Here is a 111,919-nt window from a genome sequence, read left to right on the forward strand (position 1 = left end):
CATTGAACTGTAAAAATCAAAGAAATGCCATTTTTTTCTTTGATGTATTTTTCTGTACTGGGATGCACGGGCAACCATGTTCTTTCCTTGTGCTCAGCCTAGCTCCCCAGGCCAACGCATCTTTGTACCTTTAAGGGGTTACAAAAGCACTGGAGGGAGCTCAATACACAATGTTGTAGAAAGAAAAGGAGTACTTGTGGCACCTTAGAGACTAACCAATTTATTTGAGCATAAGCTTTTGTGAGCTACAGCTCACTTCATCGTATGTAACGTTGTAGGTTTCTCCTTCCCCTCTTCCGCAAGGATTTTAAATCCACTTCTTAGCAGGCTATGATAGAAAGACTGGCTGATTAGGCCAAAGGCAGGTTCTGTCCATTTGCTGGTTCTCTAGCTGTTCAATCCATCATAAAAGTACCTCACATTTGATTTCTTTTGAGTTTCATTCCAAAAACTTAAAGCTAAATAACCCTGAAGTTAGTCCTCATTTTTCTGCCCCAACTCCAACTAACTTCTTTCCCAAGTGGAAAACATTGGGTAAGTGTGGGGTGTGATTTGAGATGGGAAGGAGAACAGAGGCCAATTCCTGCTGACAGTTATACCTATGCAGCCTTATTGACTTCAGGGAGAACACATTTTTGCACAAGAATAGATTTTGGTCCCTTCTGCTTTTTCACACCTGCTATAAGCAAAATCTCATTCACTTTCCTCCCCTAACCTCTGAGCACTTCAAGGGGGAAAAATAAGCAAGGTCTGCTTGATTTACACATGCAAATGAAACAGGAAGCTCTCCCTTCATTCTACACCAGCCTTAAACACCAGACCTGCTGTAACAAGGGTCTCACTACAGCAGCCTTGGCTGGACTGTTCTTTTGGGAGATCCTTAATTGTTCTTTTAAGATGCTGATTTTCAGTGAAGTCTTCCTTTTCTTGGGGGCAGAGAACACAACAGGGAATAGCTCTGTTTTGTCACCTCCTAGTCATTCAAAAGCTGAAAGGCTTTATATTGTTTGTTTTAATGTTTGTACAGTGATTTTGAAGAGCTAACATAGTACAGAAGTGCTAAATATTATGACTGGGCAACCATCTAAAGATCTGTGTCACTTCTAGCTGTTACCTTTTTCTTACAGAAAGCTTAAAACAAACAAATGTAAACCGTAGGGAGCTGGTGCACACAGAACTCATGCTTAAAAAACCTCATGTCAGAGCTGCTGATCACATGTTGTAGAATACTTAGTCCTGCCATGAGTGCAGGGGACCAGACCAGATGATCTCTTGAGATCCCTTCCAGTCCTATGAGTCGATTCTATGAGTCGATTCCTCTAATTGTGGAAGAGCTTGGTGACAGAATGGCCTGATGTGGTGAATCACTGGAGATTAACTACACAAACTGGGTATGGTCCCACAAATAATATTTGGGTTCAATGTGAAAATTCATTGTTCTCAGCTAGTGCAACAGTGGGAGGCAGCTTTCAGAGCAAGACCGCCTAAAATACAATGCCACCCAATGTAACTTTCCCTGGTCTACACCTGGGAGGTAGGGGTGAGCTAAGTCGGCCTGGTCTACGCCAGGAGGTAGGGGTGAGCTAAGTCGGTCTAATTACACAACTTCAGCTATGAAAATAGCGTAGCTGAAGTTGAGGTACTTAGAGCTACTCACCACGGTGTCTTCACTGTGGTAAGTCAACTGCTGCTGCTCCCCCATCAACTCCACCTGCGCCTCTCGCTCCGGTGGAGTACCAGAGTCGACGGGAGAGCGCTCGGTGGTTAATTTATTGCGTCTAGAAGACTATCGCACTGGGTGCATCGCTCAGGGGGTAAGTGTAGACATGCCCTCTACTTCAGTGGATTTTACACCTGAGTGGTTTCCTTTTACATAATAAAAGCTGGATGCATCCCAGAGTGCAGTCAGAGTGAGACAGGGTATGTGGTGTAGAGGCCATAGCTTGGGGGGAAACACCTGCAGGTCTTGGCTTTGCACTGTGCCAGGTGGAGAGCTGAGGGTAGAAGCACACGGCAGAAAGAGGTGAGCAGCTTGCAGTGTTCGTCCTCATACAGATTGCAGTGTTCAATCTCCACTAGCTAGGAGGAAGGAGGCTCAGGAGAAGGCCAGCGCAGCATCCCTCGGGCTACCTCTTACTCAGAAGTATCTGTTTGGAGACATGAGTGTCGTGAGAGTAGAATAAACTTGTTAATTTTTCATAAATAAATATGTAAATGTGTATGTAGGTTGATGACTTCATAAATTTTTTTGCAATATGTCATTCATACTTAGACCCTTCCCTCCCATTAGCCTTGGGCCCCTCGTAACCTTCATCCGGCCCTGGCACCTCCCCATTGTTCCTTGCAATGCCAGATGATGAAGAACTTTCCCATCTCTCCCTAGAATAGCTGACCACAGCTGCTCCCAGGACACTTTTTGGAGGAGTGAGAAGGTTGAGCCAGGTGTCCTGGCCTAATTCCTGCTCTGGAATCTAACCAAGAGGGGAGAAGAGAAAAGAGATTGATAAGGCCACATGTAGCAGAGAGAAAATGTCAAGGAGGTTCATTCTTAGGGCTTGGAAATCTACCTCCCCCAAGCCTAGAATGAAGATAGCATCTCTGTGAGTGGATGGACTAGCTGATTACCTCCCAGCTTTTCATTTAATTAGAATTAGAGTTGCAGCCAATAGATCCTGAGCCAAACTTCCCCCAAGTTTGAAGAAGAGACAATGATCTGCTCCGGTGTTGGAGCAGCCCAGTGTGATGTTGGGCTTTGAATTTCCCTGAGGCTTGGGAGTTGGTCTCTTCTGGTCTGTTGGGTCAGATTGTTGTAGACCTGGGAGCCAGGTGGGGAGCTGACCCCTAAACTTGGATCTGGGCCTATGGCAAGTGAGGAGAATACAAACAGATGCCACCTTTCAGTCCTGAACTTGCTCTCTCTCTTTCTCTGTAGATACCAGTGGGTGGCTGGAATCTCTGTGGTCAGTGTTTCTGGTTTGATAGGTACCATCAATGGGAACCCTTTCCCCTCTCCAGTTGATTAGAGGCCTGGGCCACCCAAGGGCTTGCATGTTCTCAGGCATGTGTATTAGCAGAGGATCTTCATGCCTACACAATGCCCCAGTGACTGGTACAAGCTGTCGCACAATCGGGCTTGTTTCCTCTTGGTGAGTCAACAGTGTGCCCTTGTTGCCAAGAAGGCTAAGGGCATTTTGGGCTGCATTAGTAGGAGCATTGCCAGCAGATCGAGGGACGTGATTATTCCCCTCTATTCAGCACTGGTGCGGCCACATCTGGAGTATTGTGTCCAGTTTTGGGCCCCCCATGACAGGATGTGGACAAATTGGAGAGTCAGTGGGAGGCAATGAAAATGATGAGGGGACTGGAACACATGACTTATGAGGAGAGGCTGAGGGAACTGGGATTGTTTAGTCTGCAGAAGAGAAGAATGAGGGGGCATTTGATAGCTGCTTTCAGCTACCTGAAGGGGGGTTCCAAAGAGGATGGATCTAGACTGTTCTCAATGGTAGCAGATGACAGAACAAGGAGCAATAGTCTCAAGTTGCAGTGGGGGAGGTTTAGGTTGGATATTAGGAAACACTATTTCACTAGGAGGGTGGTGAAACACTGGAATGCGTTACCTAGGGAAGTGGTGGAATCTCCTTCCTTGGAGGTTTTTACGGTCAGGCTTGACAAAGTCCTGACTGGGATGATTTAGTTGGGGATTGGTCCTGCTTTGAGCAGGGGGTTGGACTAGATGACCTTCTGGGGTCCCTTCCAACCCTGATATTCTATGGTTCTGTGACTGAGTGGAGGAGGAGTAGTCCTGAGGCAGACAGCAGGCCAAAGCCAGACACGAGGCACTTTTGAATAGACCCTGAAATCATATTTACTTGTTGGTTTTTATTATTTTCTTTGGAGTCTGGACCTTGATTGAAACTTGATCAGGAACTTTGGACCTTGACAAAAGATACTTGACTGTCCCTGACCTAGTGGTTGCGGCTGTAGGCTTCCCACGCCCGGCCTCGCAAGACGTGGCTGAATAGAAGACACTACAGGGCTTAGCAGATCCCCTGCTCTTGGCCAGGAGCCGGGGGCCCGGTGCAATCAGCCCCTTTCTGGGGCTAGGGAACACGTCGTTGATCCTTCAGTCACCCCCAGGCCCTGCAGCTCCGACTGCCTTCCCACCATGGGGCACTCCCCTGGCTCCAGCTCGACGTGGAATAAAATACCCCGAATGCGCTTCCCTTCCGCCCTCCCATCCTGATCTAAAGTTTAAAGAATAACCTGGGCCCCTCCCCCCTCGTCGGGAACAGCAATTGCGAGCTAATGAAGGCCCGTGCGATGAAATGGCCGGGTCCCAGCCCTTGCCGCCCCGGGGGGGGGGTTACCCTGGCGGGTCCCTGAGCCCCGGCCCCGCTGGGCTCGCACAGCCCGGAGCCCCGGCCAGGGGCATCTCCCCCCGCTCTTAATCCCCCCCCGGCCCCGCCCCCGCGCCATGTGACAGCGGCGCCTCTCGGGTTACGGCGCGCGGCGCGTTGCCCCCAGAGCCGAGCCCGGCGCAGCGCACGGCGCAGCGGATCCATTTTGCCTCGCTGCGCGCCGGCTCCGGGCAGCCTGGGCTGGCGGCGGGGGCTGGGCACGGTCCTGCGGGGCGAGCGCGGATCCCTTGCACGCCCCCCGCCATGGCCGTGGAAGGCGGGCTCGCGTGGGCGCTGGGGCGAGCGGCCGCTGCGCGCTGCTGAAGCTGCCCCCGGGGGCGCCCCGAAGCCGCCGGAGCGAACCTGACAAAAGGACGGGGCGTGAGACCGCTCCGCTCCGGGCTCGCGGGGCTGCGGCGCGGGGCTTTGTGTTCGGCTCTGGTCCCAGGAGCTGGAAGCTGAAACGCTGCTGAAATTTGCCCGGGTTTCTGGTCGTTTCCTGGTGGATCCCCCCCCCCGGATTGCAACATCGCTCTCGGCTTCCCCTCTGGCTCGGCCGCGCGGGGATTTGCTGACTATGGAGACAGTCGAGAAGGAGTGCGGAGCCCTGGGGGGCCTTTTCCAAGCCATCGTCAACGACATGAAGGTAAGACCCCCCCCCCCACCCAGTCAAAATATGCAGCGTGACAACTCCCCTGCCGCGGAGCTCCCCGGCGGAGAAGATGGAGGCGGGTGGGTCTGCGGGGCTGGGAGCCCAGGGAACAATACGGAGCGAAAAACCAAATCGGCAGCCGCGGGCCGTGCGCGCTCTTCCCTCTGGCGCCCTCGGCCCCTCTGGGCTGTGCCCGCTCGCAGAAAGGGCCACAGGGCAGCGCGGAACCGCCGCCGGCTGCGGCTTGCGCCCCGCGCCCCACCCCGCTCCGCGCCCCGCTCCGCACCGCACCCCGCTCCGCGCTGGGGCGGCGCCGACTCCACCGCCCGCCGGGCTCCCTTCGAAGCGCCCCGACCTCCCGCGGGCTGCGGCCGCTCACTCACCTGAGCGCTCGTGTTGGGCCGTGGGCGCCAGAGGAAAGCGGGGGGGCAGGTGACCTCGGGGTTTAGAGCCGGTTGGGGGTGAAAAGACAGAATGGGCTGAATTTTCTCAAGGCGCAACGTTTCTGGGTTTCCTTGGTCCTGCCTCAGCCCGGGGCTGGCCTGGTGGATTCTCCGGGGCCTTCCAGCCCGACCTGGCTCTGATTTCCCTGCGAGGGGGCGGCTGATTGTGGCTCTGGGATCATCCACTTGGGGTGTTTGGAGGAGCGGCTCCCCTCCCGCCGCGCTGCCGCCCTGAGCCCAGCCAAGGCAGGGGGGATAAATCTATAAAGCCTGGCGGAGAAGGGGATTAACTGCTTCAGGACTGGCTGGAGTTTCCCTGCCCTGGGGGTGCAGGGCGCCGGAGGCTGAAGGGATCGCCCTGGGGCACCAGAGAGCAGCTAGCTGGGAGAGCCCCACTCAGGCCTGCAATGCTGAGGGCTGCAGCCCCGCACGCCTGCTCCCATGGCTTGTGCTGGGCACAGAGAGGCCTGGGCCAGGGCACCATCACCTGGCCAGGAGTGGTGGCGAAGGGGGATGTTCACCAAGTGATGGTTAATTCCCACACTGAGAACAGGGGGCTTTCAGAAGCCAGACAGTCACGTCTGCCTATAAAATTCTCAAGCACTGCGGGACTGGCTGGGTCTCAACCACTCAACCATTCCCATGCCCAGCCGCTGCCCCCCAGGGCAGGCCAGCCTGGGATCCAGCCACTTTCAAACCTAGGCAGGCAGAATGGCTAGCCTGGCTCAGAACACAGTCCAGCTAGTGTAGTCTCCTGCCTCAGTGGCCACAACTAGCTGACTGAGGAAGGGGCACGGCACTCACTGCACTGCACTGGTTGTCTCCATCCCTTTCCCCTGCTTGCTTTGCTATGGGGCTCCTGTGGGCAGGGGGTGGCTGGGCTAAGCAAGTGGCTGGCATGTTTTCCCACTGCATTTATGGGACAGAGGTTCTGCAGGCATGGACTGTGTCCTCTCTTCCTTCTCGCACACCCTCCACCCCCACCCAGGCGCTGTCAGGGCTCCTCTGTCCCGCTAGCCTGGTGAGCGGTACGGCTGGCCGGCTGCCACCTTGGCCCCCTGCCCCACATGCCTGTCTCTCTGTCCCCTGCTGTGCAGAGTTCTGGGCCGCCTGGACAGATGCAGTTATTGGTTCAGAGGCACCTTGTTACCAAGTGCTGCTGGATCTGGAGAAACCTGACAAGTCATCCTTGGTGTCTCCCCAGGGCTGCTTCTAGCTGCTGGAGGGATTCTGGGGTCTTGAGAGAGAGAGGTGCCAGCTGGGGAGCTGGAGCCTGCTGGTTCCTGTGCAGCCTCCCTGCCAGCTTTTGAGATGCTCCCTGGCCTTGAGAGTCCATCTCTCTTTCCCCTGGCAGTCCCTAACCCGGGTGTATTTTGTCTGCCTCCGGGCCTCATAGCCCCACTGGGCTCCCTGCTCTCCAGCAGGGGATGGATGAATTGCAATGCCACAGGCGGGCTCAGCTGCCTGGCAGGGACCAGGAATTGGCTGCACCCCTCAGTCAGTTCACTGTGGAAGAGCTCCGGGTTTAGACCCATAAGGCTGGTCTCTTCTGTACCTACCTAGTAGGCTAAGATCTGCGTTGGGCCAGCCACTGTCTGCTTCTCCCTCCCACTCCACTGGGCCCTTCCCCATGCAGGCCATGGGGCTGGGCGTTGGAGCAGCCCATGCTCCATAGGAAGCTCGAGCTCAGTTGTGGAGTGGGTGTGAGGGGCACCAGGCTTGTTCCAATGCTGCAAGTGCAGCTCTGCCCTGAAGACCGGCCACGTAGCACTGGCTGTCTCTGCACTGGGCCCCGTGCAGTGGGGATCGCTTTGCTGAGTGCCAGTGTGTGACTCCAGCCAACTCCGCAGCGGGCGGGGACCTGGGTTCCAGGCTGGACTGCAGCAGCACCAGAACTGTCTGCTGAGTGTTGTTCGGTTATACCTGGGTACCCATCTGCACAGCCCTGAGCTGGCCTGGCTGGCCCAGAGGGGATAACAGGTCTGCAGGTGCTCCTGGGTGAGCAGGAAAAGTCCCAAGGTGAGCTGGCAGGGCTGGTCACTGGGAGAGCCAGCTTCTTCGGTATGGTCTGAGCTGCAGGCAGCCAGAGGCAATGAACATGGAACCCTGGGAGCTGTTCACACCTCTCCTTGCAGAACAGACTAGCCAGGGCAGGCCAGCACGGTACCTGCACCCAGGAGCTATACGCTCCAGGAGAGCAGAGGGAAGGCTTTCCAAAGGTAGATGGAGCCTACAAGTGCAGGGAAGTGAGGTGGGACCCCTGGAGCCAGCCAGGCCAGCTCTCCTCCATCACCAGGGCCCCTGGGCATTTCTAGCTAGAATGGCTCCTGTGCAGTCCATGAAGGGAGATGCCCCTGGAGTTCTCATCCAGGCTAGTGCCAGAAAGGTGGCTGGTGGTGAATAGCTGGAAGGAGCCACCTTCCCAAGGGGATTTGAGGCAATGGAGCAGGGAATGCATCATTCCTGCACAGAGGGACTCACGCCCTTCTCTCTCTCCCGCCTGTCTTGGGCTCCGAGAGCCCCCGGAGGCCAGGGCAGGGAGAAAGGCAGCTCGCCTGCCAGGGAGACGCTGTGCCAAAGCTGGTGCCCCTCCATTACGCTCTGTGGCCTGCTTGCACCGTGGCAGAATCTGGCCCCTCAAGAGCCAGCGTCCTCTGTGGGGAAATGACCTGGCTTCCCAGTGAACTGTTGGGGCCTGAAAGGCAGCTCGCCAGCCAGGGAGAGCCCAGCAAGAGAGACCTACGGGGCTCAGAGCCCCCCAGCGAGCCCTGGCTGTGCTGGGACTCCGGGCGGGCAGAGGGAGGCCCTGATGGAGCACAGTGGCCAGGGAGAGAGGCCCAGGGGAGGTCTGAAGCCGGGCAGGGCGTGGGGAGAGCACTGTAGAGAGGGAGCTCTGCTGTGGGGCCTCCAGCTCCCAGCAGCCTAGATCTTGGCAGCCCAGCTGCTGGGCTCTGCTGGGCTTCACGCTGTCACAACCCATGAGTTGCGGCTGCCACCCGCTCCTCCAGCGCTGGCCCAGCCTCCTCACCCTGTCCCACCACCTGTGGGAGCATGGCCCAGCGTGCCCAGGGCCCACCCTGCCCATGTCTGGGAGAAGCAGCCATCTTCCAGCAGGGTCTGGCCACCCCTTCGCCTGGGCGCCCGAGCGGGGGACGGTGCCAGCCAAAGAGCAGGGATCGCATGGGGCTGCGGCTGGTAGCCCAGGGCGGGGCGGATGACAGGCCCTGGGGGGAGCGGTAGAGAGCGAGGGATCTGTGTGTGTGGGGGGGTGTTGGCACAGCATAGAATCACAGAATATCAGGGCTGGAAGGGACCTCAGGAGGTATCTAGTCCAACCCCCTGCTCAAAAGCAGGACCCATCCCCAATTAAATCAAACTGCAGGTGCCCCTCCTCTCCCCTCCCCCCCAGGGCACCCAGGGCACCGACGGGTGGGCACTCCCAGGTCAGCAGCAGCACTGCCATGGGGAGGAATTCAGCTGCTCTTCTGTCTCTCTCTGTCCGGGATCCACGTGGCCCCCAGGGCCCTGCCTCGCGCCACGGCCTCGCTTTGTGTGCAGTCCCAGGCAGAACGCTCAGTGTCCTCCGGAACAGCAGCCGCTGCCAGCCTCCCCTGGGCCCTGCCCCCCATCCCGCCCTCCTGTGGGCACCTGCTCCCCCTCTGGGCACTAACCCGGTGCCCGTGGTGGGGACGCATGGGGGCCGTTCCCTGTGGGGAGGCGTGCCACGTAGTTCGGCTGCAGGGCCCAGGGTGGCCAAGGTCCAGCTGTGGTGAATCCCCTCTCTGGGGGGGTAATTTTCTCGACTCGAGGGCTGCTGCCCCCTGCTCATTTGGGGTGGCACAGGGGTGTACCTGCCGGGGTGGGGCTGGCATCATGCTCTCAGAGGCTTGAAATAACATTTCCTGGGCAGGGATTTCTGTGGCACATGGTGAGCTTGGCACAGAGCTTGAACGGAGAGTCTCTCTCTTCTGTGGACTGGCCCAGCCCTGGACCTCAGGTGCAGGGGGGCGCTCCTAGGTGTGGACTGACTAGAAGGAGCTCAGAGCACCCCAGAGCTGGGGAAGGTGATTAGAAGAACTACGCAAGTGTATCTGGATTAAAGGCGTATCCATGCGGCTACCTGGCTGCTGTTCTCCCCAAGGAACAAGAGGACTTGACTAGGCTGGACCAAGGGATGTCACTCAGGACCCTCGGTTGAGGTGGAGCACAGGAAAACTGGCTGAAGGTCTGGAAACAATGTTTGAGGAGCTTTGCCCAACAAAGCCCCTACTGTCTAGCAGAGCATGCGACGGTCTGTCAGGGGAGTGGTGGAAGACTCATTGCCCGAGTCACTTCAAGCCAGACCGGGCAGAGCACTGGATGCTAGGGACAGCAGTGCATTGGCTCAAAGGGAACAGACACCCTGATTTAATGGCTGTTTTCCAGATCTAATTCCTGTAGTTCTGCAAGTCAGCTGCTCCTTGGAGTCTTTGGCTGACCAAAGGCTGTGACTGGCCGGTTGCTTTCGGGAGGCAGGTTCTTATGGCTTGTGAACAGACATGTACGCACTGTGCCAGACTTTCCCACACCTGGGAGGCAAACAGAATGCAAAGACTGCCCACTGTGGGTATTCGCACATGCACATCTGGTGCTTTGTGTGTGCAAAAGCACAAACACATATGCACCCCTCAGGTCCAGTATGGATGCTCTGTACGTACACGCGCCATAGAGACCACATGGTAGCATCCCTGCCACACCCAGCAGTGGTATCGGCTCCACCCAGAGAAAGCCAGACCGATCTCACGACCCGACTTGGCGTCTCTTGCTTAGCACGTGTGTAAAGTGCCTTCCCCGACCCTGTGGCATGAGGGGCTGTGGAGATGGCACTGGAGGGTAAAGGCTGCGTTACCCCATGCTGGCACTGCTGTTGTTTCTACCTTGCCTGAGGGGTAAGTCAGCTTTCCAGCGGCATGTGCGCACCCCTAAATATTCTCTGCACCCCCCCCACCCCGCCCGGAGGGATATATTTAGCTATGGGACACGCAGGCTGCATGTGAGACCATGGAAAATCCCCTCCCTGTCTGCGTATCCCAAAGCCAGTGCAGCTCTGCTACCGTTCCTCAGCCCACCGCTCCTGCAGGCGAGTTCCCAGCCAGCCTTTGGAGCAGACACACGCACGGGCACAGACCGTGAGAGCTGGGATCTCCTCTGGGCCTTCCCACTCTAAGGCCTCGGGGGGGGCACGTAGGTTTCATACCCAGCTCAGAGAGGTCCAGGCTCTTGTTAGGGTTGCTGTTATAATAGCTACTGGAGGCTCCAACCGAGACCCAGGCCATGTTGTGCTAGGCGCTGCAGGCTCTTTGGGGCAGGGCCTGTCTCGTATTGGCTAAACGGACAGTCAAAGGCCGGGGAGGGAAACTGAGGTACCGAGCGGTGACCTGACTTGCCTGGAATAGAACCCAGGTCTTCCCAGGCCACTCCAATACCCTCTCCACTGGATCCTGCTGATGGTTCATGTATCATCAACCCCATGTCAACATCTCCGGTAGGCCTGCTAGGCAAAATTGATGCCACGTCCCTGGCTTTTGCATGGAGGCTGCAGGTATTATTGCTCCATGCGGGGGGAGAGTTTTAAAACAAGCTGTCCCCTTCTGAGCACCGCCCCTCTCACCGTGAAGTGTTCGGCTGCCGTCCTCATGATAGGAGGGCAGGTCTGAAGCCAGAGAGCTGCACCAAGCGAGTGATAAGTGCAGGGAGCTTCCTGTTTACAGCACGCTAACTGAACTGGGGCGACATGAACACCTGTAAACAGGATGTGCCCAGGAGACCTTGCTCGTGTTATTGCATCTCAGAAGGTCTCCAGGATTACATTTTTCTGGAGACCCGTCATTTCAAATGAGATGTTCTCTCCGCTGTCAGCTGGATGGGATGAGGCATTGCAGTGGCCATGTTTGTTGTGGGCATATGGGTGAAGGCAAGAGCGCCAGGATTTGCATACTACACAGATACTGCAATTAGTGCACTTAATAGCAAGTGCACTGGGACTTGCATATTATACAGTTGCTAACGGCATTCCAATTAACAACCATCTGAGATGCAAATCTCAGCACTCTGATTAGCTAGCTGCCAACAATCACAGTGCAAGTCACCAAGAACGGATTCAAGCTGGGACAGCTGGATGAAAGTCAGTGAATGTCCAACTTTCCCTGGCTCTGATTCGCCGAGCCAGGCCATTTCTGCTTAGTATGTGGCTATTGACTTCTGTGGCGTTTAACATGGAGGTTCACTGGCCCTGGGAGGCAAATATTGACTCAAGCAAAACAGAGGTTAGGGACTGCTTCCGCGGAAGCTCCATGTCCATCAAAACACGAAGCCAGCGTCCGCATTAGTATGGTTACAGACATTTGGATTGGGGTCTGTTGGAAGTCGCTCCATTATGGCCATGACTGTCTCAGGAGGAAGAATCTTTGTTTTAAATTAATATCCTGAGCAGGAGATGAAGCCAATGGGGCTGCAAAACACTATTATTCACCTCTGATGGGCCAATCAGGAAGCTGAGATTTGCATGTGTGATCTGATTGGTCACCAGTGGTGAACACTCATTATGATTGCTCTCGGCTGCTGCCATTCGGGATGTAGTCATCTCCATGTGCAGTTGGATTGGACCACAGTGCTTGAGGGCCTGGAGTGGTCACACACATGCTTTCAGCCAGCCTGGAGCCAGGCTAATGTAAAGCCATGTGTCAGATTCTGCTTAGATTGCTGCACTTGCCAGGGGGTCCTGAGTTCCCCGGGAGCCACAGCCCTTATCTTCTGCACAGTTCCCCTATCTTCCTACTTTGTGCTCTTAGCTTTGGAGGGTGGGAAGGGTGTCTCGGAACAGCCCAGGGTTTGTCTTTACTGCCTTGTAAATCTCGGCTCAAGCCTCCCACAAATCTGTCAGACTCAGGTCAGCACACACTCAGGAACCAGGTCCGGAACCATCCAAGGGGGGATCTGAGGCCCCCTGTGACCTGGGGCCAAGCCCTGTCTGTCATGTTAGTACAGACGTGTTAGCAGGACTGGGAGATCCAGGTCTAGTGACTGTAAACCCCTGTTTGCAATGCAAGGAAACACTGAATCTGCAAGAGCAGGTCCCACAGACGGGGTTTGCAATGCAGTGTAGACACCCCCCCCAGGGATAGGCCTGTTGTATGCCTCGTGCTGGAAGGTTATCACCGCCCTAGGCACGTGACTCCTAGTCAAGGCAGAGTTTGAAGACTATTAAGCTAAGGGGGCCTGCATAGTGCTGGCACCAAGCCAGCGAGGGGGAATGGAGATGGAGCCTTCATGAGAGAGTGCCTGAGGTCAAGTGCATGGCCAAGAGTAAACCCCAGCCTGTGGCCATTGCCCTGGCTCCACCTGCATGCACCTACCCATGGTCCAGGAGAGAGACACTTCAGTGTTTGTGGCCATGTCCAGCTCTGTTCCCTTTCCCATCCCCCACCTATTTGTGGCTCTGAGCCCCATGTGACCCAGCTTGCTTTACACCTTGGTTTGGCTCCTCTGGATCTGTCAGCTCCCCTCCAGATTGCTCCGTTTTCTAGTGGGAACAAACTTCTCCCCTTGGCTCACTCCTTCAGCCCTAGATGGTGCCTGGCAGCAGGAAGGGAAGCACACATGGCTGCGGCCCTGAGCAGTGGTTTACAAGTTCCCCGCCACACTGCTCCAGCTCTATTCCTGCTCACTCTTGCAACCCTTCTTTCCTCCCCAGGCTTCATCTTGCGTGCATTTTCCCCACATTAAATTGCATTATTCAGGACTTACCCAGGTTCCTCCAGGCCCCTCTGTCTCCATTCTTCCTTCTTGCTAATAGCACGTCCCTTCCTGTGCCAGCCCCTCCATTCCCATGGATGTGAATATTCTTGACAAGTGCTGTTATTGCTTCACCCTGGCAGGGTCCATCTCCGGTTCCTGACCTGGGCTTCCTGTACTTTGCTCTCAGTGATTGTTTGTCTGACACTAGCTCCTAGAGTCTCCAGCCCAAATCAGAACCCCTCTGTGCAAGGGGCTGTACAAACACATAGTGAGAGCATAGAGAGAGAGATGAGGGGCAGCAGGGGAAGCAGAGATGCAAGGGACTTGCCCATAGTCACAAGCCAAACCAGGAACAGAGCGCATCTCTCCCGAACTCCAATCCAGTGCCCGGCCCACCAGCCCGCACTGCCTCCACAGATCTTGTTCCAGCTACCAATCTCACAGCGTTTTATGTTGATTGGTAAATGGCATTATCCCTCTACTGGAGATGGGGAAACTGAGTCATGGCACAGGGAGGCCATGAAAGGCCCACAGTAAGTCAGTGGCAGCACTGCAAATTAACCCAGCCCCCCTGACTCCACTCCCTAGTCCCCGATTCCCTGGGCCATGCTGGTGGGGAAGCAGTGGGTGAGGCTCAGCAGGTCTGTGAAAGAGCCCCCCTGTAGCAAAGCAACAACTCACTGGTGCAGCACCTCCTGCTGGTCATCCTGGAAATTAGCTCTTTTTCAGCTCCGGAGCGTCGCCTTCTGGCCAGTGCCTTGCCTGCCTCAGGCCCCGTGTCCCTCGTAGACCTGGTGCCCCTTTACCTCGGGGTTCTGCCCCAGCAGTACCCCCACTCTCTGGGTCTCCCCTCCCAGGGAAACCCACAACCCTCTAAGCCCACCTTGTTTCAGTGGTGATTGACAGTCATCTAGTCCCCTCTCCCTGGGGCAGGCTGCAATGGCCACACATCACTGGCAAGGGGGTAGGACCTGTTGCCTTTGTCTGTCCCCAGGCTGCCCCTCTACAGCCCCAGTACCTCGGCAGGCCTTCAAGACCTGCAGCCTGGGGGTTTACCAGGCTGGAGCTCCACAGCCGCCCTTGCCCTTGCCCTTGCCCAGCTCCAGGTACCTGACTCCCAGGCAACCAGGCCCTTCCCACTCCAGGGCTAGAGTGAGACTCCTCTGTCTCGTGGCCCCCAGCCCTTTTATCCAGGCCAGCTGTGGCCTGATTAAGCCAGCCTCACCTGGGGCCAACTACCTCACCAGTCTCCCTCAGCTGCTCTTAATCCCTTTTAACTTGGAGTGGGGCAGCTGCCCCACTACACCCCCAAACTAGGCTGCTTCTCTGAATGTCTTCACACTCCCTAGGGCTACCACTCAGGTCCTTGCTGTGTCTAACCAGGTCAGCCATGCCCCAGGAACAGCCTGTCTGGCAGTGTGGTGGGTGTGGGCAATGGGAAAGGCCTATAAAAGAGGTTAAGGGATTAAAAGAAGGCAATGTGTCCAGCTCAGCTGAGCACAGGCTAAGCAGGGGGACCTGCTCACCATGGTGTGTACCTGAGGCCTGGCAGCTCCACGGGGCGAGACAGGGATGGGAGCCCCATCATTTGGGAGGTGCAGCTCAGTTGGGGAGAGCATGAGGAGATCTCCTGCAGGGAGCAGCCCCGCCCTGGCCAAGGGTTTGTACAGCCCCACAACCTCCTATTCCCCCAGCCCTCTCTGAAATGCTCCACACGATGGCATTCCCACCACTTCCTTTTGGAGACCTGGCTGCGTGGGCTAGATCCCCCAGTGGGGCATTTGGGGCCAGACCCGCACAGACTGTCATAGCTGTACATCTGCAATTGTCCTTGGTTTAATCTTGTCCCACTGCTCCTCACTTTACTCCCTCCCCCTTGCACAAGCAGCAGGGGGGAATGGAAAGCTGAGGAAATAAGCCAGTTGAGAACCTGCAGAGAGGTTCAGGCCAAGCTTTGGGAGAGGGCCCAGCGGGAGCTTGGCTGTGATGGCTCGTCTGTCCTTTGGAGCTCTGTGCTGGTTAAAGAGGTAAATGTTGTATTTTAAAGCTTCTGGTCTAGGGCCAGAGGAGGCAAAGCCCAGCCATGCATTCTGCAAGTAAACCCTTGAGGGACCCAGTGACCATTCCCCACCTCAGCCCCACAGAGAGTGCTGGAGTGGCTCCAAACCTGACTGCTGTAGTAAGCCAAAGTCTTGCTTAATTTCATGCCTGTTTATTGACGCCACCCCCTCCCCCAGCATCCCTGCCCCTCTTGCCACTCTCTGTAGCGCACTCCCCTCCTGGGATTCCTCTCACGCACGGTGCCGTTAAATTCACCCTTTAGTGCTTGTCTATCCAGCAGCTTCATGCACCCCTGGAACCTCAAGTGCTGGGCCATTCGGCTTTCTTCCATGGGCCTTCACACATTCACGTGGGGCCTTGCCCTGGCTTGGCATTGCTGACAGGCCATTGGCCACGATGGTGGCTCTAAGCTGCCTGTAGGTCTCCCCCAATCCTGGGGATGGCTGTGCGGCCAAACTGTGCCACCCCCTCGCCCCGCTCCAGGCAAGTCAGAACCACCTGTGGGCTGCTCTAACTTCCACTGGTGAGGTGCACCGGAGTGCTGTGAACGCTGGCCCTGCCCCCAACATGCCTCCTTCATGGGATGGGATTTGCCCAGGAGGGGCTGGTTAGCTATGCCAGCGATGAGTCTCCACATAACCAGGGAATCCTCGCCTGCTCTGTAGGGCAGCGTTAAGGTCACTTTGCACCACCCCACAAGTGCGGCAGGGTCTAGCCCATAGTGGTTGGAGTTCCCTTTAGTGGAAGATTGAATGATGACACTTCTTAGTGGAGAAAGCAGCTTCGGGGGCTAGCAGGAAGGGGAATGGGAAAACACAGCAGAGCGGATTGTTTGTAGCAAACCTTGATGCCTGTTCCCTTAGTAACAAGAAGATCCTAAATCCCCTGTACATGCAATGTCCCACGCTCATGGCTTGTATTCAGGAGCAATGTCTTTTGCAGGCTCTCTGGCATGCGTTGTCAGTCTCTGCATCATTCGCATCTTTGCTGCAGCCCCAGCCAGGCGAGCGGGGGGGAGGGGCTTTGCTGTACGTTCTCCCGTTCTGGGGGGACGTGCTCTGTAGGGTGAATGCTGGCATGCAGCTTGGGCTCAGCGTCTGACCTGCCTCAAAGCTGTGAGGAATCTGGGGCAGAGCAATCGTCCTCCTGATCCTAAAAAAGGCCCCGAACCTCAGAACACTTGCTGGGAAATTCCAAGCCTCCGAAGTGAAACGTTCTGCCCACAGCGGTGCTGGTGCGGGGGGTGATGCACAAAGGAGGGTGCGAAGGAACAGATCCGTGTTCTCCTCAGAGGCACGGGGGGAAATATCCCAACCTGGCCAAAAGACAGGGCACAAGCCTGGCTTTGTGCTCAGGCTGCTCGCAGGCAGGGCGTTGTGAGCAGTGGAGAGTCGTGGGGCTGGGTGAGCGCTGTCCTTGATCAGGCAGTTCAGGCTTCGCTCGTCCCTAGAGTGACCGAACACGGTTGAGCAGGGCCCTTGGCTGGTGTGAGTCAGGGAAGCTCCGGTAACCTTCCTATGCAGCAGCTGAGGATCTGGCCTCGTCTCCGTTGTCGGCTCCGTGGGAGCCGGGGCGGGCTGAGCTTGCTGAGTCTCGGCCCAGCTCGTAGCGGTGTGCCCATCGCCTGTCCTGGTTAGCAGCCCTGCCGGAGGGTTTGTCAGAGGGGCTGAGGGGACCTGGAGGCTGAATCCCCTCCGACCTGAGTCGGGGATGCTGTCCTGGTTAACCCTTGCCATGCCGTTCCTTCTGCCTGTTCCCAGGGCCACGCGCAGCCTTGGCCGGATTTTTCTGAAGTGGGCGGTGTGCAGTCAGTGCTCGTGGAAGGCGTCAGCTCGCAGCTCCGTCTCTCCAGGCGTAGCACAGGCAGGGCTGCGGCTTGCGTCCGCCTCGCAGTCCGCCACCATCCCTGCGGCTTGGCTGGATCCTCGCGCACCACGCTGGGAAGGAGGCAGGGTCTGTGGTGGCTTCTCCTGCTGCCAGGGGGCGGCGGTGTGGCCTGCGTGTCTCTTCTCTGTGCTGACCTGGCAGGGACAGGCAAGGGGGCTGTCCCCCCCAGCTCCCAGCTCTGGAGAGAGATCACTAGGCCCCTCAGCACTCCCCAGACAGCATCCACCCTTTACCTTGCTGCACCAGCACCCCCACCCCCACCCCAGGTAGCACCCCACAGACAGCATCCATCCCCCAGATAGCACCCAACCATAGCAACACCCATCCACCAGACAACACCCATCTGCCTCCCAGGAACCTTCCTGCCAGCCCCCATCTGCCCTAGCACCCAGCAGCCCCTAGACATACCAGCACCCCTAGCCACCCAGCTCCCTCCACATCCTGCAGACACCCTCGCAACGCACCCCCAACCCAAGCACCCTCGGCACTGTTGCACCCCTCAGCTTGCCCAGCGCCCAGCTACCTTAGATACGCTCCAGGTCCCACGCAGCTGCTGCTGCCAAGTTCTGGGCAGCTCCGTGTCCCACCACTGCTCGGGGCAGGGTGCAGTGCCCCATATGGTTAAATACAAATTATCTGCAAGTCTGCAAAGCAGCTGCTTACTGAGTGAGCACAGACTGTGGCCGCTCTGCACAGCTCTCCCCAGCGAGCCCCTCACCCTGGCACCAAGGGAACCCCTGCGAGAAGGGCTGCAGAACTTCAGTCTTGGTGGCCCATGCGATACCTTCAAAGAGATGGGGACACTTGTCCAACTAGAAACCAAACCAGCCTCCATTGTACAAGTCACTGACCAGCTGTCAGGGGGCAGCTGCCCTCAGTCCCTCGTGTGCTGACCCATGCTTTGGGTCCCAGAACACCCAGACCAGAGGGTCCCTGGGGTCCGACCCTCGACCTGCCCCAGGGCAAGGGATTAGCTGCACAGCTGAGTGCTTCCCATTTTCACACTTACAGGATTAACAGAGAAGGAGAAAACAAACTGAGCAGGACCTGTGTTGGGGGCCGATCCTGCATGCTCCTGAGCGTGCTCAGCTCCCAGGAGGGCGCCTGGCAGGGTGGGGTTCATTGGCAGTCAGAGAAGGCTAATGAGTCTTAGCAAACCAGGCCCACAGCCTCTAATCTCTGGGCAGAGGAAAGAGTCCAACCCCCTGGTTTTAAAACACAGTCCCATTTCCCACCCTGCTGGGAGCTCTGACCTCCAGTCCTGGAGTGAAATCCCCCCTTCTCTGATCCCACATAGGCCAGGTCTCATCCTGCCACCCTGCTGGCCTTTCCTTGGCCTGTGGCAGGTGCTGCGGCCCAGGGCCGCCAGCCTGCGGGGAGGAGTAAGATCTGCATGACTCTCCACTCCCCAGGGGAGACGTTCACATGCTCCATCAGGCTGGCTCTGGATTCAAGACTCGCCAGGGGGCTGCGGATGAAAGAGTCCCTGTTTGCCCCTGGCAGCGAGGAAAGGACTGTGCAGAGAGATGTCTCTGTGCCCTGCACAGCTGCCTCATTCAGGAGTAGGCAGCTCAGTGTGCCCGCGGGCCCAGCGCAGGCTGGCTGAATGAGCCTTTGGAAAACCACAGCCTCTTGGAGCTGGGAAGGAGAGAGAACAAACCCCACTCCAGTGTAATGCTGGTCGGGGGGAGGGTGCCCCGAAGCCTGGGAATGCGCAAAGAAAAGGGGCTGTGGGAATGGGGAGAGCCCGCAGCCCTGCTCTGCCCTCCCCCCATCTGCTGACAGGAGGGTTACAAGCTAGCCAGGGAGGTGTCTTGGCATGGGGGCCAAGCTGTTAGACAGCACCCTCCCCCCAAGGTGCATCCTCCTGTTTGAGTTCAATGGCAATAAAGGGCATTGGTGTGAGCCCTCCCCAGTGCCCTGCGATCTCTACCTCTGTGCAGTGGGGCTGCACCTGGCTGGGGTGGTGAGCAGCCCCCCAACCCATTGCTCCATCTGGATTGGATTTCTTTTCTTTTTTAGTTTTTTCCTTATTTTGTTTTTTAAACCAGTCCTTTGGCACCTAGTGGTGGCAGCTGCCATGTGAGTGGCAGCATAGATCAGGCTCTGCGCTGCGACTCAGGACACCTGGGTTCTTTTTCCAGCTCTCCCACTGGCTTCCTGTGCAACCTGGAGCACATCACGTCCCTGCTCCATGCCTCTATTTCCCCCTTGGTAAAACGGGAATGTGACTCTGTGAAAGGCTCTGAGTTGCAGAGACAAAGAGATCTAGTAATGCTATAATTAACAGCTGTTGTCAGACTCTGGCCTAGCTTCCTGAGCCCTTAAAACTGATAGAATTGCTTTCACACGTCTTAGTGCTTGAGGGTTTTGAACGTACTATTAGATGTTTTTTACAAAACCCAGCGTTTCAGCAGAGCCTGGTTTCCTGGCTGGCACAAGCTCCCTTTTTCCGAATATTGCACAGACGGCCACCAGACGTCCGAGCTGGTCTCTGGTGCGTTTGCGTTCTGGCATGCCTCCGAGCTGCCCACGATTCCATTTTCCAAGGAGAGCCGGCTTTGTGCTTTGTGCCCATTGCTGAAGAGTACCCTCGCTTGCTTTTCCCCAGCACCACTGCATTGCCAACCTTGTGGCTGTCGCTAGGGGAGAGAGTTGTTTGTTTTTTGCTTTTACCTTAATTAGATTGATTTTAAAAACACTAATAATCAGTGAATTGGTGGAATATTCCATGAGGCGCATAAAGAGCTGCTGACGCTCCGTGGAAAGGCTTGGGAAATATTTCCATTGGCGGTGCTGCGGGCGAGAGAGAAATTCTCTGTATTCTTGCTTATTTTCCTTCCCTCTGTATTTTTAAATTAGACTGAGCCAAATCCTGTATTCAAGAAAATGATCCTATTGACGTCCCTTCAGCGGCTCTGGAAGTACCCAGGGACCCAGCTGGGTAGATTGGGGAGCTTGGTCTGGGTACAGAAGACAAGCTGGATCTTGCTCCTGACATGTCTATCTCCATGGAAGGGCCATGGTAGTATAATGCCCTGGTGGTGTGCTTGCGGAGGTGACTGTGTTTTGCTTGGGCCCCCCCGCGAGATAAAGTACCGCTGCCACCGGGGGGAGTTCTCCTCCTTCAGCTCATGTGAGGAAGTTGAGGAGCTAGGGCCCAGATTCTCAGAGGTATTGAGGCAGTGAACTCCCATGGAAATCCGGGGCAGTTAGGCAAGAATATGTCCGTGCTGCATGCCAAGCTCAGGCCCTGGCTCAGATTTGAGCCCAAGCCTCCCTTCTGTCCACGCACAGATCAGTCTGACTGGGATCAGCAATTACTCAGGACTCCGGTCCTAGGAGCCTGTTGGGGGGCTTGGGGCACATTTCCCAGCCTGCCGCTGCAGCCAGCAGGGCTACAAAATGAAAGCTGTGGTTCTCATGAACCCAGGAGCTGGGGATTTAAGAGCACAGCAACCATCAGGCAAGAGCTGGCAGCACTGGGCAGAACCATCACTATTATTTGTAGTACAGTATCACAGTAAGTACCCAGGACCCCACGGCACCAGGTGCTGTATGGACACAGAATAGACATCGGCCTTGCCCTGAAGAGCATCCATTCTCAGTAACAGCTCACACTGGAGCCTTAGGCCCTGATCCTCAAGGGCATTCGGCCTGCAGTGGGTTTACAATTGCGAAGCTGGGGACTCATCGCCACGCTGACATATCCACACTGCACTGCACAGACTGACTTGGGTCTGCCGTCTGAGCTGTGTCCACACTGCAAAATGACAGGGCTTGGAAAGCTGGACCCAGCTCACAGCAGGACCCGGCCTCTGCAGTGATCAGAGGAGGCGGGCTTCTGCACATGGCATCGCTGCGGGGCTTTAGTCCTGCCCAGGAGGGTCACTTCTTACAGTGGGAGAGAGTGGTTCTGTCTCCATGGCCCATTCAACCCTTGGGCTCTCCAGAGAGAGTGACAACAAGGGTCTCAATTGGGGCCCACTGTGGCAGTCTATCTATGATATGTACCCTTGCCCACACGGATCTGAATCGAGACTCCCATGAGTGTTTCACAGAGGCCTTCCTGTGCGCCTCACTGCTAATCTAGACTGGATTAGATCCAGAGAGAGAGGGGGAAGGCCCCATGGCCTATCAGCAATCCCGTGTCTGAACCAGCCAGCCCCCTGGGTGGAAGGTTTCTTAGGATTTTCAAAAGAGCCTTTTCTCAGCTGGTATGTTTGGGGCCAGATCGTCAGCTGGTGTGAACAGTAGTAGCTCCCTTGAAGTCAATGACGCTTACATCAACGTAACATAGGGGGGCGAGGCACCATGAGCAGAGTTGCCTGAGCCAGGAGGGTCCTGAGTTCTAATCCCAGCTCTGATAGCGACCACCTCTGTGCCACAGGGCTAGTGGCTTAACCCCTCTCTGCCTCAGTTTACTCAGCTGTAAAATGGGGCTAATGCCTGCCCCACAAGGGAGCCGTGGGACATAAAGTGCTTGTGAAGGTGACGAGAGCCAAGGAACTTTCCCTGGTGCATATGCCATCCCTCTCACCATTGCCAAGTCATCGTGTGTCTTCGCTGCAGTTCAGTAACCTGCAGGCTTCTTCACAAGGGCTGGCCAGGTGCCCGCTGCTCCTCTTAACTCTGCCCGCTTAACCATGGCATTGCTAGGGTTGCCAACTTTCTAATTTCAGAAAACTGGACACCCTTGCCCCACCCACTGCCTGAGGCCCCGCCCCTCCATTGCTTGCTCTCCCCCACCCTCTCTCACACGCTCATTTTCACTGCAAGGCCCGAATGGGCGTCGTGCTTGTTCTGACGGGTGTATTCTGCTAAATTCAGGTTTTATTGGTTACAGGATGCTAGAGCTGGCAGCAAAATAGTCAAAAAGGGTCATTTTTAAAAAATGAAACTTCACAAAGGTTTTCATGATTCTTTCCCTCCCCGTTTCCCATTCTTCGTAACCAGTTCCATGTTTTTTGTTCACTAAAGTTACTGTAATTTTATGTGTGGAATTAGGACCACACGTTATCACGGCTGCTATGGGTCCATTAAAGGCCCACTCCTGAAGCCCAAATACAAACCCAGAGAGCATAACCACAGAAATGCACCTGTCCCGATAGCTATATAAAGAAATCTGTAGAAACTGACCCCCACACCTACGTGCAGATACACACGTGTATTCATGTGTACACATCTAACATGCACTAACACAAAGACTTCCACATGATTTATTATCACAATTCTTGTTTAGTACCTAGAGACCCCACCTAAGATCAGGGCTCCAGGGTGGTAGGTGCTGGACAGACACATAAAAAGAGAGTCTGCAACAAAGAGGTTATAATATAGCTAGACAAAGGTGGGGAGAAATGTATGATCCATTGGCTCTTCTGCAATTACTAGTCAACAACATCCACTTTTTAAGAAATAATACATTGCTTTTAGAGTTCCCTTCTCTTTTAAAAACTTGCTATGAAATGAACACACACATTTTATGTCATCCATTTTTGTGCGTGCAAGCCAGCGAAAGGAATAAAAGTCCGCACTAGGCATATACACACGTGCGGCAATACACGCACCTCCGTACACAAAGACGCACAGTCTCTGACACACGTACAGTGCGTGCGTGCACACACTTGCCTACACAGAGACACTTTTCCGTACACTAGGGGCTGCCTAAATCACCCAGCCAGCTGGACGGGAAAAGGTGGGGGTGGGGGAGAGAGAGAGAATGGGGAGGAAAAGAGGCCAAGGATGAGAGCAGGGTGGGGGGTGAGAGGGAGCAGTAAAGGAGAGGGGAGGAGGTCTGGAGGTGTATGTGGGGATGCAGGGGGAGGCAGAAGGCTACAGGTGCGTGAGGATGTGGGGGGCACAGGTGTATAGGGACATAATGGGAGTGCAGCAGTGTACGGAGGTGCAGGGGGTGAGGGACATGGGGCTGGAGAGGATGGGTGGGAGAGTGCTGTAAGGGTTACAGGGCTGGGATGGGTAGGTGTGGGGGGCAGGATGGGATGGGGAGTGGGGTGCAGGGGGGTTGGGGCGGGCAGGGATGCAGTGATGGGGGACAGGGCTGGGAGGGGTTGGGATGGGGAGGGATGCAGTGACGGGGGACACAGGGCACAGGAGGGTTGGGGCGGGGAGGGTTGCAGTGATGGGGATAGAGGTGCGGGGGCTTGGGACAGGGAGAGATACAGTGACGGGACACGGGTGCAGGGGGGTTGGGACGGGGAGGGATGCAGTGAGGGGGGATGGGTTTGGGGGGGTTGGGTCGGGAAGGATGCAGTGATGAGGGGGATAAGGGTGTGGGAGGGGTTAGACAGAGGGATGCAGTGATGAGGGTGCGGGGGGGTAGGGGCAGGGAGGGATGCAGTGAGGGGGGATGGGTTGGGACGGGAGGGATGCAGTGAGGGGACGGGGCTGCAGAGGGGTTGGGACGGGGAGGGATGCAGTGAGGGGGGATGGGTTGGGGCGGGAAGGATGCAGTGAGGGGGACGGGGGTGCAGAGGGGTTGGGACAGGGAGGGATGCAGTGAGGGGGGATGGGTTGGGGCGGGAAGGATGCAGTGAGGGGGACGGGGGTGCAGAGGGTTTGGGGTGGGGAGGGATGCAGTGAGGGGGACGGGGGTGCAGAGGGGTTGGGACGGGAGGGATGCAGTGAGGGGGATGGGTTGGGGCGGGAAGGATGCAGTGAGGGGGACGGGGGTGCAGAGGGGTTGGGATGGGGAGGGATGCAGTGAGGGGGGATGGGTTGGGGCGGGAAGGATGCAGTGAGGGGACGGGGGCGCAGAGGGGTTGGGGCGGGAAGGATGCAGTGAGGGGGGATGGGTTGGGGCGGGAAGGATGCAGTGAGGGGGACGGGGGTGCAGAGGGGTTGGGACGGGGAGGATGCAGTGAGGGGGGATGGGTTGGGGCGGGAAGGATGCAGTGAGGGGGACGGGGGTGCAGAGGGTTTGGGGTGGGGAGGGATGCAGTGAGGGGGACGGGGGTGCAGAGGGGTTGGGACGGGAGGGATGCAGTGAGGGGGATGGGTTGGGGCGGGAAGGATGCAGTGAGGGGGACGGGGGTGCAGAGGGGTTGGGATGGGGAGGGATGCAGTGAGGGGGGATGGGTTGGGGCGGGAAGGATGCAGTGAGGGGACGGGGGCGCAGAGGGGTTGGGGCGGGAAGGATGCAGTGAGGGGGGATGGGTTGGGGCGGGAAGGATGCAGTGAGGGGGACGGGGGTGCAGAGGGGTTGGGACGGGGAGGATGCAGTGAGGGGGGATGGGTTGGGGCGGGAAGGATGCAGTGAGGGGGACGGGGGTGCAGAGGGTTTGGGGTGGGGAGGGATGCAGTGAGGGGGACGGGGGTGCAGAGGGGTTGGGACGGGAGGGATGCAGTGAGGGGGATGGGTTGGGGCGGGAAGGATGCAGTGAGGGGGACGGGGGTGCAGAGGGGTTGGGATGGGGAGGGATGCAGTGAGGGGGGATGGGTTGGGGCGGGAAGGATGCAGTGAGGGGACGGGGGCGCAGAGGGGTTGGGGCGGGAAGGATGCAGTGAGGGGGGATGGGTTGGGGCGGGAAGGATGCAGTGAGGGGGACGGGGGTGCAGAGGGGTTGGGACGGGGAGGATGCAGTGAGGGGGGATGGGTTGGGGCGGGAAGGATGCAGTGAGGGGACGGGGGTGCAGAGGGTTTGGGACGGGGAGGGATGCAGTGAGGGGGGATGGGTTGGGGCGGGAAGGATGCAGTGAGGGGACGGGGCTGCAGAGGGGTTGGGACGGGGAGGGATGCAGTGAGGGGGGATGGGTTGGGGCGGGAAGGATGCAGTGAGGGGATGGGGGTGCAGAGGGTTTGGGACGGGGAGGGATGCAGTGAGGGGGGATGGGTTGGGGCGGGAAGGATGCAGTGAGGGGACGGGGCTGCAGAGGGGTTGGGACAGGAGGGATGCAGTGAGGGGGGATGAGTTGGGACAGGAGGGATGCAGTGAGGGGGGATGAGTTGGGACGGGGAGGGATGCAGTGAGGGGGGATGGGTTGGGGCAGGAAGGATGCAGTGAGGGGGACGGGGGTGCAGCCCCATTCCCAGCCCTGGGAGATGGGGATACACGCACCTCCCACTGCCGGGTGCCGGCGACGGGGTGACAGGCAGGCAGGCAGACGGGGCACTGGAGCCCGGGCACACGAGGAGCGCCCGGAGAAGAGGCTGGGCAGCAGCGGGAGACCCCTCAACAGCTGCCTGCTCAGCACTGGCGAGCGGGCCTTCTGGGAACCCACCCGCCCCTCATTCCTGACTGCAGGAGCTGGAGATCTGCCGGGACTGGGCCAGCTAGAATGGTTTGCATTACAGGTCCAGAGCAGGGAATCAGTACATCCCAACAGACAGGCTCCGAGCACAGAGGCGATCGGCCAGGAGAGAGCCGGCCCGTTGGCGTTGACGTGGGCCAGATTGGACTCAGTGACCTGGAGACAAAAGGCCTTACGCTGTCCCAGCCCTGCCTCTCCCTGCGGTGCCTGGTGTGGCCTGGCTCTCAGAGGAACTGAGCCCCCGCAGTGTCCGATGATTGCAATGGGAGCTGGGTGTGCTCAACCCGGGGGAGGCACGATGGTCCCATGGATTGTGAGCCTGGGAAATGGTTCACCCAAAATGCCTTTTCACGGAGAACACCTGTTTGTAGACAGTGCACCGGTTTGCGGGAAAGGGTCGGTTTGGCCAAAGGTCTCAACTCGCAACCAAGTTCTGAAACGGTCAGCATGTCCTTTGGACCCGTTCTGAATAGGGTTCCAGTTCCCAATGATTTTCCATGTCCAAACGTGCGTGAATGGGAGTAAAAATCACGTTTGAACATGATCATCACTGAAGCAAAATATTTCAATTCACCTGAACTAAAGAAGTCTTTGGCGGGGGTTGGGGAGGCAGAAGTGGGGGGGGGGGGGTATTCAGTGTCCAAGAAATGTTGAGATTTCACCTCTTCCTGCTGATTCACAATGGGAAAAACGTTCAAACACGGGAAAACGTCTGGGCTGGGGAAAGGTTTTCCCACCCAGCTCTATCTGTGCTGCAATCTGACTGCAGCGTCTATCAGCCAGCTGCACTTTTGTGCTGCATCAAGTGCATCTGCTTGGGTGAGTTGTTTTAAAACGCCCAAGCCCCTCTCAGCTCCCTGCACTCGAAGACCTGCCCCACACGGGGGCTGACTGGCCAGCTGCAGCCAGAGGAGGGGGCTTTGCTCTTATGAGGTCTGGGGAACCCGCTTGTAACTCACTGCTCCTGCTGTCCACTTTCACCCTGCACACCACCGCATTGGTGGAGCGACCCTGCAGCTGGCCCGGCTGCTCAGCTGGATTAGGCTGGGTTTGCTGGGCGGGTGGGGGGAAGTGAGAGGTTGGTTGCTTTGTCATACTCACTGCAGAAATTCAAACCCTGAGATGGACAGATCTGCCCTTCCCGAATGGAAAATCATGGGTCATTCCAGTTTCAGGCCCTGTCTCTCCTGCATCCCTGCCCTTGGCTACCGTAAAACAGCCCCTGCTATGGTCTAGCCCTGAGCTCTCCTGTATGGTCTATTTGGTTCTCTGGCCTCAGGGGGCTGTGCAGAAATCCTGAGCTTGTATGAGCTCTGCAGCACCCGGGAGTCGGGGCTCTTTGTGAAATCAGATTCTGGGATAAACGTCCTTCCTGGGGTAACTCCGTGGAGTGCAGTGGGATGATTCTCGGGTGACAGGACCACCAGTGATATGGGGGTTACACTGCACAGAGGAGACCCTGGGATTCTGAACAGGGGTGGGGAAGGAAAATAGCCCCAGACTGGCCATCTTCGCCACAAATCTAGCATGCTGTCCAGCTAACGAGAGGGCAGCGTGCTGGGGCCCCTTGGGAGTGAATCCTGTGAGACAGATACCTGATAGGAGGTCAGCTCTCTGCCCTGGGGGTGGGAGTGGGAGGCTAGTGGTCAGGGCAAGAGCCTTGGCCTTGTGAGACAGTTCCTTGCACTGTCACAGATTTTTCGTGTGACTGTGGGCAAGTCACTTGGTCTCTCTGTGCCTCGGCTCCCATGAGAGAACAGCCCTGCCCTGCTCCCAGGGATGTGTGAGCAGCTCTGCTCCTATGGGGCAGGGGGCCAGACGAGCGTCTCTCTCATATCACTCCTGCATTGCACTCTGCACGGCTAGGCTGGTGTGTGAGGGAGGAGCAGGCCGCGCTGGGGCCAGGCTGGCTGGGGGATTTAAAAGTGCATTTAAAAGTGCCTGGGGTTGTATGGGACATCCCTTAGAAACCGTGTGAGAGGACACACCCTGTGATCTGAGAGCTCTCCTCTGGTTCTTCATCTCTCTGCTTTCTGTTGTTTCAGAGCTCCTACCCCATCTGGGAAGATTTCAACTCCAAGGCAACTAAGCTGCACTCCCAGCTCAGGTGAGTCGTCCCAGGATCTGCACCAGGTTGAATGCTGCTGGGAAGGACCTTGCAGTCCCACAGAGCTGACTGAAGGAGGCCATGCAGAGCAGCTCTGCTCTCCAGCCAGGCCAGTGCCAGCTGCTCGGGAATTCAGGTGATGAATGTAAGAAGAGAGCTGGCAAAGCCCCAGCACAGAGGCTGGCTGCAGCTCTGCAGCCCAACACACCAGGCAGCAGCAGGAAGCTGCTTGAGGATCCAAACAAGAGCCAGGCACTTGCCAGTTGAACCCCCATGTGCTGGGCGTGCGACTCAGAGACTAAACTAGTGACTTTTAAAAGCGAGAGCTCAAAGAGTTTCACTAAGGGGACCAGTACCAATAGATGGCAAAACGGAAGATAAGGCAGCTGGCCAAGGATATAGAGCAAGGCAGTGGCAGCAGCAGGCTTAGAAGCCAAGGATTCCCCCCACTATGGCCCCTCTAGGCCCCTGTGCTGTACTGGGGCCAGAAAGCCCCTTAGCTGACTGCCGGCCCAGCGCCATGCTGGTGCCGCCAGCACGGACGCAGATGCCGTGAGCGTTGGTTGGGAGCTCCCCCTTTCTGATTAGCTGAGCGATGTAGCAATTCTAGTGTAGACTAGCCCTTTGTCTCACAAGTCAGGAAGGCCTGCTGGGGATTCAGCCTCCTGTGTCTCGCGGGGGTGCCGGAGCCAGGTTAATTCCTTGTCGCTGGAGTTCAGGAACAGGATAACCCTTGCTGGTTTAGTGTGAGGGCTCTGTTTACTGCTAATAGGTAAATTGAGGTAAACCCCCATTCCTGTGTCTAGGACTGACCTGTTTATCACCTTTACTGAGGCTAGGCTGGCTGATCTTGAACGTGTTCTAATCACATCATACAGAGGGAATCCATAACTTCACATATAACTTTAACATATGCATTTTACAATTATGTTAATAACCAACATGTTATAAGCTTTCATATGATAGCTCACAAGGCGTATTTTGTTCAGATATTACTGCTGTTGTGCATAGGATGTGAATACAGGGGTGCCTAGGGTCACACCCATTCTCTTGACAAAGCAACCTGTGGAACTCACTGCTGCATCAGGACATTGTGCTAAAGGTTGGGGCTGCATAACGGCAGTAATAGTAATAAAGGTAGCTACTGTGCTGGCTAGGGTAGGGATGAGCTAATCTCATGCTTCCGAGCAAAGGATGATCACAGCAGGGGTCAGGAAGGTATTTCCCCTATGTACAATACTGGACAACTTGTTAGGGGATGTTATTTATGCTTCCTTTGAAGAGTCAGATAATAGCCGCTGCTCGAGACAGGATACAGTGGTATGGCCCGTTGGGATTTGAGTGTGTGGGCGTTCCTGTGTGTAGGGATCAGTAGAAGGTGCACTGCATTAGTCCTTTGGACTCCCAGCTGACGTATGCATCCATCTCTTTGTGCCTCAGGACTACAGTGCTGGCAGCAGTCGCCTTCCTGGACGCCTTCCAGAAAGTGGCAGACATGGCCACCAACACACGAGGTAGGCCTGCTGCTCAGAAGCCCCCTGCAGACAGCACACTCAAAGCCAGCTTGACTGGCACTCCCATAGCAGACTCCCTGCCCAGAGATTTGCTTTCACAGGGTTTTTCGGTGTGTGTGTGGGGCGGTGGGGAGCAATATTGTCCGTGGAAGACTGGTCGTGAAGCTGGTCCATCACCCGGTGTGTGTGTGAGTCCTCGGGGCACAGAACTCTGAAGCTACTACGTGTGGGGAGCCCAGACAGGGCAACTTTGTGCCTCAGGAGGGAGGGAAGAGAGAGGAGATCGGATGGAAAGGGTGGGCGAAGCGAAGAGTGGGAGTGGACGGACAGATGAGGGGAGAATGGGGTCATGGGGTTGGGAGGATTGCAACAAACAGGAGGGTGGGAGAGGAAGGAGAGAGACCAAGACAGGAGCCAAAGGCAGGGCTGAAAAGAAGAGCCGGCAGAGGCAGGTGCGCCCGAAGTTCCGCAGGGCTCCTTCGCCCAGGCACTGAGCCTCGCCCGTGGCACCCGTCCGCTGGCTGCACTGCACGGGCATGCACTCGGCGCTCCCTGTGCACCCGAAGTCTGCTGTGCCTGCGGCTTGCTGCGAAGCTAGCCTGAATTCTCTCTGGCCGCCTCTCAGCGCCTCTTCCTCAGGAAGCTGGTGGGGCTGCCCCTGGGCGCTGCTGTGGGGCGCCAGGGACCCACCGGTTCAATGCCGAGGCGCTCCTTTGAGAGCTGGAGCGAGAACTTTGGGCGTTTTCCCCACAGGGCCTGATTTTCAGACATGCTGAACACCCACAGCAACCCCAGGAGCGGCGGATGCTCAGCACCCCTGGAACTCAGGCCCGCGACTGCATGGACCAGGTATCATCACACGTTCTGTGGTGACACTGGGAGGTTTTTGTTCCCTCCAAATGAGCAATTTCAATGCTTCCAGCACTGGTTCAGGGGGGCCCATTGCTGACATCTGCCTTCAGCAGTGCGTCAATTTCCTAGTATAGACAGAGCTTGAACACCGCAGTTTGGGTAAAGACCAGCTGCTGGGCAATGGGTTTTGCTGGTCGCTTGAAGGACCACTTAGAACAGTACAAATGCGATGCAGTGACCAGGGGGGTGGACAAACTGTGCCTGGCTTTAAGTGAGTTTCTTTCTCTCTGTTGCTCTAGTTGCCCATCCTAGAGCACGTCACTGAGGCCGAGCGTGAACTTCAAACACCTGCTCCACCATTCCATGCCTGATGGCTGTTGAAGGGAGAGGTGGGAGGAGCAACTGCATTAGGACATGCAAAGCATTCCCCACCTGTGTTTGAGAGAGCTAGTGTTGTATGCTTAGAGCAGGAGAGCCAGGACTCCTGCCTTCTCCTCCTGACTGATGGCTTCAGGATTGAGCATCACTGGGCTTCAGTTTCCCCAGCTGTAAAATGGGCACACTGGTGCCCGCCTGCAACGTGAATTTGTTCCTGTTTGCAAGGTGCTTTGGGATCCTCAGCCAGGAGAGGCTGGGGTTGGGCAGAGCGATCGCAGTGGCATTGCCTGGTGATAAGGGCAGCGGGGGCCGGAAGGGCAATGCCCTTCTGCTGACGAGATGTTTGCAGCATCCCCATTCTCCTGTCTCTCTCACCTGGGCACCCACTTCAACCTTAAGAAGCAAAGAGTGGAATGCCAGTGTCAGGATCTCGTTGGGCAGGGGGTTAGCCACCCCCTGTGAGTTACTGACCCACTCCCAGGAGCCCGGCTGGAAGCTGGGCCCAGCTTGCCTTGACCCCCACTGGCCCCACTCTTGATGCTCCTTCACATTTAGAAGCCCTGTACCAAGCCTGGCCTCTTGGCAGTGCTAACGAGGGTTGGGCTGCACTCCGCTGCAGATGGCCAGTACAGATGTGCTTGTGTGTCTTGTTCCCCCATGCGTCGCCTCACCGCCTCCTTCCCCCCATCCCCGGCTGCAGCCAAGGCGCAGGATCCCCTGCGAAGGGGCACGAAGGGAAGCCGTGGACAGATGTGCAGTGTGATTACTGGAGACTGGGGCACAGGAAATAGAAAAGTCAGCAAAGCAAGGCTGGGATTTACAAAGGAGGTCAGATGCCACTGAGGACTGGGGGGAGGGCTGAGGCCAAGCCTGCTGGCTCCAGCAGCTCCTAGCTGGACCCCGAGGTTTGGGTGGGGTCACAGACATGGGAACAACCCAAAACACAGCGACTGTTGTTTTCTTCACAGAGCGCGTGTTGTTCTGAGTTGTCCCAGGGTTTCTCTCCCGGATAGCCTGGGTGCATGAGCTCATTGGCGCCTGATCCATGGGTTAATTTGGTTTTGGACCAGGAGGGGAGAGGCCAGTAGTAAGAGGACATCACTAATCTCCTGTGACATCCCTGTGTGTTTACCTCCTACGCATCCTCACACCCCACTGGCCTCCTGCTCACTGTGTCTCTGCCCAGTGATACCACTGAGGGTTAGTCAGTGGAAACCCTGAGGGAGCAGGAGCAGGCTGTGGGGAGGGGACCCTTACACCTATCTGTGTGTGGTGGGAGTGGGCCTGGCAGAATGCATTATGGGTGAATATTTGCATGTGCAAATGAGATCTATCCTTTTTTGCCCCCAGTGGGGAAACTAGGTGGCTACAGCACTGGCCTCTCCAGATCTGATTGCATTTGATCTGTGTCTGATGGCGCCTGGGCCAATGACAGCAGCTACCCTCAGTGTAGCCAGCAAACCCAGACTGAAGAGAGAGAATACAATCGGGGCTTTACCTACAATGCGCCCAGCACTCTGTACAGCTCAGGCACTGCGGTTTGGAGTGAGCTAAGGAGAACAGGACCCCTGGACATGGTGTGCCGAGGACTGGGATTGCCAGACCAGTTAAAAACCCTCATTCGTAACCAGTCTGCGGACCCAATTTGTCTCGCCTCCTTGGGGCCAGGGCCTGGTCTCTCAAGCATGATCGGGGAGCAGGGCTGGGGCCCGGGGCTGAGGCGTGGGTTCCAGACTGGGTCACTGGGGCTACAATGCAGATCCATGCGGTGGGGCTGTCTCCCCGGCCCAGCCAAAGGGAAACAGTGTGGACCGTGACTGCGTGGGGCAGCTTCTCCTCCCAGAGCGCTAGACTCGGTCAGGCAGGGCTGACGAGCAGCGTGGCCAGGCTGTGCTGGCAGCTTAGGCCAATAGTGTGTTTTTTCCCCGTAGTTCGCTAGCTTTCCTCCTGAACACAGCGGGACCCTTGTACGCAGGCTCTCGGAGCACAGATGCTTCTCCGTGGGGCAGGGAAGAGCTGCAATGCCAGACTGAGACCGTAGGGAACAGGGCAGATTGCTTTTTGGGGACAGCGTGGTTCTGACACATTCGGACCGCACAAGCTGCCAGCTGCGGGGCGCTGCGCCTCGGTTGGATTCAGGCTATGGGCCCAAGGCAGCCCTACACCAGGCCTGAATCTGGCCTCTGTCTTTGTCAACTAAGGCACAGAGGTGGCACTTGCAGCTCGGATTTGGTCTGCCATGGAGCTCCGCGGCTGCAGCAGGGCTGGGTTTGGCCCGTTGTGTTGTCTGGCTCTCACTGATCAGTGTGACATCTGGCTCCCTGGAGTCTCTTCTAAGAGGACAAGAAAATCCAGGCCAGGTTCACTGGTGAGAATCATCTGTGAAAGCAGTTCACTAGTCAGTTCATGTGGGTGTCACTCCCGCACAATTGGAAAAAGATCCAGAAATGGGTTTGGACCTCCGCCTGGAATGAACTCTGGGTATTGCCATGAAGCGGAGCAGAACCTGAATGTCGGTGCTCAGCTGGAATGGGCTGCGGGGCAGCCTTTGAGAGGAGAAGACCATGAACTGGCTCACGGGGCTGGCATGTGATGGACTCTGCCTTTGCCCGATCCTCTGCAGTGATGGAGGTCTCGAGCAGAAAAGCAGAAATCTCTGAGGCCAGACACTGGTGTTAGGTGGAAGATGGAGTCACCAGCCCAGGGAGCAAAGTCTCTCTCAGCACCAGTGTGTGAGTTAGGGATGAAGGAGACACGTTCCCCTGCACTATAACCAGAGGTGAAAGTAAGCCGGTCCGGTCCGGTCCAGTACGACGTACCGGCAAGAGCCAGTACGCTGTGCCAGACCAGACCAGCTTCCCCAGGCTGGTGCTTTAAAGGGCCCCGGGCTCCCCACAGCAGAGCTCTGGGCCCTTTAAATCACCGCCGGAGCCCTGCCACCGCTACCCCGGGGCTCCAGCAGCAGGGCTCGGGGGGTGCTTTAAAGGGCCCCGAGTTCCACTCGGTAGCAGCAGCCACAGCCCAGGGCCCTTTAAATCGCCCCGGGGCTCCCAGCTGTCTCTGCAGCTGGTAGCGCCGGGGGCCACAGCCGGAGCCCCAGGGCCTTTAAATCTTGATTTAAAGGGCCCAGGTATGTAAAGGCCCCGCCTCTTCTGGTTGAAGCCACGCCCCCTGCTCAGGACTCCAGAGTACCGGTAAGTCCTTTAAGTTACTTTCACCCCTGACTATAACCAGTATGACACATTCTACACATGCTGGGGCTGCCTACCTCCCCTTCCTTCCTCTAAAGAGAGCAGTGTACAGTTATTCTGTTAAGCCCCCTTCTCCTCTCAGTGCAGAGCTTGTGAAACATGCCAGCGTGGGAACCTGCACTAGCTTTTGACAGGGTGAGCTCCCCACGCTGGCCCTGCAAGAGCTGAATTGGGCCAGTTGGCTGCAATCCAGGCAGATCTGGCCTGGAGGAAAGCCCTGATTAGGTGAGCTCACCTGGGGGGAGCAGGCAGGGTTTGTCTAGATAGGAGAGTGGAAGCAGAGGGGGCTGCAGTCACTCCCTGGGGGAACGGGGGTGAGTTGGGGGCTATAGAGACAAGGAGCCCATGGTTACTCTGGGGAGAAGGGAGGGGAGGGCCAGGAGGGGAGGAAGCAGCTCATGGAAAGGCGGCAGGGTTAAGGGACCCTGGCAGCACTGCTGACCGGGCTATTAAAAGTCCAGTCAGCGGCGCAGGCAGGCTCCCTACCCAGCTCCTCGTGGCTTCCAGGAAGCTGCCAGCATCTCCCTCTGGCTCCTAGGTGGGGGGACAGCCACTGGGGCTGTGTGTGCTGCCCCCGTCCCCAGTGCCAGCTCAGCTGCTCCCATTGGCCAGGAACCGTGGCCAATGGGAGCCGAGGGGGCGGTGCCTGCAGGTGTGGGCAGTACAGCGAGCCATGTGGTCATGCCTCCGCTTAGGAGCCGGAGGGAGATGTCGGTAACTTCCCAGGAACCTCCTGAGATAAGCACAGCCTGGAGCTCCTACCCAACACCCCATCCTGCACCCCAAACCGTGGCCCCACCCCAGAGCCTATGCCCCCAGGCAGAGCCCTCACCCCAACCCCCTGCCCCAGCCCGCATCCCTCTCCTGCACCCCAAACCCTCATCTCCGGCCCCACCCCAGAGCCCGCAGCCGGAGCCCTCACTTCCACCTGCACCCCAACCTCCTGCCCCATCCTGGAGCCCGCATGCCCAGCCCAGAGCCCATACCCCCTCCCAACTCTGTGCCCCAGCCTGGAGCCCTCTCCTGCAGCGCAATCCTCCAAGCCTCCAAGCCCAAGCCGCTCATCACTAGCTCCACCCCAAAGCCTGTACCCCCAGCTGTAGCCCTCACCCCCCTCCCACACCCAAACCCCCTGCCCCAGGCTGGTGAAAGTGAGTGGGGGTGGGGGAGAGCAAGCGATGGAGGGAGGGGATGGAGCAAGCGGGGATGGGGCCTTGGAGAAGGGGCGGGGTATCAGGGAAGGGGCAGGGCATGGGGCAGGGGTATTCGTTTTTGTGTCATTAGAAAGTTGACAACCCTAGGCAGGGTGCAGACCCCCACCTTGGCTGCTGTTTGGAGGATCACTGAGCTGGAACCCAGAGTAGAGGCCGGGCCCGGGTTCCCAGCCATCTGCTGAGAGAGCAGCACCTGGGGCAGCGCGTGGGACGGGAGGACTGCCAGCCTTCGATACACAGTGACCTGGCCGGAGGGCCGCGTCACAAAGAGGTGCTGCAGTTCCTGGAATGAGAGGGGCCACAGATGGAGGAAGAGCTGGAGCACAACCGCTGGAAGGGGCGTTGGCCGTGCAGAAGCATAGAATAGAATCATAGAAGATCAGGGTTGAAAGAGATCTCAGGAGGTCATGTAGTCCAATCCCCTGCTCAAAGCAGGACCAACATCAACTAAATCATCCCAGCCAGGGCTTTGTCAAGCTGGGCCTTAAAAACCTCTAAGGATGGCGATTCCACCCCCTCCCTAGGTAACCCATTCCCGTGCTTCACCACCCTCCTAATGAAATAGTGTTTCCTAATATCCAACCTAGACCTCCCACACTGCAACTTGAGACCATTGCTCCTTGTTCTGTCATCTGCCACCACTGAGAACAGCCGAGCTCCATCCTCTTTGGAACCCCCCTTCAGGTAATTGAAGGCTGCTATCAAATCCTCCCTCACTCTTCTCTTCTGCAGACTAAATAACCCCAGTTCCCTCAGCCTCTCCTCATAAGTCATGTGCTCCAGCCCACTGATCATTTTCGTTGTCCTCTGCTGGACTCTCTCCAATTTGTCCACATCGTTTCTGTAGTGGGGAGCCCAAAACTGGATGCAATACTCCAGATGAGGCCTCACAAGTGCCAAATAGAGGGGAATAATCACGTCCCTCGATCTGCTGGCAATGCTCCTACTAATACAGCCCAATATGCCATTGGCCTTCTTGGCAACAAGGGCACACTGTTGACGCATATCCAGCTTCTCGTCCACTGTCACCCCTAGGTCCTTTTCTGAAGAACTGGTGCTTAGCCATTCGGTCCCTAGTCTGTAGCGGTGCATGGCATTCTTCCTTGCTAAGTGCAGGACTTTGCACTTGTCCTTGTTGAACCTCATCAGATTTCTTTTGGCCCAATCTTCCAATTTATCTAGGTCACTCTGGACCCTATCCAGAGCTAAGCCCCAGAACGGCCAGGAGGAGGCGCTATCCTGCAGTGAGTAGCGCACCCAGTCACATAGCCACACAATAGGTGCAGCACACGCTGTCGCAGAAAGACGCCCCCACCGCCCTGCTGAAGCCCTGCCCTGCTGCGTGGCCCATTCAGGCCTCTCTGCTGAGGCTGCTGCTTTGCGTGGGACACCCGGCCCCTGGAAGCAGGCTCCCGCTTGTTTCACACAGGCCACCAACCATCAGAATGGTGACAGTGGGTGGCCAGGCCTATCCTGGATCTGAGCCAGCGCTCAGAGGGGAAAGGTCGCACAGCCCCGTTTCTGGCTCCCTAGCCACACAGAAAGCCCCATCTGAAGTGTGACCCTCCATAGAGACCCATGACGAGGTGAGCCAGACCCAGGTCTGTGGCCCCTCGCAGGGCTCCCGCCTCTGATCACAGAGGGTTGGTGTAATGGAGTCGGCGTTCCTCCCGCCAGCCCCAGCCCTGTGGAGCCGTAGGGCTCTGCTCCCTCCTACCCCGCGGGCGTGCGGTGGGCAGCACAGAACCTCAGGAGCTGGGTTAGTGGCATGTGGCACAGCCCAGGAGATCTGACTCTGCGGATGCTGCTGACATGCCCCACGTTACCAAACACCTGGGCCTTGCTTCTCTCTACGCACTGTGTCTCCTTGCACGGCTTCCCGTCACCTCAAGTGATCTGCCTGCAAGAGGCAGCAGCCGCTTCCCTGACTCTCTTATTTCCCAGCCCTGCTGGAGCTGCTATCTTTCGCGCTCTTCCTCCCTCTCTTGTGTGGCTGTTCAAACCCATGGATGGCAGAGAGGCTCTGGCCTTCCCCGGCTTTAGCCTGCCGGCTGCCTGGAGGCCTGATGCTGAGAGTGCGAGCGTGTCCCACTTCACTGGCACTGCGGGCGCTCTGCACCAGGCAGGATTAAGCCGTGGATTAGTAGCAGAGGATAGGGTGGTGGTTCTCCACCTCTGGCAACCTAGAACCCAAACCATGTGTGCTGGCTTGCCGAGGCCCAGCCGAATCCAGCAGTCCTTTGGGAACACAAAGGATCAAGGGATGGGGGGTATGGGGAGAGCTGATGTTTGCCTTTGGAGGGCTCAGTGCTGGCTTGGGCCTGCTGTGGGGGTGCCAGACGGGAGGTGCTGGGCACGTGGACCAGGTGCTGCTACTACCTAATTAACACACACTCCTGCCTTTGGCACGGGCAGGGCATGGAGATCCTGGTGAGGGGGTAGAGGCTTGTAGTTTGGAGCAGAAGAACCAAGGTTTGTCTTCCCAGCTGTGTGTGGTCTGTGTTGTGCAGGAGCTCAGACTGGATGATCATCACAGTCCCATAATAATCTGTCACTGGTCTCTATCAGTCAGTAGCTGATTGTCCTTATGAGCTTTTTGCCTCCTGGGGCCTGCCTGTGGGATCCAACCTCCTTCTGGGACCTCCTCCGCCCAGGCACTGAAATGCTGTGAGGAGACCAGCTCTCAAATCAGTCATCCCCAGAAATGTCTCCCTCAGACAGTGAAACCCCTGAGAAAAGCATAAACCCCAGTGCTCCAAACTGCCCACTCCTCCCTCTGCTGTCAGCTGCCCAGCGCCCGGTTCCCTCTTTGGCAGCTCAGAGCCCCGCTCTCCACTGCTCGGCTTGTTCACAGCAGATGGTCCCAGCCTGCTTTCCAGACGTTCGGTATCCAGGCCATCTGGAGCTGTGCAGGCAGGCGGCAGCTTTAGGTGGAATCAGATTTGTCTACAGACACACTAGCCTACTGCACTGTTATGGATTAGATCGGTTAACTCCTCTCGGCGGCATGAGCCTGGCCCTCTCTGAGCCTGCCGTAGCTCGGTATGCCCTGCAGGATGCCAGCTGCTGCCTGCTGCTCCCCGCAGACTGGCTGCCAGGGCACAGTCGGAAACCCAGGGCGCGCAGTATGGGAACATAGGCAGAGTCTAGGCGGGGAACCCAGCACCAGGTCCGAGCGAGTGACCCGCATGGCAGTGTGAGAGCAGAGAGACAGAAGGAGGAGTGTCAGGACAAGGGTGAGGAGAGCGAGGAGCAAGTGACCAAGGGTGGGGGGCCAAGGGATGGAGAAGAGACACCAGACGGACATCAGAACCAACAGGGCAGATTCGGGTACCATGGGAAGGGCCGGCCCCAGCTCAGACCTGCCACTCAGCAGCGGTGGGGGAGTGGGGGAGCTTTGCCTGACAGCCCATCAATCATTCCCCCACCACCTCTCAGAGAGGTAGTGGGCTGCCCTTAACCAGCACCCTGCCATGGAGCCCCCGGCACAGCCCCGGGGAGAGGCAACAAGGGAAGGTGGCAGGGGCCGAGCTGCTCTGGAGAGGGAGCAGAGGTGGAGAGTGAAGTCATGGGGGGCTGGGCTGGGTGGGGAGGTCCCAGTGACAGGGATGAAGGGCACAGAAGGTTGAGGAGGAAGGGGGCCTATGCCCTGCGGAGCTGGCCCTGGAGGGGGTTGGGTAGTGATACCCTTGTGTGAACAGGGCAACTGGCTGGGCATGGGGACCGATGAGGACGAGCGTGTCATGCCTACATGGGGCAGCCCATGAGGGGCAGGGTTCACACAGTGCCGCCTCACAGCCCCGTGAGCCAAGGGCTGAGAAGGGAGCCCGGTCACTGAGGGTAGGCTCTCCATTTTCACAGGAGGGGGGACGCCAGCTCCACTTCCTTCCCCCCTCTTCCCCCTGCAGCATCTGTCTGGGAGGGAGGAGGGAACCTCGCTGCAGACCCCAACCCGCCTCCCTGCCAGCCTGGGTGGGGAGGGGTTGGGATGGCAGGGGCCAGAGCAACATATTCAGCTGCCTTCAGAGGCTCAGCTGTGACAGCTGTTGCTGCATTCCTGCAGCCTTTGGAAGCTCTGAGAAAGAAGCTAGTTACGGGGTTAGATATGGCTCAACCACTCCTAAATGCACATTACCGGTTCTTGGATGGTTGCGCATGGGGGTTATTGACCCCAAACTCCATTCCAACCCTGATCTTAATTCCCAGAGCTCCAGGGAAAGTGGGGACCAGGAGCCGTGGTTGTGATTCCCAGCTGGAATGGTGGGGGTGATGGGGCCTAGCTGGGGATGGCCACATTATTCATGATGACAGAGCTGGATGTTGCCTGGGTTCTAAGCCCTGAATGGAAAAGAGGGGCTGCCACTTGTATTTACCCCCCAGAGGAGCTGTCCTGGTGAGTTCTCAGCCCAGTCAGAAGGCAGGTGGGAAGGGCAGTCTCTGCACATCAGCAACCCTGACTGAAACCAGGCTTTTATTCCTTGCCTCAGTTTGTCTGCTTTGCCAGGTGCCTGGAATGCTGTCACTGTGCCTGCAGCTCCCCTCCGCTTCCAGCCCTCCCTGCCCACCATTAAGGCAGCTGTCGCTCAGCTGGTTCTGTGCTGGGCCCAGCAGCGGGCCCGGCAGGCAGCAGGCCCGGGTTGGGGGAGAGACATGGCTGTAGTCACAGTTTGGAGCAGAGCTCTGGCCAGCTGTGGGGCAGAGGCTGAGCACCTACATCTCCCATCGGTCCATGTGGCATCTACAGTGCAGCTCAGAAGCTCAAACGGATCCTGTACAAACAGGCACATTCCTCGCCAGGCTGCTGAATGCTGGGGATGGTCAGGGTTCACCATGCAAAGCGTCTGTGGGCTGGCTGGCACCCAGAGGGCACAGACCCACCTTATGCAGCTGCGTGCGGGTGCTCTCTAGAGGATTTGCGCACACGCAGAGGCCCCATCGCTTGTGTGTCCCCCCCGATGACTTGCACATGGAGCTCCACCAAAGTTTGGGACATTTGCCCCGGTCCCATTATTGGAACATGGAGTCTGAGCATTGAGTCTGTAATTCCCAGTGCCCATCACCCTGTTGTCGCACCACAAACGGCAGGTCAGAGCACCCTGTGCTTTCAGCAGGGTGCTCGAAGGCCAGTGTCCATTCCATCCCTTTCCATTGACACACTGGCGCAGGCCTGATCCTGCCCAGTAGGGGGCAGCGGTCCAAATACTTGCTGGCTTGTTACCCTGTACACATGGGATCCCAGTTTTCCAGGGCCTGGTGTGTGGGGAGAGCTTGGACAGAGCTGGGGGCCCAAGCTGGGAGGCCAAGCTCAGCATGCTCTGTGCTGGGAGGGAAAAGAGCTGCTTAAGCTAAAGGACAGTGCTGGCACCAGAAAAACCAGGATAAACTGGCCAGGAATAAATGTAGACTGGAAAATAGAAGGTTTTTCACCGTCAGAGGAGTGAGGTGCTGGAGCAGCGTCCCAAACAGAGTAGTGGGGATAAGAGTCCAACTAGTATAAAGATGGAACTTGATAAATGTATGAAGGGGATGAACTGATGGGTTGCCTGTGACAGCAGGGGACTGGACTTCATGACCCAGGAGCTCCCTGACAGTCCAGTCCCTATACAATTCAAGTCCCATTTTTCTTTTCCTAGCACAGGTCCTTTCTGTTGCTAGGGATCAGAAAGCACCTCTCACTCTTGGGCTATGATCCTTTAGGCTAAATGCACCAGCTGTATCTACACTTGTTACTCATGTTTTCGTGCAATTTTTGCTGGAATGGGTTAAATAGCACGACCCTGAAACCATGTCTGGGAAACCTAACTGGGGCTGGATAAATGGGAGGCTCTTGTGTACTAAAGCAAAACATACCAAGAAATAATCATAATGAAAAATAATTGTACCACGTTCATTCTTGATTTGTGAGCTGTATTGGACTCCAACAAAACAGAAACTGAAATCTGTACCAGAGATGAACAGATGTTGGGTTATCCCAGTGTTGGCAAGGTAGGAGCAGGGCTGGTACTTGGAAAAGCAAAGTCCAGCTAACTGGAGCAGGAATCTCCGATATGCCTTGGATGCCCATTTCAGTAAAGAAATATATTTAAAAAGTCTTAGGGGGGGCATGTCTCCCCAGCCCCACAGTGCCTGTGCCTAGATGTCTGGGGGTTTGTAACAGTGTTTGCATTTTTCACTGTCTGGTTTTAATGCCAAATGGATGTAGCTGGATTAATGTGAGATCTGGTCTCCTCGGGGTATTTCGGTTCCTCAGGGGTGGAAAATATGATAAACCCTTTTCCCCCCTTCCCTGGTTCATGTTCTTCCCCTCACCCCTGTAGTCTATGTGCTCCTGCCTGGGACCCCCACCGCTCAGTCCTGCGGCCATTCCATCAAACAGAAAGCCAGCCAGGGAGCTAGGCTGTGCTGAGTTATGGAAACCATTCCCTATGCAGTCCTGCTGCTGCATGGCACAATGGATCCCAATGCCCCATTGTTAGGTCACTGGGAGAGCGGCACAGGGCTCTACCGACGGCATCTGCAGAGTCTGGGCTGGCTCAGAAATAAGGAGCACAAGCGAAAAGACTCGCAGAGCAGGAGGGGAGATGCAGAAACAATGCTGTCTCCATACATGGGTTTATTTCTTGGCTTTGCATGTGTCTGAAATATGTAACTGCATGTAAAATGTACTTAAAACAGTGCAGATCCAGCCAGTGTGCTTGATATTTGTAACACATGCTCTGAGGCTTTGCAGGGCATGATTGTGTGGTGTGCATATCCAAGATCCTGCCGCACTGTCTGTAAAGGAGGGACTTGCCCAAGCATGCTTGACCAATACCCTTATTCCCCCAATGTTGTGCACTGTTCTGCCTGGGTGGCTGCTGTCCCCCTCCCCAGAGATGACTGCATTTCGGTGGTGCTGTATGCACATTCAAAAGCACTTTGCACTGAAAGATGCTATGGAAATTAAGGGCCTGATTTAATTTCCATGGACGTCAAGGGGGGATGCCTCCTCCCCTACGATTGATGCAGGAGTTTGTTACTTTTGTGCTTCGTAACTCTCACGAGGCTCAGGTGCACTCGTTGTTGCTGTGACCGCCTGGGGGCATCTTCACTCTGCCACAACCAGACCTCAGAGTCTTTGAGCTCTGCGCCATCAGGGCACTGAAGTTGGCAGCGCACAGGATCCCCCACAGCGGCTGGGACTCCATTCCAAATCACAGGCTTTTGTCCTCCGCTGCGGAGAAATGGAGCCATGCAATCCTCACCGTCCTGCCCTGGTGGTGGCCCTGTGTCTACTAGATTCAGTGCAAGTTGCTGGTGTGCCGCAGGATATTGGATTGACAGCACACAGCTGTGCTGGGGAAGTTGTCGGGAAAGCTGGACTTGTTGGTAGCTGGAGCATTTGGTATCCGGAAGGGGTCAGCAGTCAGTCTGAGCTTTTTGTACCAAGAAGATGCTGGGAGCTTTTGGTCCCTGGGGGAATGTGATGGATCTCTGTCCTTCCCAAAAAGGCTCAGAGCCTGAAATTCCTAGCCCACTGCCTTAGCAGTCCTGGACAACAACCAGCCCCCCACTCAGTGCACCAGCTGGATATGTTTGCTAACTAATCGGGGGTGAAATAATGAACTATTTTGGCATGCTATGATCATCATTAGGTTTCAGAGACAACATCCATTAAGCTAATGGGAGCAGTTCATCTCTCTCTCTATGAGCTCTTGTTTCTGGCTGTATGTAGACTCAGGAAGACAACTTTGCATTGGTTACATTTGATTCAGGCTGTCGGGATTTGCTCAGCAACCGTTAGGGCTGCAACCTCTTTTTAGACAGAGTGAAGATTCTGGGTGTGAATTCTGTGGCAGCAGGTGAATGTGTGCAGCACTGCTTCCGTAGCACCTAGCTGTGCATGGGGCTGTATATGAGGGGACCTGATACAGTGCTGTGCATGGTGCTGCAAAGAGAGGGGACCTGACATGGGCCCTGAGCCTGCAAACAGCCACGTGTGCCCAGTTTCACACATGTGACTAGGTCCCACTGAGACTGCTTCTATGAGGCAGGTTGCACAGGTGTTTGCTTAGTACCCCACCTGACCTCATTTAAGTCAATGACTCAGCTCTCATCAGCTTCAGCATGCTACTGACTGGGTTATCAGCCATCCATAGCACCTTCAGATCCATCTCTCTGACCTAGACTCACCTTTTCTATCCATTGGCAGTACGGTGTGTCACGGAGTCACCGGGTGATGCTCTGGAGCTACTCCCTATGAAGCCAGTCAGGACTCTGGGGGAGCCTCCTCTCTCTGAGCAGGCTGTCTCCAGGGCAAGAAGCTTCCACAGTTTCGACCTTCCTGGGTCTGACCTTGGAGCCTTCAGCATCCCCTTCAACACTGTGCGCTTCCTGGGCGGGGCTGCTGGGAAAGCCAGAGGGCCCTGCACCTCAACTCCACAGTCAGACGGGATTCTCAGCCAGCCGGTAAAACAGAAGGTTTATTAGTTGACAGGACCACAGCGTAGAACAGAGCTTGCTATTACAGACATCAGTGACTTTCAGCCAAGTCCATCTTGGGGGTCCTGGGCCAGACATCTTAGACTCTCCCTCTTCCAGTCCCCCCACACAGACTGCCTGCTTTGTCACATCTCTCCCCCCTCCGAGACTGAACTGAGTGGGGCCACTTTAGCCAGTGGCCTTGGGAAGTTCCGGCCCCCCTCTCCGGGACAAAGCACTGGCTCTCACATTGGCACTCCCCTTAACATGGACCACCTCCTGGTCATAATCCTGAAGCTGGAGACTCCACCTCAGGACCTGGCGTTGGCCCCTTTCATCTGGTGTGGCCATGTCAGGGGCGAAGGGTTGGTGTACACGCTGACGCGCCGCCCAAGTAGATACAGCTGCAGCTTTTTAAGGGCCCACACCATGGCCAGGCGTTCCTTCTCTCTGGTCGCGTAGTTCTGCTCCCAGGGCAGCAGCTTCCTGCTCGGGTACACGATGGGGTTTCTCTCCCCCTTTCCGTCAACCTGCATTAGCACCGCATCCAGCTCTGTGTTTGAGGTGTTGGTGAACACCATAAAGGGCTTGTCAAAGTCTGGGTTTACCAGCACCGGGCCCTTGACCAGAGCCTTCTTCAGGGCACAGAGAGCTCTCTGGAACTGCTCAGTACAGACCACCTTATCTGACTTACCCGCCCCATCACTGAGCTATGTAAGAAGGGTATGAAGCTAAAGTGGGGCACGAACCTCCGGTAGCAGCCGGCCATCCCAGTGAAAGCCTGGACCTGCTTCTTAGTCTGGGGAGGGGGCCAATCTCTGATCACCTCCACCTTGCCTGGCTCAGGCTTAAGGCAGCTGCTCCCCACCTTGTGGCCCAGGTATGACACCTCTGACATCCCAACTTTGTACTTCCCTGCTTTTATAGTCAGACCTGCATCCCAGAGCCGGTCCAGCACTTGTTTAACCTGGGACACATCGTCCTCCCAGGTCTGGCTAAAAACACAGATATAATCAATATACGCCAGGGCAAAATCCTCCATCCCCTTGAGTAACTAGTCCGCCAGACTCTGGAAGGTGGCAGGTGCCCCCTTCAGGCCAAAAGGTAAGACCAGGAACTCGTATAACCCCAGAGGGGTGATAAAAAGCAGATTTCAGCCTGGCATTTGGATCCAAAGGTACTTGCCAGTAGCCCTTGGTGAGATCCATAGTAGTGAGATAACGAGCCCTCCCAACTTGTCTAGGAGCTCATCAGGACTAGGCATGGGGTAAGCATCAAACTTGGTGATGGCATTAAGCTTTCGGTAATCCACACAAAACCAGATGGACCCATCCTTCTTGGGGACCAACACCATAAGAGAGGCCCAAGGGCTATAGGACGGCTGAATCACCCCTTAAGCCAGCATGTCCTTGACCTCTCTCTTCAGGTTCTGGGCTGTTTTCTCAGTGACCTGGAACAGGGAGCATCTTACAGGGGGGTTGGCTCCTGTCTGCACCTGGTGGACAGCCAGGTTAGTGAGCCCAGGCCGGTTGGAGAACTGCTGTTGGTAGGAACCCAGCACCTCTGGGATCTCTGCTTGCTGGGCAGGAGTTAGCTGGTCAGAGAGGGGAACTGATTCATAGACGCTGACTCCGTGGGTACTCCGGGGCTGGAGCACCCATGGGGAAAAATTAGTGGATGCTCTGCACCCACCGGCATCCAAGCTCCCCCCTCCTTTTCCCCTACCACTGAGCACGTCGTGTCCCTGCTCCTCCCTTCCCAGTGCTTCCCGCCCCCCCCTCCACCACCACCCCTGTTGCCTAACAGCTGTTTGGTGGCACTTAGGACTTTCCGGGAGGGAGTGGGAGGAGTGGGGTCACAGCACGCTCAGAGGAGAAGGTGGAGAAGAGGCGGGGGAGGGGTGGGGACTTGGGGGAAGAGATTAAATGGGGTGGGGACGGGGCAGGGAGGCGGGGGGGTATCAAGCACCCACCGGGCAGAGGGGAAGTCCATGCCTATGAACTGATTCCAGTGAAGGGCCGACCACGTCTCAAGGAATAGATCCACCAAGGGATCATCTCCCTGCTCCTCCCGCTGGCCACACACGGCCAGTACCAAATTCTTCCTGTCAGAGTACGGCTTCATTGTGTTGACATGGTTCACCCAGGCTGTGCACCTGCTTAGACAGTTCCACTACATAGTTCACTTCATTCAGCTGCTTGATGACCTTAAAGGGCCCTTCCCAGGCGGCCTGTAGTTTGTTCTTTCTCACGGGAATGAGAACCATCACCTGGTCCCCGGTGGCATAGGAGCAGGCCCGTGCTGAGCAGCCATACCAGACCTTCTGCTTCCCTTGGGCCCTGGCTAGATTCTCCCTGGCCAAGTCCATGAGCTCGGTGAGCTTTTCCCAGAAAGTCAGTACATACTGCACCACTGATTCTCTGTCGGGAGAGGCCTTCCCCTCCCATTCGTCTCTCATCAAGTCCAAGGGTCCCGTCACTCTCCTCCCACACAGCAACTGCAAAGGAGAGAACCCGGTTGATTCTTGGGGCATGTCGGAGAAAAACACAGTTCTCACTCTCAGGTTGGGTGCAGCAAGTCCGATACACTTTATTATCTCAAGCAATTGCACAGAGGGAGAGAGTGCACTGGGACACAGGGTTTCCCCCACCTAGGCCAGTCTCTCCAAGATAAACAATTAGAGCAAGTATTTCTACCTTTGTTACAGACAATAATAAGCAACAGCTGCATATTGGTTGTATATATTTCTTCATGATCTCTTATTTTTCTTATAATTTCTCTTGTCCTCGACATTCTCTTCTTATCTCATACAAGGCCACACCAGCCTCTTTCACAGTTGTTTCCCACTCGCTTCGCACTATCCCCGCTTCTACAAATCTCACGTCATTAAAGCTAGAGTTAGCCCAACTCCTGCTCAATATAGAGGCCTGCATCCAAATTCCCTTTATCTACTTCCACAGGCACTTCCCGATAGGCGAACAACAGGTGGGGTAAATACCTGAGGGTGCTGGTCCATAAATGTTTTCAGCATCATCTTTAGGGTCCCACTGAACCTCTCCACCAGCCTGCTGGACTGAGGGTGATATGCTGAGGCCCAGTTGTGCCAGACCCCACATTTCTCCCACAAGGACTGGAGCAGAGTTAACATGAAATTGGAGCCCTGTTCTGTAAGGACCTCCTTGGGGAACCCCACTGTGCTGAAAATGGTCAGCAGCGCATCTGCCACAGTGTCTGCCTCGATAGGGGACAAGGCCATTGCCTCAGGATAGCAAGTAGCGAAATCTACCACCACCAGAATGTATTTTTTCCCTGTCCGAGTTGCCTTGCTGAGGGGTCCCACTATGTCCACAGCCACCTTCTGGAAAGGCTCCTCTATGATGGGCAGGGGCCTCCAAGCTGCTTTCCCCTTGTCCAGGTCCTTCCCCACCCTCTGGCAGGGGTTACAGGCAGAGTGTCCTTCACTGGCCCTGGCTACAGGTGATGACTAGGGTGCTCTGGGGGTCACCAGACCAATACAGCAGGTCACCCCCCATCAGCACCTCGGTTGGCAACTGATGGTGCACCCCCATGTCTTTGGGCCCCTCCTTGGTCACCCATTTCAGATGTACCCTTGCCGTGGGTACCTTAAATGGGGGCCCGCACACACCAGTCAGGGTCAGGTAGTGATGAGCACTACCCGGTCTGGGGCCACCACCTTGGGCCGGGCCAGCATCACCTCAGCGCCCGTGTCCCAGTACCCAGTGACCTGCTTCCCATCCACTTCCAGGGGAATGAGGCACTCGCTCCTCAGGGGCTGCCCCACACCCACCCTGTAGACTGAGAAGTTTGAATCCAGAGTATCAAGCCCCCCCAGGAGCTGGCCTGGGAGACTCCTCCCTCTTGGACCATTGCTAAACTGCCAGCCCCTTCTGCCTGGGGAGCCAGCCCCTCCTCCAGGTGGGCTCCCACCCAGTTAACCCTTTGAGGGCTTGGATTGCTCATCCTGTCCCTGAGCTTTTGCACTGGGCCCATCTGTGGCCCCTCTGCCCACAGTAATTACACCTCAGGTCCCTTTGGTCCCCTGGGACCGGTTGGTCAGCTCGCGTATTGGCTGTGCCTCTCAGAAGGGATTTATCCAAGACTCCCTTCTGGAAATCCCCTGGGTGACCCCCTTTCTGCACTGATGTGGGCCTGTCCACCTGGGATTCCATTCCATATCCTGACCTGCTGTCTACAAACTCGTCAGCCAGAAGCCCCACATGGTGCAGGTCCTTCAGCCTCTTGTCCACCAGCCACATCATCAGTTCAATCACGTCCTCCTTGGTCTGGGCCCTGGCCCCATTCACCCACTTGCGTGTGTATTCCCCCATCAGCGTGACCAGTTCCAGATAGGTCATCCCCTGGGTCTTCTGCATTCTCCAGAACATTTTCCTGTACGCCCCGGGGTCAGCTCAAACTTGCGCAGCAGGGCTTGTTTGAACAGTTCATAGTCCCCGGCTTCCACCCCATCCATCTGGCTGAACATCTCTATGGCTTTGGGACCCAGTAAGGGGGTGAGATGCCGAAGCCTGTCTGCAGGGTCAACCTGGTGCACATTGCAGGCCTTCTCAAAGGCAGTGAGGAAGGCATCTATCATCCTCTTCCTTAAACTGAGGCAGTACTTTGGTATCGGAGTTCCCTGTGGGCTTAGCCACCCTGGGACCATCCCCACTCAGCACGGTAGGGATCTCTCTGCTTCTCAGCTCCACCATCACCAGTTCATGCTGCCTCTGTCTCTCACGGTCCTCCTGCTCCTTCTGTTTCAGTTCCATTTCCAACTCCAACCGTCTCAGCTCCACTAACGGGGAACTCGGCCGTGAACTTCCCACTGCTGGTTGGGAAGGTGGATCATGGGGCTGCCTAGCTGCTTTTAGCCCCTCCCGCGTCACCAGTTGGGTCAGTGGCTGGGGTGACCCCTGGGGCTTCCTGACTCTCTCTCGTGGCCCCAGCTGGGTCAGGAACCAGCTCCTTAGAGCGATCATTCTCTTCCAACCAAGCAATCAGCTGTGCCTTGGTGAATCTTCCAATGTGCAGCCCTCTCTCTCTGCACAGGTCTACAATGTCCTCCTTAAGGAGATGGTTATAGGCCATCTTCACGCTGTTCACAAGTGGTCACGGACTCACAGGCCTGTGCTCTCTCAGCTCCCTCTCAGCTCCCTTCAGTGCCACAGCCCTTCTTGGGGGTCCCACCCTCTCTCGGGTTTAAACCATAGGCTCCTCCGCCTCATGGAACCGCACCTCTTGGAGCCTTCAGCTAATCCCCTGCTCTTCCCCCTTTGTTCTGCTGCTCCCCAGTCACTTACGGCAGGCTGCGCTGTCCACGGGGTGCAGTTGATCCCACCAGTTGTCACAGAGTCACCGGGGCGCTGCTCTGGAACTGCTCCATACGAAGCCAGTCAGGACTCTGGGGGAGCCTCCTCTCTCTGAGCAGACTGTCGCCAGGGCAAGAAGCTTCCACAGCTTCCACCTTCCTAGGTCTGACCTCGGAGCATTCAGCATCCCCTTCCACACCATGTGCTTCCCGCAGCAAGTCCGCCTGGGCGGGGCTCCTGGGGAAGCCAGAGGGCCCTGCACCCCAGCTCTGCAGTCAGACGTGACTCTCAGCCAGACAGTAAAACAGAAGGTTTATTAGTCGACAGGAACACAGTGAGGAACAGAGCTTGCTATTACAGACATCAGTGACTTTCAGCCAAGGCCATGTTGGGAGTCCTGGACCAGACATCCTGGACTCCCCCTCTTCCAGTCCCCCCACGCACACTGCCTGCTTTGTCACACGGTGAAATCCCCAACTACGTGGGGGAGAGAGAGGCTGCACAAAGGAGATCGTGTAGAACCAATTGTAAAAGGAGCCCGTGTCCTGGCTGAAACACAGGGAACCGAGATGCATCAGCTCTCCACCCCAGGAAGGGCACCATGGTTCAGGACAGCATCACTGCCTGTTGTGGTGTCTCTAGGACTAGGGTCTGGGGACCTCTCCAACATCCATAGAGAAGCCAACTCTGTGGGGATCTGATCTATTGATGGGCATTTCTGGGGCACCTATCACTGTTGAATCAGTAGAGATACCATGGCTTAAGATGGCAACTTGCCTGGAAACAGAGCATTTAAGCTGGTCAGCCTGGAAGGGGCTGGGTACACGGCTGCAGGGGCTGGCTTCCTAGATGGCTAGGGGAATGTGGGAAGCAGGAGGCAGTGTTGCAAATCCCTCCATGCTTTCAGTGCAAAGGTAGGCGAGCCTGTTTGGCGATCTGTCCGGTGCTAACAGGACACTTCCCAGTAATAACCCCAGCACCTTTCAGCCCCGGATCTCGAAGCCCTTTCGGAACATTTGTTAACCAACAGGAGCCTGCATATGGGTTTCTGCAAATGAGCTTTTGCCCTTTTGCTTGCTCCTTTGTAATGAAGAAGAAAAGCCTGACCAGGCTTAGTAGGAAAATAAAATCAATCCTGCTTGTTTTTCTACCTTCAGAATCTCAGGAATTCCAGTCTGGCTTTGCTCGACCCCCCCTGAGTGTCCCACAGCCTGGGCTCCCTCCAAGAGCTGTATTTTAGCAAAGACGTCCTTCCTCCCAAGTGTGCACTAGGCATTGGAGTTAATTGTATTTTAACAAAAGCAAAACTGAAAGCAAAGGCCCTGAGTATCTTCTTACTGACCACAGTTTTACCCGTGTAACTCCACTGAATTCAATGCAGTTACTCCTGATTTACGCCAGCGTGAGTCAGAGGAGAACTAGGTCTGGAGAGTTTTAAATAGTCGATGGAAAATAGTTTCTCCATTCAGCTTCTCACCTTCTCTCTTGGCTCTTCACGAGTTCTCATGTCACTGGGGAAGCTCCCAGCCTAGACAGACCCTGAATTTCCAAGGGTTAAAAAAACAAGCACTTTTCTGTTGGACAAAACCCTTTCTTCAGGCCTGCTTTCTCCGCCAGAAGGAGGCAAGCCTGGTTGTTTTCTCCTGTAAGGCTCTCAGTCTCCCCGAGGTTGGTATTTAGCTGTTATACAGGTAGGGAAGCTGGCCCCCAGGGCGGTTAAAGTGACAGGGGAGGGATAGCCCAGTGGTTTGAGCATTGGCCTGCTAAACCCAGGGTTGTGAGTTCAACCCTTGAAGGGGCCATTTAGGGATCTGGGGCAAAAACTGGGGATTGGTCCTGCTTTGAGCAGGGGGTTGGACTAGATACCTCCTGAGGTCCCTTCCAACCCTGAGATTCTATGACTAGCCTACGGTTATGCAACGAGTCGGGAGTCTGGGCCAGGATTGGACACAGGAGTTCCTACCTCCCCTAAGCCGTGCTGTGATAAATTCTCCCTTTGTAGCATATGCGCTGTGTAGAGCAGCATCCCGCAGGGACAAAGATCCATTTGTGCCTGGCTGCCTCCTGAAGTTACAGCCCAGGCTGTCCTTTCCACCCAGCCCTCGCATATCTTGCACCAAGGCCGACCAGCTGGCATTTCCCTCGGCTTTGGGGGAACTGAGCAGGCGTATACCCACACTCCTCACTCCTCTCTCCCTGTCGCAGCAGCTAGGGCCCCGTGGAGGAGGGAATCCCATCTCTGGCATTTATGGATGGATCTGAGAACCACATGTCCCTTATTTCAAGACCCATCTGTGCCCCGGGTCGCTGGTTATTGTACAAAAACAGGGGGTTTCACCCTGACTGGCTGCAAAGCCCAGCAGCCTGGCCCCGTGCAGGGGCCTCCAGTAGGTCAGCTAGTGTCACTGCTAGTAGGCTGCATCAGAAGAAACCCCCCAGATCAACCCACAGTAATGTTGCCACCCAGCCCTGCGGGTGCCCTGCCAGGGAGCAAGCTCCTCCCTCCCGCCAGCCCTGCCCTGCGTGTCTTGGAGGCCTGCAGGTGAGCTGGGCTCTGTGATTCCCAGCTTATGCAGCAGGAGCCGTGCGGCTGTGGCAGCAGGTCTGGCTAGCTGCCCAGGTGTGTACCCAGAGTCTGGGCAGGTCTGGACTCAGGGGGGCTGGCCTGAGCTCTGCCGGTGCTATCTCAGCTACCCTGCCATTTTTAGCATGCCAGCTTGAGCAGAGCTAGCGTGGGAATGTCTAAGTGAGCTGGGAATCAGCCCTCCTCTCTCAAATGGAGACGGCCCCGTAGCACCAGATCCATGGGGAGGCTGCAGGTGACGAGTCTATGGCTAGCCACATGCAAGGGGCTATTGAGCAGGCCTGGAAGCTAGTGGTCTCCTTTCTTCTCCCCTCTCCTGCCCCAATGGATTGCGGCAGGGTGTTGGGTGGGAACTAGAAGAAAGCTAAGGACTGAGAGGGAATGCAGCCCTGGGTGGCTTTCTGCTTGCAGAGAGTCCCAGCATACGCAGGATCGGTGCCTAAGAGTGGGAGAGGATGACAGGAAGAGCAGAGGAGAGAAGAGAAAGGGAGGCAAAGTAAAGAGAAAAGAGGAGAAAGGAATGAGCAGCTTTCTCGCCTCTCGTCCTCCCTGCTGACAAACCTTGGTTCACCTCCCTGCCCTCTACTCCAGGGGTTCTCAAACTGTGGGGTTGGGAGTTGATTACATGGGGGGGTAGCAAACTGTCAGCTTTGCCTCCAGCATTTATAACTGTGTTAAATATATTAAAAAGTGTTTTTAGTTTATAAGGGGGGTCGCAGTCAGAGGCTTGCTATGTGAAAGGGGTCACCAGGACAAACGTTTGAGAGCCACTGCGCTACTCCAGCCACCCCCTAGCAGCCCTCCTCCCATGGGAGACAAACCCTGCTTAGTTTTAAACAGGAAGACTGTCTCCAACGCTGGACAAGATTTGCAGCAGCACAGTGCGTCCCAGGGACCTTTCTGGCTGGGCTTTGTGCGCGTGCAGTCGTCTCTCAGAGCGCCCTGTGCTGTGGACAGCATTGCAAGTCCGAGTCTCCCTCGACTCATGGATGACCTGGGGCAAGTCTTCGTCAAGCTAAACTGCAGAAAGCTGCATACTGCAGGGGCCACAGGGACAGGGACAGGCAAGGGAAAGTGCAGCGCGGCCGCCTGCTGCATTCGCTGCCCACCCAGGTTCTCTCGCAGCGAGGAGGTGTCGTCTGTCTTGTTTCTGCATAGTTCCGCTCCTGGTCGGCAGAGCAGGCTGAGATCGGTTTGGCCAGAGCCAGCCTTGGCGGTGTTGTGTGGCCTTACAGAGCAGTTTTATCATGAGTCCTGTAAGATTTGGTGTTTTTCTGAAAGCCCCCCCGTGAGATGGGGAGAATTTGAGGGCTGGCCTCCACTGAAAAGAGACCCGGAAAATACCCCTCCCCCCAAAGAGCAGTAGCTAAGTAGCAGTATCACTGTCTTGTTTTATGTGTAGCCATCAGCTCGGCTTTCATTTCACAGAAAAAGGGACGTTTTTCTAGTCCCGATGGGTTCTGAGAAAAGCTTGAAAACATATTTGGGGACGGGAAGGAATTTTCCCCCGTGTCAGATTATCTGGGACCTTCAGGTGTTTTGCTTTCCCCTGCAGCGTGAAGTGTGGGTTGTTTGCCGGGACCATCGGGGTCACGGTGTATCTCAGCTGATCTATTCCCAGGCATTGCAGGGACCACGGGCGCAGGGTACGCCTCTCTCCCTCCTGTTCGCTGCCTGTGGCAGGCAGCAGGTTCGTCTCCTGGGAGCTGTGGTACTCGGCTTACTTTCAGTCGCTGGGTCAGTGCACGAGTGCAGGGTGCTGCTGGTGGCCTGTGAGGTACAGGAGGTCAGACGGATGACCTGATGGCCCCATCTAGCCTTGAAATCTATGACGGGATCCCCTAAAGTCCCCAGCAGCAGAAGGCTGATAAAGAACCCAACATTGATTGTATTTTGAAATCTCATGATTTCGAGCCCGATCTTGTGATTTTGGGGGACAGACCCATGATTGTCGAGTCCTTGGGATTGGTGATTCTGATCCAAGAAAGTCACTCCTGAGTGCCCAGGACCAGCTAGAGGACAGAGAGAGTCTGCAGGATGATTCTTTGGCATCCCCGCTTCTTAACTGACTCCATTTTTGTACAAGCGGGGTGGGAGAAGGAGGCTCTCTGAGTCTTGTCTCGCCTGCTGCAGGAGAGGTGCCCCCATGGGGTGGGGAGGTCTGGGCATAGGCTCGAGACATCCCAAAAAGCTTTCCAGGGAAGAGTTGTCCCAACAGGCTGGGGCCCAGAGGGCTGTGCGTGCTGGTGGGTTTTAGCACACCTGTAGCACTTCACAAACGCCAAGGTTGAAATCAGGGCTGCACCTCCAGTAGGTGCAGCCTCAAGGCAAGTCGCATTAAGCCACCTCTGTGCCCTCTCTCTTTGGGGCTGCTCTTTGTGGCCAGCAGCTCCTCTCCAGCATGGCGGCCTGCCCCAGAGCTGCCTCGGAGAAGCTCTGCAACCTGAAGTTCTCCAGAATCCACAAAGCGATGTGTTATGGGGAGTCCTGGCTCTGCCCTCAGCAGCCCCTCTGGGATTCTCCTGCTACAACCCTCCTTCATTGTCCCTGCCCCTCTGGGAGGGAGAGATGGAGTGTTGTCCCCATTTTACAGATGGGGAAACTGAGGCACGGAGTGGCTAAGAGCAACATTTCCAGACTTGGTGCATAAAGTCAAGCTCCTTGATCCATATCTGGGAACATAAATAAATACAGGTGGGCTGAAGTCCAGCGCAGACGTGACCCTGCCTGGCCAACAGGGGCTTTGAGCTCGACCTTCAGTGCTAAGGCCATGAGCCTCCACTGCAGAGCAATGACAGGACAGGTGGAACTGGGAAATGTCCTGCCCCTGGAGGCCTCTGGCAAATGTCCCTCCCTCCTGTGCCGGGATGGGGGAACTTCTGGGGTTGCTCCATCATGCCCGCAGTGAGACAGAGAGAATGCTGAGCTATCCCCTTCCCGCCTGGTGTGAACCAGGGGCCCCTCTCATCTGGTGTGGGGCAGAGGGGATTCTGGGATGGTGCCCTCCTGTCTGGTGTGGGGCAGAGGGGATTCTGGGATAGCACCCTCCTGTCCCACATGGGGCAGAGGAGATTCTGGGATAGCACTCTCCTGTCCCACATGGGGCAGAGGAGATTCTGGGATAGTGCCCTCCTGTCCAGCGTGGGGCAGTGGGGATTCTGGGATGGCGCCCGCCTGTCTGTTGTGGGGCAGCGGGGATTCTGGGATGGCGCCCGCCTGTCTGTTGTGGGGCAGCAGAGAACTGGGGGCTGGTGCCCTCCTGCGCCCTGCAGGAGAGAGGAGTTGGGGGGTTACCTGTGGGAAGTTGAGTTAGGAGCAGCTGGGCAAGGTGATGCTCTTGGGCGTGGGGAGGGGGAGCCAGTGGAAATGAATTCTTTCTTGACATGGCTGTGGAGCTGAGGCTGCCGATGAGCTAAGGAGAGAGCAAAGGAAATGAGTTAACCCAGCCCTGCCCCCTCAGTGCAGCCCAGGGACCCTCCCCACCCCCAGCCATGGGCCACTCTGCCCCCTTTCCTTTTGCTGCAGGTCGTTACTGCCACAGTAACAACCTGCAGCAAAAAAAAGGGGGCACAGTGGCCCATGGCTGGGGGTGAGGAGGGTCCCTGGGCAGTTTCTCACAACAGAAGGCAACCAGCCTGGTGGGGAGGAAGGGCAGGCAGTCTGCTTCCACAGCCACTAGAGCTGTACCCCACAGAGCTGTGGAGGGCGGAAACCAATGTTTTGTCCTTTACGCAGATCCCTGTGAAGTAATGGCTATTACCCCCTTGGCAGGGGGAGGAAGTTGAGCTGAGGTGACAGAGAGAACCCAGGAGTTCTGACTCCCTGTCCCCTGCTCTAACCACTAGACGAGACTCCCCTCCAGGGGTGGGAACAGACCCCAGGAGTTCTGACACCTAGTCATCTGCTCTAGCTACTAGTCCATACTTCCTTGTTAAACTGGAGTATAACCCCAGAACTGTGATTCCCGATCCTTTGCTCCGACTCCTATGGCACACTCCCTTGCCCAGGTGGGAACAGAACCGTGGGGCCTCTGTCCTGGGTGCCTGCTCTGGCATGGGGAGGAGGGGGAGGAGTGGGGGCTGTGGGTTAAATTCAAGGAGCTGCCGTTCACAGTTCCCACTGCCTATGGTGACCAGGTGTCTGGTTTTTGACTGGAACACCCAGTCGAAAAGGGACCCTGGTGGCTCCAGTCAGCACCACCGACCGGGTCGTTAAGAGTCCGGTCAGCGGTGCTGCAGGGCTAAGGCAGGCTAGTCCCTACCTGTCCTGGCACTGCACTGTGTCACAGAGTCCCCAGGCGATGCTCTGGAACTGCTCCCTACGAAGCCAGGCAGGACTCTGGGGAAGTCTCTCTGCGAGCAGCCTGTCTGCAGGGCAAAAAGCTCACACGGCTTCCACCTTCCTGGGTCTGACCGCAGAGCATTCAGCATCCTCTGCCCCTCTGTGTGCTTATCCTACCACCTAGAGACTTAAGAAATGCATAGGGGAAACTGAAGCACCCCTACAGTATTCAGAGGAAACATTAGGAACAGTTCCACTTCGTCACACACTGCATCCAAGAAGCGAAGCAGCCAACAGCCAGCTGCACCCCAAACCCCTCATCCCCGGCCCCACCCCAGAGCCCTCACCCCCTGCACTCCAAACCCCCTGCCCCAGCCCAGAGCCCGCTCACACACCCCACTCCCTGCCTCAACCCACAGCCCCCTCCCATGTGTCGAATCTCTCGGCCCCAGCCTGGAGCCCCTTCCTGCACCCTAAACCCCTCATCCCGCACCCACAGCCCAGAACCTGTACTCCCTCCCACACCCCAACCCCCTGCCTTAACCCACAGCCCCCTCCCACATTCCAGATCCCTAGGCCCCACCCCCAGCCTGGAGCCCTCTCCTACACCCCAAACCCCTCATCCTCAGCCCCACCCCAGAGCCCACACCCCCAGCCAGAGCCTTTACCCCCTCCCTCACCCCAAGCCCCTGCCCCAACCCAGTTAAAGTGAGTGGGGGGGGGAGAGTGAGCCACCGAGGGAGGGAGAAATGTAGTGAGCGGGGGCGGGACAGGGGCAGGGACTCGGGGAAGGGGTAGGGTTAGGGTTTTCGGTTTTGCGTGATTAGAAAGTTGGCAACCTTATGCCTGCTGCTGAATTGATCGAGGATGGGGAAGAGCAGGAGGACCCATGCTGCCCACCCCACCCCACTCCTAGAGATGCCACACACAAGACATTGGCCCTTTGCAGGCCTAGGGGGACCCACGCCCTAGCTGTCCCATAGCAAGGAAAGGCCCACACTCCAAACTGTCTCTCCCCCCACTGATCTAAGCAGCTACGTTTCTCTCCTGTGCTTCTCTCTGCCTCTCTGAGGCCTGCCTGATCCTTTGCTAGATCTGTGTATTGCAACTCGTTGTTTAACCTCCCGCTGCAGCTGTGGGATGAGTTCTTTGTGTGACTCTCGCCTATCCCCGCCACATACACCTCTCCCCACGGCAGAATGTTAGGGATCATAGAATATCAGAGTTGGAAGGGATCTCAGGAGGTCATCTAGTCCAACCCCCTGCTCAAAGCAGGACCAATCCCCAACTAAATCATCACAGCCAGGGCTCTAAGAAAGGAGATTCCACCACCACCCTAGGTAACCCATTCCAGTGCTTCTCCATCCTCCTAGTGAAAAAGTTTTTCCTAATATCCAACCTAAACTTCCCCCACTGAGACCATTACTCCTTGTTCTGTCATCAGCTACCACTGAGAACAGTCTAGATCCATCCTCTTTGGAACCCCCCTTCAGGTAGTTGAAAGCAGCTATCAAATCCCCCCTCACTCTTCTCTTCTGCAGACTAAATAATCCCAGTTCCCTCAGCCCCTCCTTGTAAATCATGTGTTCCAGACCCCTAATCATTTTTGTTGCCCTCCGCTGGACTCTTCTCAATTTTTCCTCATCCTTCTTGTACTGTGAGGCCCAAATCTGGACACAGTACTCCAGATGAGGCCTCACCAATACCAAATAGAGGGGAATGATCACATCCCTCGATCTGTTGGCAATGCCCCTACTTATATAGCCCAAAATGCCGTTAGCCTCCTTGGCAACAAGAGCACACTGTTGACTCATATCCAGCTTCTCCTCCACTGTAACCCCCAGGTCCTTTTCTGCAGAACTGCTGCCGAGCCACTCGGTCCCTAGTCTGTAGCGGTGCATGGGATTCTTCCGTCTTAAGTGCAGGACTCTGCACTTGTCCTTGTTGAACCTCATCAGATTTCTTTTGGCCCAATCCTTTAATTTGTTTAGGTCCCTCTGTATCCTATTCCTACCCTCCAGCGTATCTACCACTCCTCCCAGTTTAGTGTCATCTGCAAACTTGCTGAGGGTGCAATCCACACCATCTTCCAGATCATTAATGAAGATATTGAATAAAACCGGCCCCAGGACCAACCCTTGGGGTACTCTGCTTGATACCGGCTGCCAACTAGACATGGAGGATTGATTTAGTTGGGGATTTGGTCCTGCTTTGAGCAAGGGGTTGGACTAGATGACCTCCTGAGGTCCCTTCCAACCCTGTTATTCTATGGAGCCATTGATCACTACCCGTTGAGCCCGACAATCTAGCCAGCTTTCTATCCACCTTATAGTCCATTCATCCAGCCTATACTTCTTTAACTTGCTGGCAAAAATACTGTGGGATATATCTCTGGCCCTGCGCACATGTTGTGGGGACATTCCCAAGGTAAAAGGGCCAGGTTGAATGGCCCATAACCCCAGCTGGCCTTGGCTCGCAGCCAGCAGATTATTTCAGAGGCATTAACTGGGACAGGATTGGTGGCTCGGGCAATGGGAAGCAGAAGCCGGGAGTGTCTGGGGCTGGCAGAATGGTTATTTACTGAGTGCCGGGGTGCTTTACACACAAGCCCGCAGTCTAGTTAGATGCAGGCCAGCGGGGGATGGCAAACTAAGATGGGGGGGTTCTCCAGCTAAGGAAGGAGCATGTGCATGGTGTGCTTTGGGATGAACATGCCCTGGTGGGAGGTTTTGTTTAGAAAAGACAATGTGCTACAATGGGTGACACTGCCCTGTACTGGAGACTGGTCAGCTGTGTGCCGTAGGCCTGATACTGCTCCTACCTGACGGTGCTTTTCCAGGAGCAGGAAGGGGGCTGTTTGGAGCATGAGTATCCGAGTTTGGTCTGCTGGAAAGGCCTGGGTAGATGTGGGGTGAAGCACAACAGTGGCTGAGAAATCCCTGGTGGCTTGGGATTGATGCCAGAATCATAGAAATGTCAGGCTGGAAGGGACCTGAGAGGCCAGCTAGTCCATTCCCCTGTGCTGAGGCAGGGCCGTTAAACTTCGCTCGGAGGAGCAAAGGCCACCAGGAGGCAGAGTCTGGCTGGGGACAGTTAGGCGCTGGCCAGAAGAGGGAGTTCAAGGGGGAGACGCTGATTCCCTGGTGGGTGGAGGCCTCGGTGGGTCAGTGTAGCGGGAGGGGGTTCTCCTGATCTGGGAAGGGAGATGGGCCTTTCCCCTGTACAGCTGGACTTCGGAGCAGGCCTGAGGCTCAGGAGCACAGAGCAGCTGAGGAGGGACTGCTGGCGGGAACCTGCTTCCCAGTTCATGGGCTCAGCCTGTGAGGGTCTCTAAAGCCTGTGTCAGACCCCAGCAGTGCCCTGGGTGTGAATGGGATTGGCCCCACCCCGCTGCTGAGCGCAGGGTGGGCCAGAGAGACTTGGGGATGGGGAATCAAGCAGGGGTTTAACCCCCGATTGCTGGGGCACTTCAGCTCTCCCATCTGGGTGCACAAGGAGAAGTGGGAACCCCTGGTGCCTGCTCCGTCCCTGAGGCTGAGCAGGGGAGCCTCTCCCCGCACACCCCTGGTTGCCGCAGTGGGATGGAGAGCAGCCTGGGATCCCATTGCCCCGTCCCAGCTCCTTCCCAGCAGTCTCTGCCAGTCAACCTGTGAGGCACTTTGGTCTCCCCTCTCCTGTTCTCACGGTCTCTCCCGAGCTCTCTGCCTGGAGCTGGGGATGCTGGATGCTTGGGGGGGCTGCCAGCCATCTCCGGGCCTGGGCTGTCCCCTGGTGGCCATGGACAGGGCTCTCTGGTGAGGCAGGCTGGGATAAAGCAGGCGGAAGTAAGGCGCGTCTGTCTTGGCCCATAAGGTAGCCTCCCTGGGCCAAATCCATCCCTGGTGGAAGGCCATCCATCCCCATGACACCAGTGCCCCTGATGGGCTCAGCCCTGAGCTCGCCAAGGGTCTTGAGGCTCTGGAGACCTCCTACCTCAGTCAGGGGTTTGGCTCCAGACGTGGTTACGTGAGAGGATTTGCACTGACTGGCTTACAGTAGGGCGCAATGAATGCTTAACAGGTGAGACTGCCCATCTGTCCTGATCCTCCTCCGGTGCCCCTGAATGCCAGGCCCTTTGTGACAGATTTCAGGGGCATTGCCAGCGAAGGCTACCGTGAGAATGGGATGGGCTCTGGACTCAAGTGCCAGGGTGCTCCCAGCCCAGCCCACGGCCTTAGTCACTGCAAAACCCCCAAAGCCAGAGCCTCCCTGCTGCTTTTTTATGATTCAGCAAAGCGGGGCTGCACCCAGAGAGCTCTGCAGCTGGACAGCGCAATCCAGGTCGGGGCTGAGGGGAAGTGCCTGCACCGAGTCCCTTCCAGCGGGAAAGGATAATCCAGCTCTGGTACTTATATCCCCCCACCTTGATTCCCATCAGACTCCAGTGCACTCGGCCTTGGTCATGCCTCACTTGGGGCAGCCACATGGAAATCCTGCCCTGGACTCCGATGTCCCAACAGCAATGGACTGTGGCTGCAGCACTTTCCCCTGGGCGCCTGGCTCAGGTGCATGTTCTGCCCCACGGCTTGCAGCCGTGCTGCCAGGCTGGTGCCCAGGTTCAAGGGGCTGCGCTGTGGTTCAGTGAAGATGCTCAGATGGTGTCAGATGGTGTCACCTTCCAGTGACAAAGCTTTTCTCTCCCTGCAGGGGCCACAAGAGACATTGGCTCGGCACTGACCCGGATGTGTATGCGGCACCGCAGCATCGAGGCCAAGCTGAGGCAGTTCACCAAGTAAGTCTGATGGACACCAGTGACATGAGTTTGCCAGCCTCAGCCTCCCCGCCCTAAGGATGAAGGAAGTGGCAATAAGTTTCTTCACACTGTGCCAGGCACCCACACAGCTTTGTCCCTCCCAGGACCAGATCCAGGGAGGTGCTGAGCCCCCAGTGCAGTCCTTGGGTGCAGCTGGGAGCGCCGCATTTCTGAGGTGACTTAGCCCACATCTATAAACGTATTTAGGGGTTGCCCTGCTCAGTACTGCAAGGCTAACGCCCGGGTCTGCAAAGGTATTTTAGCCACCTCATTCCCACCGGCCTCTTTAACCGGGCTCCCTCTGGCCTCTTCTTGGTGCAGTGCCCTGATGGAGAGTCTCGTCAACCCCCTGCAGGACAGGATTGAGGATTGGAAGAAAACAGCCAACCAACTGGATAAGGACCATGCGAAAGGTAAAGCCCAGGTGACAGGCAGGGGGGATTTGCTATTCTCAGGGGAAATGCACTGTGCCCAGGGGGAAAGGGGGCATGCCATGTCAACAGGGGGGGATGCACTGTGCCCGGGGCAGGGAGCGGGGACACACCGTATCCACTGGGGGGGTGCACAGTGCTGGGCTGGGGGTGCCATATCCACCAGGGGACCCTGTCCCTAGGAGATGAGGGAGAACACGCGGTACCTGAGAGAGCGGAGGGGGCAGGATAGCCCTGAGCAGGAAAGGGGGGATGCCTGTTAGGGATGTAAAAGGTTAACCAGTTAACTGGTAAGAATTCCTCTTACCGGTTAACCCACCTTAACCGTTAACCCTGGGCTGGCCAGCCCGCCAACCCCAGCAGCCGTGCGCCACCCGGGGCGGGCCCAGCTGTGCCAAGCTGCCCCATGCTGGAACACCCTCAGCCGCGCTGGCCTGGGGAGATCAGCTCCAGCTCCACCGGCTGCCAGGATTGGCCCCAGCCATTTAATCAGTTAGCCATTTAAAGGACCTATTTTTAATCGTTTAAACGGTTAACTTTTTAAACAGTATTTACATCTCTAATGCCAGTACCCGGGGGAGGAGCATGCCATCCCGGGGGAGGGGCTCACTGTGTATCTGAGGGGGATGGGTGAGGGGAGGAAGCTGCAGTAACAAGTGGGGGGGAATGTCCTGTGCTCATGGAGGTGGGGGCCGGGGGGCAACATGTCATGCCCTCCAGTGAGCATAGTGCCTCCCTGCGCAAGGCCGGCCGTGGGAGGGGAGACAGACTGTACTCTGGGAGGAGAGGGACATGGGGGGGACTATGCCATAACAGGGGGAGGGGCTCGAGGTGGGGACCGTATAGCAACAGGGTGAGGGGGGACCACGTACGCCTGGGAGAGGCGGGTTAGGGGGAGCGTCCTGGGTCAGGGTAGGAGGAATCGTGCGCCAGCTGGGTGGAGGGGGCTGGTGTCCCCTCCTGGAGGCCATGACACGTCTCATGGTCTGTTCCATGTCCTCAGAGTACAAGCGAGCCCGCCATGAGATAAAGAAGAAATCCTCTGATACGCTGAAGCTGCAGAAGAAGGCCCGCAAAGGTAAGAGCCCTGCCTGACTCTGCAGTGCCCACGCCAGGGAGGGCAGCCTGCCCCTCCATGAGCTATGGGCCTGCCCCCTTGTGGGGGGTCTCACCTGCTTTCACACCCAAGCAAGGCTGGGCTGGGTCAGGTGTGGCTGGAGAGGCCCTGGTGCCCCTTGGCTCTAGGGATCACTGTGCTGCCTTCGACTTGAGACCTTCCCTGAGGCCGGGGACTCTGATAGGGGGGAAGTAGTCGGGGCCCCAGTTCACGGTCTCTCCTCCAAGGCAGGACAGAGACCCCAGTGCCACCTGGGCATCCTGGCTCGGGGTTGAGCGTACAAGCGAGCTCCTCGTCCTGCTAACCATGTTCCAGCTCAGACTGTGACACCTGCCTCCCTCTGTTCCCTCTGCAGCTTGAACTCTTCCCCCTCCTGCCCCAAGGGTTACGGTATGTGTGCTGTGAAGCAGCCAGTCTGCTCCACCCCAGAGTTGGCTGCATTCTGTTGTAGCTCACAGAGCAGTGGGGAGGTTTAACTAACAAATGGTGTCGCCATTAGCCATGCTGGGGCAGAGGGTAGCAGAGCAGCCTAGTTCTTCACCTCTAGGTGTTGGGAAGGTGGCTTTGATGCTGACAACGGGGATCCACCTTGGGGGGTTTGTGGGGCTCAGCGACAAGGTTCAGTGGGTGAACAAGCCTGCTGCATTCACCGCGCCCTGTGGCCGTGACCCCTGAACAATCTCTGCCCCGGACCCCATCAGAGGAACCCTGCTGTGGAGATGGCACTGGGGAGCAGCTGAAAAGGAAATAGGATGCTGTTCTTGTGCCAAATCCGTGCTGGGGGGGTTCCAGGAGGGCCGGAAAGGGCAGGGAGTGAAGGCGGCTCCGGCACTGGGGAGTCCCAGCCGGGCGCTCGCAGGGCACTGCATGAGGATGTTGTCCAAAGAATTTTGCTGGGCTTGACAGAGCATTGCTCAGCACAGGGCTCCGTAGCAGCTCGGGGGTAGGCAGGCTCTTCGGAAACCGACCCCCAGCTGGGGCCTGTGGTGCTACTTCAATGATGAGAACAAACAGAGCCCTTAAAATGCTCTTTCCAGAGGCTCCCTGCAGGGAAAGATGGCCCAATTCGCTCCCTGCGGGGAACCCTCCCTTTGTCTGGTTTCCCTTATCCCCAGATCCCACAGTCCAGCCACTCCCCCCAGCTCCCTTCAGTTCCTCGCTCCAACCCAATACCCAAGGAGTTAACCCCCTCCCGCAGGGTAGGATGGGAGCGTGCAGGGGGCCCACACGTGTCTGAGCCGTGTCTGGGAGCAGCCCCCAGTGTGAGTCAGGGCCTAGGGAAGAGGGTGACTGACCTGCCGTCCCGAGGGGCGGGGGGGGAGAGGGGGGCGGAGGGTCCATACATCAGCCTGTCTTTCACACACTCTCTCTCTGTCTCTCTCTCTCCTCTTTCCTCCCTTCCACATCCTTCCTGTAGAGCTACTTGGTAAGTCAATCGCTGTCGAGCCAGCCCCATCCCGCTCCCCACAGCCCTCCCCTGTGACCTGTGCTTCATTTATCTCTGTCTCCCCTCTGGCTGAGCTCAAAATGAAACGAACCCGAGTCAGACTGCCCTGGCCCGGGCGGCTGCCACACCCGGCAAGGGACCATCCCAGGCCTTCCCTGCCTGCCTCTCTGGGCCGGTGCCCCCTCTCTGTGGGGTGGGCATGGAGCTCCAGGCCAGGCTAGCTTCGCCCCAGTGGGGCCTCCATCTATGGGTGGCTGTAGCAAGGCACAGCAGGCTGCTTTGACACGCGCCGTGCGCTCGCTCCAGAGCCCGGTCCAGGGGTGGCCCAGGCATTCAGCTCTGGTTCCCAGGCTGTGGGTTGGCCCCTTCCTTCATGTGGCACCTCCGCCGTGCTGAGCTCCTTCTGCCTCCCATGGGCTGTCTGCTGCAATGGTGCTGTGATTGGGTTCCAGGGGAGAGCTGGGGGGTCTTGGGGAATCCCCATCTCCACATCCAGCCGCGCCACCCCCAAAGGCTGTGAGGAGGGAGTGCCCTGCTCGTGTGCAGGCAAGGAACAACACCCACAGATAGCGAGGTCCCCCTCATGCCCCAGCCTCTGGAGTCCTGCCCCCTGTGCTGGCTACAGCCCCATCCACACGTACGTCCCTCTGACAGGTGATCAGGCCTAATCTCCCTGTGGTGCATTGGAAACGTGGAGGACATGGCAGCCCCTCTAGGGGGTCAGAGCCCCCATCTACACCCAGCAAGCCTGGGTTTCATTTCAAGCCCTCCCGCCCTGGCTTTCTCCTCCTCTCTCTCTCTCTGTCTCTCTGCCCTGTTCCTCCAGGGTTTGCATGCTGTAAGCCATGTGGTGAATGCTGAGATCTCCCTGCCGGAGGCCCGGCTCCCTCCTGGAGAGCAACATGGATTTCCAGCCCCAGTTGGGCCTGGGGGAAGCTATTTCCCCTTGTCCTGCACTCCAACTCTCATCTGGCTCTCTCCCTGGTGCCTGCTGCCACTAGCAGGGTCTCTGATTGCAGCCTCTTCCCACCCTCGCTGGGCTTTTGATGTCAAGGAGGCAGGAGTTTTCCCACGAGTAATCCTTCCAGTGACACCTGACCTGTATTGCTTGTACCAGCCAGACTGGCTTGTGAGTCCCTCCCACTGGCCTGGAAAAACAGGATGTCTCTAAACCGTTGTTTTATCAGATAACGCCTAACCCTCCCAGCCAGGGGCCTGTTCTGGGGATCCCCACTACAACAGCCCAGACTGGCTCTTCACTCCGGCCATTGTGTCCACGTTCCTGGGAAGTGGGTCGGGTCCACGCCGCACATCTTCCAATCTGGATTTGCTCACCCTGGTGGCTTGGCTCTGGGACTGGGGGCTGGCCAGATGGGAAATTCAGACTGGGATCCAGGTCCAGATTCCAGACTGCCACGGACTTGGCCAGGGGCTGATTCAGACTTGTCTCTCCTGTGCCAAGGCAGGCCCTCTCTGGCACTCTGCCTACCTGCCTGGTCCTCCCCTTTGTGCGGCGCCGGCTCAGCACTCGCCCACCACAAGTTTGGGTGTCTCCACCTCCTGGCCTGATTAGCCTCTTGACTGTTTCATCTGGGGAACTCCTCGTGTCGCCATCTTTCTCCTCCGTTCCCCTGGTCTTTCCACCTGCCGAGCCTCTCAGTCGTCCGGCTTTACCTTCTGTGCATGGGAATCACTGGGCAGGGAGGGGGGGCTTTGTTGGGACTCCATGGAGTTCATGTCCTCATGTCCCCAACACTGGGGGAACCCACCCACATCCAGTGGTCAGCCTGGTGTGCTTGAATCAAGCACTTCGAGCGCTGCATGCTGGGATTGGTCATCTCCAGAGTGAAGCTGGGGCAGATGCCATCTGCTCTGTTTCATGCAGGTGGCTCTGTGGCCCCTGAGCAGGGCAGTTGGGGGCCCTGCCAACCTAAAGCGCTCATTCCTCGGCTCCTCTTTGCTTTGCTTGCTCTGTCCGTGCATGTGTGTTTCATCTTCCCACCCTGGACTAACACCTGGGCACTCCTGCGCCCACTGCATGGGTCACATTCTGCCTCCATTGGACGAACCGATTCACCCAAACCTCTCAGCTCTCCGTATTCTGCTGGCTTGTGCCTTCCTCCAGCCACAAGAGGAGCAAATTCCTCCCTGGTGCAACTCCAGGGCTTCGGTGGGGCTGCCCCAAGGATGAATTTAGACCCATGTTGTTAAATGTAATGTTGAGGGGGATGGGGCGGGGTGGATCCAGCAAGGGAAACTTCTGCAAGGTGAGTGTGAAACGGACATGGACTGGGGAGGCGGGGGTGGTACAGGGAGGAGGAGGGTAGTTGATCCATTTGCAGAGCCAGTGTGCGGGTTATGACACTGGTCCGGTTGCTCTGTCCAGCTGGACAAAGCAGGGCTCTGCACCTGCCATCCTGAAGCAAAACCCCTGGGTTGGTTGGGTAGGGCTGGAGCCTGAAATGGGGGTCAGACCACCCAGGAGAGGATGGGGCTTTCTGCCACATGACCCAGCCTCTGGATCAGTTCGACCGACCCCTCCCGGGGCCCACGCAGAGAGAGGTTCAGAGCGCTGAGCTGGTGAAGGCAAGGCTGGGGTCACGCTGCAGCTGGGATACTAGTCAGCTGGTGCCTCAGCTGTGGAGTCCGCAACAGAAAGAAGCTAGTGGAGAGGCCAATGGAGACTGGAGATCTCTGAACCCAGCAGATGGAGAGAGCACCTTTCCGTGTCCTGCAGTTCTTTTATAGCCCTGTCGCTAGGAACAGGCTAAGCCATGTCCTTCCCTGGGGCAGCTCCACTGACCGGCCAGATGACACATGGCCCATTGTGTCTGTCATGGTGGATGATTAGCCCAGGAGCTAATCCTCAGCCTTGCTTCTCTGTCCTCGTGGTTTGGGCAGAAGGCCTCCTCCACAGGCCTCGGGAAGAACTCCAGGGCTGTATTGCCGCGTGGAGATCCTGAGCAAAGCCAGCCACTGGCTTTTTTCTGTGTTGATTCCCCCTTACGTGGACTGACGTGCATCCCTCAGTGAGCTCAGAGCATCCCAGCAGAGGGAGATTCTTACAGCACCCTATGTCTCAGGAGAGCCCTTGACATGCTGGCAGGAGGCTTGTTGGAGTTACATTACTTTCCCACAAGTGACCTGGCATTGGGTGTTCAGCGGTTTAGAGCCTATGGCCTGGGATTGCAGCAGGGGAGCTCGTGCTGCAGTTCGTAGGCTGTAGTTGTCCACGGTTCGGTAGCAGTAGTCCTAAACACTCTGTGAGATGCTGTGCTGGTGGCTGCTCATGTGAAATTCTGCAGTGTCTTGTCCAAGGACTGACATCCCCCACTGCCTGCCTCAGTTTCACAGCAGCAGAGCATGGAAGAGGGAAGATCTCTGGAAGGCAGCAGGTTCGGGACCGGTGAGTGGAGAGTGGATGATGTCTCTGTGTCCTTGTCTCCTTTCAGGGAAGGGGGACCTACAGCCCCAGCTGGACAGTGCTCTCCAAGACGTCAATGACATGTACCTCCTTCTGGAAGAGACTGAGAAGCAGGCTGTCCGCAAGGCCCTCATTGAGGAGAGGGGCCGCTTCTGCACTTTCATCACCTTCTTGCAGCCAGTGGTGGTAAGTGCTGCTGCCCCAGGCCCTTCTGAGGAGAGGTGTGTTAGAGCCCAGCGGGCTGGTTTTCAAACCCACCAGCCAAGCAAGCCAGAAGCCAACCAGCTCCTGCTCTGGATCTCCCAACAGCCGCTTCCCCACTGCCTCCAACCATCTGCCCAGCAACAAACCCTCTCACAAGCGTGGAGGAACCTGCAGTCTCATCCTAGAGATTCGAGGAGGCAGGCGTCTGTGTCTCTAAGGTATCCCTCCCAACAGGACGTGGTGCCACTCAGGTTTGGCTCGTCCTGCCCTCCGTAGAGGGAGACAGAGAGGCAGCCAAGCCAGACCCTCTTCACCGCTCAGTTTAGGGGTGCCCCTCAAATGGGGGTCTCAGGAAAAACTGCTTTCAACCAGGACAGGGTCTTTGGGGGTCAAAGTGGGAGAGTCCCGTGAAAGCTGGGACAGTTGGGAGGTGAGCGCTACGGTCAGGGTGACCAGCTAGCATGTGTGAAAAATTGGGACGGGGTGGGGGGCATTAAAGATGCTAGGAGATGTTTCCCAAGAGCAGGGAAGTTAGTCCGTGTCCTGGCCCCTTCCAGCGGCCTTTCTCAGAGTCCCAGGAGCAGCTCATTGCAGTGGCTGATACCGATCAGTTTCCTTGTCCCATGTCATGGATTAGAACAGACAGTACCTTCTGGCTGCCTTGGATGTATGGTGATTGATGGATAGAACTCTGTCCCCAGCTGCAGGGCTCTGAGGTGAAATTCCAAGGAGGTGAATGCTGGAGGGATTGACATTAGCACCTCCCCGAGGTGAAGGTCACAGGGAACCAGGTTGCGGATCTCCTGGAGCTGTGCTGCCAGGGAGATTCTGGTGGCGGGAGAAAGGACAGTTGCTCCATGGAATGGCTGGGAATTTGCCAATCACAGCCCTTGATGGTCCTGCTTCTTCCCCAGGAGGCTAGCCAGTCCCACTTCACTCAGGGGATGGTGCAGTGGCAGCTTCCAGTTACACTTCCAGAGCCAGATCCTCCACTGATGTAAATCAACATCCCTCCCTTGGCTTTGCGGAGTGGGGCTGGGATCTGGATTCTCTTTACTTCGCTGGGGTTGTGCCAAGTACGGGCTGATGAGCTACTCTGGCTGCCCCACCCCTCTGATGCTGACATGGCTTCAGGCAGGGTCTTGTAGGCGTTCTGCTGGGGGGCTGGCAGAACAGTCAGGGCCAGCCGGCTGGCAGGCAGAGCGAGTTTCACACGCCGCGTAAGACACTGCTGACTTGGAGGAAGCCAAGCAGGGCAGTAAGGGAAGGGGAAAGCCCTGGTTCCCACGGCACCAACTGCTGATGCTTCCTCCTCCTGCCGCTCAGACTGGCGAGATCACCATGCTGGGAGAGATCACTCACCTGCAGGGCATCATGGAGGACCTGGTGGTGCTGACTGCAGAGCCGCACAAGCTGCCCCCTGCCAGCGAGCAGGTGAGGAGCACAAGGACTGGTTGTGAAGGGGGAGGGAGGGAGTGCAAGAGGGGGATGGGAATGTTCGGGAGGGGGAATATTTCTGGGAGGAGAGACAGCAGCATGTGTCCACTGGCAGCAGAGAGCAGCTGGCCCCTACAGCGCTAACCCAGATGTCCATCAAGGTGTGACGAAGTGGGACTGTTCTTAATGTTTCCTCTGAATATTGTGGGGGTGCCTCAGTTTCCCCTAGGCAGTTCTTAAGTATCTAGGTTGTGGGATAAGGGTGTATGATCGTTGCAGAGCCCTAGAGGGCAGGTGTGTGCAGGGGTCTGGACACAGAGAACGGCCGATACTGTTTCCTGGCAACTGATGGTCTGAGCCCTTCCCCCCTGCAAGGTGAGAGCTAAAGGGTTGGAGAACAAAGGAATCAGGTGCCCACCTGGCCCAGGAAAGGGACAAAGCCCAGAGCAGGGTGGGGGGCTGGAGAGAGTTTCAGTTTGGGGCTGGCTGGGGGCCTGGAGTGAAGTGCAGACGGGGTTGTCTGGCTCACTGCCCCCCAAAATGGACCCAGCTGAGGGGTCCTGTTCTCTGCACCTACAAGCTCTGTGTTAGACCGTGTTCCTGACATCTAATAAACCTTCTGTTTTACTGGCTGACTGAGAGTCACGTCTGACTGCAGAGTTGGGGTGCAGGACCCTCTGGCTTCCCCAGGACCCCGCCTGGGCGGACTCGCTGTGGGAAGCGCACGGAGGGGCAGAGGATGCTGAATGCTCCGAGGTCAGACCCAGGAAGGTGGAAGTTGTGTGAGCTGTGTCCCCTGGAGACAGTCTGCTCCCAGAAAGGAGACTTCCTCAGAGTCCTGCCTGGCTTCGTAGGGAGCAGTTCCAGAGCATTGCCCAAGGACTCCGTGACACGAGAGTCTTGCTGGAGGGAGGGAGAGAGGGAGGGGAGGGGAATGGAAGCACTTAGTTATAAATGAGCAGTTTCGTCGATTTGGAGATGCCAAGGCGAGAAGGGATCATTGCAATCACCTAGCCTGACCTCCTGCATGGAAGGGGCCAGAGGCCGGCCCCACAATCATTCCCAGAGTGGAGCTTTGAGAGAAACAGCCCATCTGGACCGACAAGTGGCCAGTGATGGAGAATCCACGAGACCCTTGGGAAGTTGTTCCCGTGACTAATTACCCTCCCTATGAGACCTTTAATGCCATATTTCCAGGCTCAGTTTGGATTGTGTCAGCCATTGGATTGTGTGAGTCCTTTTCCTGCTAGACGAAGAGCCCACTATTCCATATTTATTCCTCATGGAGGTACTTACAGACGGTGAGCAAGTCACCCCTTCTCCTGCTCTTTGATAAGCTACATTGCTAACATGGCCTGGCTCCTTCCTCCTGCAGGTGATCAAAGACCTGAAAGGCTCTGACTACAGCTGGTCCTATCAGACTCCTCCATCCTCCCCCAGCAGTTCTGGCTCCCGCAAGTCCAGCATGTGCAGGTAAGTACAGACTGTAGTAGGGGACTTCACAAACATACTCAGGATGGGGGTGAAGGAGTTTCTGCTTTAATACTCACAATCTCATTGTGTAAGTGCTTGAGTGCTCAGCTGATAACGCCAAATACCTGGCCTGAGCTCAGGTCCTCAGGCACAGGGAGAAGAATGCATGGTGAAATGTCGCCAAGACCCTGTGTGGATCAGATGCTAATTGATCATTAAAGCATTGCACTGAGGGTTAGCATAGATCAGTATCTGTGGCATGGGGCTTAATCCTCCATCAGATGAACTCCTTTTCACAATCAGTGCTTTTCATGCCCAGACCATGCCTGTGTAACCCCAGAGGAGATGCTTACGTGAGAATCTTAATACTCAGTAATACTTAATATGAAGGGCCCTTGGTGGAGGGAGGATTTGTGGAACACATGGGGTCAAAGAATGGTTACAAAGTTAATTGAACTGTCTGTCTCTTCTCTCCCTCCTGGAGTATGTGATTGGACCTGACTCACTTACACACCTGAAAAGTCCCTAGGCTTGGAGCCTTTATCAGAAGTATAAGGTCAGGCCCCATGTATTCCACCATTCTGTGGGCTAGGAATTTCCCTGGAATTCACCCTTTGCCACCAAATTGGGATCCAGAATCTCAGCTTTCTTAAAAATGAATATGTTTCTAGCCCTGGTGGTTGCAAAGAAAAGCTTGAAAACATTCAAAAGATTGTCAAACAATCTTTAAAAAAAGGGAAGAAGGAGGATCCTGGGAACTACAGGCCAGTGAGCCTCGCTTCAGTCCCTGGAAAAATCATGGAGCAGGTCCTCAAAGAATCAATCCTGAAGCACTTACATGAGAGGAAAGTGATCAGGAACAGTCAGCATGGATTCACCAAGGGAAGGTCATGCCTGACTAATCTAATCGCCTTCTATGATGAGATTACTGGTTCTGTGGATGAAGGTAAAGCGGTGGATGTATTGTATCTTGACTTTAGCAAAGCTTTTGACACGGTCTCCCACAGTATTCTTGTCAGCAAGTTAAGGAAGTATGGGCTGGATGAATGCACTATAAGGTGGGTAGAAAGTTGGCTAGATTGTCGGGCTCAACGGGTAGTGATCAATGGCTCCATGTCTAGTTGGCAGCCGGTGTCAAGTGGAGTGCCCCAGGGGTCGGTCCTGGGGCCGGTTTTGTTCTATATCTTCATAAATGATCTGGAGGATGGTGTGGATTGCACTCTCAGCAAATTTGAGGATGATACTAAACTGGGAGGAGTGGTAGATGCGCTGGAGGGCAGGGATAGGATACAGAGGGACCTAGACAAATTGGAGGATTGGGCCAAAAGAAATCTGATGAGGTTCAATAAGGACAAGTGCAGGGTCCTGCACTTAGGACGGAAGAACCCAATGCACAGCTACAGACTAGGGACCGAATGGCTAGGCAGCAGTTCTGCGGAAAAGGACCTAGGGGTGACAGTGGACAAGAAGCTGGATATGAGTCAGCAGTGTGCCCTTGTTGCCAAGAAGGCCAATGGCATTTGGGGATGTATAAGTAGGGGCATAGCGAGCAGATCGAGGGATGTGATTGTCCCCCTCTATTCGACATTGGTGAGGCCTCATCTGGAGTACTGTGTCCAGTTTTGGGCCCCACACTACAAGAAGGATATGGATAAATTGGAGAGAGTCCAGCGAAGAGCAACAAAAATGATTAGGGGTCTGGAACACATGACTTATGAGGAGAGGCTGAGGGAACTGGGATTGTTTAGTCTGCAGAAGAGAAGAATGAGGGGGGATTTGATAGCTGCTTTCAACTACCTGAGAGGTAGTTCCAGAGAGGATGGTTCTAGACTATTCTCAGTGGTGGAAGAGGACAGGACAAGGAGTAATGGTCTCAAGTTGCAGTGGGGGAGGTTTAGGTTGGATATTAGGAAAAACTTTTTCACTAGGAGGGTGGTGAAACACTGGAATGCGTTGCCTAGGGAGGTGGTGGAATCTCCTTCCTTAGAAGTTTTTAAGGTCAGGCTTGACAAAGCCCTGGCTGGGATGATTTAATTGGGGATTGGTCCTGCTTCTGAGCAGGGGGTTGGACTAGATGACCTCCTGAGGTCCCTTCCAACCCTGATATTCTATGATTCTATGACCTGAGAGTCACCCATTCAGAGATGTTTGCTGACAGGCTGAAGCGATAGGTCTGCCAGGTATGAACCAGCCCCATCGTCTGGCCCTGGAACCTAAAGATGGGCACCTGTGCCACGGGGAAAATGAAAATATGGGTGCAGCCTACGATAAATAGAACTGAATTCCCAATCAGCCTGCCTAGGGCTCCTGGACACCCAATGTCTTACTTGTCTTAATACTGAACACAGTGAAAACCTGCATTTTAAAAATGTGTCTGAAACGGCTTCAGGATTTCCCCTGTGGCACTGCAGAATGTAGAGGGGCGAGTGTGTGAGGGGCCTGCCAGCGGTGATCCCTGATCCTGCAGCTTTTGGGGCCAGTGCTGGTCAATACTCAAGTCTTTAGAATCACGTACTGGAATGGAGCCAGGCTGGGTACATCACAGATGCACCAGCTGTCCCAGGCACCATCACACACTAAAGGAGTGCTCAAGGGTTGCTGAAGAGGAGATGAAGTCTCCTGGGTCCATAGCACCCCAGCCAGTTTGCACAGATACTTTGCGTGTGCTTTAAGAGCGTCTTCGGCCATGGGTGTGTCCCTCTTCCTCAGTTTCTCCATCAGTAAACACGGGGGTAACAATACCGACCCACCTTTTCATTCATAGATTCTAAGGCCAGAAGTGACCCTTGTGCTCACCTGGTCGGGCCTCCTTTAGAGCACAGTGCACAGAAGTTCCCCAAAATAATTCCTAGGGCAGATCTAGGCTCCCCCAGGAAGGTGCTGGGATCTAGGGAAGAACAGCTCCCCGACTGTTGTGGGTGCACGTCTGAACTGAACCTCTGGCCTTCCATAGCACCTCCCCTGCTGGCTCTTCCCCTTCGCCCTGGAATGTGCTTCGGGGTGGACAGGGCTAGAGAGGGGTCAGTGGGACAGGTGGGACCCACAGAATGAGTGTGTGCTGGAGGGTGCATGCTGCATGGGGGCAGAAACTGAGCCTGCCCCAGAGACAGAAATGCAGGAGTGCGCCCTCCTTTCCGTCCCTCCCCCTCCCTCCCACCCCCCTGGTCTGTAACTCTAGTCCTGTCGTGTATAAATCTGTGTGGCGGACCTTTGTCTGAAACTGTCTTTTCCTTCCTTTGCCCTCCTCGTAACCCCTCTCACCCTGATAACATGCATCTCTCTCCTGATTGCCACCCCTCCTCCCTCTTCCCACTCCCCTCTCATCCCTCCTCCCCGCCGTCCCCGCAGCAGTGTTAACAGTACAAAGGGTGGTACCGCTTGGTCCAGCGGGTCCCAAACATACTCACCAGGTTCCACCTATCGCTACCGCAGCCTGGCGCAGCCGGTTAATGCCAACACCCGCCTGTCCAGCGTCTCCTCCCACGACTCTGGCTTCATCTCCCAGGATGCCACGTACTCCAAGCCGCCTTCTCCGATGCCATCTGACATCACCAGTCAGGTAAGGGGGCCATGGGGCGATCGCTGAGCTGACGTGAGTGAATGCCCTCTGGATTCTACACACCCCTTTAAAAAGAAAGGGAAAGGCGCCACCTCAGTGATCCACATCAGATCACACGTGCTCATGCCTCCTGAGCGAAGCAGCGGGGTGTAGTGGGTAGAGAGCAGGGACCCAGAGATTCCTGGCTTCTAATCCTGCCTCTGCCACTGATTTGCCTGAGGTTCCCCATCTGTCAGAGAGGGGCAACATTCACCGACCGCCTTGTGGGGCACAGCGAGGGTTAATGCAGATGAGGTGGGGACATGGCTTTAATTCACATTGACCCAGTTCCCACAGCATGGCAGTGAATCCATATGGGATAACTGGGCAGATTTCTGCACGGTCTCTTCACCGCGGCGCCTCTCTTGTCAGCTGGCCCAACAAGCCATTTTGAAGCCCCAGCAGTAAGATTTAGGGGGGAAACCACTGCCACACAATCTCAGGGGCCTTGGGAGGGGAAATAGACAGAATCGAACTTGCATTATGATCAGAAAACGTGGCCCCTTCTTATTCCCTGCATGCCCCAGGCCGACCTGCTTACCTTAGTGACAGACCCGAGCCATTGGTATTGGACCTGCAGAGCCAGCCCAGCTCTGAGAGAGCGGCTGGGTTTCTGCACCATCCCCAGAACATCCCCCAGCCATGGGCAGATTGTACTGCTGGGGACACCGCCGAGCTGTGTCCCAGCCCAGGGTGACTCGGCAGGGCAGGGCAATAGGCCACTTGGTATGATTTTAAACTGACGTAGGTGCCCAGGGCTGTGTGGACGCCCTTGTTTTGGTTGGAACCAGGCTTATCTCTAGTTAGCAGAAGTCACCGAGAAACAAGTTTAAGTCTAACCTAAATAAACGGCCATTAAACCAGAGTGAGAGTGTACACACGGGTTTGCACTGGTTTAACTACCCCAGTGCAAATTTGGGCGTATGCAAGAAACGTCTTTTGACTGTTAAGATGAGCACTTTCTGTCTGCACCAGGGAGAGACGGGAAGCCTGGAGCCCTGGAATGGCATTTTCTGGAGAGTATCCACACTTCACCGTGACATGCACTGAAATATTCAGAGTGACCCATGCCACAGGCATCCTGCCTTTAGCATGGAACTGCAAAGGACTCGCAAAAGCCAGCAGCAGGGAGGGATGAGATGGCTTAGGCAACTGCCCTGCTGTGCCTTCAGGCTCCAGGCTCTCAGCATGGAATTCCAGTGGTGCACGGTATTCAGATACAGCATAGCTCCTGCTCTCTTCCCCACCCATCATCGGCTTCACACGGGGCTGCTGGCATCAGGAGCAGCCCCTGGGAAGCTGGGCTTGCCCTCCCCTCATTTTATTCGCCAGTAGTTACCCTCCCTCTAATTTTTCAAGTCTGACGTGTGAAAGCCAGAAGCCCTCAGTCTGTAGCACCGACCAGTTGGCCCTAGCGCTTGGATTGCTTGGGCATGGTAGGTCTGGAAAGGACTGCTAAGGGCAGTGCACGTTGTCAGCAGCACGAGGCCCGCATTGCAGAGCTGTCCCTGCACCCCATTTAGGGCAGCCAGGATTGGCGTTGTGATGAGTTTCCACATGTGGCGGTGGCTGGCCCATTGGTTAGCTCGCTCTCTGGCTGCCCTGGCTGTGGCCGGGACATGGCTCCCGCAGGATGATCGGGACAGTGTGGGCAAAGGGCAAAGCGTCCGCAGGCTGCATGCACGACTCAGACGGCTGCTCACACCCCTGGCTCTGGCTCTAACCCTAACCCAGCTTGGTGCGGCTGAGTACATAACTGGGGAGGTAACGTGCAATGTGGATGCGCTAAGCCAATCTCACTAACCCTGTGCAGCTTTCCTGCTGGTGTGGCTGGGGGTTGGACGCCGGCTGAGTGAACAAGACAGGGTAATGTCCAGGAGCAGGGTCCACCCCGGGTTACTGTTGGGATAGGGAACCTGGCCTTCATCCTTTCCAGGAGTCTGCTCTCTGCCAAGGCATGGCCATTGCGCCAGGCGGTGCCGTGGCTGGGGTGTGGCGTACTCAGCTGACCCTTGGGAATCCTAGGCCAGCCCAGAGGGAAGGCAGCTGAAGCTGGGGAGAGGGGCTGAATGGAGGGGTAGTGCACAGCACCCCACGCTCTATTTCTGTCCCCTGGGAGATGGGGCTGGGGGCCAGCCAGAGCAGGGTGTGGGGGCGGGCGGTCTGGAGTGGCAGCAGGGCTGCTCTGTCCCTCCTTCCCATGAGAAGGCAGCAGGAGAGAGACTCTCCTTCGGAGAGAGACTGCGGCCCCTGCACCGTGCACACCCTTCAGCCAATGCTGTGACTGTGTCATCATGCCGAGGTCTGGGGGTGACGCAGCGACAGGGTACGGGGTGGTGCGTATGGTGTGTTGCCTGTGTGTGTCAGGGATGGGGAGTGTGTACAGGGAATGTGTGTGTGAGTATGCTGTGTGCTGGGGGAGTGCATGCAGCGTGTGCAAGGCATGTGTGTATCCGGTGTGGTATTCGATGGGTCAATGGGGGGGGTTGTGTTATATGTTTGTGTGGGGATGGCATGGGTGTGTCTGGATGGTACATGGAGGGTGTCCCTGTCTGAGAAGTGTATATGGAGTGCAGTTGGGTACGTGTGCAGGAGTGTATTTATGGTGTTTATATCTCTGTGTGTTGGGTGTGTGCCGTGGTGGGTGGGGGTTCATAAGCAGTGAGCACGTACATGTGTGCATCCACAGGGAGTGTGTGTGCGTGCGTGTGTACACGGGGAAGGAAAGTGTGTAGGTATACGTGCGTACAGGGAAGGAGGGCGTGTGTACGTGCGTACAGGAAAGAAGGGTGTGCGTGTGTGTACATATGTACAGGGAAGGAGGATTAATGTGTGTGTTGTGACGGAGTCAGACCAGAAGGCTATAAGAGAGTGGTGGAAGGCAGATATATCAGCCTCAGGGTGAGCAGGTCCCTGCTCCCTGGATAGCCAAACAAAGGCGACTCCAGGCCAATCCAGACACCTGACACCAATTAACCAATTAAGCTAATGGGGACAGGTGGAACCAATCGAGGTCTCACTCAGACTGCTTAAAAGCTCTCCTTTCCAGTTCCCTAGAGAGAGCCCAGGTGAAAGAAGCTGGAGGAGGAAGGATTGCTGTATCCTGAGGAAGGGATGAAGCTAGGAAGAGGGGACCACGGGGGAAGTGGCCCAGGGAATCAAAGCAGTGTTTAGTGGTGGAGGGAAACCCACCAACAGCTGCTATCCTTAAGGGCCCTGGGCTGGAACCCAGAGTAGAGGGTGGGCCCGGGTTCCCCCCGCCCCCATACTCTACAGAGATCCCCTTGAGAGGGGACGCAGGACTCGGTCCATTCAGGAGGGCGAACTGTGTCTACGGAGCAACACAGACTATGGGGTGTTTCCCCGTCCCATCTCCCATACTGGCCTGTGATGAGAGTAACCCAAGAGGCTGTGACTCTGGCCACTACGCTGTGAAAGGAAGGTCACATTGGGGCTTTAGTGAGTTTGAGGCCCCTGGATGTGCCAGGAAGCACGGGGCCCACAATTATAGGCTTGGAACTTTGTCACAGTATGTATGTGTAGTCAGGGAGTGCGTGTGTGTGTGTGTGCACAGGGAAGGAGGGTGTTTGTGTGTATATGTGTGCACAGGGAAGGAGGGTGTTTGTGTGCGTGTACACAGGGAAGGAACGTGTGTACGTACATACGTGCAGGGAAGGAGGGGGCGTGTGTGCAGGGAAGGAGGGGGCGTGTGTGCAGGGAAGGAGGGGGCGTGTGCATGCCTGTAGGCTGTCTGTCTGCACCTAACATTCACTGGGGACTCCAGCTGCGTCTGCACTGCTGGCTGTGGGGCTGGCCCAGACGCTCCCGGGCTTGGGGAGCGCGTTTCTCTCCTCTCCTGCTGCATGCCTTTGGCTTTGTAACCAGGTTTCTTGTCTTCCTTCTCTGTGTGTTTGTTTGACGCTCCCGCTGACGGACTCTGGGCATGGCAGAAGTCCTCCAGTTCCGCATCCTCCGAGGCCTCGGAAACCTGCCAGTCAGTTAGTGAATGCAGCTCCCCCACCTCGGTTAGTTCTAGCTCTACCGCAGGGGCGTGCTCAGGCGGTGAAAAGGTGAAGCCTTCATCAGCAACGTCCCCCTCTCTGTCCATCTCTCTCGCTTCATTGGGGTTACGTTTCCCATGCAGATACCCCAGGGGCAGCACAGTGCATGGCACCTGGGGGCCTCTTGGGAGACGCACCCCTCCCATCCCATTAATCTCCCCCTCCTCCCCCTCCATCTCCACTCCTGGGCTGCCCTGGCTCTCGACTGGCTTTGTGCTTTGTCACGGGCTCTGAAGCCCTGGTGTGCGTCTGGCTTCCCTTCCCCCTGCCTGCCACGCTGCTCGGCTCCCAGGCTGCGGGGGGACATGGCACAGAAGTGAGTGCAGGGTTTTCTTCACCACCGGTTTCTTGCTGTGTTTCAGCTGAAACCTATGAATGTAGCTCATGTGGCCAGGACTGAAGGAAGCTCCCGAAGAAGCCTGAGCCTGGTGTGTATTTCCCAGCGTGTCTGTGGGCAAGGCCCTGTCAGAGGTCTGGAGATGGGAGACGTTGGGTCACGTCTCTCCTCCCCTCAGGGGGCTAGGGCAGGGCCCTCCCCCGCGGCTGCAGTAGACTCTCCGGTGCTTTGCGTAGGGAGGGGTGGCACTTTGCCCCTGGGCTGGAACTGGGCTGTGCTATGCTGCCCGCACTGAGCCCAGCTGGGGTGAGGCTGGCAGGCCAGGTGGTGGAGAAGCGGGACAGGTCCTTGCCGTGCCGGGGCAGCCCAGCACTACGTGACCTGCAGCCTAGAAGCTAGCCGGTGGGTCTAAAGCAAAGCAGGCTGCATGCAGCCATATTTCCAATGCTGCTGGGGCTATGCGGCTTCTGCGCTGGTGAGCCAGTAAGGGATGAGCAGAGCCACGGTAGGTGTTGATTATTGGCTTGACACACCGTGTCTGTCTCTCCCGCTTCCTGAGCGACCCCAGCGCTTGCCGAGCAGCCTGGAGCTCCAGGCCGACAAACCCGCTGCTTGGCCCACTGGCCTGGGGGCTTCACCCGCTGTGCTCCTTGGCTGCGACAGCAGAGTTGGCCACCCCACGGCTTCCCGTATGACAGGAAGCAGGGCTGCATTCGCCTTGGGTTGCCTCCCAGCCCTTACCCTGGGATCTCCAGCCCAGGCCCTGTCATTCGGCTGCTCAGCACCCCTGATGCCTGGGGGTCAGGCCATCCTCTCTGCACGTCTTCTTCCTCCGAGGAAAGCAGAGACGGGGGGCACCTGGGACTGCCCCGAAATGGGCCCAGCCTTGGCTTGAGTGTGATCCCAAGACGAGCGGAGTTGCAGGAGAGCCAGGCATTTTCCTGACTGCCAGGAGGCTGAATCAAAGGCTCTGTGGCACCAAGGAAGAAACACATAGAATGGGGGCTAGCACAAGGGACTGAGCAGACATGTGGGTCAGATGGGACACAGGAAAGGAATAGGGGGTGAAGAATGCGAAAGATGGATAGAAATGTGCCCGGGAAGGAGATAGATGGGGCGGGGGGGAAGAAAACCAGGGAGGGGGATGGGTGGGGATTTGCAGGGAGGAGAATGGGTGGGGATAGGTGAGGAGGGAGATGGGCAAGGATGGGTAGGGAAGGAATGGGTGGAGTTGGTATCTTGTCCAGATGATGGTGTGATTGTGGCTGGAGGTTATTACTAGGCATTGGGCTGAATGGTCCAGGCTAGATCCCCCTTGGGACTCCCTGTACACACGCATGCCCACATGTGCACACCTACATACACAGACGCGTGCACACACATGGCCTTTGTACTCTACATGTGGCCACAGACAGAGGCTTTGGTTCACAAAGAAGCGAGAGCCTGGCATACCAGCCCATCCATCCAGGGTGGTGGCACGATGGTTCACACAGCCGCTGCCTCTGCTAATTTGCAGCCAGTCATTTCTGTGTTACCACCAGGACCCTTCCCTCCCTCCCACCCCCGCACTCTCCCCTCTATTTCTTTCCATGCTCACTAATCCTTTGCTACGTTCCTGTCCCCCTGAGGCCAAGCCCCCTGTCTTACCAGGCCTGCCTTGCCTTTTGCAGGATTGGTCCAAGGCCAGTCCTTACGACCAGCCGGTGGTCACCACCCTGCAGCGGAGGAAGGACCGCGTGGAGCATCTGCGGGAGGCCGAGATGGGCTCCGCCAGCATGGGGTACCCAGGAATTAACCTGGAGGACGTGCCCAGGCCCAGGATGTCCCCAGCTACCATCGCCGCCAAGGTACAGCTGTTAAGGAGAGAGGGGAGGGCAACGTGGGACCATGGAGACTGTTTGCAGCACTGAATGCTGGGTTCGAGCTCTGCTCCTGCGCAGTTCACTTCGTGGTTCCCTGGGAGTGCCTGGATGTCCCGATCCTGCCCTCCCGCCCTGGGGCTTGTTTGCTGCCCTCCCCCTCGCTGGGATGGCCGTGTGCTTACAAACCCATCTGTGTGCACAGACCTGCTGGCTGGGAATCGGTCCTGCCCCGTGCTGCTGATGAACCCAGCCCGACTTGCAATATTCATGTCAGTTGCTCCTGACTCCCAGTCATGCCCAGAGACCAGGGTGAGAGGAGCAAACTCCTCTGACTGGAAGCTAAGGCAGATTGTGATGGGTCCCTCTGGTTCTCCAACAGCATGGTGAGGAGGTGTCCCCTGCTGCCAGCGACCTGGCCATGGTGCTCACCCGTGGCCTGAGCCTCGAACACCAGAAGAGCAGCCGGGACTCCCTGCAGTACTCCAGTGGCTACAGCACCCAGACCACTACACCGTCCTGCTCAGAAGACACCATCCCGTCTCAAGGTAGCCTCCATGCAGCCGGGCTGGCAAGGGGGCTGGGTTTTCCAGGCCTTGGAGCGACGTGCTCAGCCAGGGCTGATGCCCAGGACTCACTGAGATCCACTGCTCGCATGGCAGGTCCTGCTGCAGGGATCTCAGGATGGAGCCACTGGATTCCTTCTGCCGAAGGGATCAAATGGGGCAGGATAAATCAGGAGCTGCTGTGGAGCTGCAGGATGGGGCCGAGCTGGGGGCTGGGAGGGAGCCGGGAGTTCCCATCATGCCGCAGGGAATTCTCTACATCCAGTTTTGCTATTTTAGATTCATAGAACTGTGGGGCTGGAAGGGACCTCGAGAGTGCGTCCGTGCGTCCCCCCTGCACGGAGGCAGGACTGGGCACACTGAGACCAGCCCGCAAAGGGGTTTGTCTCCTTGCTCTTAAAACCTCCAGAGGTGGGGTTTCCTTGGTGACCTTGGTACTGAATAAATAAAAAACGGTTCCTTGTCACAACCTGGAGGAGACAATGACGTCCGCTTTTTCAACCTCTGTTGCAAAATGTGGTTTTCCATTTGTCCACCAGCATGTGTTTGCATGATGGTTTGTGGTGCGGTGGGTGGGCTTTGGTCACGTTTGCACCCATGACTGTGGGGTGGAGTGTGGTGGCTATGTTGTAAGTGGTGTGTGTGTGTGTGTGTGTTTTGTATGAGTTTTGTGTTGCGTGTAATGTGATGGGGTGTGATGTTTGTGTGGTGTGTAGTCTGGTTGTTATGTTTGTGTTGTGTTATAGTATGTTGTGGTCGTGTGATGTGTATTTTGGATCATGCTGATTCTAGGTGCTAGCGTTTTGGCTGTGTGGTGTGGTTGAGTTGCTGGTGGTCGTTGTGTGTGGAATGGTTTTGTTGCTGGTGGTTCTGTGTATGTAATGCGGTTGTGGTTGTCTTGCTGGTTCATGTTTTGTGGTTGTGTTGTGCATGCTGTGGCTGATAGTTGTGTAGCTGGAGGTTGTGGTTTGTGTCATGCTGACACTGGTGATTGTGGTGCATGTATTATGGCTCTGGTTGTGTTGTGGCTGGTGTGGTTGTGGCATGTGTGTGGCATGCTGATACTATGTATTGATTGTGTTGTGTTCCTGGTGGTTGGGGGGGGGGGTCATGCTGATGCTGTGTTGATTGTGTTGCACATGTGGTTGTGTTGTTGGCGGTGTCGTTGTGGTGTGTGGGTGCCATGCTGATATGTGGTGGTGATTGTGTTGCATGTGTTGGTTGTGGTGATTGGGCCTGTGTCGCACTGACACTGCATGTTGATGGTGATTGTATTGCCTGTGTTGCGCTGACGCTGCGTGTTTATGACTGTGTTGCATTTGGTGGTGTCGCGCTGACGCTGCATGTTTTTGGTGATTGCATTGTATGTGTTGTGCTTGTGTGTTGCGCTGACGCTGTGTGTTGGGGATAGCGTTGGTTGTGGTTGTGGTGGTGGTGTTGGCGATTGCACGCGGTGGTTGCGGTGGTGGGGCGTCTGTCACACTGACGCTGTGTGGTGGTTGCGGTGGTGGTGCGGGTGTCGCGCTGACGCTGTGTGGTGTTGGCGACTGCGTTGCGTGTGGTGGTTGCGGTGGTGGTGGTGCGGGTGTCGCGCTGACGCTGTGTGGTGGTTGCGGTGGTGGTGGTGCGGGTGTCGCGCTGACGCTGTGTGGTGGTTGCGGTGGTGGTGTGTGTGTTGCGCTGATGCTGTGTGGTGTTGGCGATTACGTTGCGCGTGGTGGTTGCGGTGGTGGTGCGGGTGTCGCGCTGACGCTGTGTGGTGGTGGTGCGGGTGTCGTGCTGACGCTGTGTGGTGGTTGCGGTGGTGGTGGTGCGGGTGTCGCGCTGACGCTGTGTGGTGGTCGCGGTGGTGGTGGTCGCGGGTGTCGCGCTGACGCTGTTTGGTGGTCGCGGGTGTCGCGCTGACGCTGTTTGGTGGTCGCGGGTGTCGCGCTGACGCTGTTTGGTGGTCGCGGGTGTCGCGCTGACGCTGTGTGGTGGTCGCGGTCGCGGTGGTGCGGGTGTCGCGCTGACGCTGTGTGGTGGTTGCGGTGGTGCGGGTGTCGCGCTGACGCTGTGTGGTGGTCGCGGTGGTGGTGGTCGCGGGTGTCACGCTGATGCTGTTTGGTGGTCGCGGGTGTCGCGCTGACGCTGTGTGGTGGTCGCGGTGGTGCGGGTGTCGCGCTGACGCTGTGTGGTGGTCGCGGTGGTGGTGGTGCGGGTGTCGCGCTGACGCTGTGTGGTGGTTGCGGTGGTGCGGGTGTCGCGCTGACGCTGTGTGGTGGTCGCGGTGGTGGTGGTGCGGGTGTCGCGCTGACGCTGTGTGGTGGTCGCGGTGGTGGTGGTCGCGGGTGTCGCGCTGACGCTGTGTGGTGGTCGCGGGTGTCGCGCTGACGCTGTGTGGTGGTCGCGGTGGTGGTGGTGCAGGGGTCGCGCTGACGCTGTGTGGTGGTGCGGGTGTCGCGCTGACGCTGTGTGGTGGTTGCGGTGGTGGTGGTGCGGGTGTCGCGCTGACGCTGTGTGGTGGTGCGGGTGTCGCGCTGACGCTGTGTGGTGGTCGCGGTGGTGGTGGTGCGGGGGTCGCGCTGACGCTGTGTGGTGGTGCGGGTGTCGCGCTGACGCTGTGTGGTGGTTGCGGTGGTGGTGGTGCGGGTGTCGCGCTGACGCTGTGTGGTGGTGCGGGTGTCGCGCTGACGCTGTGTGGTGGTTGCGGTGGTGGTGTGTGTGTTGCGCTGATGCTGTGTGGTGTTGGCGATTACGTTGCGCGTGGTGGTTGCGGTGGTGGTGCGGGTGTCGCGCTGACGCTGTGTGGTGGTGGTGCGGGTGTCGTGCTGACGCTGTGTGGTGGTTGCGGTGGTGGTGGTGCGGGTGTCGCGCTGACGCTGTGTGGTGTTGGCGACTGCGTTGCGCGCGGTGGTTGCGGTGGTGGTGGTGTGTGTGTTGCGCTGACGCTGTGCGGTGGTGGTGGTCGCGGGTGTCGCGCTGACGCTGTGTGGTGGTCGCGGGTGTCGCGCTGACGCTGTGTGGTGGTCGCGGGTGTCGCGCTGACGCTGTGTGGTGGTCGCGGGTGTCGCGCTGACGCTGTGTGGTGGTCGCTGTGTGGTGGTCGCGGGTGTCGCGCTGACGCTGTGTGGTGGTCGCTGTGTGGTGGTCGCGGGTGTCGCGCTGACGCTGTGTGGTGGTCGCTGTGTGGTGGTCGCGGGTGTCGCGCTGACGCTGTGCGGTGGTGCGGGTGTCGCGCTGACGCTGTGTGTTGGTTGCGGTGGTTGCGGGTGTCGCGCTGACGCTGTGTGGTGTTGACGACTGCGTTGCGCGCGGTGGTTGCGGTGGCTGACGCTGCGTGTTGCCCCCAGGCTCGGATTACGACTGCTACTCGGTGAACGGAGACGTGGAGTGCGACAGCCAGAGCGAGTTTGACAAATCCTCCACCATCCCGCGCAACAGCAACATCGCCCAGAACTACCGCCGCATGATCCAGACCAAGCGCCCCGCCTCCACTGCTGGGCTGCCCACCGGGACCCCCCTGCCGGCCAGTGCCCCCCCTGGCGTGGCCACCATCCGCCGCACGCCCTCCACCAAGCCCTCAGTGCGCCGCACCCTCTCCAACGCCGGGCCCATCCCCATCCGGCCCCCTATCGTCCCGGTAAAGACCCCCACGGTTCCAGACTCCCCTGGCTACACAGGGCCCACCCGGGTGGGCAGTGAAGAGTGTGTATTTTACGCCGACGACGCCTCGCCAAACGCCATGGACTTCGCCAAAGCCTCGCCCAAGAGGCTCAGCCTCCCCAACACAGCCTGGGGTAGCAACGCCATGGAGATCTCGGTGTACCCGGGCGCAGGGCAGCACCTCTCTGCGGAGGAAGAGGAGGACCAGCAGCTGGCCGCCAACCGGCACAGCCTGGTGGAGAAGATTGGCGAGCTGGTGGCCAGTGCCCGTGCCCTGGGTGAGGGCCAATTCCCCTTCCCCACCGCTCTCTCTGTCCCTGGCCCTGGAGTGGAGATGCCCACTCTGCCCCCAGCTGCCTCCAGCGACCCCCCTGCAGAAGACATGCTGGTAGCCATCCGGCGCGGGGTTCGCCTGCGCAGGACCGTCACCAACGACAGATCCGCCCCACGGATATTGTGATGACACTCCCCCTACCCACCGCATCCCATGGGAAGAGAGCGAACACAGGGTCCGGACTGAGCACAGAAGAGAAATCAATCCAATAAAGAATCACTGAGGCAAAGCCACTTTATGGAGCTAGAGACGAGTTTAGATTTAAATGGAAATTTAAAAGTCTTCGCTAACAAACTTGCAAGGCGCCGCCTAGGAGGCACTGAACTGGTTTTGGAGCCTATTTTATATTTCATTTCTCACGCCCTTCTGCTCCTCCTAGTTCCCCATCCCCTCCCCACACCTTGCTCCTGGCTGTTAAAGACTCCTTGCTGCCAGCAGGAGGCAGCGCTACAAGAGGGGGCCACCCCCACTGTGTGTTGCGGGGGGTGGAGGGGGAGCACAAACCTGGACTCAAATAAGCAGCTACATAATAAGTATAAAGAACACACACAGATAGACACACAACGCCCAGGACTGCTGGCTGCTGTTCCCCGACAAGCCACCTCCCTCCTCTTCCTCGGGATGTCACTGCCTCCCCAATATGCCTTTGCTGGCAGAGCAGCTGCCCCTACATGTGTGCCCCCTGGGAGTGGATTTGGGGGCTAGCACTTCATAGTCTCCGGTTGAAAACTTGGCACTGTACCAAAAGCCAGGCTCTCTTCCCCTCCTGAGTAGCTGAGATGTGGAAGGACTTCCCCGGCTCTGCCCAGACCTCAGGCCAGGGGTCTTGGGTACATGTGTTTCTCAGGAGGTTAGACTGCTTGTGTGGGTCTCTAGCCACGTAGTGACAAGGCAGGGGTAGGGGTGCCCATCTACAGCTCTGCTAGCAACCAGCAGCATTGGTAGTTTAAAGGAACCGGCCTGCTCAAGAGTTACCTTTTCCCGCATCCAGCTTCACAGCCCGCATTTGCCCTGGGGCTGGTTACCGAAGTCCAGGGTAAAGGGGTTGCCAGACAGCTAGGAATCCAGCAGGCTTCTGCGAGGTGAGCCTCGGAGTGTGCAGGGGGATCTGGGGTTGGGTGTCCTGGGGCTGTTTGTGCAGCACAGTCCCTAGCTGGGTGTTTGCATGAGTGTGTGTCAAGCTGGGGGGTTGCATGTGTGCCTGGCTGTGGATGGATGCAGGGTTTTGCAGCACGGCGGGGGGTGCATCTGCCCACACTTACTCCTGCTCTCCCCTAACAGTCGTAGCCGCCAGATCAGCACGAACACGGAACGCTGACCTGGAACGGGACAGCCAGCACCGGGCCCCAGTGGATTTGTCATGGTGAAGTGCCCGTGAGCTGGGAGGCCCATCCCTGGCATTAAGCTACACAGGGCTGTGCCGCGGGGACTCAGTGCCCTGTGCCTTCCCTTTCCCAGTAAGATGCCATCCCATGAGGAATGGGAATCTCAGGTCTTGCTCAGTGGCCATTCTCCCCCTGCCCCTCCAGACTCACAGCCAGTCTCACCTACTCCACACCCGGTCCCATTGAAAAGAATGGGGACTCCCCACACAGGAAGGTGTTACTCAGTGGGAGTAAAGGTGGCAGAGTCAGACCTGCCTCTTTTACAAAACATCCGTTAGCCTCAGTGGCCGCGGCCTGCGAAAGCACCGACTGGATACACGGTGGGCAGAGCTGGCAGGCCAGAGCCCATAAGCCCTGCTGGATTTCTCTCAGTGAGGACATGGTTCTCATTGGAGCACAGGGGGACCCTAGATCACAGCTCCTTGTCACTGAGCTCTGATGGTAAATTTAACGCTGCTTAGCCCAAGGTCTCCGGGGGCTAATGATCATGAGCATCCCAATAATCATGGCCTCGTGGCATCTCCCAGCACCAGGTTACTGGGCACCTGCTTTCCCACGACTGCCAACCTGATGAGGTGCTGCGTCCTTCCTCAGAAGTCAATGGTGAAACCATAGACTGGGGCACAATCACTGTCCCTGCATTAACTGGATTTCGAGTTAGAGGCAGTAGAGCCACCGAAGGGTTAATTTTGGAGGTGGGAGGGTGGGGACAGATTTAGGGATGACCGTCTGTGTTCTGTTCATAACCTGGTCTGATGGACACACCTCCCTCATTGCTTATAAGCTGGGCTTTGCCATGGTGGTTGGATAAATACAGTGAGAGAACAGGAACGGGGAGCTGCTGCAGGCCAGTGCACTTCCGTAAAGACCTTGCAGCAGCTGTGCCAAAGGAAGGGCTCGCTGATTCAGCATGATCTGGATCGCTTGGTAAACTGGGTGCAAGCAAACAATACTCATTTTAATAGGGGTAAATGTCCAAGTACACATCTGGTAACAAAGAACATAGACCATGCTTGCAGCCTGGGGGACTCTCTCCTGGCACGCAGGGACTGAAAGAGATTTGGAGGTGTGGGTGGATAATCAGTGAACGTGAGTTCCCAGTGCAACTCTGTGGCCAAAAGAGCTAATGCTATCCTGGGGTGCATCAATGGGAATGATGAGTAGAAGCAGAGAGGTTCTTTTGTCTCTGTATTTGGCACTGGTGCGACCACTGCTGGAATCCTGTGTCCAGGTCTGATGCTCACCATTCCAGAAGGATGTGGGTAAATTGGAGAAGGGTCAGAGAAGAGCCACGAGACTGATTAAAGGCTTAGAAACCCTGCCTTGGAGTGACAGACTCAAGGAGCTCAGTCTATTTAGCTAACAAAGAAAAGGTTAAGGGGTGACTTGTAGATTCTTATAGATTGTGATCGTGGGGAGCAACCATTGAATAATGGGTGCTTCCGTCTAGCCGATGAAGGTCTAACACAAGCCAGTGGCTGACAGTTGAAGCTAGACCCATTCAGACTGGAAAGGAGGTGTACATGTTTCATGGGTAGAGTAATTAGCCATTGGAGTGATTTAACAAGGGTCGAGGTGGATTCTCCATCAGTGACAATGTTAAAATCAGGACTGGCTGTTTCTTAAAAAGCTCTGCTCTAGGGATTACTGTGGGGAAGTCCTATGGCTGGTACCATGCTGGGGGGGGGGGGGGGGGGTGTCAGACCAGGTGATCCCAGTGGGCCCTTCTGGTCTTGGAATCTGCATCTATGCCTGGCCTCCTCCATGCCATGCATGTTGAGCTGGTAGAGTGTGAGGGTGCTCAAGCTGTCTGCCTCTTGCCCTTCCCTGCTTCCACCCCCACCCCAAACCTACAACATCTATACTGGCTGACAGAAGGTGACGTTGGGAAGGAGGAGGGATTTGTGATGAGTGAGTGCGTGACTGGAGGGGAGGAAGCTAGGGGCAGGGTGTCCTGGCTGAACGGCAGTGGCTATGTGGTCTTTAAGGTTTGGGTTTGGAAAGGGGAGAGCTGGTCTTTCCCGCATCTGATTGGATAGGAATGAATAGTACTCAACCAGCTTGCTAGAGAAATGATGAGTTATGATTGGTTGAGAGCTGATCTAATCCACCCCCCTCCCTTCCTCACCCCTTTACCTTAAGAAGCCAGAAGCACTGGCCTTACACCCAGGATAGCTCAGAGGTGCCATCGTCACCAGGTGGCCGACAGCAGTGCGGTGGGGACAGAGAACCACCATTTGGTTATTACAGGAGAAGGGAGCCACACGAGGGCTACCCTTGGCCTGCTGTATTTTGCACTGAACAGTAGCTGAGCAGAAGGGATCCTGGAGCAATGGGAGCCATGTCAAAGACCCTGGATAGGCAGACTGAGCTACTATGGATAGAATGGCCCAGTGATTGGGGATCTCCATTGATTTTGGTGAGTTGCACCGGAGATGAGCAGGGCCCGTTGATTTTGGTGGAGTCACACTGTAGTTGACTCCCATGGTTTTGATCTTACTGTTCATCTCTCCTGTAGCCTGCCAGGCTTTCAACAGCATGCTGGGGGTTGGCTCTCCTGTTCCTTGAGAAACATTTCAGCCAAGCAGAGCAGCCCTGTGCCTCTCTGAAGTAGATGTGTGATGGGCGGGGCTGGAGAGGGGGGATTGCATTAAGAATAAAGGCCAAGCTAGTAGCATGTACAATCCACCTCTGATGTGAAAAGCAAAGGTCTCTGAACTGCAGCCAAGGAGCCGCGTCCCTGGGCTCCGAAGGTCTTAGTCTTTTTGAAAATGGTTATTTTAAGGATCTGTAAAAGGCCTTTAAGAAAGCACAACCTCTTCTTCCTCCCTCCCTGGCCTTTTCTTTCGCCTTCTCTCTCCCGCTCCTCATGCAAAGCACAGCAGATCACCACGATGTACATAGATCCAAAAGGGAGTTCCCAGCCCGCCCCACCAGCCCAGGGGTGTGTGGGTGTGTGTGTGTATGTGTGTGTCGCATCTCAACCCTGTTACTCTTACACTGTGTAATAAAGATTAGTTATAACCTCTCTCCGTCCCGTCTCTCCTGCCCCTCTTATTGTGACCAGAGCTGATGATGACGCGTGACAACTGTTTGTTTTTTGGTTTTATTTTTCATTTTGTACAGAGAAAAAAATTTCCTTTTAAAAAAATGTCTTTCGACTGAAGTAACTTTTCTGGTGCTGTTGTTAACTTGTTCCTTTTTTTAATTTATTTCCCCCCCACACCCCTGCTACCCTTTCCTCACCCTCTCTTTTTCTTTTGTTTTTTGGATAATTATCCTGTTCCCCACCCCATCCTTGATTTAAATAGTCACTGCTACAAGTAACGAATGCACTGTGAAGATTCCAGTATTAATAAAAGTTGTACTGTAATTAATACTTGGGACTCACGTTTGTTCTTGTGTCTCACCTGTTCTTTCACCTGTCCCACTTCCTTGCTCCACAACTCCTGACTGAGCTTGTAGAAGGAAGGTAATATGGATGGGGGATGAAGTGGACGAGGCTTTCTTCCGGCAACTCACGGAAGTTACTAGATCGCAGGCCCTGGTTCTCATGGGAGACTTCAATCACCCTGATATCTGCTGGGAGAGCAATACAGCGGTGCACAGACAATCCAGGAAGTTTTTGGAAAGTGAAGGGGACAATTTCCTGGTGCAAGTGCTCTTCTTGACCTGCTGCTCACAAACCGGGAAGAATTAATAGGGGAAGCTAAAGTGGATGGGAACCTGGGAGGCAGTGACCATGAGATGGTTGAGTTCAGGATCCTGACACAGGGAAGAAAGGAGAGCAGCCGAATACGGACCCTGGACTTCAGAAAAGAAGACTTTGACTCCCTCAGGGAACTGATGGGCAGGATCCCCTGGGAGAATAACATGAGGGGGAAAAGGAGTCCAGGAGAGCTGGCTGTATTTTAAAGAATCTTTATTGAGGTTACAGGGACAAACCATCCCGATGTGTAGCAAGAATAGTAAATATGGCAGGCGACCAGCTTGGCTTAACAGTGAAATCCTTGCTGATCTTAAATACAAAAAAGAAGCTTACAAGAAGTGGAAGATTGGACAAATGACCAGGGAAGAGTATAAAAATATTGCTCGGGGATGCAGGAGTGAAATAAGGATGGCCAAATAACACCTGGAGTTGCAGCTAGCAAGAGATGTTAAGAGTAACAAGAAGGGTTTCTTCCGGTATGTTAGCGACAAGAACAAAGTCAAGGAAAATGTGGGCCCCTTACTGAATGAGGGAGGCAACCTAGTGACAGAGGACGTGGAAAAAGCTAATGTACTCAATGCTTTTTTTGCCTCTGTCTTCACGAACAAGGTCAGCTCCCAGACTGCTGCACTGGGCAGCACAGCATGGGGAGGAGGTGACCAGCCCTCTGTGGAGAAAGAAGTGGTTCGGGACTATTTAGAAAAGCTGGACGAGCACAAGTCCATGGGGCCAGATGTGCTGCATCCGAGGATGCTAAAGGAATTGGCGGATGTGATTGCAGAGCCATAGGCCATTATTTTTGAAAACTCATGGCGATCAGGGGAGGTCCCGGATGACTGGAAAAAGGCTAATGTAGTGCCCATGTTTAAAAAAGGGAAGAAGGAGGATCCGGGGAACTACAAACCGGTCAGCCTCACCTCAGTCACTGGAAAAATCATGGAGCAAGTCCTCAAGGAATCAATTCTGAAGCACTTCGAGGAGAGGAAAGTGATCACTTAGAGGATCAGGAACAGTCAGCATGGATTCACAAAGGGCAAGTCATGCCTGACTAATCTAATTGCCTTCTATGACGAGATAACTGGCTCTGTGGATGAGGGGAAAGCAGTGGACGTGTTATTCCTCGACTTTAGCAAAGCTTTTGATACGGTCTCCCACAGTATTCTTGCCAGCAAGTTAAAGAAGTATGGGCTGGATGAATGGACTATAAGGTGGCTAGAAAGCTGGCTAGATCATCAGGCTCAACAGGTGGAGCCATTGATCACTATGTCTAGTTGGCAGCCGGTATCAAGTGGAGTGCCCTAAGGGTTGGTCCTCGGGCTGGTTTTGTTCAATATCTTCATAAATGATCTGGAGAATGGTGTGGATTGCACCCTCAGCAAGTTTGCAGATGACACTAAACTGGGAGGAGAGGTAGATACACTGGAGGATAGGGATAGGATACAGAGGGACCTAGACAAATTAGAGGACTGAGCCAAAAGAAATCTGATGAGGTTCAACAAGGACAAGTGCAGAGTCCTGCACTTAGGACGGAAGAACCCCATGCACCGCTACAGACTAGGGACCGAATGGCTCGGCAGCAGTTCTGCAGAAAAGGACCTAGGGGTTACAGTGGACGAGAAGCTGGATATGAGTCAACAGTGTGCCCTTGTTGCCAAGAAGGCTAACGGCATTTTGGTCTGTATAAGTAGGCACATTGCCAGCAGATCGAGGGACGTGATCATTCCCCTCTATTTGGCATTTGTGAGGCCTCATCTGGAGTACTGTGTCCAGTTTTGGGCCCCACACTACAAGAAGGATGTGGAAAAATTGGAAAGAGTCCAGCAAAGGGCAGCAGAAATGATTAGGGGGTTGGAGCACATGATTTACAAGGAGAGGCTGAGGAAACTGGGATTATTTAGTCCGCAGAAGAGAAGAATGAGGGGGGATTTGATAGCTGCTTTCAACTACCTGAAAGGGGTTTCCAAAGAGGATGGATCTAGACTGTTCTCAGTGGTAGCAAATGACAGAACAAGGAGTAATGGTCTCAAGTTGCAGTGGAGGAGATTTAGGTTGGATATTAGGAAAGCCTTTTTCTCTAGGAGGGTGGTGAAGCACTGGAACGGGTTACCTAGGGAGGTGGTGGAATCTCTTTCCTTTGAGGTTTTTAAGGTCAGGCTTGACAAAGCCCTGGCTGGGATGATTTAGTTGGTGTTGGTCCTGCTTTGAGCAGGGGGTTGGACTAAATGACCTCCAGAGGTCCCTTCCAACCCTGATATTCTATGAGTCTATGTTCGGCTCATTTGTAAGTGTGGGGCGACACAGCCTGCATTGTTTCTGTGGGGCTGCTCACGAACGCCGGCTCTGCCCAGCCTGGTTTGATATTGGAGGGCTGAGCGGCTATCTTTGTACCCTCCCATCCCCAAAGGGGTGCTGGCCTTTTCCCGGAGCAGCGACGGGCATGGCCAGTGACCTGGCTGCGTCTCTGTAAGACACCAATGAACTGTCCAGCCTGCCTGAGCACAGGGCAGCAGTCTGACAGGACGTTTGTTGTGGTCCATGGAATCCCAGGCATGACTGGGGGAGTTCAGAGGCCTGCCTGCAGATGTAGGCGCCCATTGGGGCTTGAAACAGGGAGCTCGACTCATCTCTAGGCTGGCGTCTCCTCCTGGCGGCTCTGGGGATTCGCTTCGCAAGGTCCATGCCACTTCCTGTGGTTGCAGGCTGGCTCTCCAGCCATTTCTCTGGGTCTACAGCTCCCTGCCAGGACTCAGCTCCCTGGCTGGGTCACGCTCCATGCTTTCCCCTTCTGTGCCACGAAAGGCTTGTTTCTGCACCCCCATTCACTGCCCCAGGTGCCACCCCCTCAGCAACGGGCAGGGAACCTGGGCCCACCCTCTGCTCTGGGCTCTGACTCAGGGACCCTTCAGGCAGCAGCCAAGGTCTGTTTCCTCTGGGCCCTCACTGCCTTTCCCTGAGCCCTTTCCTTAATGCCTGGCACTCTGAGCTTGCCAGTCTCCTAACGCCCTCTTTCCAGGCTGCCTCTGCAGCCTCCAAACCCTTCCCCAGCAACCTCCTCAGCTGCCAGGCTCCTGCCAGGCTCCCTCCCTCCCTCAGGGGATTGCTGAGCCACCTGCTTCCCCAGAGGTGACCTGCTGGGTTAATTAGCCCCTTTCTCAATCTACATTTACCCCTTCAGGGCAAGTGTGGGGAGCGTCCCGCTTCTGCCCTAGTCCTGGCTTAGCCAGACTGGAGCAAGAGACAGATACCAACCTCCTCGAAGAAGGGGGCACTCAGCTGTTTGCACCCCCCGCCCCGGCTTTCACTGAGCACCTGGGTCTGGGCTGTTTGGTCCATTGTGTTTGGTGATTCAACGGCCTGGAGGCCTCCCTAAGGAAGTGGGGTCCAAGTTCTCCCCGGGGGGTGGGGGGGGCCTGCTCCCCTGGTGAGGACGCTGTCAAAGTTGCTACTGCCGCTGCCCCATGAGGAATCATCGCAAGGCCCTGGCCCGTGTGGCTGGAGATGTGAAGGGGGATTTTCCCTGGAAGAGACCAGAGTCTCCCATTTCAGACCTGAAATTCACAGAGCTGTTGAGCTGAAACCGTCACAAGCTGCGACAGGCTGCATGTCCATTGTCCCCTTCCAGGCCAATGCTGGCAAGCTGCTGCTGGCTCTGTGCAGAGACCGGCTCTGCGGGAGCGCGGGGCCGGGGGGCTCTATGGGGCAAGCAGACTGGGTTCTTTGCACTCCCTCTGGGAACTGCGCTTCTCTCCTGAGAGGTGGCTGTGGGCGGCAGGTGCGTGCTGGTCTCAGCTTTCCCCATGCACCTCACTGCTGACCTGCCTCATCCCCAGTTCTGTCAGCATTGCCCATCTGCCAGAGCTGCTGTTCTCCAGTGTGCACCACAGGCCTGCCAACCCCTTCTCCTCCAGCCTGATCCGCAGCATCACCCTATTATCCCAGTGCTGGGACCCCCACCCCCACCACCTGGTCAGCATGTTAGCCCCAGCCTGCAACATCCACCCCAGCTAGGGACAATGGGGATTAGCCAGTCATCCTCCACTCTGCAAAATAGGCTTGCTTGTCTCTGTTTCGACCATATCCATGGCATGAGCATGGTGCATTTCATCCCCGTTTTGATGCTGAGCACCTCTGGGCATTGAGATTATCACATTAAAAAGTGAGGCCGAGGAGAAGGCAAGACCCAAAGAGCCCAGTGGCCCTGGGTGAGAAACGAGGAGAAGGAAGATGTGCTATAATGGAACTAGAAGAGGGGCAGGCCCAGGAATAAGTAGTTATGGATTGTGTGGACTATGTCTTAATGATCATGCCAATACAGATAGGAGAGGGGCAGCTCCCAATATCCTATGCATATGAGCAAGTCTGCCACTAGTTACACATCCAAACCACTTTATGTCCCACAATATTTTTGGTGTCTCAAGTTCAGAGAAGAAGCCAATAAAAAAAAAAGGCCTCAAAAGTTTTAAAATAGAATACCGCAGCAGTTAAAACTAAAAATAATGCTAATTACGTCATTTAACATCTTTTAATGTTTGAAAGGCAACTCTTGCATGAATAGACCATATTTAAATTTTAGAATTTCTTAACCCCTGACTTAACCACTCAGCACTAGCAAAATGAGAGCTTTGTTTGGTAATACCATCCCAACTAAGGTTCAGGCACTATCATAGGCCAGAACCAATTTGCTGTAAAGCCTTCGAAAAGAACAGTCACCCCAATGAAGCATGTCCAGATCAAGTGACACATTGTCTCCTGTTCGCTAACAAGAATCAGCTACCTCTCCGTGGAATCATAGAATATCAGTGTTGGAAGGGACCTCAGAAGGTCATCTAGTCCAACCCCCTGCTCAAAACAGGACCAATCCCCAATTAAATCATCCCAGCCAGGGCTTTGTCAAGCCTGACCTTAAAAATATCTAAGGAAGGAGATTCCACCACCTCCCTAGGTAACGCATTCCAGTGTTTCACCACCCTCCTAGTGAAAAAAGTTTTTCCTAATAGCCAACCTAAATCTCCCCCACTGAAACTTGAGAACATTACTCCTCGTTCTGTCATCAGCTACCACTGAGAACAGTCTAGATCCATCCTCTTTGGAACCCCCCCTTCAGGGTTAACCCCCCTCTTAACATCCCTTGCTAGCTGCAACTCCAAGTGTGATTTGGCCTTTCTGATTTCATTCCTGCATCCCCGAGCAATATTTTTGTACCCCTCCCTAGTCATTTGTCCAATCTTCCAGTTCTTGTAAGCTTCTTTTTTGTGTTGAAGATCAGCAAGGATTTCACTGTTAAGCCAAGCTTGTCGCCTGCCATATTTACTATTCTTTCAACACATCGGTTTGTTCCTGCAACCTCAATAAGGATTCTTTAAAATACAACCAGTTCTCCTGGGCTCCTTTCCCCCTCATGTTATTCTCCCAGGGGATCCTGCCCATCAGTTCCCTGAGGGAGTCAAAGTCTGCTTTTCTGAAGTCCAGGGTCCGTATTCTGCTGCTCTCCTTTCTTCCTTGTATCAAGATCCTGAACTCAACCATCTCATGGTCACTGCCTCTCAGGTTCCCATCCACTTTTGCTTCCCCTACTAATTCTTGCTGGTTTGTGAGCAGCAGGTCAAGAAGAGCTCTGCCCCTCGTTGGTTCCTCCAGCACTTGCACCAGGAAATTGTCCCCTACACTCCCCAAAAACTTCCTGGATTGTCTGTGCGCCGCTGTATTGCTCTCCGATACATAAGCCACAGCCCCATTCTCGAGACGAACCAATGGGTGCATGTGGCAGGGCGGGGGAATAGTGTGCAGTAAAGAACCGGGTCTCAGTTCCAGGTGGACATTGCAAACCATAGAGAGCAAAACACTGAATTGTAAAATATCTGTAAAAATAGAGAAACGACCTGCCCTAGTTCCTCTCTCTCTCTCATGCACCTTAATTCTTCATCCTGCTTTTGCTTCTTCCTTGTCCTTCACCGCTGCCCATGTGTGGCTGCAGCCCAGCCGGCTGCCATGCGCCACCTTTCAGGCCAGGCTCACCGGGGGCGCAGGTGAGGTGAGGCGAGGCGGCTGTGTTCACACATTCACAGTGGCTCTCAGCTCTCTGTTGAAGTCAATGGCACTGTGACAATTCACACCAGCTGTACCAGAGACCGCTGACCTTCTGCAGAACACAGACCGGAGCACGTCACTCAGTGCCTAGTCCAGCCGCTAGCCCTTCACTTTGGGCTGAGCTGGAGCCAGCCTTTCGGAATCACAGCAATGTTGGGCTGGATGGGACCACAAGAGGGCATCTAGTCCAGCTCCCTGCGCAAAGGCAGGACCACTAAACCTAGACCAGCCCTGACAGGTGTTTGTCCAACCTGTTCTTCAAAACCTCCCTTGACGAGGATTCCACCACCACCCTTGGACACCTGTTCCAGAGCTTAGCCACCCTTAGAGTTAGAAAGTTTTTCTAATATCGAGCCTCCATCTCCCTTGCTGCAGATTAAGCTCATTACTTTGTGTCCTATCTTCAATAGACTTGGAGAACAATGGATCACTGTCCTCTTTGGTCCCCTCATCTCAAAAAAGATATACTGGCATTAGAAAAGGCTCAGAAAAGGGCAACTAAAATGATTAGGCGGTTGGAATGGGTCCCCTATGAGGAGAGATTAAAGAGGCCAGGACTTTTCAGCTTGGAAAAGAGGAGACTAAGGGGGGATATGATAGAGGTCTATAAAATCATGAGTGCTGTGGAGAAAGTGAATAAGGAAAAGTTATTTACTTGTTCCCATAATATAAGAACTAGAGGCCACCAAATGAAATTAATGAGCAGCAGGTTTAAAACAAATAAAAGGAAGTTCTTCTTCACACAGTGCACAGTCAACCTGTGGAACTCCTTGCCTGAGGAGGTTGTGAAGGCTAGGACTATAACAGGGTTTAAAAGAGAACTAGATAAATTCATGGAGGTTAAGTCCATTAATGGCTATTAGCCAGGATGGGTAAGGAATGGTGTCCCTAGCCTCTGTTTGTCAGAGGGCGGAGATGGATGGCAGGAGAGAGATCACTGATCATTACCTGTTGGGTTCACTCCCTCTGGGGCACCTGCCACTGGCCACTGTTGGCAGACAGGATACCTGGCTGGATGGCCCTTTGGCCAGTCTTATATTTTTATGTTCTTTGTAACAGTTCTTACCATGTTTGAAGAGCATTACCCACCCCACCCCCACCCCAAGTTGTCTTTTCTCAACGCTAAACATGCCCAGGTCTTTTACCCTTTCCTCACAGTTCAGGGTTTCTAACCCCCTTTGATCATTGTTGTGGCTTCTCCTCTAAACACTCTCTAGTCTGGCCACAGCTTTCTTAAAACGTGTATCTGTTCTGCAACCTCGCCGTCCTTCCTTGCTGGCCTGGTCGAGCAAAGTTGGAGTCGTAATTCTCCACCAAGGCAGCAACACCACCGCTAGAAACTGCAGCCCAGAGAGCTCTCCGGCGGCTTTGTCACGGTGTCTCTACAGCTGCTCTGGGTAAGCTGCACAGCATGGAGGTATAAGTACCCGGGCTCCATCTATGCTGCAGCTTCCACTGCCGCTAGCCCTGGGGGAGAATTACAGCAACTGTTTGCTAGAGCAGATACAGCCTGTGGTTAGGTAATATGGTCACTCAGTGTCAGGCCTCAGGGCCTGCAGCAGAACCATCTCTGGGCAACCTAAGGAGCACAGCTAGCCTATTGTAGGTTGCCTGATTGGCTATGCCATCTGATTGGTTGGAGGAGTCAGCAGACTGACTCTTAAACCAGCCGTTCAGCAGCTGGTCAAAGCATTTGGCCCAGCTAGAACCATGCCTGTGCCTGCTTGTGCCCACCTTGTTGCAACCTTACCCTGCCTTGCCTCACTCCAGGTAACCGGCTCTGACCCTTGGGGCTGGCCTCGGACTCCGGCTCTGTCCTTGGGCCTCTATTCCTGGCCACTGAGTCCTGCTCCAGTCTTTAGACCTGACTCCTGCTCCAACCACCTAGCCCGGTCACGTGACAGGGAGTTACTGCTGGTTTTCGCATGATGCTGAGGGAACTAAAGCCAGGGTTGGCCATTTGAGGGCTCTGTCAAGACCTGTTCAGTTGCTAGGAGCCACCATGGACTGCTTGTTCAAATGCCGGCTGTTGGGGGAAGCCCAGGGGGAGTTGAGGCTGGGCGACTGGAAGTGGGTTTTTCCAGGATCTGGCTGAAGATCCTGAGGTGGATGCTCAGGACACCAGAAACTTGTCCATCAGGAAAAGCAGCACTGAGACCACGGCTGGGGGCATAGGACCCAGAAGCTTCTTAGGAGGCTTTCCAGGACTTGAGAAGGTGAAGAGGGCACCTCTAGATTAACAATACAGGAGTTCATTTGTCGGGTTAGTTGTAACTAATACAGCCAGTGTGTTAGGTGAGCTGTGGTGACAGGGTTTTCCTGGAGTGGCCTTTGAGGAGCACTTTTCATATTCATCAGCAATCACTTGACTCTGGGAACCAGGTCCTTGCAAAAGGGAGCAGAGTGAGGGGGGTGACACAAGATCAAGTTTCCAAGGGCAGACTGTGGTGGCGGTAGCAGTCTTCCCCCAGTCCTGGGTACAGGAAACCTGGGGTCGTGACACAGACCAGGGAGGAAAACGTTCCTTGGCTCTGATAAACCCAGCTACGCAAGAGCTGCCTTGAATATTGTTCTTTGTCTGCGTGAGCCCTGGAGGAACACCCTGAGGAGCGCAGGAGACCTAAGGCAACAGCAGCCAGGGAGGCTGCTAACTTGCAACCTCCAAGGTCCCTGGTTTGGTGCTCGGTGTTGGCAGCCCTGTGAACTTCCCTTAGCCAAAGGAAGGCTTTTGATGTGACAACAGCTGCACCCTTTCCTGGGGGAGCTGCGGAGAGTAACTGCTTCTGAGTGGGTGTCATGCTTGTGGGGGCACGATCCAGGCCAGCAAACCTGGATGCCTAGCAATGCTCTGCTGCTGTAGCTCCTAGCCCAGCCTGCCGGGTGTCTGTGTGCTAGACAGCCCTGGATCAGCAGCCTGTCTACAGCTCCACTCTGGCTACCACCAGCAGGGTGTCCCCAACACACTCCCAGGCCTGAATTTCTCCCAAACTGTGTGTAGTGTCTAGTCCTCACATGGACACTTGGAGAAATAATGGGGTTGGTTGCTCCTTAACAAGACAAATGCACATTACAGCTTGTTAATGTACTTGGGGTAAATACCCCCTTCCTTTCAAACCCAGCACTGAGCTGGTTTATAGTAAACATAAAACAAATGTAATACCAAAATATACTGAGCATACAGTCAGTTCAAATATCAGGAATGAAGCCAGAAAGTGTCACACATAAAACAAACCAAAATGCACTTTCTACTGACTAAGACTTAACAAGCTACAGACTTTGTTCAAGGCAGCTTTCTTATCAATCGTCCTTCTTCCCAGCCATGGCTGACTTTCCCTCAGCCAGGACCTTCCACAGAGGAACAAGGGGCTGGCTTCCCTTGGCTTGTTGGTGAACGATCTTGGCCTAGGCAGGTTTCTCACCTAGATTCAATATTCAGGAACCTCAGCCCTCCCGCTTAGTTGAAAGGCCCATCTTTCTCAGCTTGCGAGATCTCTGTTCCCTTGTGTCTGGCTAGTGAGGGGTGCCAAAGATGGCTTTGGTCTTTGCTTAGGTCTGCCAAAATTCAATGACCTGGTTTCAATGGGCTTCCCATCCCCCTGTATGTAAATAGACTTCCATTGTTTTGATTCCTCCAGGCAGGTGACTAGATGTGACCTTTCCTCCTCTTTGGGAAACACCATGTCACCCTTTGTGTGTAAAGCCGAATATCCCCAAGTAGCCATGAGTCCGTATGTGACATTATTGACATGAACTGGGACCGTATAGATCATTGTTGCAACCAAGGTCCTGTAGTGGCGCCAAATCTTGTATAAAGGGGGTCAAATAAGGTGTCTCAGACCAGGTTATGGTTGGCTGGTTACGATGATGCTGTCTATCTGCGTGTATCATTTTTGTATTTAAAATTATAAGTATTAGCTCTATACTGTCTGTAGTTCGAACTTGTGCTCTGCTTCTGGGTGACACCCCAGACAAGCTGGTGTCAGCTCTGCTGGGCCTGCTGGATGGCCCATTACCATCAGCTATACGATTGACCCATTGAGAGAAGGCAGACAAGTCTTGGGACTCAGCCAGGTATGCAGGGAGGTGCCTATGGACAGAACTCTGAGGTTTTCCCAGGCCATGTGATCGGCAGCTTGTCTTTGGAACAAAGAAAGACAGACCACATGGCAAGAGAATATAAAAACTGCTGCAGCTCCTCCATCTTGTCTTCAGTCCTGCTTCTTACCTCTGGAGGGACTTTGCTACAAACAGAAGCTCTACACCAGGGGTCTCAAACTCGACCACGAGGGCCACATGAGGACTAATACATTGGCCCGAGGGCCACACCACTGACCACCCCTCCTCACTGCCCTGGCCCCGCCCTCACTCCACCCCTTCCGTGAGGCCCCACCCCTGCCCCCATTCCAACCCCTTCCCTGAAATCCCCACCCCAACTCTGCCCCTCCCTGCCCCCAGGGGATGCAGGAGGGGTGCAGAGTGCGGCAGGGGGCTCAGGGCAGGGGGTCGGGGTGCAGGGTGGGGCAGGCTGCTCAGGGCAGGGGGCTGGGGTGCAGGAGGAGTGTGGGGTACAGCAGGGGGCTCAGGGCAGGGGGTTGGGGTGCAGGAGGTGTGCGGGGTGCAGCAGGGGGCTCAGGGCAGGGGGTCGGGGTGCAGGAGGGAGCTCAGGGCAGGAGGTTCGGCTGTAGGAGGTGTTTGGGGGGTGGGTCCAGCCCAGCATGCACTGAGGGCAGGGCAGGTTCCCTGCCTGCCTGCCCTGCCCCCGCGCCGCTCTGGGAAGCAGCCAGGACCTGGGGGGGCACAGGGGTCTCTGTGTTGCCCTGGCCGCGCCTCCATGTACCTCCCCCGAAGCTCCCATTGGCCGCGGTTCCCCATTCCTGGCCAATGGCAGCTTCGGGGGAGGTATCTGGAGGAGTGGCCAGGGCAACACACAGACCCCTGTGCCCCCCCAGGTCCCGGCTGCTTCCTGGAGCGGCATGGGGACAGGGCAGGCAGGCAGGGAGCCTGCCCTGCCCCTGGTGTGCACTAGGCCAGAGCTGCTCTAGGTAAATGCTGTGGGGGTGGGGGTGCCACGGGGAGCTGGCGGGCCGCAGAAAATAACCCCGCAGGCTGCATGCGTCCCACGGGCCACATGTTTGAGACCCCTGCTCTAAACAAAGAAATGATGGCCCATCCCAGCTGGGGATGTTCTCCAGAGACTTGATTTGAACCTGATTTGTATATTGATTTGTATATTGAGCTGGGTCTGGGGCTTGGTCCTTTGGGGTGGAGGGAACCTTTTTTTTTTACTGGGGTGTTGGTTTTCATAACCATCTGTCCCCATATCGAGTGGCGCTGGTGGTGATACTGGGAAACCGGAGTGTCTAAGGGAATTGCTTGTGTGACTTGTGGTTAGCCAGTGGGGCAAAACTGAAGTCTCCTCTGTTTGGCTGGTTTGGTTTGCCTTGGCGTGCAAAGGAACCCCAGCCTTGGGCTGTAACTGCCCTGCTTTAAGCAATTTGTCCTGAATTGGCACTCGCAGTTGGGTCCCGCCAGAACCAGCCTCATTACACCGTATATAGCACTGAGAGAAACATTTGATGCTGATATTTATCACCAGTGTGTCATAGGCTGTCAGAACACACTTCACTCGTCATGCTTTTATAATACAGTCATGTTGAGTACAATCAGCTGAGTCAATTGCTCGTCACTATAGAGCAGTAAACCTTTGCAATGTAAAAACCCAGACCAAACTTCTCGCTCTCACTGGAGTGTAGATGTCATGCTGACCCCTCCCCCACGTGATCGCTTTGTTTACCTAATATGTAAATGGATCTTCATTGTCTCTGCCTGATAAGCGCATTGGTCAGGGAAGGAAATACACATGCTTTTGTCTAGGGCACAGTTGTTTAGCCACTTCCCCTGACCTGCCTGGTTTAAACACACTTTAGTCATAATTCCAGCATCTAGCCCCAACTCTTAATAGCCCCAAGTACATACATCATGCAAGGACAGTAAGGATCGGTGAGCTATTAGTCTTCCAGTGACACATTACAGGACACCTGTTAGATACAGATTGTGACATCGGTGAATTGGGGCAGGATGAGCTGGTCAAGCCAGCTGAATCTCACCACCTGATATCAGTGAGCCTCTGGCACTTCAGTGCTGTTATGTTCCGGGTGGGGAAGAGGCCAGCTGGATGAAAGGCGGGAATCATTGCTGCCAGATACTCCTACAGAAATCACAGAAAGTGCGAGCACTTTTGCTTCTGAGTACTGCCCTTGTTCGTCTCTGGCACCTGCAGCCCCAGCCTGACTCGTCTCTTTCCTTGCAGATGGCTGTCGGAGGAAGGGTACAAGAACCACGGACTCCTGTGAATTTAACATAGTTTAAGTTAGACACCAGTTGTGTTTTATCTTTATTTTTCTTGTAACCATGTCTGCCTCTTATGCCTCATTACTTTGACCCACTTAAAATCTCTGTCTTTCTAGTTAATAAACTTGTTTTATTGTTTTATCTAACCCAGTGTGTTTGAATTGAAGTGGCTGGGAAACTCCATTTGGGTAACAAGATGTGTGCATATCATTTCTAGTAATCAAACAACAGACTCTGTACAAGCTTGTATTGTCCAGGGGAGGGCTGGGCAGTACAGGACACACATTTTGGGGGGAAATGTAGGACTGGGGTCACCCTGAAGCATAACCCAGGTGGGTAGGAGCCAAGGGGTGGCGGGCTGGCTGCAGCACACCCAGACATAGCTGGGAGTGACTTACATGCTAGAGGCTGTTTGTGAGCAGTCGAGGCCGGAGGCCACAGCAGCCAGGGCACCTGGGTTAGAGGGCCGGGCTGACACAGCTACTCATTGGTCTGGATTGTTGATGGTATGTCACACCGCACCACAGAGCTCTTCTGTTGCTGGACGCTGTGCTGAGAGAGGGGATGGGGCGATCTAGGAGGGGGGGAAGGCGAGGAACGGGGCAGTGAGAGCTGCCCACCATTTCTGTAGAGTAGCAGTTACCGTGTCTGCCTCATGTGCAAAAGGTCCTGCCCAAGCCCTGTAGCTGGCCCTGATCACCTCTGACCCTTTCATCTCATGGAGCATCTCTGTCACTGGCTGATGTAAGGCAGGCTGCTGGGTAGCTGTTTCTGACACCATGCCTTGATCCCTAGTGTGACTTGGTGTCAGTACAGACACCAGCTAGGCCCCATCCTTGTGCTTTATCAGTTAGGACATTGAGCCATAAGCACTGGAGGCATCAGTCACTCAAATAAGTAATGCCATTTTTGAGAGAGACTGTGACTTCCCCTCCCCTTTTGCCCATTCAGTCCTTCCTGAATAGGTTACAACTGCTGCTTTGTGGGGGGGAGGGTAAAGGACGCGAAATCACTCCAAAAGGCTGGTTTTGCAATGGTTCCAGCATTTACTGTCAACAGTCAAACTAGACATTTTAAAAAAAATATTCCCCCTTTCCAGTTTGCAATGCAAACATTGCAGCACTGTGCGAGCCCCTAGACCATGCCTAAAAGCTGACTAGTCTGTTTTCACTGGGGAGGCCAAGAGAAATGGAACAAGGGAATTAACAGCCTCACTAGTAAAAAATGAAACCAATTGTTAAATGTTTCCTTCTAATAATGGAAGATGTCAACAATGGCGATCGGGGAACTTGCATTATTTGCCTATATTAGGTGTTAGGTGACATAATTCCATTGACTGCAACTGAGCCAATCCTGAATGATGCCTGTGCAATGGGGAGCAGGATTGGCCTGGTCTTTTTGAACCTGAGATGGTCTCTTTAAACTGTTGTACAGTTAACAACAGGTATTTCTAGCCACAGTTACATTATGGACTTATTCCAACAGCTTCTGCTGCCCAGCAGATGGCACCATGGCGCTCCAAACGCCACCCAAAGCGAGAGCTAGGAAATCCCCCGTCCCCAGCCCCGCCCCGCGGCACAGGTCGCAATGAGTTGTGGGCTCTGCAAAGGCCTAGGCTGGTGCCCAGGTAAACAGCGTGGCTGGCTGAGCCCAGCCTAGTCAGGGATGTGCTAGGGCGTAAAGCAGCCACACACAAGCTAGGCGCATGTCTCCTGGGCTTTGCCATGGCCAGCCCCAGAGACCCACATTGCACAGCTGAAATGGGGCCTGGCTTCCCACAGCGAACCGGGAGAAGCTACTGGGGCAGTGCAGCCAGTGGGGTATGAGGTGCACAGGCAAACCCCTACACGGGCCGCATGCTGGCAGGCCCAGTTGTAGGAAAGAGATCAGAATGGAGTCCGCTGGGAGGCCAGGGCTATGCCAAACTAGGTCCCTTCTGAAACCTGAGACCCTCTTTCTCCTGCAGTGGCCAGGCACCGGCCTGGGGCTCCGAGAGTGCTGGGCTACTCCTGGCTCTGCCGTTGACTGGCCGTGGTTCCCATCTGTACAACGGGGATGATGCTACTGACCCACCTGCCCAGTGGGCTAAGCAGGTCCAGTCATTTATGCCAGTAAAGTGCTTTGAGATCCTCTGATGGGAGGAACTAGAGATGGGCATACTATTGTCCCTTGTGTGGGACCCTGCGTCTGTCACCTGCAGCTTGGAGCCCCCAGCTCTAGAAGGGCTGATGATACAGCACATGGCAGCTTCCAGTGCTGTGCATATGAAAGGGGACTGTTGGCCCCTTGCTAAAACTCAGTGCGGGGGTTTGGTTGCTAGCTCACAGTACCAAAAGAAAGGGGAAGGGTCGATGGGAAATCAGGACCTGAAGTCCGACAGTCCCCAGGGCGATAGGGAGAGGCCAATGCTCCAGGTCAGCCTGATTGACAGGGCAGGCAGGCTAATGAGGAAGTCAGGAGGCCAGGGGGGTCTCATCCTCTGTGTGAGCTATTGCCTGGGTCAGACAGAGTGGGGCTGAGCTAATGTAAGCGGGGGAATAGTCCCGCTATTGTGGGGAACTTTCCTGGCTTCTGCACGACCCCGGTGAAGTGGGCTAGCGAAAGGATCTGAGTCCTCGCTCCCACTTCCTTTACCCAGTGGCCTCCCTGCCCTTGAGGGCTCCCCTTCCACTCTCCTGTCTGGCAGAGTCCTCGTAACCCCAACAAAGCTGGGCCCAGGATTCCTGGGGGGCTCGACCCCCAACCCTGCTGTGGTCACCTAGGACAGGGGCTAGGGTGTCCCCACCCCGGGGTACTCTCTCTGCACGCGGCACTTCTCTGACCCACTGCTTTTCTGGCCCCTCTGGCTCTGGTTGCTGCAGCTCCGCTCCCAGGACAGGGTCTGCTCTCTCTGGGCTGCTTCTCCGGTCCTTCTGGATCTGGCCCAGCTCTGCTCCCCAGCTCAGCTCGGGCCCCTGCTTTCTCCTTAGCTCGGCCCCCCACTCTGTCTGACCCAGGCAAATCCAGCTCACACAGAGGACGGGGCCTCCTGACTCCCTGATTAGTCTGCTCGCCCTGTCATTCAGCCTGACCTGGAGCATTGGCCTCTCCCCATTGTTCCTGGGGGCTGTCAGTCTCAGGGTCCTGATTCCCCATCGACCCTTCCCCCTTTTTAGTACTGGGAGCTAGCAACTAAAACACCCCCACTGAATGTTAGTAAGGGGGCAAGTCCCCTTACACTAAGGAGAGAGCAGGAGCCTGAGCTGAGCTGGGGAGCAGAGCTGTGCTGGCCAGAGGGGCCAGAGCAGCAGCCCAGGGAGCGGATCTGTGCTGGGAGCAGAGTCACAGAAGCAGCCCAGGGAGCAGACGTGTCCTGGGAGCAGAGCTGCAGCAACCAGAGCCAGAGGGGCCAGAGAAGCAGCCCAGGGAGCTGGAGGCAGGGCAGCAGCAGCACTGAGGCAGAGTGGTGGAGCTGGGGCTGGGGCTGGAGCAGTCCGGAGCTGGGTGCGGTGAGCAGCTGGGGAGAGCGAGGGGGACGCTGGGCAGCGGGCCCAGCACAGGCCAGACTTGGGGGATCAGAACCCTGACGGGGCGGGGGCGATGCCGAGAAGCAGGGCCCTGCCACCTAAAGCCTGAGGGTGTGTGGCCACCACCAGAGCAAGTGTCTGACCCGCAGCATCCCTGCAGCACAGCCAGGGCCGGAGAAGGGGCCTGGGACGTGTGAGGAACAGACTGAACTGCCCTGACATCCCAGAGATGCTGGTTGTGACGTCCCCGGGCCGCAGAGCTGAGTGATGGGTTTTTCTTTCACCTTTGCCATTTTCTCCTTATTTTTTAATTAGTTGCTGTTTAATAAATTCTATTTGCTTTGAACTGTATGTAATGATCAGTGGGTCAGGGAAGTGTCCAGTGCAGAGAGAGTATCCCGGAGTGGGGACACCCTAGCCCCTGTCGTAAGTGACCACGACAAGGTTGGGGGTTGAGCCCCCCAGGAATCCTGGGCCCAGCCGTATTGGGGCTTACGAGGACTCTGCCAGACAGGAGAGTGGAAGGGGAGCCCTCGAGTCAGGCAGGTCTCTGGAAAAAGGAAGTGGAAGCGAGGACTCAGATCCTTTCGCTAGCCCACTTCACCAGGGTCATGTATGAGCCAGGAAAGTTCCCCACAAGAGCGGGCCCATTCCCCCACTTACACGTACAAGAGCTGGATCAAGCAGAAAGCGCCCCAGCCTGGCAGTGGGCAGCAGCACCGCGCTGGCTAACTCTTGCTCTGCTACAGGGGTCTGATTCTCTCGCTGCAGATTCCTGTATTGCCCCAAATAAAGGAACCTGGAGCAAAGCAACCAAAACCCCACAATGGACTGAGCCGTCTACCTAGAGTTGCCTGCAGCGGGGGTTAGAGCAGCAGGGTTGTGGCTTTTTGAACCCAGTGCTCAGGTGCCAGTTTATGAAGGCTGGCGAGAGGGTTCTAGGCCTGATCATGCCCAAAGCGCTCTCACTCAAGGCACAGTATTGCACACTCATGTGATCTGAGTGTAAGTCTCACACCAGTGATTTTTTTTTAACCCCTCAGCCCCTGGAGTCCTGTGGTTAACTGAGAAGTCTCTACTTTCATTAGTAGCAAGGTACCTTTCTAACCCTCCCAGGTGCAGAGAAAACCAGAAAACATCAACCTTAGGGGTTCAAAACTCAGAAGGCAAATCAAAAGCACCTAATTATTTTTAAAACTCTCCTGGTTTTTAAGCCAATCCTGTGATTTTGGGGGGGCTGATGACAATACTGCCACGGTTCTCAAACTGGGTCAGGAGCCCAAAGTGGGTCACAATCTGGTTTTAATGGGGTCACCAGGGCTGGCGTTAGACTTGCTGGGGCCTGGGGCTGAAGCCAGAGGGCTTCAGCTCTGCGTGGCGGGGCTCAGGTTACAGGCCTCCTGACTGGGGCTGAAGCCCTTGGGCCACCTTACCTGGGGTATGGGGCTCAGGTGGGCTCAGGCTTCAGTCCCTCATCCTGGGGTCGTGTAGTAATTTTTGTTGTCAGAAGGGGGTCACGGTGCAATGAAGTTTGAGAACCCCTGCAATACTGAATGCCTTGTTATTAAACCCTCATGCATCAACTGCTTCCATCTCTCTCTTTAGGAGTGGGGAATTTAATTCAATCTCAGGGGCAGGAAGTGAAACTGACTAGCAATGGGCCAGGCTAGTCTTGTGCCCTGGGTGTGAAGGAAAGGCTGCCTAAGGGTCGTCTGTGTCTCTGTTGGCAGTGCCGCTCTTCCTGGAGCCAGGCCGCTCCCTGTCAGTCAATAAACTGTGCCACGTGCTGGAGGAGATGCCCTGTCCTTGGCTGGCCTGAAGCAAAGTGCTCTGTGTTATATAACAGGGTTCAGAGGAGCAGCCGTGTTAGTCTGTACCCGCAAAAAGAACAGGAGGACTTGTGGCACCTTAGAGACTCACAAATATATTTGAGCATAAGCTTTTGTGAGCTTTTTTGCATCCGATGAAGTGAGCTGTAGCTCATGAAAGCTTATGTTCAAATAAATTTGTTAGCCTCTCAGGTGCCACAATCCTCCTGATCTTTGTGTATTATATAAGGAGACCTCTGTGGGCTGGTTTCTGTGCTCTCTGCACACAGGAGCAGCTTTGTGTGAGGGGTGCAGGAATGTGTTGGGTCAGACTGGTGTGAGCAGGGCTGCTAACCAGGCTGTCTGGGGGGAGACCGAGCCCCAGGGAGCCGCACAGGCAGAGAATGGGTGGCGTGTGCACAGGAGGAGGGGGCTGCATGGGGTGGAGTGTCATAGTGATTTTGGATTCTCCCTCCCGCCCTCTGTCCTGAGCCCTTTCTCACCCCATCACCCTGGACCTGCCAGGAGCTCTACCCGCCCCAGAGTGTGAAGGGTGCCCCCCTTCCAGCCTGTGAGGTGGGGGAGGGGGGCTGTCCCTTCCACAGCATTGTGGAATTCCCCCTAAGTCTGCACATCACTCCCAGCCTCCTGGCTGAGCCCGTTCTGAGCAGGGCTCTGTTGTGATTCCAGGGGCTGTCTGGGGTGCCCTGCGTCCTCCCCAAAGGCGAGTGATGCAAAGGGCAAGGTCAGTGTGGGAGCAGTGCGCCTGCCGCACTGCTGGGAAATATACTTTGCAGGCAAGGCAGTCACTGGTTTCCATAGATCTCTGCAGCCAGGTGCCCTGATCTGCAGCTGGGCACTGGACGGCTCTGGGCCTGGCAGGCCTGAGAACAGAGCCTGGCTTTCCTGCTGACCTGTTCAGAAAGGAGCAAAACAGGAGTGGCACACACTGCAGGCAATGCTGGACTGCGGCCCCAGACACCACGCTCTCGGCTAGCATGACCAAATAGTCAGTTCTTACCCTTCAGAGCCCCAGGCGTCTGCCAGCAGGGAGTGTCGGCCCTTGCTCCATGTTCAGTGTTGCCCCCCTGGCATGGGGCATTATTTGGGCAGAAGGGCAGTCCGCTGCCTCTAAGCATCAGCCCCAGGCAGAGGAAAGCTAGGGCACCTGGCTCTCGCCAGTGGTTATCATTGGGTAACGCTGCATCAGGGAACAGCGGGGCTTCCACTGTGCCCACCCCCAAACACCAGCTTGATCCACTCATTGGGTTTCACCCTCCCCCCAGCTCTGGGCTCCCCCTGGCATCAGAGGCCCTGCAGCAGCCTCCTGCCTGTGTGCTTTCAAGACACGTGTGAAACCGCTGTGGGTTGTGCTTAGTAGCGCTGTGGCTTTAAGCGTTCAAGCACTTGGCTCCTGCCAGGGAGCTGGGCTCTTGCCGAGGGAGGCCTGGCTGAGCTGTACCAGAGCCCTGGGCACAGAGGGGTGTGTATGTGTTTGTTCCGGCCCAGCATGGGATTTGGCTTTCTCAGGCTAGGACCTCGGGCATGTGGCCTCCTGTATTAAGCATAGGGCTTAATAGGAGCCCGCTAGTAGGGTGACCAGACAGCAAGTGTGAACAATCAGAACAGGGCATGGGGGGTTATAGGCGCCTATATAAGACAAAGCCTCAAATATCGGGACTGTCCCTATAAAATAGGGACATTTGGTCATCCTAGCTGCTATCATCATCATCCTAGCATCATCACTGAGTCTTTGGGGAAGTCACTCCCCCCATGTGCCTGTGGCTCAGTTTCCCCGCCCTTCAGTCACTGTCCTGTCTTGGGTCCCAGTGGGATCTCTGTGGGCAGAAGCATGCTCTAACTCTGCCTCCTGTGGGGCTGCTGGCCCACTAAGCTGGAGACTCTGTCTTCCTGACACCCCCAAAAGAAATATTGCAGAGACAGGGCTGTTGGGGTGGGGACAAAACCTCTCTGGAAGGGAGTCATCTGAGGCAAATGCATTTGGCCATGGGGGCTGGCAGGGCCAGAGTGCCATGCTGCTCCTCTGCCTTGCCCAAGGCCCAGCTTCCCAGCAGGGTAACATCTCTGCTGCCCACCCTGACTGGGCAGGCCTCACCTGTGCCCAGCGGGCCCTGGCACAGTGCAGAGTTGGGCTGCCCACTCCTCTTCCACGGACAGTTACACACTACAGCAAGGGCCAAGCCAGGCGGGTTCCTCCTTTGGGCCCTTCCTGGTGCTGGTGCCTGGCTGGGGGACTGCCCTACATCCAGGGGGTTGTAGAGGGACTCCTGGGCAGTGTTTGAAGCACCTGAGTGCCTGCTGCCAGGAGCAGTGTTCCTGTTTGGAGGGGAATTGGCCATTTTCCAGTGGGACCTGGCCCCCTGCAGTCTCCAGCTCAATGGGGAGGCAGGCAGAGTGTGGGGGCCCAGCCGCCCCTTGCTGCCCCTGGGATCCCAAAGGGGCTGTGCTGATAGACCCATTGCTGTGTTCTCAGCCCACCTGAGCTCACCCCGGGGTGCAGCCTCCCAGAGGCACCATTTAAAAAAAAGAAATGGGGAGGTGGGGTGCAACTTTAACCGTGATTCCAGGGGCTACTTAGACACTTGAAAACTCTGGTGTTTTGGCAGATAACTTAGCAATTAGCTGACAGGAGCCCTGGATCTAATTCCTATCAAAAAGAAAGAAAAGTAAATAACTATTAGCCCCACTCAGCTCTAATATTAACATATTCTGACATCTTGTGGCAAGTCACTTACGGGACGCTGGTTGGGTTTAAAATTGTAATGTATTTTCTTACTTTGTTACTAATTCTGCAGAGAGAGAGAGCCCACATCAGGACTCCTGGGTTCTATCTCAGCTCTGGGAGGAGAGTGGGGGTCTAGTGGATTACAGCGGGGGGCAGATACATCTGGGTTCTATATAAGAACATAAGAACAGCCATACTGGGTCAGACCAAAGGTCCATCTAGCTCGGTTTCCTGTCGTTTGACCGTGGCCAATGCTGAGTGCTTCAGAGGGCATGAACAGAACAGGAATCATCAAGTGATCCATCCCCTGTCGCCCATTCCCAGCTTCTGGCAAACAGGACACCATTCCTGCCCATCCTGGCTAATAGCCATTGATGGACCTGTCCTCCATGAACTTATCTAGTTCTTTTTTGAACCCTGTTATAGTTTTAGCCTTTACAACATCCTCTGGCAAGGAGTTCCACAGGTTGACTGTGACGAAATACTGTGTTTGTTGTAAATCTGCTGCCTGTTACTTTCATTGGGTGACCCCTAGTGCTTGTGTTACGGGAAGGAGTAAATAACACTTCCTTATTTACTTTCTCCACACCAGTCATGATTTTATAGACCTCTATCATATCCCCCCTTAGTCATCTCTTTTCCAAGCTGAACAGTCCCAGTCTTATTAATCTCTCCTCATATGGAAGCCATTCCATACCCCTAATAATTTTTGTTGCCCTTTTCTGAACCTTTTTCAATTCCAATATATCTTTTTAGAGGTGGGATGACCACATCTGCACGCAGTATTCAGGATGTGGGCGTGTATAGAGGCAATAGGATGTTTTCTGCCTTATTATCTCTCCCTTTCTTAATGATTCCCGACATTCTGTTCACTTTTTTGACTGCGCTGCACAGAACTAGCCACCATGACGCCAAGGTCTCTTTCTTGAGTGGGAACAGCTAATGCAGACCCCATCATTGTATACGTATAGTTGGGATGATGTTCTCCAATGTGTATCACTTTGCATTTATCAACATGGAATTTCATCTGCCATTTTGTTGCCCAGTCACCCAGTTTTCTGAGATCCTTTTGTAGCTCTTCACAGTCTGCCTGGGACTTGACTATCTTGAGTAGTTTTATATCTTCTGCAAACTTTGCCACCTCCCTGTCTACCCCTTTCTCCAGCTCATTTATGAATATGTTGAACAGCACTGGTCCCAGAACAGACCGCCTAGGGGACCCCATTTACTTTTCTCCCTTCTCACCATTTATTCCTACCCTTTGTTTCCTGTCTTTTAACTGGAGTGCCTGGCAGTGCTTTCAGGATCATCTAATGAGCCTTAATTTAATATAATGACAAGCCTTTTGTTATCTTAATCATCCAGCCTCTGTGTATAAACAAACTCCCTGCCCCAAGGGGGAAGCCAGGGAGCAGCACAGAACTCATCACATATCACACTTGAGCTGTGTGGCAGTTTTCAGCTCTCTGGGGCTAGGGCGTGCGAGGTGAGCAGACCTCCAGTCGGAAATTCAGGTGTGGGGAGGGTTGCCAACTTTCTAATCACACAAAACAGAACCCAGGGGGGTGTCTCTGGAGCAGGCTCCTTGTCCATGGTCCCTGGGCTCTCTGGAGCTGTCAGGGTCCGGGTACCGGGGTGGAAGTGGGTTGAAAGAGGCTGTGTGGGGAGATGTGGAACTGGGGAGGGCTGACAGCAGCCTGCTCCCTCCTGCTCCTGAGCCAGGCTCGCAGCCCTACACCCTGCCCCACAAGGCTCCAGGCCAGCTCCGTGGGGTGAGTCTGGGAATGTAGCAGGACCCCCCCAACCCTCTTTGGGTGGTTTCTGATCAGACAGTAACTACAAGGGGTCCCCCCAGGGCCTCCTGATGCGTTGGGGCAGTGGGTTAGGGTGTCTCAGGGAACACACACGCACACGCGCCCAGCCCCTCAGGGCAGGGCATTCACCCACCCCCCTGGGCTACGGCTCACCCCCCAGCCCCTCCCGCCCTGGCTCTGCAGAGGCCATGGCCTGGGCAGTCAGCTAGCCCTGGCCCAACTGTTAGCGCAGGGCCTGCCAGGCAGTGTGGGTGCAGCCATGAAGGGCAGCATGGGCCCCTGGCACCTTGGGCTAGCGGCCCCTTTGCCAGGCCCTCAGGTGGTAGCATC

The 111,919-nt window shown here is 55.8% G+C and overlaps 1 protein-coding gene and 2 long non-coding RNA genes across 10 annotated transcripts; 1 reads left to right on the forward strand and 2 right to left on the reverse strand.

Annotated features, from left to right (window-relative positions):
- Nucleotides 1-997: 997 nt before the first annotated feature.
- On the reverse strand, nt 998-6,139 carry LOC125620753 (uncharacterized). Its single transcript, XR_007352311.2, has 2 exons — nt 5,436-6,139; nt 998-2,147 (listed from the first exon to the last, which is right to left on the reverse strand). It is a non-coding gene; the product is annotated as an uncharacterized LOC125620753 (long non-coding RNA).
- Nucleotides 4,536-88,945, forward strand: MTSS2 (MTSS I-BAR domain containing 2). Of its 8 annotated transcripts, none has more exons than XM_048816834.2 (15): nt 4,536-5,046; nt 27,533-27,594; nt 29,035-29,108; nt 60,145-60,229; nt 60,572-60,663; nt 61,685-61,759; nt 66,698-66,855; nt 68,200-68,307; nt 69,686-69,783; nt 73,132-73,342; nt 77,332-77,406; nt 77,805-77,870; nt 79,450-79,626; nt 80,021-80,186; nt 83,537-88,945. In XM_048816834.2, the coding sequence occupies exons 1-15, from the start codon at nt 4,978-4,980 to the stop codon at nt 84,307-84,309; spliced, it is 2,289 nt and encodes a 762-aa protein (XP_048672791.2). In that variant the 5' UTR covers nt 4,536-4,977; the 3' UTR covers nt 84,310-88,945. The 8 variants fall into 8 exon arrangements, with proteins under 8 accessions (XP_048672791.2, XP_048672792.2, XP_048672796.2 ...); XM_048816835.2 differs by having other exon boundaries at nt 73,135-73,342; XM_048816839.2 differs by having other exon boundaries at nt 4,537-5,046; nt 73,216-73,342.
- LOC125620752 (uncharacterized) lies at nt 45,828-74,069 on the reverse strand. The gene is made up of 4 exons (XR_007352309.2): nt 73,923-74,069; nt 73,191-73,407; nt 54,472-54,589; nt 45,828-53,849 (listed from the first exon to the last, which is right to left on the reverse strand). It is a non-coding gene; the product is annotated as an uncharacterized LOC125620752 (long non-coding RNA).
- Nucleotides 88,946-111,919: the final 22,974 nt, after the last annotated feature.

Source organism: Caretta caretta, chromosome 12 (assembly GCF_965140235.1).
Source record: "Caretta caretta isolate rCarCar2 chromosome 12, rCarCar1.hap1, whole genome shotgun sequence".
In the NCBI taxonomy this organism is placed as follows: domain Eukaryota; kingdom Metazoa; phylum Chordata; order Testudines; family Cheloniidae; genus Caretta; species Caretta caretta.

Bases quoted from the DNA above. Each gene is read 5' to 3' on its own strand.
- MTSS2 (XM_048816834.2), top strand. From the start codon at position 4,978: ATGGAGACAGTCGAGAAGGAGTGCGGAGCCCTGGGGGGCCTTTTCCAA. The intron at 73,343-77,331 runs GTAAGGGGGCCA...TGGGCATGGCAG, and splicing joins CATCTGACATCACCAGTCAG to AAGTCCTCCAGTTCCGCATC. The intron at 80,187-83,536 runs GTAGCCTCCATG...TGTTGCCCCCAG, and splicing joins AGACACCATCCCGTCTCAAG to GCTCGGATTACGACTGCTAC.